Source organism: Triturus cristatus, chromosome 1_1 (assembly GCF_964204655.1).
Source record: "Triturus cristatus chromosome 1_1, aTriCri1.1, whole genome shotgun sequence".
NCBI lineage: Eukaryota > Metazoa > Chordata > Amphibia > Caudata > Salamandridae > Triturus > Triturus cristatus.
The window spans coordinates 63,199,110-63,343,288 of NC_140579.1; positions in this window are offsets into that span (position 1 = coordinate 63,199,110).

Below are 144,179 nucleotides of genomic sequence, written 5' to 3' on the forward strand. Positions count from 1 at the left end.
AAAAGGTGGTCAACGAGCAATTGGTGAGTCATATTAATCAGAACAACCTACTGCACCCCACGCAGTCGGGTTTCCGGGCTACTTATTCCACAGAGTCGGCTCTGCTTTTCTCCACGGAAACCATCCGCAGTTTGGTCGATGCGGGTCAGTCGGTTGCACTGATCCTATTAGACCTCAGTGCTGCTTTCTACACTGTAGCCTACCCCATTCTGCTGCAGCGTCTTAAGGAAAGCGGAGTGGTTAATCTGGCTCTGGAATGGCTTAGCTCCTTCCTACGGGATAGGAGTTTCCAAGTAGCCCAAGGACCGTTCTACTCCAAGAACATCAGGCTAGAGCAGGGGGTCCCTCAGGGTTCCGTTCTGAGCCCTACGCTCTTCAATCTTTATATGGCTCCCATGTCCGAGAGTGTAAAAAAATATGGTGTCAATGTCGTGTCATATGCAGAAGACACACAGCTTGTTGTATCTCTTTTTCAATCCCGTGCTGAGGACGCCTCCAACTTTTCACTGTGCCTACAAGAACTTGCCGGTTGGATGGCAAACAACTGCCTCAAATTGAACGGTGATAAAACCGAGGTACTGATTGTAGGTAGGGACACCAACTTATGGTCTCCCAAGTGGTGGCCTCAGACCCTCGGCCCTACTCCTGCCCCGAGGGAACAAGTGAAGAACTTGGGTATATGGTTAGACTCTAAACTTTCATTTGACCACCAATCCAGGACAGTTGCTGGTAAGTGTTTTGGTATAATGAAAGGCCTCCGGAAAGTTTTATATGTGCTCCCTGTAGCGGCTAGGAAAACCTTAGTCCACGCACTCGTCACCCAGGGCCGGACTGGCCCTAGCGGGCACCGGGCAATCCCCCGGTGCGCCGCATGGGTGGGGGCCGGTTTTTGGCCCCTGGGGGCCGTTTTTGTTACAGGGCCGTATTTGCAGCATCGGCCCTGTAACAAAATCGGCCGAAAACCTGCCCTGGCAAAGAGCTTGGCGGCACCCCCAAGCCCCCCACGGGGCGTAGAGGGGGGGTGGCCGAGCACTTTGCCAGGGCCGGTTTTGGTTCCCAGTCCGGCCCTGTCGTCACCTCACGCTTGGACTATGGGAATGTCCTCTACTTGGGCGCTAACAATAAAAGCATGCAGAGGTTGCAATATATCCAGAACGCTGCTGCCCGACTGGTCTTGATGCTGCCCAGGAGGGCTTCAGCAAAATATGCTCTTTCCACTCTACACTGGCTGCCAGTTAAGGAACGAGCTTCCTTTAAGGCCCTCTGCATTAGTCATCGAATTCTCCTAGGGAAGGCTCCGATCTATCTTAACGATCTGCTGTCCCCCTACTCGCCCCCCAGGGCCTTGCGGTCCTCGGGCTCAGGGCGTGTTCTTGTTCCTGTTATAAAAAGAGCAAGAATGGGGGGCTGATCCTTCCGTTACCTTGCGGCTAAACAATGGAACAATCTCCCCGTGGAACTACGACTGGAGCAGTCCGAAACCACTTTCCGGAAGAAACTGAAGACTTGGCTTTTCAGGATAGAGTAGCTTGTCTCTTCTTCTCTCTCCTTTTCTGATCGATAGTGCTTACTGAGGACGGACCATTTGTACCGCAGCGCGGGGACATACTAGTTAGTATAACCAGGCGCTTTATAAACTTCTTTATTATTATTTCTTCCCGGACGGAATCCCGTTTGGAAGCCCGAAAGCAAGGGATTATCTTCAATTGAATTGTGACATACGTGCGAATGCTGCTCTTTCTATCAGTTTGCCCAGGAAAGGTCCATTTGTAATCTGTCTGTAGTTGTCGCGGTAATGGGCATATTTATTACTTTATTAGGTCTTAGTTAAGAAATTGTTGATGATTCTTCTTACTGGTGTGGAAGCAGAGGTTCTTAGAATAATTGTCTTGAAGGTTTGTGGTGCTCACCGGGTCAGAAGGGCTGCCGGCAGGCATGCTTGCTTGGACCAGGTCCATAAATTCATTGTGTAAAATTTGTTGAAAGGAATTGAGAGGCTGGGTTAGAGTATTCTTGGATTGTTGTTTTGGAAAAGGGTAGTGTTGGTGCTTTTTCTTTGTTTTAAATATGCGTCAAACGTGTCTGCTTCAGCCTTGTAATGATTTACCAGTTTGTCTGTGAAATCTTGAGTAATGGGATGAGCTCCTTCTAGGCAATTTGGTTTGCGAAACATTTAGCATTTTTAATTCTGTCTGAATATTACATTTTCTTAGCTTTTTTGATAGCTGACTTGCATAATCGGTTAAGTTTCTGTAGCCGCAGTTTGTCTTGATTGGTGTTTGTTTTGAGACAGGCACGTTGCAGCTTTCTAATTTGTTGTTTTATCTCTGTATTTCTCCAAGGTGCTGTTTTCTTTGGTTCTGTTGTGTCGTTTTTAGTGGTATTAGGCTATCAAAGCTTCCTATAGCTACTCATGTAGCTTTTTAACAGAATTTATTGTGTCTAGATCTTTACTGGATGTTAGTTGTGTTTCTAAGTGTTCCAAATTGAGTTTGTTCCACAGTCGACAGGTGAATGCACATAAGGTGGTTTTAGGTGCGTTGCTTTGTGTTTTTTCTATGTATTGTCAAAAAAATGAGGATTTGGCTGCCCTAATCTAGATGATTGCCCACAAACCTTCTGAAAACTCCACATTTATTTTTTAGCTCCCATTTTTTTTTTATATTTTTGTGCTTGGTATAGAGGGTGGCCTGGTTCAATAATTTGTAGAGGTTAATGATTCTTTTTCCTACCCTCAACTCAAAATGATTTCGGTAGCTGTGTTATCTTTAGCCCCATGTTACCTATTCCAGTTCGATTAGGTGAAATGCAACAATTGAAGCAATCTAAAATTATCTATAGGGGATAGATCAAACTCTGCCACACAAGTCTCCCCATGTTTTAGTACCCCATTTTCAAATAGGTTCCTTAGTACTGGTGGGGATGTTGGATTCCATGTCCTGAACCTTGCATCAATCATCTCTGAGGAAACTCAGGGTTATATACTCTGTGGATTATAGGCACCAGATCTGTGATTATCTTGTTTTTCCCGACTGTTCCAGTGATCTAGTAAACTCGAACAGACGTAAGAGTCTCTTCATCATCTTAGCCTCAATGTATTGGGGCAATCATAACAAGGATGCCAAGCAGGCCTTAAATGATCTTTTTCTACTCTAAGCAAGGGCTTTAAGTTGGGCTTTTGCATCCCTTCAAGGGCCAGTCTAGTCTAGGTAATCTAGGTCTCTAGATCCCAAAAGCTAATATATCTTTGAGATATTTGTTTATATAGTATGGCTCTTGGGAACTGTTAGAACTGGGGGTCTCTAGTTGGCTGAGGTAGGTACCTTAGCCCAAATAGGGACCCTTGCTTCTAGTCAGGGCAAGGGAGTTACACGTTGAAGATAACCCCTGCTCAACCGCTTGGTAGCTTGGCACGAGCAGTCAGGCTTATCCCAGAGGCAATGTGTAAAGCGTTTGCGCAACACACTCACACAGCAGCAACACACTAGACACACCACAAAAGAAACTCCACACAAGGTTATATATAAAAATAGCCTTTGTATTATCCAAAACACATTAGAATAGTAATCACACAATATACACTGTGCCAACTGGCACTAGGCAATATATTCACCGGGGATTATATGCAGGACCAGGCCAATCGGGCCACGGTCAGAACCATCAGAATGCAGGTAGTGAATATAAAACAACCAGTAACTACTGGTGAAATACTGTGCTCAGCAATATACCATCTCAGGCCTAAAACTCAACCTGCATAAACATCAGAGGCATAAATACATTATGCATAAGCACCATAGCATAGATCACATTGGATTAGGCATAATCAGCAACATAAGCACATTACGCAATAGGCATCATAAGCCTAAACCGGGCACCTCAGTAGCACAGTAATTTAGGGCCTTGCGCCCTGCCAACCATAGAGTTGAGCCCAGGCTAACTGGCCTCCAATGGGCTCCAATGCCCTTTGTCCAAAATGTCAGGGGTTACGCGGTGGGCCTTCTACTGGCCCTTTTGCTGCCCATGCAGCAGAAACACAGTGCGCAGAAGCTGGGGCGTGGGGCGCAACTCACCCCCTCCTTAATGAAGGAAAATAGCCCCCAAACGTTGCAGCTGCCCGCAACGGCGTTGCAGCAGTGGAGAGAAAATAGGCACTCGCACTAGAAGTGTCTCAGGAGCATCAACAAATGTTCAGGGTGAGCCCCTCTCACTGGGGCTCTGCGGGGACTTCCGAACACCGGGGGAGGGCACCGACAATGTGCCCCGATCAACCCCCCAACAGCACACATGGCAGCCCCACTCAACAGGGCTCTCTGGAGGCTCTCTTGTTTAGACACAGGAGTCCGATGGGGAGCCCGTGAGGCTCTTGTCCTGCTTCTCCTTCCGGCTTCACTTCCTCAACTCCTCGCTTCACCAATGGAAGCCCCCACCCACTGGGGACTCCTCGGGAACTCTGCTCTTCTTCTGGTGGCATGTGGGGCTCCCACCGCTCACGGGGGCCCCGCTCAGGGATCCGCCGACTCCGGGACTTCTCCCGCTCCTCCGTACTTCTTCCGGCCGACACTGCGCGGCTCTCTTGAAACTCACAGGAACACTGCTCCAGCCCTCCCGGATTTCCGGTCGGTAGTGCTGTAATTGGCGGCCCCAGCAGCCTCCTCCAGATGGCCCCGCCCCAAGTCAGGCATGGGGGCCTGACTTCCTGCCACTCCTCCGTGATCGCCGCTCTCAGTGATTCCTCTGGCAAATGCAGGGTGGGCTCCGGCTCTTGTAAGCATAAAATGCGGGGTGGGCTCCCGCTCACAACAGCAAAACGCAAGGTGGGCTCCCCCTTACAAATCCGCAACTTAGGGGGGAATCCCACACGCCGGGATTTCCTTGCAGCTGAGCCAGCTCCTCTCCCTTGGCCAAGAAAGTACAGTCCTCACTTATGCGCTGAGCCCACAGTTCCTGGATGTCCTCAAAGCTTAAGAGGGCACAGCTTGGCCTGGGCATGCCAGCACACAGGGCCCTCCAGCAGGGAGGCAGTCCCTCGTGGCGGCCTCCTCCTGGGGCCCAGCAGCAGCAATTCCCCCAGTCAGACAAACAGCAGCCCAAACACATGGGGCTCTAATACTTATACCCCCAAAAAGCCTTTGAGGCCTTTGTGCTCAGGGGGCACTGACCCCTGTCTAAATCAGTTATGGGAGTCTCCCTGCCAGTGACACCTTCTTCCTTTGATAGTGGGGGTCTGGATCCTCAATCACTCTGCAGGAGATGGAGCCATTGTTATCACTTTCAAATCCAGACAGTCAATCCACAACCAGGCAGAGAGACACAGAAATGTTAGAGCACAAAAACCCAGCTACTTCTAAAAGAGTGGTTTCTAAACACACAATGCAAAAACCACCTTCACAAAAAGATGTGAATTGTGAGTTCAGGCACACTAAACTTCACCCCTCCATCTTAAGCCTTTGGGAAGATAGGCTGGAAACATATTACACAGCCTTCCCATTTTGTCCTATGGGTAAGATGGCCTTTCAACAGTGAAAAATGAAATGGAGAGTATTTTACTGTCAGGACATGGTACACACCTCAGTACATGTCCTAACTTTCACATACACTGCACCCTGCCCAGGGGGTACCTTGGACCTACCATAGGGGTGTCTGATGTGCATAGAAAGGGAAGGGTAAGGCTTGGCAAGTGGGTGCACTTTTCATGGCAGTTTAACAAACTGCGCACAGGTGCTGCAGTGGCAGGCCTGAGTTCTCTCTTTAAGGCTACTTGTGTGGGTGGCACAATTAGTGCTGCAGGCCCACTAGTAGCATTTGCATTACCAGCCCTGGCACACATAGTGCACTTTACTAGGGACAAAAATACCAATCATGGACAACCAATTACCATTACACTTTACACAGGGAGCACTTGCACTTTGACACTGATCAGCAGTGGCAAAGTGCCCAAAGCATCTAAGTTGGCAACACCACGTCAGAAAAAAAGGTCTAGGGGGAAAGCAAAAAGTTTGTTGAACTTTAGCCAAAAAGGGCCAAGTCCAACAGGAACCTAGGAATCTTATTACACCAAGTGAAAGCTAATTTTTTATTTTGCATAGTTGCAGTGGTTGACGTGCGAATCTAAGTGGTATCATCTATACTATGTCAAGAGTTGCAGTATGAAATTCATATTGATGGACAAGACCCATAGAAACCAAGAAATCTCTAGCCTTCCCCATCCAGGTGAAATGGGACCCTAGATATTTAGGGGATGTATGTTGAGCCAAGTGCAATCCAAAACACCCATTGCCATTTGTTTAGTATGGTTAACTCTGAACCTGGAAACTATTGAGAAGCGTCAAAGCAAGAAGAGACCTTTGCGGCTGCGTCACAAGACGTCATCAGCAAAAAGAACTAGCTTGTCCTGAACACTTTTAGTGGTTATACTATGAATCTCTAGATCGTTTTTAATGCCACATGGAAATGGTACCGTAGAGGGGGCAATTCTCAGTCCTGTCTACCCCTTCTCAAAGCCAGATTGGCTAAAAAATTGCCATTAATGTTTATTTTAGCCTTGGAAACCTTAACATTTTCTAATATATAGATATATAAATTGGCATGTTATTGTCTAGTCCTATTTTATAGGAACCTCCACTAGACCCTAGTTAAGGGGTTCTTGCCATTAGAACGACTGATTTCATTTTAGTAAGATCCGCTTGTTGGAAGCCGGAGTCCCAGTCCTGCACTACTGTCACCAGGTGTGCGACCTGGCGCTCCCCACTCAACGTTTAGGTCAAGTAAGGATACCGTTTGAGATAGCCCTGCTCAACCCCTTAGTAGCTTGGCACGAGCAGCCAGGCCTATCTCCAAGGCACGAGTGTTCAGTATGTGCAACCACCCCCACAGCAACCCCCCGGTGACACCACAAATGGACTCCACACAAGTTTGATAGAAACGAGTATAAACTTTATACAAAAAGATATACGATCAGACCACACGATACATAAGCCAACATAGAATAAAGGGTAATATTCATTCCGGCTGGCTGGTAGGTTCAAATCCCAACCACCGCTTTCAAAATGCTATGCTGGTTGCAATGCTCGAATCACACACGTTGCAATAGACAAACAATAGTGCACTGCGTAACGATATTATCCTGTGCTGGGCAAAGGAGATATAATATAATGCATAACGATACACCCCGGTACCTGCAATGGGAGAAATAATGTAATGTGTACCGCTATCTTTATGTACTGTGCAATGAAGGAATAATGCAATGCGTCACACCCCAATCACGTACGTTGCAATGAAGAAACAATGCAATGCGGGCCGCTACAATCATGCACTTTGCAGTTAAGGAATAATGCAATGCGTAACGACAATCTTGTACTTTGCAATGAAGAAATAATGCAATGCGGCCCGCTGCAATCATGTACTTGGCAAGGGAGAATTAATCCAATGCGTAGCGCTACAATCGTGTACTTCATTAGGCAATAATAATGTCAGGCGTCCGAAGACAGTCCGGCAGTTCGTTAGCAGCAATATTGGCAATGTGTTCTGTGACAATCAGCCTCTTCGATAAGAGTTGCCCCCCCACACGGTTAAACGACGACGGAGCACAACTTATTACTCTAGCCCCTGTACTGCCGCTCCTTTAGTCAGTACGGGCCTCACTCTGAGCCGAAGCAAAAGGTTCACGTCATCAGAAGGACTGAGAGGCCGAGAGAGTGTTCCTCCGAGCCCGCACCCCGCCCAGGTAGTAATCCATGTCACCTGGGTGCATGACCCCACTCTCCTCTCCTCCTTCCTTGAACTGCCGTGCAGTACTCTCAACAGGCCTCAGCGGCTCGGCCTGCCAGCTCAGCTCTTCCGGGGCTACCGGTCGGGTCCGCGACTGTTAGGGAGGTCTCAGGCAGCCTCAGGGCACACGTACCCCACGCCCCTGAGATGACTTTTACTCCGGGTGCACATTCACCACCGCACCCTCCGGGTCTCCTCTGCCACGCAGCCACACACACAACGCTGATGGGACTTCACGTCGACTCCGAGTGCACGCTCACCAGGCACTCCTCCTTGCGGTCTCAGTTGGCACCAAGACACGCTCACCGCGCTGAAGAGACTCAGTTTCTTCCGGTGCTCACTATGATCAGCCGATCACCTCCACAGTCCCAGGTCCCCGATATCCAGGCGCTCGTCACCAACCCCTTTGGCGCACCTCGACATGCTCACCGTGTCCGAGCCTCACTTCTCCTCCGGTGCACTCGATCACCAGGCGCTCTTCACCAATGCCTCCTGTGCACCCCAACACCCACCCTGCACGTCTGAGGCTCACTCCATTTCCGTTGCACACGCCGTCCAGAAGCTCCTCACCAGCGATTGCGGTGCACCACGACACGCACTAAGCTCGTCCGAGACTCACTTCAGCTTCAGTGCACACATTGACCAGGCGCTCTTCGTAATGCCTCCTGTGCACCACGACACGCACCATGCGCGTCTGAGTCTCACTTCCCCGTGTGTCCAAGATCACAGGGCACACCTTCCGAGGGTCTCTTGAAACTTCTCCAAAAACTTTTATGTTCCTGTGTTTCCAAACAGGGAGCCAGCTCGCCTCGGGCCCTTGGGGTTACAAGACACAGCACAAAGCACAGTCTTTGTCAAGCAGGGGGACCCAGCACCTCCAAGCACTGTCCCAACAGCCTCTTCCTTAGTTAGAGCAGCAAACTGCAGACCAGCCCCAGATCACGAATCAAGGATTGGTCTTTTCCCAGTAGTCTCTTCATTTACTCCTTCTTTAGCAGAGGTTCCCCTTGACCACAAAAACGGGTCCAAGCCTTTTCAGTCTCAATCCATTTCTGTTTCATTCCAACGTTCAGGGGTTTCAGCTCTCATAGTTATACCCCTCAATGTCTTTGAAGTTCGTTGTGCTCGGGGGTCCCTGGCCCCTGCCTAAATCAGTTCAGGGTGTCTCCCTCCCAGTGTCACCTTTCTCCCTTTGATACTGGGGGTCTGGATCCTTAATCACTCAGCAGGAGATGGGTCAATTGGTTTATAGCACCAGCCCAGGCCTTTTCACCTCCCGGGCTTCTCCTCCCCCTACTCTCCAGATGTAGGGCAGCCTGGTGCCATCTCAACCCCTCCCTAGGTCAAGACCTCTACCAGCTCCTGGCACCTCTCAGATCCAGACAGTTAATCCACATTCAGCAGAGCCACACAGAAATGCTTAAAGCACTAAACTCAGCCACTTTCTGAAAGAGTGGTTTCTGAACACCCAGTGACAAAACCACCTTCATAGAAAGATGTGTTATGACACTGTGAGTTCATACATACTAAACTTCACCTCTCCATTATAAACTTACAGGAAACTAGGCTAACAAAATACAATACCCAGCCTCCCTCATTCTGTCCAATGGGCAGAATGGCCTTTCACCAGTGAAAACAAAATGGAGTATTTTTCACTGTTCAGGACATAGCACACACCTCAGTATATGTCCTGCTTTTTACCTACACTGGACCCTGCTCAAGGGTTACCTAGGACCTACCACCGGGGTGCCCACTGTGTACGCAAAAGAGAAAGTAAGGCCTGACAAGTGGTTAAACTTGTCAGGACAACATGCTAACTTAGCACTCTGCGCGCAGGCCCTACACTGAAGGCCTGAGTTCCTTTCTCTGCGCGTCTTTGCATTACTAGCCCTTGCACACATAGTGCACATCACTAGGGACTTTACTAGTAAGGCAAACATACCAATCATGGCCAGCCAATCCCCATTACACTTTACACAGGGAACCCTTGTACTTTGACACTGATCAGTAGTGGCAAAGTACCCAAAGCATCTGAATTGGCAACTCTATGCCAGGAAAACAGTCTAGGGGAAAGCAAAAAGTTTAGGGAACTTTAGCCAAAAAGGCCAAGTCCTACACTGCTATATAGTTTGCCTATTTTTTACAGAACATGTCTGATATTCTGAAATTAATGTAGGCCATATCAAATGCAGCTGAGGAACCAAAATTTCAGTGTAAACATCCATGTCCGTGTTAAACAAAGCTATGGGTTCATAAGACCCACACTTAGTTCAACCTTTTTTAAAATATTTTTATTGAGTACTGCAAGTAACATACAGATGCACACCATTGATAATAAGCAGTGGAGTACATTTCAAAATAACTAGTTGGCATAAATTTATCCGCATACTTAGGGAAAGCCTACGTGGGTTGGAGACACTCTCTACAATTAGTACAGCAATATTTTCATCATAAGTGTACAACCTATATATTCATAAATCGGATATTTACCTCAATATGTGCGATCAGTTACAGTACCCCTTACCACCCCTACCCAAAACATCCCACCCCAACCATTCCCAAACTTAAACAAGCAACTTGACCGCCACCATATAGGCAGTACACCACGCTGATGTCTCTGCGTCCAGTGCATATCAGGCCTGAGGTCCCAGGGAAGGGTGCGCGAGGAGGGGGGGGGGAAGGGGAGAGGAAACAAGGGCCCCCGAAGGGGAGAGAAGAGGAAGAAGGGGGGGGAATAAAAGGAGCAGAGCCGGAGATGAGGGAAGGAAACAGGAGGTGCCCAGGCAGAGCGTGCACAGGCATTATATCGTCAGCAGTCAGATAACTGTACCAGTGTCCCGCACTCCACTCTGTGATTCCACAAGCTCATCACCCTCGACAGCCCTAAATTGTTCCACCAAGTGTGCCCAGTCCAAAGAGATCATCCGCTGCCACAGTCCCCTATGCTCCTCGCGTCGCAAAGCCTCCCCCTCAGCCACAGCCCATCTGCCCACCTCCTCTCGCCAAGGGCCTGCACGAGGCGCTAGAGTGGACTTCCAGTGCTGCGTTATCATACGCTTAGCTAACATCAGAGCCAATCCCGCAAATCTGCGTAGCAATTTTGCCTTCTTAGGGAGAGGGAAAAGTCCCAGAAGGCAGGCCTCAATTGTGTCTCATGGCGTTCGCTCCGTTAATACCGCCAACCCCCGGGCAGCCTCTGACCAAAACCCCCGCAACACCGGGCAACACCACATCATGTGAAGGAAATCAGCGTCTGGCGGCTTACACCGCGGACATGCCGAGAACGTAGTTGGAAACATCTTCCATATCGTTGCCGGGGCAAGGTAGGCTTTATGTAATATAAATAATTGAATCGTTTTGAGACGACAATTCCGAGAAACTCGCCGGGGATGTTCTAGCATTTGAGCCCACTCTCTATCTTCTAATTCCCGCCCTAAGAGCAAGTCCCACTTCTGCCTAAGATGCAATAATGGAGCATGTAGATGTTCCCTCAAGCCACGATAGAGCCAACGCACCAAGTGTCGGCCGTGACCCATAATGTGTAGCGATTTCAACAATTGGAAAGTTGGGGGTTCTGTTTGATCTGCATGCCAATAAGTACGAGTGAAGCGCACTACTGCAGAATGCGTGAGAAACAAGGTTTCAGGCACTGAGTAAATACGTGCAAACTCAGCATGTGGCATCCATTGGCCCTCTAGAAATAAATCTGCGACTGTCTGTAGCCCCTCCCGTGTTTCCCTCTGTATTTGATTCATCAAAAGTATCCCACGCCTAGTAGGCAGTCCACATAGGGGGATATTCGGGGCGTATGGAAATGGCATTCTAGCCAGTCTTTTCGCCTGTTGCCAATAATGTAATGCAACGTGCAGCAAGTAAGGAGGATCACGCAGCTTTAGTGCCCCCGGACAGAGCTGTGATTGAAGAATTCCACCCTTCAAAAATTCCAGGGAATACCCTATTTCAAATAAATTCTTACCCGCCAACCAATATACCATCCACTGTAACTGTCCCACTACACAATACGTTTTAAAATCAGGTGCCCCCATGCCCCCCGCTGCACTAGGTAGCTGCAGTTTAGACAGCGCCAACCGGTGCCTGCCCGTCCCCCATATCAACGATGACAACAGTGTATCAAGAAGTTTAAAAAACCAGGCTGGAAGGACCACCGGCAAGTTCACAAAGTAATAAAGGAGGCGGGGTAGCATAACCATTTTTGACACAGCTACGCGGCCTACCACCGTCAATGGCAACGAAGTCCAAAAGGCAATCTGGGAGCGCAGCGAGCCAATGGTGCGAACCACGTTACCATCTATAGTATCAGCATTTGTTCTATAGACATTAATCCCCAAATACTTAAAAGTGACAGGCTCAACTCGGAAGTGCATCAGGCCAAATTGTAGAGTGGGAGAATCACAGGTATTATAGAAGGCAAAAGCGACTGATTTAGAGGCGTTAAGACTTAGGCCTGAAATCTCCCCGAATCTAGAAAAGGCAGCAACTATCATGCGTTTATCAGCATCCAAATCTCGAAAATATAACAGCATGTCATCTGCGTATAATGATACTGAATGAATCACCCCACGCAAGGGGATGCCATAAGGGAGCATCATCTGACGCAGGAACTGCGCAAGGGGTTCGAGGGCCAGTACAAAAAGCATAGGGGATAAGGGGCAGCCCTGGCGCGTACCCCGGGATATTATATAAGAGGGGGAAATGGTCCTACCCATCTTAGCGTGCGCCGTTGGACAAGTATACAACAATTTAATCCACGCACAATAGGACTGGGGCAGACCAAATTTAGACAGCACTGCTAAAATATACGGCCAGCTCAAAGTATCAAAAGCCTGGCGCACGTCTAAAGATAAGCAACCAGCAAGCGGGGACGTGGCGGACGCCGCGTGTATTAGAGCATAGAGCCGGCGGATATTCAGAGAAGTACTGCGTTGGGGTATAAATCCACATTGATCCGTATGGATCAAGCGAGGAAGGAGTGGAAGGAGCCGCGACGCCAAAACCTTACTGAGTATCTTGTATTCTGTGTTCAGAATAGAAAGCGGTCGATAAGATAGAAGATCAGCTGGTGCCTTATCCGGTTTTAATAAGGACGTGACTATCGCCTCCCTGGTAGTAGGAGGCAGGACCCCGTCCTCCAAGGAAGTAATATAAAGCTGCAACAACCTCGGGACCAACTTATCAGCAAAAGTGGAATAAAACTCCACAGGGAGGCCGTCGGAGCCCGGCGTCTTGTTACGGGCTAATGCCTTTATCGCCACCCGGATTTCCGTGGCAGTAATCGGAGCAGCCAAATCTGCGGCAATTGGGTCGGAAACTGTGGGAAGCTGAACCTCGGACAAAAAGGAAAGTGTGGGAGCCGAGACATCTAAACATGGGGCGGTATACAAACGAGCATAATACTCCTGAAACGCAGCATTGAGCTCACTCTGCGATGTAACTAATACAATATTAAGTGTATTCACTGCTAAAATAGGGGTAGGCCTCACCATGGGTTGGATTAATCTTGCCAAGAGTGTACCCGCCCTTTCTGCTTCAGAGTGTGTACGCAGTGTATAGGCATTAAAATCTAGCAGACGTAAGCGCTCCAACAACTCTGCACATTTAACCCTAGCGGACTGTAATGGCTCTGCGCCATCTACACTCCTCTGAGCCGCTACCTCCAGGGCTTGCAATTCTCCTTCTAGGTCAGTGATGTCCCTGATCGTCTCCCTACGCGATCCTGCCAGGGTCCCCATGGCAACCCCACGTACAGTGACCTTGAAAGCCTCCCACCCGATAGATCTGGACGAGGCAGTACCCTCATTCTCCACAAAATATGTGTCAATAGCTGTAGTCAGTGCGGCCCGATATACCTGGTCTTCCAATTGTACAGGCTGCATTCTCTGTGTTGGAATTGGAGCAGGGGAACGGCCCCGAGTCAACAGCAATTCTATGGGATTATGGGTGGATATAGTCTTGCCCAGATACTCACAATGTTTGATGGAGGAGGATAAATCTGGGGAGCAAAGAAAGTAATCCAGCCGTGTGTGCAGTTTATGGGGGTAAGAGTAAAATGAATATTCCCTCATGTTCCCGTGCAACGCCCTCCAGATGTCTAACAGATTCCAGCCTTGTGCCCACCGTTTCATGTTCACGGCCTGTGCCCTCGCTGCAGTGTTAGATAAAGGGGGATGGGAACGATCCAAACTAATGTCAAACACCGCATTTAAGTCACCACCCAAAAGCCACAGAAAATGGGACCAGCCAGCAAGTGCCCGGGAGACCCGTGTAAGGAATGCCTCTTGATCTGTGTTTGGTGCATAAGGGACCCCAGCACTACCTGTCTACCATCCAACGTTCCCAGCAGCAGTACAAACCGACCCTGATCGTCTATTTTGCTCTCATTTAGGGAGAAGGGGATGCCTGCCCGGATCCAGATGGCAGCCCCTCTGGGAGAAGGCCGAATACGCCGTTGCATAAAATTGACCCCACCATCTCCTTTGTAGTTTCGTAGTCTCAGTGGGGATCAAATGTGTCTCTTGAAAGCAAATTATGTGCGCCTTACAGCGAAGTAATTGCGCAGCTATTCTATGTCGTTTGGCCATAGAACCCATCCCTCAAACGTTACACGAGACAAATTTATAAGAATTAACAGCTGGCATCATCGAAAAGGAATGAGAAACCCCCCTGGATCCCAACCCCACTCACCCACCCCCACCTACCCCCCCGACAACCCCCAGACCATGCGGCATAGTTACTACAAACTCAACAATATCCCAATACTGGGTCCAACGCCCAAACATCGTTCGACCAAACTGTGAAAACCAAATGAACATGCTTCACATTCAACCAGTGGTAACGCCTTTGGGGGAAGGTCGCTAACACTATCAACAACCTCACAAAAGAAGTAAGTAGCACATTAAAGCGCCAAGAACGCGGGCCGGGCCAGGGATCTTACTCATCCGTTCCCATCTGTCGTAACAGCATCCCAGTCTCATAATGTTCTACCAGTCAAGCAAGGCGCCTATGATGAACAACCGCATTTCAGACTGGACAGTAAGACAACAATAGGGTAAGCATACCCCACAATGGTATTAGACAAAGAACTATGACTCCACTGAGGCAGGGGGATCCTTGCTAAGACATGAGGTCTCCGAAGGAAACAGTGCAACGCTACCATCGGAGTCAGTGTCCGTGTTCAACCCCTCAGACGGGCTCGGGCTGATAGCCAGGCGAGTGATGTGAAGAGTTGCAGCAGTGTGTAATGCCCTTCGCCTTCCCTCCATCGCTTGTTGATGAACCATAGAACTGGAGACTGAATTTTGAGTAAGAAGCCCCTTCTTACGCCTCCGAGGGGGGCGCTGCGATTTGGGCAGTGAGGAGTCCATGCGTCTCATAGGCTGGACATCAGGGAACGTCTTGTCCAACCACTCCCATGCGCCGTCGGGGGTATCAAAAAACAGAGAGCGATGGTTATACAGGATTTTCAGTTTTGCCGGGAATAATAAGGCAAACGACAGGCCCGCTGCCCAAGCACGTGCCTTCACCTCCATAAAGGAAAACCTCCGGCGCTGCACTGCCAAGGTGTAATCTGGAAATATTAAGATCTTCGCATTTAAATCTGTAGTGGGCCATTATCTCTCACCGCCTGCAGTAGGTGATCTTGATCCCTGTAATTTAAAATCCTGGCCAAGATGGGACGCGGGTTGGCGCCTGGAATTGGACGACGCGTTGGGATCCGATGCGCCCGCTCGACCGTGAAGTGCGCGGACAATCCGGTCGGGGCCACAGCTGACTTCAACCAGTTCTCAATGTAGTCTGTAGGCGTAGATCCTTCCGTTCCCTCCGGCAGACCCACGATTCGGAGGTTGTTCTGGCGTGCGCCGCCTTCCGCATCATCAGCCCGTGCCTGTAGGGAGTCGATCTGCTGGCGTATATGATTTAATTGCTCTTCATGGGACTGTACCTGGGGTACCACGGTGTCGACCGTCTGCTCAGCTGCTTTAACCCTCTCAACGAGTTTCTTATGATGATCCTTCAAAAAGTTGAGATCTACCGAGATCACGCCCAACTGTGCCTCCAACACAGAACGCGAATCATGGATCTCCCGCAAGATCATGTCCAGCTTGTCCTCCGAAGTGGTGGTCTCCACGGCTCCTTCCGCTTGTGGGGACAGACAGGGCAGAAGAATGTCCCGAAGCCGTAGAGAGAGATCCCGCCGTCCCGGACCTCATGGACGCCCTAGGCTTTCCCTTGCCCATAGCCGGCGGTGCGGCCAAGCCAGGCCGTGTGCCCCCAGCAGTAGTAACTGGATATCAGAGTCCGCTCCTCAGGCGGCGGAGAGCCTTGCCAGAGAACAAGCAGCTACCCCCAGCCAGCAAATCTAGCCAGTGTCTGGCAAGCCACACAACTCTATCACAAGGACATCCCGGGGTACCCTGGCGGGGCGCGGCAGCCAATATCCCGTACAACAGCGAGCCCCTCCAGCCCACCGGGCCGGAATGAGAAGAAATGGCGTCAATAGGGTGTCATGCAGCTCCCGGGTGTGAATGCCAAGCAGTCCAATCAGTCCCTGGCGCCGCCCGGCGCTCCCTCAGCCAGCAGGCCAAGGCGGGCCACTCCCCACAGTCCCAACTCGCCTCCAATCCCAATCCAACGCTGGACTCCACCGGCCCAGTCAAGACTCCGCAGTGGCCGTGTGGTTGGATCCGGCCCCACAGTTATGCCGGAATCGCCTCGCCGCAACTGCCAGTGTAAGAGACAGGGGAGGGGGGGCACTCCAACCAACCCCGGCGGCCTGCACCCCTCCAGTCCAACCAGCAGCCCGGGGAGAGGAAGCTCCAGACGTCACCCGGTGCGGGGGGAGGGCCAAGGATCCACTTCCACGGCGCTCAGCGGCAGTGCTCACCTGGATCACATCACGGATGCGGGGGGTATCAATCCGGCTCTCCTAGCCACCCCCCGGCCAGTATGGCGATGCGGGTGCAGCTGGAGTCCGCGGCACGATGAGGCCCCGCAAACGAACGGGCCCTTCCAGGGGATCTCCCCCCGCAGCAGGAACAGCCGCACTAGCGTGTCGGGAACCCGGAACTCCGTAACAGGCCCCGACAGGATTCCGATCAAGGTAATCAGCGGCAGTGTAGAAGCAGAGGCCCAGAGCCGGGGCCGCGAGTGGACACGACAACCAGGATCAGGCGTCCACAGCCCCGCCAGCCTTCAGGACAGGCCTCGGCTCCACACGCCCAGCAGGCCGCAGCAAGGCCGGGATTCGCCGCCGCCCACAAGACCACTCCGGGGGGTCACAGGCGTCCACGAAACACCATCGGGCAACCTGCCAGTCTGGGTAGTTCAGTTGCGCCCAAAGCACTGTCCGACAAGGTAGGAAAATTTGGAGAAATAATCGGATGTAAAGCCCCGGCCCGGAGCTCGTCGCTTAAGCGACCACCATCTTGGGCTGCAGACCACGCCCCCCCATAGTTCGACCTTTAGCAGGTTTTTAGCAACAAGGTGAGTGGGGATTCAGTTTGCGTCTATTATTCTGCTAGACTCCCGGAAATGGTTAAAAACGTTAGTCAGGTGATTGATTAATAAATCAGAGAAAGCTTGATAGATGTTGCTGTAAAGCCATCCAGCCGGAGGGCTTTATTGCTCTTTATAGTTTTAATAGCTAATATCACCTATTGTCTTGAAATAGGTTTGTCTAGATGTACAACATCAGAGTTGACTGGTGGAAAAGAGAAGATAGCTAAGTATGCTTTCATCACGCCTTTGTGAGTTATAAATTGTGGAATACAACTCCTGGAAAGGATTAATAATATCTGTTGTTGTATAATTCATTTTTTCTCACTACAGTGTGGTTCCTGGTGCTAACCTTACTATAAGCTTGTATTGCCAGCAATAATGTGCCTTGTTGCCATATTTTCAAAATTTTTTTTGAACAATAGTTTGTGAGCTGCCTCTGAACATCATCACTGCTTCAAGTCAATTCTAGCTTGTTAGGTTAATTTATATGTCCTCTTCGATCCATACTGCTTATGCTAGCTGTCTACATGACTGTAAGAAATCTGGTGTTTGAGGCATAAGAGCTGTAGATCACATGCTTTAGCATAGATCACCATCTGGTGTTGGGCCTGGATGTTTGCACTTTGTTTTTCTTCGAAGAAGTCTTTGTAGTTACGAGGTAGGTGGTGACTCCTTTTGGTGATAGAGCGCAAGTGTATTGCTGCGCTCCGGTTCGGTATTGTTTTCAAACCCCTTTGACGCACAATGCTCTACCCTCGACGGTATTGTCTTTCGATCGTGGTTTCCCACTCGATGCACATCGTAGAATTCATAAAACCTTCGATCAGGAACTTCGAGGCGTGCCGTCGGGCCTACCCGTGTCGACCACGTACAGACATAGAGGCCGAAGAAGAAGAACCGGTCTCCGTCTCCGAAGCCGACTCCGACATGGAAGAAGACCTGAACATCACCCCGGGTCAACGTACCGTGAGTACAAATCCCCATGTGACCACGCACCCCCAAAAAAACGAAGGCTCCGGCATGCTTACAAAACATAAGGACTAGACTTCCGGCTCGAGCCGGCCCCATTCCGGTACTGAAACACCACTTTCGGCACCGAAACATAAGCCGCCTAATGTGCAACTCCCTACATCGGCGGCACAGAAGACACCTTCGGCACCGAATGCCTCAGAGCCAAAAAAAGCTTCGGAGCCGAAATCGTCCACGCCGAAATCCTTGGCACCTAAAAGCTTGGAGCTGTCAACCTCCGCACCGAAACACTCGGAGCCGAAACATCCTGCTCTGAAAGAATCAGGTTCTAATCATGCCAAAAGTAAGCATTTGGACTCTGAACCTTCGGCGCACAAGGACCCTCATAAATCTCTCATGCCGAAACCCATTCCTAAGTGGAAAGACACTCCTTCCAAGGAACTTCCATCCGAAAATACAGTTTTGGACCCAAAACAGAAAAGACTCAGTATCAGTCCCAATACTGGACACCTTACAGTATCAGTCCCAATACTGGACACCTTACAGCCACTCTTGGAAGCTAAATCTCTCAGAGGACTGTCCTATCTCTCTGAAAATGAAGGTCATGGGTACTAACCCTTCTCCCCCCTACATACCTCCTTGTAACTACATAGGAAAATTGAACCCCAAATTCCAATATCTCACTTATATTTTTGTAAATTTGAAAGCTTCTAGCTAAGTCACCGCTGTGCGTGCTCCGCATCGAGCCCTGAGGCTAGATAGGTATACAGTTCAATTTGCGCTTTGCAGTCAGAGAAAATAACACAGTGGGAACAAGAGCAAAAACCAGATAAGCCACAGTGGCACTTAAGAACAAGCATTGGCATAGCCAATAGGTCTTGCCTCTGGGACCTTATAAGTGTTTAGTTATTCAGCACAATATCCTTGGTGCAACAACATCAACTGTTGCATGGCTAAACACTTATAAGGACCCAACGGTGAGACCGTTTGGCTATGCCAATGCTTGTTTGGGGGGGGTGTCCAAGATGGTGACCGGCTAAGTCGCACACCAAGGAGCTCCGCCGGACTCGGGAAGCTTAGCCAGACAAGCGAGGTGCTGTGCGACACCGAGGGCTGATCCTGACCTGCCTCCTCTTCCTGGTGCGTGTGCTGTCCTCCCAGGGGCTTGGTTGCCACCCTACGTTCATTGCGGCTGGCGGTCTATGGAGGTGCTGCTGGCAGGCCGAGTGATCCTGAGCCCCGGTCTCCATTCGGGCGGTAACACCATCGCTGCCCACATCGGAACAGGGTTAGTGACCGGCTCGTCCGGGGGTGAGGGTGTTACTGTGAAGCTGTTCATGGCCGGGTCGGCCAGACCAGCGGCATGTGTCTGGGGCCCCGGGGGGATTGTGCGAGCTGCCCAGCGTTGAGTGAGGACTGCAGTGGGCGCCGCTGGACACTTGCGGGCACTGGGGCCGGTCTGCCTCCCCCCCCCACCAGGGATTACCGACTCAGACCTTTGCCCCCTGGGAAGACAGATTCATCGGTGGATTTTGGCACCTTGGACTCGAGACCTAGCAGCCTACAAGTGAAAGGGCAATTGGGGCTTGGCAGGTGCTCAGCAGAGGAGAGCCATGAGAAGTTTTGCCGATCTGTGAGACAGGGTGAGCAAGAGGAAACACCAAACGCAGCTGACAGAGGTGTGGCAATCGCAATCCCAGGGGCCCGAGGCGTTGAGGCCTACTTGTGACAGTGCAGGCAAGAGTTAAGACCTGAATAACTCTGTGGGGGGATCCACGAGGTGAGGGCGTGCTAGTGGCCTTCTGCAGCCCACAGGCGATGGGCCGGCCCGCCTTGGAACTACCGATGCCTCCCTCTCCAGCTGTCATTTACCTGCTGATCCTAGGTTTCTCTCCAAGTGCTGCTGTGGTCCTGGGTATTGGCTCCGGGATAGACTGAGGACCCATCTGAGGTGACCAGGACTGAGAGTTGAGTGGTCCCCCTTGGTGGCACATGTGACCGGGCCCCCCTGTGCTTAACTCTGCTTATGGAGTTCCAGCCCCTGTTGGTTGACTCGTTTGGCTCCCCAGGTGTGCCTGTCTCACTCCCTCTACTCAGAAGTGAGGGTGATTGCATCAACTACACACTCGGCTGGGTTGTCCCCCTCGCAGGAAGCATATCTGTTGGAGTCGTCGAGGCAGTATAGTCACATTTCATCATGTCCTCTCTTCAAGCAGGGACGAAAGAGCCATCTTTGAAAAATATCTTTGCCAAGTCTGTCTCCAAGAAGAGTGGTGTCAAGGTGGGAACTGGGGCCCCTGACTCACGAGCGGAGGATACTGGTCCCCAGGGCTTGGACGGGGATTACTCCCCTATCACAAAGGCATTTCCTGAGCACCTATTTGGGACATTGCAAGAGGACTTCACCAGCCTCAAACGTGATATCGCCACGGATCTTAAAGAGCTGTGACATGACGTGGAGGCAGTGGGTATGAGAATGGCAACTCTGGAGGAAGGCCATGACGCGTGTGAAGAGGAGCTCGAGGGTCATCAACAGGAATTGATAGCACTGTGCGACCACAACTTAGACCTCCGCTTTCACCTTGAGGATCTGGAAAATAGATCCTGCCACCACAACATACGGATTAGGGGCGTTCCGTCACAGGCAATCTCAGGGGCTCTTGAAGAATTTATCTGTCTTTTCAAGCTTGTCGCCCCTGCCTTGCAAGACCAGGAGATCATCTTGGATCAGACACACCGAGTTAGTCGACCGACCACTTCGCCAGGGCACTCTCAGGACATACTTACCTGTTTTCACTCTTACCACCAGAAGTAGGTGCTGGTTGCGTGGGACCATTGCACTATCAACTTCGAAGGCCATCGGCTGTGGCTCTACCAAGACCTCTCGCCGATGACACTACAACGCAGGAGAGAGCTCAAACCCCTCATAGATCTTAAGACAGTAACATTAAATATAAGTGGGGTCATCCCTTCCTTCAGTTTGTGTGGCAGTAGGAAACTCGTACATTTTGATCCCTAGAAGACGCTCAGGCGCTCCCTGGGATGCCAGATATGCTTTCTACTTCGAGGGTGCCATCTCAGCTGTGGGACCACATGGCAGTGGCTCACACGAAGCGACATTCCAGGTGGCAGGGGGCGAAGATACTGAGTAAACCATCCGTTGCTAACAGCCGGGAAGCTCGTATTAAACTACTTCAGCAGCTCCAGCGGGATGGCCACCTCAATCAAACAACTGGAGAGCACTGAATGCCGTTAGTTGCTTAGCTTCAATCATTGTCTCCTACTTGACCCCGCTTCACTAGCCAATCTGCGAAGGATGTTGAACTCTCTCTGGTGCTGTACTCCAGCTGAGGACTATGCATCTTCCGGCAGAGCTTCCCCCACATAGATAGTACTTTGTTGGTGTACTAGCCGATGACATGCACCCTAGTAAATGTCAGTTGTTTGGCCCCAAGTGGGGGATATGTTTGAGTTGCTGTCTCTCCTTTTGGATTGTTCTCTCTACCTTTCTCCATGACCTCTTTCCCAATTTCCACCTTAGTATTGCTCTACTACTCTCCTCTTTTGAGATCAGGCGCTCCTCTCTGGGGGAGGTATACCGCCACATCATCCATCAAGTAATGGTGCGGCCCTAAATATTCTTAGTCTCAATGTTCCAGGCCTTAATGCCCCGTCTAAACGCTTGGAGATCCTTTCCTATCTTAGTAACACTAAATGTGTCAACTGCAGGCTACAAGAAACACATTTACTTCAGAGTGATTGGCGACGTCTTTGCTCCCGGTGGTTTGATTGCCAGATATTTTCCTCTGGTAGCTCTAAAAAAGCAGGGGTTGCCATCCTGGTGGCCACTCATTTCTCGGGACGGGTGGAGACGGTTCTCCTAGACATATCAGGCAGGTTATTGGCTTTGCAGATCTCTCTTTCTAGCGCTAGATCTACGCCCCTAACAAAGGACAGGAATCTTTTATTAGGGACTACCTAGCCAACTTTCGATCACAGCAGACAAAGATGTATAAGTTGGTGGGACTTTAATATTGTAAGGGACACACAAAGGGACCGAACTGCGCCCAGTGTGTGTCAGACAGGGGGGCTCACTGTGGACACCAGGCGTTGGTTGGAGGAGGTGGGTCGGACCGATGTTTGGTGACATAAACATCCTTCTTCTGTGGAATACACCTTCTCAGCCGCACATCAAACGTATGAACACATCGATTACTTCCTTATCACGCCCGGTTTCACCAGCGATACTCTCTCAGTGGACATCGGAGCGGCTGCCCTCTCTGACCACTCACCCATCACTCTCCATTTTGAATTACCAGGCAGGCACAGGTTTTTCCAACCTGGCGCCTTAACACGAAACTTCACACATATGACAAAGTACAAGGGATCACGCTGGCTGATGAAACCCCTTCCCTAGGCATTACCGATACACCCGAGACTACTCTGGCCACCTTGTGGGAAACACTTAAAGTGGTGATTAGGGGACATTTTATCACAATAACCACAACTCATAACAGAGAGAGGCAGACTAAACGCAGACAATTGAAACACTAGTTAAGGAACTTGAAGCCAAACTTGTGCATTCCGGCTCAGTGGCAGAATGCAGCCAACTATTAGCTGCCTGAAATCAACTCTGGGAGATTGGAATGGGTAAAGCAGAATATGCACTACTTCGCATCTGCCCAAAAGACTATGCGGGGGTAGCAAGGCAGGGTGGATGCTAGCGCACCGCCTCCTAGTTCAGCACATCGAGCGGAGAATCCCTGAGATAATGGGAAAAGATGGTGCTCCCCTTCAGCGGGATGTGGACATAGCGTTTTCTGCCTTGGATGCAGATATCCCCACCCAAGAGATCTTAATGGCCATCCAGTGTAGTTCTTATAAAATCTATATAGGATCTGCGCGTTTATACAACATATACTGTAGGATTGGAGTCAGACTGATTCAGGACACCCCTACCGGATATGTCAGCATGTAATCCAGCTAGCTCACAGTGCCACTAGAAACTCCTCTGACCAAGGAGAGAATAGTTCTTGGCAATTATCGAACATGACAACCCAGATCCCTCAGGACCTTGGAAACAGTGTACTACTTTTCACCTAGTCACTCTAGCTCACTTAGTCTCAGAGAGATACACAGAATAAACGGTATGGACGTTTTCCAAAAAGCATTTATTGAACAGTCGTTATTTTTGTATAAAATAGGTGTGCTGAAACAACCATTAGACAGTAACAGATATAAATAATTAGAAGCACTAGGAAAGGAAAATATGGTAGATTCCTACCATTTTGCTATAATCATGAATACAAGCAAGTGTATAAGATACATGACAATAAAATGCTCCTACGATGCTAACCTAACTAGATGTACCTAAGTGTACCTAGCATGTATGTAGGTGGTAAGCCAAGGATCCCTCCAGGATAAAGTCAACTCCATTACCTGAAGTGAGAGACTGTGGGACCCCATCTTTGGTCTCGAGCTGTACACCCCGCAAGGGATGTTAGACCACCACGAGCTGGAGTATCTGCATGCAGGAACCTCAGCGTCTCGCGTCAGGGTGTCGGCAGGGAAATCCTGATCTCCTCTACTTGTCTCAACAAGATGTGATGTTTATTTACCCCAAGGTCTCCCCGGGGTTTCTACCTTGCTGTGCCACTTGTCGGACTTAGGATGACGTCGGTTATACATAGTTATTATACAGGAGATGGTAGTCCTGCTGAGTTTCCAAGAATCATCATGCATAATGTATGAGGCCTTTACCAGGGAAAATCCTGCATTCTGTGTGCATTGTTGTATCTAGGTAAAAGGTCAGTCCCTAAGAACCGTTATGTATGTTATATAGGGAAGAATATAGTTGAAGGGTTAGGATGTTACCTGAGCCTATATTGGGGTACCTATATGGCAGTGGCGGTTTTTGCATTGGGGCGGTGGGGCGTTGCCCCACTTAATTATTTGTGTACATTTTCGAGCGCGCCGCTTTAAATTATTAATACAATTTCAACTTTCAAAGTTGAAATTGTATTAATAATTTAAAGTGGCGCGCTCGCATCACTCGCGGCCGCGGTGTCACGTCACGTGACAACAACTCGGACTCCATGTCCGTTAGGCAGGAGGCAGGCAGCATTGATTTTCAATGGGGCGCGGCCTCTCACAATGTGCACCGTGTGGTCACATGGCGTGCGCGTGTTGGGTTTGGCCGGCTGCCTTTCCTCGGCCAGGAACCCAGCATGCACATAGTGGCTTTGCTGCCGCAAGCACAAGGTGACTGGGGGAGGTGCCCAAAACAGCAGATCCCAGTAGGAGCAAAATGAGCGGCGAGTTTGCCTGCTCATGCCCATCCTACGACAGCAGCATCTGCGTCCGGATTGGCTGCTGCAGCCGAGGGGTATAACTTACTTAGAGTTGGAGTTGGCACTGCATTGCAATCCGCAGGGGTGGGAGGGCCTGCCCAGTGCCTAACGTAGCAATGGCCAATCAGTGTCATGGTTTATTATTGAGCCATGCAGTGATTGGCCATTGTGCCGTTGCTGGGCAAATTCCTCTCACTCTCGGTAGTCGAGACTAGCGCGTGGAGAGAGTCAAGACTACTAACTAGACTCTCTGTGAGACACCGTCCGTGACGCGATTCAATTCATCATTCATCGAGACAGCGATCATTTCTTGGATCGGATCAACTGCCCCCCATTGCCCGGCCTTAGCAGGTCAGTCCTCTAGCCTCTACTCCATATCCCCGCCGCAGTACTGCATCTCCAGCCCAGCAGCCCTTGCACATCACACTACTAGTTGCAATGCAAATGCAAGCACAGGTAGTGTGTGGTACATACAAACAGTACGGTGTGAGAGCGCGAGGCCTGATCTGCGCAGTAGTAGCAGATGTGCGGCCATGTGCGAGAGGCTGGGGGTATGCTGTGGACTGTGGTACAGCGGAGATCAGGCCTGTGAGTGTGAGCGAGCGTTACGTTACCGTTAGTGTGCGAGAGGCCTGATCTCTGCTGTAGGCCTGAGGGTGGCAGTTGGTGTGTGAGAGCGAGGTGTGGTCTCTGCTGTGTGTCTACATCTAATGGTATTAGCAGTGTGTGTGAGATCAGATCAGTGCAGTGTCTCTGATCGCAGGTGTGAAGGAAGCCATGCCTTGCTGTGTTACACAGTATGGATTCGTGATCATGAATCACGCCTTGGAGCTGTTGGTGCTGAGAAATTAATATGTTCATGAGGTGTGGGAAGAATAAACTATCAAGTAAGTTCACCGACACCCGCTGAGTGTGATGTCTTTTTTAGGTTAACAGAACTCTGCCACAATTGTCGGTCTAAATGTAATTGTGCCATTGTAACACATCAAAGTTGTATATCCGTGCTGTTGCACTTGCAGTTCAGTACGTGTCGGTGCCCTCTGCCCTGCAAGTGAGAGCGGGTGACTTAGTGGCTTTACATTGTATTTATTGAATGAGGAATATGACTTTAATGTAAAGCACACAAAGTGCTAAAAGCGAGCAGCACGGCCTGCCAGTGCCAGGGTGTTCCGTCCTTTGATGTAAACAGTATTGATGATGTGAGTGTACATGTGTGTACACAAGGACGACGTGAGATTTTGTTTAGGGAAAAATGCTTTGTTTGCAAACCTGTCCATGCGCTAACCCCGAATCACCCGCACAAGCCATGTAGAGAAATGTTGTGTTAACTAAATGTATTGCACGAAAATACTGTATTCAACCAGGGGGATCCGTCATCCGGTAATTTTCATTTTTAATCATTATCAACTCCCAACGATTTTTTTAAAGCAGGTATTGTTGAAGGATTTAAATTAGAAGCAATTGGGGAAGAATGTGAGCTAAAACCTGCTCTTTTTGTCTTTACATGGGGTGGGAGAAGGCTGTCAGACAAGTCGGTCTGATGCGAAAAGCGTGTCAGTGTGTCTTTATGAGTGTTGTGTTTATTTGTGAGGTTCGTAGTGTATGTGTGTGTCTCTTTTGTGCGTGCGTGCGTATTTGGGCGAAAGTATCATTTTAATGGGTTGCAACTTGCTACGTTCACAAACGTAACCGTGGGATTTGAGTCGGACTCGAGTTGAAGTTTAAAGTTCTAGATTTGGCACTCCATGTTGGTTTTAAATTCCAGAACAGTGCCGCTAATGGGGTCTGCGAGGTTGCCCTTGCTGTGTGTCTGCACCCCCCCCCCCCCGTTCATCAATAATTAGATAGAGCGCCCGCTCAGAGCAGCAAGAGGCCCGTCAGCACCATGAAGTGAGTGACTATACCTATACATATGGCACTAACTACTTTAAAAGAGCTCACTGAATTCCATAATTCCACTGCTAAGAAATGTGCAACCTTTTGCAAAACATAGTAAAAAACAAGTCTAATAACTTTATTGGTTAGTAAACACTAACAAGCAAAATAATTTATTGAACACAGGCATTTAAATTGCTACTCGAATCGAAAACTGACAACATTCTTCTGCAGGCCAAAAGTAGAACCATCACAAGAATATATCAGTTCATCAAATTATTGTGCTGGAAACAAGGAATTAAGTTCCAAAATAAATTATACTGTTTCCCAGTGCTTTCTCAAATTTGCTTGAAAATGCACCATTTGTCCACTCTTTTTACAAACTTTTCTTTGGGGGGGAACCCCCAATCCCCCCTTAGGTGGTTCGGGCTACGCTCGCTCGCAACGGTGAAGTTTCACAATTGTTTTACGCCCCACCACTTTCAAATGTCACCAGCCACCACTGCTATATGGAATATAACACCAGAAATTACAACCTAACAAGGCACCAGGCCCAGACAGCTATAGTGCTGAGGTCTATGAGACGTTACACTCACGTCTCGCTTCCCTTCTGGCCCGCTTGTTCAACACATTCAGTGACACTGGCACATTACCTGATGCAGTATGTCTGGCTACAATCACAGTGATCCCCAAAATTGGCAAGGACCCTAAATGCTGCGCTTCATACCATTCGATCTCTTGCCTGCACGTTAACGCAAACATTTTCACCAGCATGCGCACCCACAGATTAGCCCTCTATGTACAGTACAAGGACTAGTAGATCCTGATCAAACTGGTTTTGTTCCAGAGCGGGGTGTAGTGATAATACTAAGCGATTGAACCACCTGTGCAAGGTGCAGCGCACTCAGACACCAACCCTCCTCCTCTTTGTTGATGGCGAAAAGGCCTCTGATCTGGTGCATTGGCCCTGTCTGCAGAATGTCCTGCTGAGACTAGGTATGGGCTCCCGTTTTTGTAAAGGGTTTTAGTCGTGCTATCATGCTCCTCGGGCAAGTGTGTAGGTAAATGGAATGAAATCCACCCCGTTTCCCATCACGCGTGGAAAATGAAAGGGTTGCCCCGCCACCTCTACTTTTTGTGCTCTATATGAGCCCTTGGTGGAGCATATAAGGGATAATCCTAATATTGGGGGGTCTGGATGGCTGGGAGAGAGCACAAGATCATGCCTTATGTCCTTCTTTCCCTTACTGATCCCGAACACTCTTTAACGTCAGTAGTGACTGAGCTGACTGAATTCAGTGCCGCTTCAGGTTTTAAGACCAACTTGCAAAAGTCGCTAGCCCTTGGTGTAACCATCCTGGTGATGGAGAGAGCTTGACTGGCACCCCTCATGCCCTTTCAATGGCGGAGGACGGGATCACATATCTGGGGCTCCAGATCCGCTCTACGCTACAGTCCACAGCTGCCCAGAAATACGGTCTCCTCCTAACACACGCTCCACTCTTACCGCTTGGAGATCTCATAATTTATCCTGGCTCGGATGTGTAACTACCATTAAAATGACACTATTACCCAAGATACTTTGTGTAGTAAACACTCCTGCTTCAACCCCCTCCGGCAATCTCAGATAAACTGCAGACCCTCATTGGAAAGTTATTTGGGCCAGCAAACGTGCTAGGATAGCCAAGATCCGCACCTATTTGCCATTAGAGGTGATCGTCTTGTTAATCCCTAACCTTCGCTACTATTATCCAGCAGTGCAGTTACGCTACATGGTGGAATGGTCCCGAACCTTAATAGAGAAGCATTGGTGTTTTGTGGACCAGGCGATTGCAGGCATGCACATTTGGAAAATTCCCTGGCTTCTGAAAACCCGTAGGCCGCCCAGTGTTTATGTCCCTCCGGTGACACATGACACTATTGGGGTCTGGGACTCACTGTAGCTACGGCACAGGCTCTCTACGCCAATATCCCCCCAGACTCCATTGATAGGCAACCCTGATTTCCCCCCAGCAGCCACAGGTGTGGCGTATTCGGCCTGGCAGGACGCCAACTCCAAACGCATTGGGGACCTGTTCAACCCTGAAGGCCACCTTGGACTTTCCCATGCTCCAAGCCTCCTATGGCCTCCCGAAGTCACGATATGGCAATACCTGGCAGTAGCTCACTGGGTGACGCTGCCGTGGATTCGGCCACATGCTAGTAGAGTGTTGACACCTTTTGAAAAATGGCTGCTTATGCGATCCACAGACAAGAAAATACTCTCTGACCTATGGACCTTTTTAGGTCTCGTGAGCCAAAGGCTCTAAGAGACATTTTATATCTGGGCTTTTCAAAGTGCTGCCGTGGCCTAAAGCTACAGTGCACGTAAACGTGCACGCGCGCAGCGCCATGTGCCCTTCGTAGCGATCGTGATCACTTTCACTTTCGCGGGCTCCTCTGTTGCTGGCATTCCCCCCTCCCCTCTCGTTTGTTTATTTTCTCTGGCTGCACGCATAGCCTTTTCCCACCTTCAATGAGCAATGGGTCGTTTTAAATTGCCCTGCCAAGCGCTCGCGCCACGCTCCGCCGGGCTTGTTTGTTTTCCTTTCACTGCCGTGTCACTTTCAGTGAAAGCCCCTCCCACTCCCTCCTCGTCAGCTTCATGTTTTTTTCCAGCGGCGGGCTTGTCTTGTGTTTTTTTACCCATTTCCCACGTCATTTGCCCCCGACTTGTATACGTGGGCAGAACTTCAGGTACTGACTGCCCCGTGCACGAGTGTCCGAAGACCTGATTACACCACTCATAGCGGATTGGCGCTTGCTTTCTGCTCTGCCCCACGTCTCTTCGTCACAATCGTTTACTTTGTCCATCTTCACTCTTTCATGTCAAAATGATAATCAAGCTGCTTCCCTTCTGCAGACACGACAGGGTAAACCCAAATAGGCAGTGCTTTGAAAATACACAAAAACGCATGTCTTTGCAACCCAGACACTTTTGATATATGCACGGTCGAGCTGCTTTTCCACAAATGATAACCATACAGGAACAGGGCTTTTGGAGTCTCACATTGCAATGTATTTTTTTTTTATTTCATTCAGTATAAAGGATAGGATTTTGAAACTAAGAGCTGCGCAAAACGGTACTTGTGCGGTCTCCTTCTGAAAGACACACTTCAGTGCAGAGCACACGTCGTAATGACATCACTTTTTTTTCTCCATATATCATCAATTGGGTACCAAAATATCTCAACGTTACAATATTTTGAACAGGCATATTAAACCCAGAAATTACACCCCGCTCTTACCTACTGCCGTCGCGGGACAGCAAACGCAGGGACCACCATGGGCACCAAAAGATCTAGCTACGCCACTGGCTGGGATGTGAACTGGGTCAGAGGCAATTGACATGCACCCTCCATATGGAAGCGTCAAGGCCTGATGGAAAGAGGATTGCAGTGACTTCAAAGCATATCTGTTTTTGTCAGGCTGTCACCGGTCCTGTCCTACCAGACATTAGCCTTGCAAAATTGCCCCTTTTCTCTTCCCTCACGTGCCCTTCCTTCTGGAGTATGCCCGGCTAGTTCATCATACGATGAACAGCTTTAAAGTTCACTTTTTCCTCTGGCTACACAAGAGTACCCAAAAGTCAACATGCTTTTATTGTAACTTGGATTTGCAGGCTTCGTCACTGGGACCCGAGGCCCACCGGCCGCCGGGATGTTCTTCAGAGGGTAATTTTCATATTGTCTCTTGGAAAAACATCTGTCTCTCGAGGCTAATATGCAAAGGGCGGGCACCGATTGAGAGTAGACGCGGGTCTTGTTTGTAACTGTACCATTATGCAAAGCACTTCACGTGGCGCCACGCGCTTCTCTGTGCACCCTGGCCGGTCGCGTGCATGGGATGTGCGTCATCAGCCCTGAGTCCAGGTGTTTCTGTAGGGAACGGGCCGGGGGCAGGGAGGGGTGCTTGGCGCGCAGATTTTAAAAGATAGAAAGCCCTGATGTTGATTTATACCCCATGACAGAGTAGGTGACTAGAATGTTATGTTACAGAGATCTGTGCAGCGTTGCATTGCACTACTATGACCTCGCAGCGCTGCCCGAGATGAATCTCATTGAAAGTGCCTGTTGGTTGCAAGGGGTGTTTAAATACATTAATCGAACGAAAAGCAGAAGAAGTGACACCTGGGCACATCTACCCGCCCTTCATCACCACGAAATCCCACCTAGAGCTGTATTGGCAGTACGAATTCGCAAGACCTGACAGATAGTCAGCGGCTCAAAGATTCCCAACATCTATGATATATGTGTATTGCAGCCAGCTTTCGCCTGGTTACCCTGTAATTCTAACGGCCCGGCCGCCGCCGGGGTCACAGGCTTGTTATCAGCTGTGTACTTCAGCACAAAACCATCAGCGATCGGGGGGTGCGCGAGGCACTTCACAAGGCCACCCCCGCCATTCAGGTTGAGCTGAGGCCTTTAGCCAAATGTTTACTCGCGTGAGGAGGAGGCGCGAGGCTAGCGTAAGACGGGCTGATAATACAGGACAGAAGACTGGGGAGCGGGGTGTGCTAGGAGCATTAACCCCCTGCGCTGTAACCAGCATGCGGCATTTGTACACCTACCAGTGTGTCAGTGGGTGCACCGGGTGAGGCTGAGCCCCACACACACTCGGACCCCCTGCTCGCGCGGCTCAGAGGTGCACCTGGGCACAGGGTTTAGGGAAGACTCTTTGTACGGCACAGACCCCCTCGGAAGGGAGTGTGCATGAGGGGAGGCGAGGAGGGTGGGGCTGGCTCAATAAAAAGAATGGGTTTGCTTTTCTCATCACCACCCCAGCGAGGTATAAGCAGGCTCCCCACGGCCCTCATTGTCTATGCCCTTTGTGTACCCCTCGTGAGTTATGCTTAAGGAGTGCAGCGGGGCACGGAGGCGGGAAACCTGTCCTCTTCCGTGCGCTGTTCTGCATTTATCCTGACTATTTTTGACAACTTAGAAAAACAAGCATTTGCAATGCATTAGGTCTCGCATTTACGCGAGTTTGAGCTATTGACATTGCAAATAACAATGCCTATTGGCATTGTCATTTACAATGCCAATAGCTTTAACTCGTGTAATTGCGAGACCTATTGCATTGCAAATGCTTGTTAAATATGCCGCAATCCCCATTAAAATCACCAGGGCAAGCCAGATGGGAATGTGAGAGACCCTTCACTGACATATTGCACCGCGCCGAGCATCTGCTCTGAACACCACCAGTAAAGAAATGTTTTTTAAATTGCACACTACTGGTATCTCACACCGGCTAAAATGGCCGTATAGTCCTCAGATGGGAAAAAGGCACACTCATTTACCTTCTATGGCAATGCCCCAAATCACAACCCTTTTGGGAAGGCGTCTTAGATGTGATAAATACCATTTACACAACAGATATTCCAAGGTTTCCCAGCTATGTATTATTGGGCTTCCCAACCCCCTTTACTTACCCTCTGCGGTCCCCTCAGGGCAAAGCTATCATCCTCGCACTCGGGGCCACCAAACACCTCCTTCTGAGTAAATGGAGAACCGACACACTTAGACTGGCTACACACATCGTGGGACATTATAGGGGTGGAGAAACTAATGGCCGTGGCAACGCAGCATGCTCCCCTGTTTGATAAGATGTGGCAGCTCGCCCTTACGTACCTCTCATGCCCCGGCTACCTTCGAAGTCTGCGTTTAAAGCCAGCAGGTGTGCCCAACGAGCACCACACTGCCTGACTGCACATCCGACTCTAATGCGGACGAGCAACAGCCTCTCCCCCCTCTTTCTGTCCCTTCTAGACCCACCCCTCTTGTTATTTTTTCCTTAGTTGACTCTGCAATCTCTACGCCTACAACGCACCGCTTCTCTTATTACTTACACTACCACCGGCCAAATGGATGTAGTTGGGTAGCATTGTATTGTCCCTATTTTGAAATAATAAAAACAGATCTAAATCCTAAACTGTTTTTTTAACCATGAACTGCTGTGCATTTTCTGGTGGGGTTTGTTGTTGCGTCATATTCTCGTGTGTTATATTTTATACAGCATGTTTAGTTTTTACATTTCCTACAACATTAGTGTACAGCTTCTAAAATTAGCCCATTTATCAGCACTAATTCAGACATCTTGCTTGCCCCCTTCTATAACATTGCATCATGGACACTAAATATTTCAACTGGCACAGCACTGGCTTAGGAGGCAAACATTTAAGAATAAAATCAACTACCAAATGGTATAAAAGTGACCTAGCTAAAATGAAAAGGGCAATGCTTGCAACGCAAATTGACAGCTCTCAAAATAAGCTGCAAAATCCAGAAGTGCCACTAGCAAGGGAGACCACAAGTCCGGCTGTGCAGTGTGTTGCAGGCTCCACTCAGGCCATTATTCCTGCCTCACAGCAGCACCCTAAATTGCTGGACTTCGGTTTTACCTTAAATAAGGAGGTTCCTTCCACATGAAAGGCAGAAATTGCCTTCTTCAGATGAAGCAGCGAAGTTTTTTCCCCTTGGTTCGGGGTGCAGCCGTTAATTGGCAGACAGCCAAGCATACTGGCTATGGCCCTCACTTTCCTTTACACCGTTGCGCAGACCTCTGAGTAAAGGGTGACCAGAGGATATATTGGAAAAGGTTCCGCATACTCCCAATACTGTGGCGGCTGGCCTAAACTCTACTAGCCACTGCGATTCAAAGTTAGCCCGAAACTTTGAGGGGCAAACTACTCATGACAAACTACTTTTAGGTGTGTCGTAGCCCCATGGCGCCTGGCTGTAGGGGAGTTGAAACTCTCAGAAGAGTGGTGACTTCCTGACTGACTTCAGGTCAATGAAATACTATTCGTGTAGCCTTCTCTCCAGCAGGACCCTGCCGTTGGCCACTTTATTGTCTAGTGGTTACACTGTCACAAGCATTACCGGATAGGGAACTCCCACAGTTTGACAGATACGGAAGAGTTTTGTAGTTAAGACTACACCTGACTACATTCCAAGGTATCAAAAGGACGAGCGTGGATGGTCCTGGAGTCTCTTCTGTGGGCATTACACCTTGCCAAGGAGGTACCATGAGCTTCTTATGTCTTTTACAGTTTTGCAGAGCCCATCATTTTATGATACTATGAGGGACAGTCACTCGTTGAGCACTCCTCTACCCACCTGCCCGCGCCATGTTAGATTTCAATACGCACAAGCAGGAAAAGAATAAGAGTATATGGACCACAAATCTTTTCTGGTGCATCGTATGTCACAGAGCGCAGACTAACAGCATGTTCCACAAGTTAATCCAGTGTTTAAGACAATGAGGTTGGGACGGACTAAAGCCACCAAGAATCAGTTCTGTTTGCATTTTACACCATTCATTGATGACAGAACCATAAGGACTGTAAACCCTTAGTCGTCCTCTTCTTGGTCTGTGACACTATATGGTGGGGGCAGACTTGATAAAGAAATGTTCTCTCTCACTGGACAAATTAAACACACACACTGTGGAAAACGCAGTAAAAACAAGCATTGGCATAGCCAATAGGTCTCGCCTATGGGACCTTATAAGTGTTTAGCCATGCAAAGGATGATGTTGTTACACCAAGGATATTGTGCTGCATAACTAAATACTTATAAGGTCCCAAAAGCGAGACCTATTGGCTATGCTTGTTGTTCCGAATTGATCAGGCTAGGCATACCACTAGGAGAAGCCCTATGAAGTTTAAAAGACAACACACCTCCATGGATGTCAGGTTGAACGCAATTAAAACACATATGAAAAATACAGCGCATGGAAACTCATTATACACATTAGGCTAGACTAATTCACATTAAGATGTACTTAAGCAATACTTAATATCGAATGTGCACAAGAAAGAGCTAGGGATAGTACTTTGAGATACAAGATGGGTAAAACGCATCATCAAGATAACTGACTGAAGGAGTCGTCGTCTTAATTTTTTATTCAAGTAGGAACAATTGGTTACAATTTCCTCAGGTAGTTTTTTACCGTCAGAAAAATACTAGAATAAGAACCCATTTTCTCCACTTATGGGCAGTTTAGCACAAGCTTCGGGTTGAAGGCATTAGTGCACTCAGTTTTAAAAGTAGACTGAAGTATTCCCATGAGGGCAGAAGGAGGCAGCCTGAGAACAGGGTGCTCTGTGAGGGGGTAGCTATGAAGCGTTGAAGGTAGCGGAGGTCACAGAGCACGAAGCGCATTTCATAAAAAAAACACGGGAGAGCGTGTGAACGTTTCTGAGGTGAAAGTGGGTGGTTAATGGAGGTAATAGTTTCGTACATGCTACGGGTAAATGTTCTGTGAAGAACAGGTGCATTAGGTAAACGCACATATAAAGGGCATGGTCACGGAGACGCCGGTCTCGCGATGGTCTGCTTTACCTCCCTCCTGCAATGTGTCCTAAAAACACCGAAAACACCACATGCTTCTCAACAATGAGTGGACTGCAATCTGCTCCTTACGGCAGAAGACGGCGCCCCTGCCACTACCTGGCATATGGTGGCAAAAGGCCCTCTTCAGACCACAACAGATGGCAGACAAGGACAACAGTCGGCCGTCAGCCCTGACAAATGAGGGGGCAAGAAGCTTTGTTCGCCAAGCAACAAAAGGCGAGAAGGGCAAAAGACAATTGAAAAAAGAAATCATGCATTATGTGGGTCATGCTGAAAACAAAAATGCGTTCATAACATTGACGGACTACAATGCCAGAAATGACAGCTTAAAACTTCAACACACCAATCTCTGCACAAATAACGACTAACTTAGTTTTATTACAGGAAAACGAACCATGGAAACACGTGTATAGGCATTGATGTAGACAGCTGAAAGAAAGACAAGGTAAAGTATCAGCGTCTGAGCCTCAATCTGAAAATAATGTTTAGTCCATGCAATTTATTCAAACACAAGGACAAAAAACTTGTCTTTCATTAGTAACATGATCCAAGGGTAGAATGCAGATGCCACAATGCGAGCCGCTGCTCGCTCCCGACACCAAAACGCTATGGGAGTGAACATTTAGACAAAAGGTGGGACAAACACACGCCTTTGGTCAATTGCGTGCTTTCATTTTTGAAAGACACACGAAATGGCCAATGAAATCTGTGGGAGTTACCAAAATCACAAGGACAATTTTAGGGGAAGTTTGGAGTGCTCACAAGAAGCCTCCCATTGGGAAGCGCATGCGCGCTGCGCTAGGCTCGACCTAAAAAATAAAAGTGGAAAGGAAATTACACACATAATAAAATATTACAAACAAATCTTTATTTTCAACTTGTTTTACTGAAGGCATTTTTAAATCTACTATTCCGATAAACAGCGATGCAGCAAAGGCAGGTCCAACAGTCATTCTTGTAGAAAGAGCAATCGACCTCTACCACGATAATCTGGAGCGGCAAATTTAAATCGGAGCTCAGAAGTGGAATGAGGCTGTCCTGGGAAGAAGGGCAGTGTTTCTGTTTTAAATAACAAAATCAAGTGAATGGAAATGATGTGCTGGTCTTTCTAATTTGACCATGCTTCAGTCACAGAATGACTCCTCCGCCACTGTACTCCATTCGCTGAAACAAAATTAATAGAACACAAATTAGTGAAATGCACGATGATCTGCGTTATCAAGTGGAACTGGTGCGAGGATGGCACCTAAGGTGGGCCTATATAACATTAGAGCTGTGCGAGGATGGCACCTAAGGTGTGCCTATATAACATTAGAGCTGTGCGAGGATGGCACCTAAGGTTTGCCTATATAACATTAGAGCTGTGCGAGGATGGCACCTAAGGTGTGCCTATATAACATTAGAGCTCTGTTCTACTGTATACGACTGTCAATGCCTCTGATTGACCAAACAACAAGCACTTGTGAAACACCCTGATGTAACTGGGTAATAGGATACAATGGTATATTTATTGCTCAAATGTTGAATCTAAGGAAGATTGTAGTGGAGATGAACAGGTGTTTATTTAGGAGGACAAATAAACATACACCATCAAGTACAAAGCAGTCTACCACAAGGCTTCCCGCCACTTAGTATCAGACTGCTATTCAGTCGAAACACTCACAGACACCATATGGATGTATGCATCCACACACAAACACACACACATCCAAACCAACTCTCCATAATAGAAATCTATCTCATTTAATAAATGAGCAAACATTGAAAGTAAGCAGCTCATATTTCTTGTCCCATTGCTCTGAACATTAGTTGCCTCGCAACAGTCTCTTCTCTACATAAATTGTACTTCTGAATACTCCCTATAACCATTGTTTTCTTCCTATTTCCACAAGATAACATTAACTTCAAAATCACTGTACACGTCCTAACCTCCTTCCTCCACATTACAACATTCCAGAAAAGAACAATATTCCAAAACATGTTTCCATCCTGTAGTTTAACAGAATTCTCTCACTTTAACCCACATGCTTAAACAATATCGTAACAAAGGGCCGTACTACATCGGATTAACTACCCCGGTAAGCAGCACGTAGTGGCACGTAGCAGCACGTAGCAGCCGGGAGCCGTGAGAGCCATGAGCAAAGCAGGACACAGAGAGGAGGGCAGAGGAGAGCCGTGCCGTGCAGTGCAGTCGGCCTGGCGAGGGAGGTCCGATTCGGTCCGAGCTACTGCCGGGTCCGAGCACTGTCACGACCACGCCAGAGGAGGAGGAGGAAGAGGAGGTAGGGCTACAGCTGGTGGCCACGAGTGGGCGACTGCAGTGGGGCAAAGCAGCGAGGTGCCTGCAGGGAGCTCTGCCGCCCCATCGCCTCACCACGCTAGACTGCACTAGACTGCAGAGCCCGCAGCTTCAGCCGCGTCCCACCGCTCCCCTCCCCTTACCCCTCCTGCCGCAGTGACCTCGGTGCTCTCTACTACAGCTGGTGGAGAGGGGAGACGTGAAGAGGCGAGGGAAGTGAATAGGGTGAGGGGGGTGTTAAACCTCCCGCGCGGCTCACCACAGCACCTTAGCCTGGTGTGCAGCCGGCGAAGCAAGCACCTGCGACCCGTGACCTGTGGCTGTGATCTGTAACAAGCGGCCAGAGACAAGTGGCAGAAAGGAAGCAGAAGTAGAGTTGAAGTGTGGGTAGGGGGTCCCGTGCTCTCGCCCACCCTCCTGCCACACTCTCCTGCCACACCCGGTCTCCCGAGATGAGATCTGGCAAAGTGAGGGCTCTGGACCCACAAAAGAAAAAGAAAAGCAGAGGGAAAACAACGATTGTCAACACAGACTCTGAGCCTGTACCCAATCTGCTGTTGTATGATCCTGAACCCACAACTGACAGCACGCCCCAATCTACCTGTAAGGCCTGCAAACCTTTCAGCAACCAGCCCAAGATAACGTCAAAATTCACCTACTTAAAAGACGCCGGCTCAGCGATCTTCTCAAGCAACATGAACATCGCTGGCCTTCCAACCCCCCTAAGTCCCCTAGTGACAGTCATCAAGGGCAGCTCAGCGGCAAATGGGGGGACCTCGCGAAGCAGTTACACGCCAGCCAGCGTCACTACTAAGCCACCAGAGGAAGCAATCAAGTCCTCTCCAATCGAGCAAGTGCGTCAACACAACCCAGCACCATCTTATGTCGCCAAACCTAACGCTGCACATAAGCCACTCGACCTACAAGTAGAACTAATTGGAGAAAAAATAAGTAATTCAGACGATTTAAACGACTCAAGCGATTTGCAAAACAAAGTCAGTTTTAGCATTCCGTGCAGCCAAAATGGCGAATTTTCAAACTACCCCAAAATGGCTAGCCCCACGGTTTCGAGGATGGAAGGAGTATTCACTACCCTTGGGGACGGCGCAATAGACTCAGCTAAACAGGAACAACATAGAGTGAGGAAACCGGACCCCACGGAAATTACAGAGGACGCAGTTGAGGCAGATGGCAGCACTAAAGAACTCTCCTACTTCGAGTCAAAGGAATGGGAAAATATGCTGCATTCATACGGGAACACCACCTTTGGACACCCGCTGCCACCACTGTCACCAAGGCAGGACAAAAGTGCGGGCCCCTCACAAGAGATGGCATGGGCTACCGCCCTTGATATTCTTCAAAAGTCAGCCGACGCTATGACTTATCAGGCGAACAAAATGGATATCCAAATCAGCCTTCTAAACACGCTTGCCGTGTATGTAGTCAAAATTGACGACAGGTCTCAAACTTAAACAGCTTGATCAGACGAGCCCAAGAAGCGGCAGACCGCCCGCAACAAGGATGTGACGGCACACCAATAGTGGAGAAGCTCAGCTCACTCCCAGGGATAATGGAAAAGCTAAAGTCAAACCCATCCCCGGAAAAGGCAGTGACGTCGACTTAGGAGACCCATGCGAAGATCCTCAAGTAACAACAGCTCCTAACTCAAGGCCAAGAGGGGCTGAAGGGACCAACTCCCCTCAACCCCATGATCTATCTGGGCTTGTGAGCCACAAGAGGGAACAGCAATCATCTCCGGTCAACAGCAGAGCAAACTCTACCTGCCTAACTTCAACAGAACAAGAGCAGGGAGACCCCTCGGGGAAGGGGAAAAGACAAAGGAAGCGGAAAGGACGAAACAAAATGAGAAGGGGAAAACAAGACCTAAGCCTCTACCCGATGTTCAACACCTTTAGACGTCCGGCAGCCACAGGGGTCGACGATCCAAAAAACTCTGCCGTGCCACTAAACATAAGGGAAGAACAACCGACTACGCAAGATAGCGTAAAAAGGAAGAGTGGCTTCAGCCCTCCGACAACGGAAAAGGACCCAGCAATGGCACCTTCAGGAAAAAGGGCGCACAGTGGGACAAAAGATCTAACCACAAGCACCCACCTGGCTCCCCCAAACACACCTATTATGCAGAACATCACGACCCAGAGCCAACCACCCTGCCCCATGACAAATCATCTCGGTGGTACCATGACCTCAAATCAGGCATCTACAATTAGCCGCGCCAATAACCAACAGGGCGCAATTCCAGCTAGTAGCAAAGGGACTGTGGGACAAGGGCTAAATGAAAAGCTCGTAGGAGTGCAGAATGAAGACCAAGCCACGGGCCCTCAGCCAAAAGTAGCTCACACGTCTAGCGCACAAAGAACAGAGGCAACTCCAAGGACGCTAAGAACAGCAATGAGTGGGGACGCCCGCTTTACCTACTTCTATCCAGAATACCAGTCAAAAGGCAGCCATGACGTCCTAAATCGTGGCAACATCATAAAGCTGATTCAAGCATCAGGTATGTCAAATCTAATAACCTCACAAGACATAACATCGATAGAATTTATTGCACCGTGTCAGGGCCAAACAAACGAAACAACAAAGGTCACCTGGAGCTCAGTAGAGGCAATGAATAACATCCTAGGGCAAACTGACACCTTTAAGCAATGGGGTATACAGATAAAACCGGGCAGGGGACCGGGTTATCCACACATTCTGCAGGCAAGCCATGGCGAGGAAAACAGACGACCAGGGAGGGGTGCAGTGTATTCGGTCCTCAGGGGTGCTCGCAACAAAACCCCCACTCTTGCTCACAAACAGTGGGAACCAAGAGAAGATGGTATTACACCACTTAGGGATCTGGAAAAGGCCGGAACATGGTCATGGTTGGCAGGCACCCTGAACACAACTCGACTTTTACGATGACAGCCCAACAGGGAAAACCGCCACGAAACACCTCCCTTAAAGATCTGTTCATGGAACATCAATGGCCTAACAAGTAAACTGGAGGATAATGCCACAATCTCTTACTTTCAGGAATTCGACATACTACTACTACAAGAGACATGGCTCTTTGAACCGCAGCACATAGAAGGTTTTAAAATCCATCACATTCCAGCCCATAAATTAAATCGGCCGGGAAGAGGAAGCGGCGGCCTCGCAATCTACATATCAACTAAAAACGCAGTTACCTCTTGGGATCTTCTGGGCTCACCACACTGTCTCCAATGTGTGGGAACTTCTTACACCCCTAGAAAAGGTCAACGCTGGATCTTGATCTTAATGAATGCCTACGTCCGCCCAACTACAGCATCAAGGCAATCCTTTATAGAAGAAGCGATTGCGACAGTAGTGAGAGTGAAAACTGGACCTCTTGATCCAGAAATCTTACTAACCGGTGACTTCAATATGTGGCTAATGTCAGACTTAGAGAAAAACGAGGTCACCAAATCACATGACAGCACTTGGGAGATTCCACCGCAGGTCCGGCCAGGATGGCACAAGAACGATCCAAAGGGACGTTCCCTTCAAGGCAATCTTGAAAATCTGGGCCTCAGAGCCCTCAACGGACGCTTTCCCTCAGACAAGCCCCCTCGCTTCTCCTATATATCGAAAAAAGGCACTTCACTAATAGATTACACATTCGCCAGTCTCTCTTTTTTCCATCAAATAATAGATTTCAGTCTAGGGAGCAGAACTGAAAGTGACCATTGTCCCCAAGAATTATCGCTGAGGACCAGTGTCATGCAACTCGATGAAGGAAGGGCACTGCCATCCGAGAGCTTCACAATCAACCTAAAACGAATCAAATGCTCCTTCAATAATCTCCAACAAGTAGCAATAGAGGCCAAAGGATTTATCGAGCGCCACAGCAGATGCCCGGATGACACAATTTCCAACTGGTCAATATTTGCAACTGATCTCACCGACAAATACGCGCAACCAGTAAAGCACGCGATCCAGACTGGGCTGAAGCAGACGCCCAGCTCGAATCTTGAGATACAAGCTGCAACAAGATCCATGAACCGGACTTGGCGGGCGCTAAAAAGTGATCCAACGGACCATATAAAAATAACAAAATTGAGAGCGGCCCGCAGCCATCTTAAGAAAGCCAAAAGAGAGCTACGCAGTAACCAATGGAACTCGTTCTGGGCGAAACTACAGCATGACATTAAAACGAACAACTCCGCAAGGTTTTGGAGGACAATCAATAGTGCATCTGGTCGCGTATCGAAAGTCGCTACATCAAGTATATTGGAGTCAGAGTGGGCGGTGTTCCTCCATCTCCACTTCAACGATCGGGATGCAAATATCCAAAATCAGAGGCTCCAAGTCGAAGACAAATCGGCACATAAAGCAGCCGACTGGGCACTTGTTCCGAATATCACAAATCCGCCAATGAAAGTATGCCGGAACGATGAACCAAAAATGAAAATAACAAAAGAGAGCCCTCTGCCTCAAAGCAGCATTGAAACTAAAACAATCCTTAAGGCAGATATTGAAAAACTGATTAAAAAGGGACGGAAGGACGGGGCCCCAGGTCCAGGAGGAATCCCTCAAGCCTTGTTTAAGGAAGATGCATCTTTCTGGGCTGGGAAGCTAAGCACCTTATTCAATTCAATTTGGCAGAATAACATCATACCGCCCTCTTGGCGGGGATCAATCCTCGTACCAATCTTCAAAGGTGGGAAAAAACTATCCCCCAGGAATTACCGCCTCATTGCCCTCATCGATAACGAAGCTAAGTACTTTGCAGGAGTGTTGCTCAACTCACTCCGGGCATGGGCGGATGACAACTCTGTTATTCCCCCGAATCAGACAGGGTTTACAAGCAATACAGGCACATCAGTCAATCTCATGACCCTCTCCTGTCTGATTGACCAAGCTAAGTTCAGCTCCTGCCCACTTTATATGGGATTCATCGACTTCCAAGCGGCCTTCGACAACGTGAACAGATCAAAGCTCTGGCAGAAGCTGTCCAGCCTCAACATCCCAGCCGACCTCCTAAGAGCCATCCAACTCTCACACATCAAGATACATGGGTAGGGATCAAGGTCGGGGACGGCTCAAGATTATCCCGCCCAATTCCAACGGGAAAAGGCTTAAAACAGGGCTGTGTCCTGGCCCCGACACTTTTTAACTTATTTCTATCCGACCTCCCAGAAGCTCTAAATAAGGTCAATTCTCACGCTCCCAAAGTAACCGGCCTGTTGTTGTCAAACCTCTTATACGCCGACGACATGGTCCTTCTGAGCAAAACTAAGATCGGAATGCAAAGGCTTCTGGACGCCACTCTTGAATATTCAAACAAGAACAAGCTTGTGATCAACAACAAGAAGACCAAAATCCTGGCGGTTCGTCCCGGGAAAGCCAAGACATTGTCCTGGACCCTGAATAAGGAAAGCATCGTCAAATCCAACTGCCACAAGTACCCTGGAGTCATATACAATAATAATGACAAATACAAATCCCACTTAGAAGAACAAACAAGCATTTGCAATGCAACGGTCTCGGCATTGGTAAAGTTAGAGCTATTGGGTTTGCTCATGACAATGCCGTTTCTTTAAATGTTTTAAAAACAAAACTAATGTCACGAGCAATGCCAACAGCTCTAACTTTACCAATGCCGAGACCATTGCATTGTAAATGCTGGTTACTCCTTCGGCGGTTCAAACTAAAATAAAAGCACTTACCGTGTGCTCCCCGCATCGCCTATTATGTTGCAAGGATGGGGTACGGTTGCTAATGATGAAGCATGCCACAAATGCATGGGTGAGATTTTCTTACACAGAAACGCATGTTTCTGTTGCTAGTCAGGCAGATGGTTTCCGCTGGTAATTGACGCCTTCTTTGCACTCTCTTAGAGACGCACCTCCTCTCTTGGCTGTTGGTGTATCATCACCAGTTGGCGTCCGGGAGCTTGGCAGTCCGTTTACCAAGCATTTACAATGCAACGGTCTCGGCATTGTTTTAAGTTAGAGCTATTGGCATTGCTCATGACAATGCCGTTTCTTTAAATGTTTTAAAAACAAAAACATAAACAAAAATAATGTCATGAGCAATGCCAATAGGTCTAACTTTAACAATGCCGAGACCATTGCATTGTAAATGCTTGTTGTGTCATGCTGTTGGTTCCAGGTAGAAGTGGGCGAGCCGCTGAATGCTCGACCCTGAAGCCCCTGGCTTCGGCTCGGCTCGAGGTCCTTTTGAAACCACGAGCTAAGCCTTTGTGGCTTCTGCCAGCCACTCGCTCTACCCTCATGCACAAAAGTAAAAAGAGCATTATTTGTACAAAGTAACACCAGTAAAATGTGGTTAATCGAGGAAGCCATGATTAACAGAACTGTGTGATCTTTAGCAGATATTCGATTTTACGAATCCTCCTTTTTCTACACTATCGCATGCGAAAGCACCTTGAAATGCGCGACGTCAGAATACCAGCTATACACAACCCTATTGTTTGATTTAATACACAGAAATGATGTTCGAACAGTAAGAATCCGGGTCACATATCGGGTTCACATGACAACTATCTTGCCTCATATTTCACCAATGACACTGTCGCCAGGTTCTAAGTTAACTTTTAATAAGTACTTCTCAGTGCATTGCTATAATGTGACCTATTAATATCAAAGCTACCGCATGTTTAATACTTTTTTTAATGTTTTTTTTTCATTTTGAAGAGACCTGCATACTTTAAATGTTGTGTGCACATGGGGGACATTTTCATGGCTCTGGACGTGCGCGGGCTCGAAGAGCCAACCTGACCCTTCACTCGACTCGCCCTGTTAGTTTGTCTCTCCCACCTCCTAATTTCTAGCTGTACTATTAGACCTGTTTAGTTATGCCTAACTCAATAATTTCGCTTATTTCTAGCGGGTATTTGAACCGTAGCTAGGGCGGGATCTGTAACTCTTATAGCGCGTGGCTTACATTTATGTTAATTCAAAGTGAATCTAAAACCGGTGTGTGAAGGAGCCAGTTAGCCAACATAACGTAGTCGTAAAAGGAGATAACATCAAAGGTTAGTTGACATCCCACATTGCCTCCCTCATTAGTTTGATTCTGGTTAAACCAGGTCATCTTGTCTCCCTGTAACTCGGGGCATATTATCAAGCCAGGCGATAAAATTATCGCCGCTTTAGCGGCAGAAAACTGCCGCTAAAACGGCGACAATGGGCTTGATAATATGCTCTATGGAATTCCAATTGAAGCCCATGTTAAATGTGAAGGACATCTAAGCTCAGGTTAGATGTCCTTCACATTTAACATGGGCTTCAATTGGAATTCCATAGAGCATATTATCAAGCCCATTGTCGCCGTTTTAGCGGCAGTTTTCTGCCGCTAAAGCGGCGATAATTTTATCGCCTGGCTTGATAATATGCCCCAAAGTTCCTTTATAAAGTGGCGCAAAAGCAGCATTACGCGTCATACAGACGTCCATTGGGCGGCTTGTTAACAGCCATGTCCCTTATCCACTGATGCCCCCTCCACTTTAAGCACCGCCAGCTGATCTTGCAGCGGGGCTCATAAACTTGCAGAGGTTCTGCCACTGGATGGTCGTTGCTTGTAACCTTGAATTAGTTTAAAAAGCACTTCACTTAAAAAGTAGTAAAGCTCCTGTCTCACAAATTATATTTTCGAACTGCTGTGGTTGGCATGTTAGTCTTATCGGGATGAGCTGTTATTGCAGAGGCCGCCGTTCCTCCCCGTAGGGGGGGAGAGGCTCAGGGGCCGGCGCCATAACCCTCGCCGCGCCGAAGGTGACAAGAAGGAACCGGTTTTGGGCGCCCTTGGCGACCAAAAGCAGCGAGCAGTAGCCCCTCCTGCCCACGCGCTGGCCTCGCGGCTACCACTCCCCCCCGCAGCCAATGGGGGGGCGAGACAGGATGCAAACCCCCCAATGGGGGGGCAGGCACGATCGGCGGGAAAAAGAAGATGAGGGATATAAGGGGCCGCTCTCCCAGGGAGCTCCTAACTTCGGGGAGCAGGGAGAGCGGCGCACCGACGTGGTTTCTGCAAAGGACGAAGGACGAAGTACTGCCCGGACGAAGTGCTGCGCAAGGAGACGGCGAGGTACGAACGGTGGTGACCAGGGCAGCCAACTTGCGGAGTGGCGGGACTATCAGGTCGTGACCTGCATCCGTGGAGCGAAGCGCCCTTCCAGTAACGGGAGAGCGCTGGGTGAGGAGTCTACCGGAGCCACAAGGAACGAGACCCGCCTGCAGCCTTCGCCGGTGGGGGTTTGAGGTGAGCGGACGGACAGGACCAGCCCCGAAGTGAGACTCACCTCTTAACACCGCTCTCGGGACCGTCGGTGCCCCTAACAGCTGGCTCCGCTTCTGCAGCAGCGACGCAGGTGCACTGCGCGCCGGTGGAGCCCTTGATAGCTCAGTTGGTGGAGCGGAGGACTGCAGTGAAGGGCCAGGCATTCTTCAGACGCAGGTTCAAAAGAAACGATCCAGGGGCCCCCCCCTGAACAACCCGGAAAAAGAGGGAGGAGCTCATCGGAGTCCTCGGCATCAACGGGCGTGGCGGAGCAGCTCCGTCTTTCTACATCGACACTCGCGCGCCGAGTCGCGGGTGCACCCGGCTTTTGGAAACGCGCCGGAAGGATTCGGGGGGGCATAGGTCACGGGCCGGCAGGCCTTGGTGGCATCACGCGCCCCCTCCCCCTTGCAAGGCACGAGCAGCACAAAAAACAAGCATTGCCCGGCTCGGAGGGCTTGGAAAAGGGGGATCAGCTATAATCAATTTGGTGCATAAGTGAGCGGCAGCACCCCGCTGGCAGCAATGGCAGAAGGGCAGCCGGAAGAAATTGCTGAACTCCTCAAGCGCATCAAAGAAGCGGCGGAGATTCACGGCAGGGAGTGGCTGAAGCCACATCTGGGCCTCGAAGGAGAGGAGAGTGCGGAAACGCAGGCATCGGAGGACGTTGATCCACCATCACCGAAAAAGCTGAAGAGGACAGCGCCGGAGACCGCCACACCGGGGCTGGCTCAGAGGAAGGTGCCCAGAAAGAAGCCGCAAAAGAGGAACCCACCTGCGGGGGGCGCAACAAAAGGCGACAGCGAGGGAGAGCCCAGCAGAGCGACAAGTGGTGAGCATATTGCAACTATTGTGCAGGAATGTGTTAAATCAATGGCGCCTTTATTGCTGAAGGGTCTTGGGCAGGGTGCTGGGGAAGCCCGGACACAGCGCGCAGAGGACACGACCGGCTTGCCATGGCACCTGATAGATCCCGGGTGGGCACGGCAAGCTAGACTGCAAGGACAAAGTGGGCAGAGTAGCCAGGGCGAAGCGGGGTCTCCCGTGGCAGCATGGGGATACGCTGGCGGCGTAAGCACCCCAGCAAGTGAGTCTCAGGCCACTGAAGGCTACAGCAGGCCATCCCCTGGCCCTGCGTCCTTGACCACAAGGGCTACGGGCCTGGCAAGTCTTATCCCGGTAGCGGTCAAGGAAAGGATATGGCGGAAAGAGTTCATAGATATTTTTTCCTTGCTGGAGGTTCAAATGGAGGGGTTGGACCTCACAGCCTGTGATAGGAAGGAGGAGGACAGGAGGGAGAGGCGCGGCGCCAGGAAGGAGCGAAACTTTGATAATTGGTTAGATGCATTCAGAATTATGGCATGCATCATTGTAGAGAAATTCCCGCGCTGCGCAGCGGATTTATGGCTATATGAAGCTAACATTCATTGGGCCCAAAGGCAATTCCCTGGTGATGCGTGGCTAGAATATGATAAAGGGTTCAGATTGAAGATGCAGAGACATCCAGAGATGGAATGGAACGAGGAGGATGTCTCTGGGTTCATACATAAGATGCTAGTGGCCAAAGAGGTCAAAGCCTGGGCAGGAAAGAGTGACCAGTCCTTTCGGACCTCCTATAAAGGGAAGGGGAAGGCGTTCCACAGACCCAAGTTTGGCGGGGGGAAACCGAACCCATCTAACGGCCCGGCGGCAATTTGCTGGAGATTTGATGCCGGAGATTGCACGTGGGGCGCAGCATGTAAGTTCTTGCACGCATGTTCCAAGTGCGGGGGTGGGCACCCGTCAGCTGGCTGCCGAGGCAAGCAGGATCAGAAGAGGGACAAAAAGGACAAGAAAAATAAGCAGTGATGGGGAGCGGGGGGGTCTGGAGGATTGCCAGTTAGCCAGGTCCCCAATTAACGTACATCAGCTGCGTGAACTGGCAAATAAGTACCACAACAGAACAGACGCTGCAACATTAGTCAATGGTTTCGAGGAGGGTTTTGTTATACCGTTCAGTGGCACACCTCCCCTGGGGGGGGCGGAGAACTTGAAATCCACTAGGCAGCACCCAGGGGTGGTCACCAAGAAATTGGCAAAGGAGAAGTCATTGGGCAGGATAGAGGGCCCTCTACCACGGCACCTCCAAAAGGGCCTGGTGATCTCCCCCCTGGGGGTCGTGCCCAAAAGGGAGCCGGGGCAATTCCGGCTCATTCACCACCTCTCTTTCCCGGAAGGGTCTTCAGTAAACGATGGTCTAAGCCCAGAGGCATGCTCGGTGAACTATGCATCCGTGGACGATGCTATAGATATGGTTAAAATGGCTGGGAGGGGGGCATTAATGGCCAAAGCAGACATAGAGTCCGCTTTTCGTCTGTTACCTGTCCACCGCTCCAGTTTTCATCTGTTAGGTTTCCAGTGGGAAGGGGACCTATATATTGACAAAGCCATGCCCATGGGCTGCGCCATATCATGCGCATACTTTGAGATGTTCGCCACATTCGTGGAATGGGCGCTGCACGATAGACACCCAAAAGGGGGGAAGCTCCATTACCTGGATGACTTCCTGTTCACGGGTCCCGCCCAGTCACCAATCTGTGGGAGCACGTTGGCGGCGTTTGTGGAGCTGGCGGGGGCGCTAGGGATTCCTTTGGCCCCAGACAAAACAGTGGGCCCTTCCACACAGCTCACATTCCTTGGCATTGAGTTGGATTCGGTGGCCGGAACGGCTAAGCTCCCCCAAGACAAGGTAGAGGACTTTAGGGCGGAAGTGAGAAGCCTGTGCGGTAAGAAGAAAGCTACGCTCAGGGAACTCCAAAGGCTGATTGGGAAGCTTAACTTCGCTGCCAGGGTTATCCCGGTGGGTAGGGTGTTCGCAAGGCGGCTCACGAAGTTGACAGCAGGCCTCACACACCAGCACCATCACGTGCGGTTAGGAACGGGGGTCAAACAAGACTTATGTATGTGGGATAAGTTTCTCGCAAACTTCAATGGCGTCCTCATATGGAGGAAGGGCTGGGTAACAGCCAGGCAGATAGCCTTGTTCACCGATGCAGCGGGCAATGCGGGATTTGGGGCAATTCTTGGCCGGAAGTGGTGTGCTAGGCAGTGGCCGGAGAGATGGCACAGAATAGGTCTCACAGGCAACATAACATTTTTGGAATTGTTCCCCATTGTGGTGGTCATGACAATATGGAAACAGGAGTTAAAGAACATGAAACTAACACTATGCTCTGATAACAAGGGGGTGGTGCAAGCCATTAACAAGGGGGCGGCTAGGTGCAGAGGTTCTGCCACTGGATGGTCGTTGCTTGTAACCTTGAATTAGTTTAAAAAGCACTTCACTTAAAAAGTAGTAAAGCTCCTGTCTCACAAATTATATTTTCGAACTGCTGTGGTTGGCATGTTAGTCTTATCGGGATGAGCTGTTATGTAACACGGCGAACACTTCTGTTGGCAAGGCTGCGTGCTCCCCGCCCCTCCCTTCTGGCATGTCGCTGCTATAGCTTCTTATGTAAACTGCTGAGTCATTGCTCTTGTGCAACCGAACCTTTGGAATTGTTGAACTGTGCTACCACTAAATGTGAACTTGAACCGTGGCAATTTTTTTTTTTTTCTTACTCTTTTAGCGAATTGTTGGTTTGGGATGATGGGTAGTTTCGAGGTTTTCGCCTGAAGACTAGTCGATGTTAACGTTAAACCGATATTTTGGACTTCCATGTTACATAATTGAATGTGAATAGTCACTAAACAAGCTAGTAAGCTTTAGATCTTGTATAGGAGCCTATATCGTACCTTCTTGACATGAACATTATCTGGTTGATCGTGATAATTTGAACATCTCCTTAATACCTCCAAGGTCACTAAATTATTATACATATATTGCATGTTTTTTTGTGGTTTTATTGCACAAAATGCAGTGGTATAAAAACCCAATTTTCCCAGGGAACCGTGAAATATGGAAACTATTTCCCGGTTCTTTGTAAAATAATGGGTTCCATCATCCTGATGGAAGTCGAGAGTTCTTCAGGGGTAACGCAGGATGTTAGGACTGTTGTTGCTCCATATGGTGGGATATACTGTCTCTCTCCACTCTCTCTCACTTCCTCGTGAAGTCTACATCCGTGACGTAGCACGGGTGCCTTGGTCCCTAATGCAAGCAATCAGATTGGACTCCACGCCCTGTTTTGGTAGTAAAAACGCAGCTAGTAACTGGGGTGAGGTGGGCCGCTAACATACCTGGGGCTTGGTGCCACTACGCCTGCTGCTCTGTTGGAAGCTACGCCCCTGTTCTGAAACTATCCTTGCACACAAACAGCAGCCCGTGCCTCCCCTGGAGCTTGCCACCTGTAGGGTGACCAACCGTCCGTAAATTTCACGGACAGTCCGTAATTTCGGCCGTCTGTCCGTTGTCCGTGAAGGATTCTTTAACGGACGCCATTTGTCCGTAATTTTACCTGCTGTTGGGTGACAGCCAATCGTGCCTTTCTATCACCAATCGTTGCTCCAATCTTTGCTGTGAAAGAACAAACAAAGCGATCTAGGATTGGCTTGAAAGCCGTCAGCCAATCCTAGAGCTCGCTGGTGTTCTCATTTGCCCTGTTGCGCACATCTTTAGGATACCCAGTAACTGTACTTGTGGACGAGTGTGAGTGCATCGTGAGCAAAGTGCTTGAGGTGCATGCCTTTCTTGTACCTATGCAGAGAGACCGGTGTGCACCAGGTGTGCAGAGTGAGGCTTGTACTGGTGTGGGTTCAGGGTAAGGTGGTGTCTCTGTTAGTACAGGATGAGAGGAGTGCTTGTGAGTTCAGGGTGCACTGCGACTGCGTGTTATTTCAGTCCAGTGGGATGGTGCCAGAGGCGCAACTAGAGTCAAATTTCGGGGGGGGGGACTGAACTTTAAGCAATAGGCAGAGTGGAGCTGCAGGGGCTCTTAGAAGGGGTGAAACAGCAGCGAGGCCTCTTTAACATGCAAATGGTCTTTTAAAGACCTGTGAAATGCTCGGGTGCGGCTGCTTTTTTGCCCGGGAAGGTGTCTCATCCCGGGCTGCCACACACGGGGGGGGGGGGGAGGGATGAAGCCCTTTGAGTCCAATGGGTGTTGCGCGCCTGGATGGTGCACCCTTGTGAGTTCTTGGTAGGTAGTGTGTCTCTGTTAGTGTAGGGTGAACAACATTGGGTGATGTTTCTTTATGAGAGGAGGATGAGTGGTGTACCTGAGACATTGCAGCCCATAAAAGCCAAATCTATTTTGACACCGCTCGTTTTGGTAATAATGTCAAAGCCAAAGAATGGCTTAGAAATGTTTCACATGTGGTTCTCGCACATACACACACACACACACACATTTATTGCTCCACATGCATTAAGTTTCTATTTGAGAGGCGTTCTTACGCTAAGGTTCTCATCAGAAAGTAGTACTAAATCAAGAGTAATACCATAAGAAAGCAGTTACATTACTGTAGTTGGGAAATATATCTCTCAATATATATACAGTGCACCTCATAATATGGGGTATTTTTCAAGGTAGGCTGAATAGCCCATAAATGACTAAATAGGAGGGATGCCTTGACAATAGATTTACAAATTAAGGCGCAAAGAAATTACAGGAACCTTTTGCACGTACATCAGAAGCTTCATGTTTTTTTAAATAATATAATGTAGTTTTGTCACATTTCAGTAAATTATTAACAGCAAATGTACTCTAATTGGAACACGCTAATATGCAGCAATTCAAAAAACTCTCATATGTGAGCCTTTAAAAACACTCTAAAGGAAGGTTTAAGAATTAGGCAGTGATATTCTGTTGAAGCCCTCATTATGCAAAATACCACAAAAACACGGTTACTTTTGACAGAAATGATTTCTTTTTTTCCTTTTGCAGTTTTATTATAGTGCAAACACGACCCAAGAGCATGGCAGCACTTTACATGACCACCAGATTAAATTATGCAAGGACAGAATTTTTTTTTTTAGGGTCATGGAAAAATGAATTAATTTGCCCAGGATCATGGTCCCCAGTTACAAAGGGCAGCTTTGTTCACTCTGCCACATGGCCTCCCTTTCACCAAATAACAAACACACGTCTGCATTTTGACACTAGAAAGAGGGAGATTTTGAATAAAAAAATCGGGAGTTTTCATTTTCCCCCCATTGACATGAAGAAAAGGCAATTTAGACAGGAGACTGCTAAAAGAAAGCCATTTTTTTCTGAGAAAATCGGGAGTCTCCTGCCTAAGATGTGGCTGTTGGCATGTGTGAAACAAACGCTGGATGTTTAGTACTCCTCTTAGGGTGACCAACCGTCTGTAAATTTCACAGACCATCTGTAATTTGGATCTCACGTCCATTGTCCGTGATGATCCCTTTTACGGACACCGTTTGTCCGTAATTTTGGGCATTGCAGGGAACAACACTGTCCCCCTGCATGAAGCCTCAACTTTGTGATGGGACGGCCTCAACGCACTCCTTTGAGCACAAGAGCAGCCCCACCCTGCCCTTTGTCATTCTGTATGCAGCGGTTTGTCACATACAGAATGTCAATGTGCCAATTTGGGCTGCAATATTATATTCAAGGAAGCCATGATTGCTGCTTTTTTATTTTATGCAACTAACAACTATTGACAAAGCCAATAGTTCAGGCTTGTTGTAGGTGTAACGTTTCTTGTTGTTTTATATATCTGGATACAATGACAGAAGAGGCAAAATACCAGTGGGGCGCACATATTTTGGGCTTAGGTGTTTTATGCCACGCCCTTAATTACATCGAACACCCCCTTTGGAGAGACCCCCCCCCCCAGTTTTTTCATCCCACTTAAAGCCCTGGAAACAACACCATGTCACAGTCACCTCATGGCCTGGCACTGTGCATCATGCATGACTCATGACTTCCACTTTTTCAGATTGCCTATGTGCAGGGGCATAGTGAACCCTCCCCCAACCCACCCCTTGCCTTAGGAACTACAGCCAGGGTGAAATTCTTGATTGGCCTCTCCTGTCTGCAACTCTGCAGACAAAGGCTCAGCTCATAATTAATATGACAAGGTGGGCAAGTGAGTAAGTGTAGGGATGGGTGGATGGCTGGATGGCTGAATGAAAGGGTGAATGGATGAATGAAAGGGTGAATGGATGGATGATGAGAGACAGGATGGATGAGTGATAGAAAGGATGGATGAGAGAAAAGGGAAATAGATGGATGTATGGGTGGAAGAGTAGATGGGTGGGTAAAAGGGTGGATGGATGGATGGATGAGTGAAAGGGTGGATGGATGAGTGAAATGATTGATGAATTATTAGGTGAAAGGGTGGATTTTTATTTTATTTATATTTGAAAAGTTTTATATAGTGCTGGCTAGACCCAGAGGTATCAGAGTGCTTCACATGAAGTAAGATATTGGTTTCAGAACATTGTTACACAGTTACATCAGTTGCTGGAGCGTCGCATAACATAGAAAGGGAAACAGTATAACGTAGTTACATAAGTAACAAAAGCATAGCATAACATTAGAAAAAAACGGCAAGGGAGAAAATACTTCAGGGGAAAACAGAAAAGTCAGGCTGGAAAGGGGAGGCAGACAAAGAATCATGGAGGGAGGAGGCGGGGGAGGGAAGAGAAACACAATGGGGAGACGAGGAAAACAATGTCCGATGTCCGGCTGGGTAGGTGACGGCCAAGGGGTGAACCAGATCCAAACTCCTCTACAGCTGCATGTGACAGCTCCACGGGGCAATGGCCAAGGTTTCTCGGGCACCGCGGTACGTACAAAAGCATAGCATAACATTAGAAAATAAAACCGGCAAGGGGGAAAATACTTCAGGGGACACAGAAAAGTCAGGCTGGAAAAGGGGAGGCAGACAAAGAATCACGGAGGGAAGAGGTGGGGGAGGGAAAAGAAACACAACGGGGAGACGAGGAAAACAATGTCCGATGTCCGGCTGGGTAGGTGACGGCCTAGGGGTGGCCCGAGCCAAACACCTCTATAGCTGCATAGGACATCTTCACCGGACATCGGCCAAGGTTGATGAATGGATGAGTGAAAGGGTGGATGTAAGGATGGATGAGTGAGTGAAAGGGAGGGTAGATGGACACAAGGATGGATAGATGAGTGAAGGAGTGAAAGGGTGGACGGATGAGAGAAAGGATGGATGAGTGATAGGGTCAATGGATGGATTCATGAGTGGATGAGTAGATGGATTGGTGGATGGATGGAAGGAAGAATGGCTAAGTGAAAGGATTGATGGCGAGAGAAAGGGAGGATAGGTGGAAGGATGAGTGACTGGGTGAATGGATGAGTAAGTGAAAGGATGGCTGGATGGGTAAATGGCTGGATGAATGAGTGAATGGATGGGTGGAAGAGTGAATGGATGACTGTATGAATGGATAGGGTGAAAGGGTGGATGGATGGATAATGGAAGGATGAGTGAAAGGGTGGATGGAAGGATACATGATGTATAGGTTTGCAAATGGTTGAATATGTGGGCTTACTTATATACTATTGCGCGACCTCCTCTGATGTGTCTGTAAAACTTATCCTTTGTCCTGACGTTTTGTCCTGAATTTTGACCTCCTGTCCTGAATTTTTACACTCACCGTCCTGAATTTGCACCCATGCCAGTTGGTCACCCTATGCCACCTCCCTCCGTTCCCCACTGTGGTCTCTTCCCAGCTCTCCTCCCGGTCTCTCCTTCCTGCAGCCCCCCTGCTCTAGTCTGTCACCTCTCTCCATCTTCCTCTCAGGTCAACCCCGTCCTTCGTGCAGCCTGCACCCACCCGTCCCCTGTGAGGTCGCCTCTTCCTTCCACCTTAGTTTCCCTCTCAGCCCCTGCAGACTTCCACCTCCCCTACTCCCTTTCACTCTCACCCTACCTCCTAGTCCATAGCTCCTTCCTCCGGCAGTCTCCCTCTTGGCGGTTCTCGTTCTTCGCGCACCTCTGCCCTGTAACCTTCCACCTCCCTGCACTCTCACTTCCAGCTCGCCTCCATCAGTCTTCCCCCCTCCCTCTGCCCTCCCGTACCCAGCAGTGTCTCTCAGATCTACCCATTCCTCTCCAACGTGCAGCGTACCACTCACTCCCAGCTCTCCGCCCTCTCTCCTCTCTCTGCCTTCATTCTCCCCTCCCGTGTGGGGGGGTGGGGGTGGAGACGGGGAAATACTTGGGAGGGTGAGTGAAAGCAAATCTGGAGGGGCTGAGGGTGTGGGGGTGAAGGGATAAGAGGGTAAAAGAACAAGGCAATAAATCAGGAATCTATGCGCGTTTTCGCAGCTTTCCTCGGGACAGAAGGCCACCGGCCGAGTGCTGTGACTCCAGCGGGTCCCTACCACAGAGCTGCTCCTCTATGCTGTTTGCTGCTTTAATGTTCAGTTTCTGGCAGGACAGAAGTGCCTCCAGGTGGCTCAGTGAAGCGGTGTCGCGAGACTCTAAGATGTAAGTCCATTTTGAAACAAGGCAGAGCAAAAGGCACACCACTGTCTTTCTCCGAGGTCAAGAAGAAATGCCTCGGAGAAACGCAGTGTCCTTTTCGGATTCGGGGGCGTGTTTGTCTTTTCTCTCCTCCAGCCATTGGCTGGAGGAGAGAATGAGACTTCTTGCAAAAAACACGCCCCCCGACCCGAAAAGGACGGGGCCTAATCGGAATGACTGACCTCTTCTCCAATGGCTGGCCAGCATTCAAGAGGCCAGCCAATGGAGAACAGGGGAGAAGAGGGGCGGGTTCAAGCCCCTCTTCTCCAAGTCATTAAATCTCTCGACTTCCGGTTCTGCCTTCGGCAGACCGGATGGTCCCGAGACCTAAAAAGGAAGGGTGCTGCACTTGCTTTTGCAATTGGCTCAATCCAAAAGAAACTACAAGGTCCAACTCTCGCACCTATACCACAGGTCGCGCAGGCGAAAATCATCCCTACCCTAACCTATGGCAGCGAAGTCCTCAAAGGACTAGACAGCTGCCAACTGAACAAAATAATTTCAAAGATCTACAGATCGGTGTTCAAGTTACCAACCCAAACATCACCAGCACAAATCAGGTTGGAACTTGGAATCTGCCAGCAACCACTTGCCAGAGCTATGTCTTTTCTTGTCTGCTGCCACAAACTAAGGTCATCTAAGGAGGGAAGTCTAGGCAACCACCTGTGGGCCAGTCTCGACACAAACACATGGCGAGCAGGTCACAACTATTTGGTAAAAGGCCTAACAACTTTAGGCCTAAACGATCTCTGGAGCATGCACATAAGCCAGAAGGAATTCAAACGGCTAGCGAAAACAAGCACAAAACAACTTTCAATAGTGGATGACAAGGCTCGCCTAGCCAAAAGAAGACCCGGGTGGCTGACGCTGCAATCCTATGCCTCGTCGATCCCACAGCAGTACCTAACTGTCCCCTTTACTGCACGAACAAAACTAAGCTTCTTAAAATTGAGACTGGGTGTCATTAACTTGCTGGTTCATTTGCCAAAATGGAAAAGAGAGCATGGACGAGATCTCTGCCGACTTTATGGGGATCATAAAGAAGACATTATACACATCATATGTCTATGCCCAAAATTACTGACTAAAAGACGGGCCCTTCTCAAGCACCACTGGAACACAAAAAAGATTAGAACTTGTAGAGCAGCAGTCTTGGCCTGCTTTGATCCCAAGAACACTAAATTAAACTGTGCCCTAGTAAGGTTCATGGCTCACGCAGAAAAAAAACTCTGTGAGGGACCCCCAGTCAGCGATCCTCCATCGGCATAATGTTTTGCCAGGCGCCACCCGACATCCCTACTTTTACCGGACTAAATTAGTTCTATTTTAAATGAATTTTTGATATTTTAATTTTGCACTTGCAATGGTTTTTTTAAAATCACGCAATAAAGTATTATTATTATTTAAAAAAAAAAAAAAAAACACATGCTTAACCCTTAACTAGCAACCAGATCTACATATACAATTACCCAATCACCGAACATTATGCGACTAATTCAATTAGCAAGGTGGTGATAATGGCCAAAATTGACAAGTGGATGGTGATGTTTCTAGCTCAATTTGTCAAGGATCGGAAGAAGGGCACTGACCAGTCGCAGTGCTCTTGCCAAGGCAAACTGTTGGACATCACTAGTTTGCGGACCAAGATATTGGACGTGACAGAAGAAGCCAAGGACTTTGGAGTGGAGAGAACACACGGAAACAGAGGGTCATCAGAGAGCCAGCAGTCCCCATAGTAAGGAACGCGTTACTTACCTGTAACTGCGGTTATCCAGTATTGGTATCTTTCATAGATTCACATGCCTGAATCATTCCCCGTCGTCGGGAATGGGAGTCACCGGTAAATAACAAAGTAATGTCCAGAAGACATAAGACAGCCATAGGCCTCAGAGGCCTTAGCTTAGTAAGCTATCCACGTCCTTATGTAAAAAAGGACCAAATTTTGGCCAAAGCCAATCAGCTAACAGCACCCTCTAGAACCTTCCTGGTAGGAGCTCTAGTCCCTCAGATTTTCGTGAGCACAGTGCTAAGCAGCTGTATACTGAGAGATCCGAGAGAGCCCTTCCAGGGGAGGCGGGTGGGTTGCATGTGAATCTATGAAAGATACCAATACTGGATAACCGCAGTTACAGGTAAGTAACGCGTTCCTTATCCAGTATTAGGGTATCTTTCATAGATTCACATGCCTGAATCAGAGTAGCAAGCAGTGAAAAAAGCACATTTCGAAAGATATGGATAACATACAGGTATTAGATAACCACATCTATCTGAGATAAACAACAGTGCTACTGTAAAGCAATGAATAAGTAATGCATACATTATAGTGCGAAATGTGCATAAACTCAGGATGGTGGGATGAAAGAAAGGGCTCACCTCTATTTAAAAAGATGACGTAGTACCGCTTGACCCACTGACGCATCCTTCATGATCTCCGCATCCAGGCAGTAATGCTTGGTGAAGGTATGCGGCGTCTTCCATGTGGCCGCTCTACAAATGTCCACAATGGGCACCCCAGCAAAAAGAGCCATGGAAGTAGACATGGCCCTTGTGGAGTGGGCACGGACCATTGGTGACAGAAGGAAATGGCCGAAGAAATCCAGCGGGAAATGCTCTGTTTTGTGAGCGGAAGCCCTCTTCGAGGTCTGCTGTAGGCTATGAATAGCTGATTTGATTTACGAAAAGATTTCGTTCTCTCAATGTAAAATTTCAAGCAACGTTGAATGTCTAGTGAATGTAGAGTTCGTTCCGCCACTGTTTGTGGATTTGGGAAGAATGATTGTAAAACAATAGGTTCGTTGAGGTGGAAGTGAGATGGAACCTTGGGAATGAAAGCTGGATTTGTGCGGAGAAGGACTCTATCCTTTTTGAATTGCAGGAATGGGTCCTGGATAGAGAACGCTTGGAGCTCCCCCACTCGCCTTGCCGAGGTAAGAGCTAGTAGAAGTGCCACCTTCCAGGAAACAAATTTAAGGTCAGCTCTGTGGATGGGCTCAAACGGGTGCTTCATTAGTTGAGCTAGAACTATGTTAAGGTGCCAAGCCGGTGGAACAGGCTTTACTGGAGGGAATGTGCGAAACAGTCCTTTCATGAATTGCTTTATGAGTCTATGAGACCATAAAGAGGGGCCGGAAGAAGATCTTCTGAAATGTGAGATTGCAGCTAGGTGAACTTTAATGGAGGCATGAGCAAGACCAGATTCTGCCAGATGTAAAAGGTAGGGTAAGACTTGTCCTGGGGTGGAAGAGAAAGGATGCAACCTATTCGTCTTACACCAGATACAGAATCTTTTCCACTTGAGTGAGTATGTCTTGTTGGTACTATCTGCTCGAGCCCGAGCTAGAATTCGTCTGCAGTCTGGAGGAATGTCTAGGCCCCGAAACTCTCTGAACTCAGGAGCCAAGCTGATAACCTGAGAGAGGCTAGATCCGGATGTTGAATCTGCTGATCGCTGAGCGTCAGAAGAGATGGAAACGTTTTCAGTCTGATCGGAGGTTCCTGGGAGAGGAGGTGAAGTTCCGAGAACCAGTGTTGGCGTGGCCAAGCTGGGGCTATCAATATCAAAGTGCAAGGTTCCGCCTTCATCTTCCGTAGTACCCTGGGGATCAGGGGAAATGGCGGAAAGGCGTATGCAAAGACGTTGCACCATGCTATCGAAAAGGCATTCCCCAGGGATCCTGGTTGGGGATGCCAGCTTGCAAAGTATTGGCATTTGGCGTTGCGTTGGGTGGCGAATAGGTCCAGCCGAGGTGTGCCCCATTGGGCGAAGATATTGTTGAGGACCTGCTGATCCAGTTCCCACTCGTGGCACGCTGCCTGCCTCCTGCTTAGATAATCTGCCAACACGTTGTGGGTGCCTGGAACATAATCTGCTCGGAGAGAGATGTTGTGGCGGAGCAGCCAGTTCCAGATTTTCTGCGATTCGCGCGAAAGCGTCAGTGAACGAGTCCCTCCCTGCTTGTTCAGGTAGTGCATTGTCGTGGTGTTGTCTGTCCGGACAAGCACTACTGAGTTCTTTATCCTCGGGAGGAAAGCCACTAGAGCTAGGTAGACTGCTCGGAGCTCTAAAAGGTTGATATGAAGCATTTTCTCCGAAGGGGACCACTTTCCGCTTATCTGTAGCTCCTGAAGGAAAGCTCCCCAGCCTTCTAAGGAGGCGTCCGTGGTGATTATATGAGGAGTAGCAGGAAGCAAGAAAGGCAAGCCTTGCGAAAGGTTCTTGGGTCAAACCCACCATTGCAGAGCCTGTTTGATCGCCGGGGTTACTTGGATGACGTCGTCGAAAGACCCTGTACACTGGATCCACTGGTTCGACAGAGCCTCTTGTAGGGGTCGCATCCGTAAGCGGCAATGTGGGATTAATAGAATGCAGGAGGACATCATCCCGAGGAGGGATTTGAAGAGGCGCACCGACAGCGTCTTTCTTGTCATTACCTGGAGTGCCAGAGATTGAAGTTTGTCCTGGCGTTCCTGTGACGGGAATGCTTTCCTGTGGATGGTGTCTAGTGTAGCTCCCAAAAATTGCATGCATTGGGATGGTTGCAGGACAGATTTGTCGTGGTTGAGAGTGAGCCCCAGTGACTCGAAGAGTGTCAGACAAGCGTTGGAAGATCTTATCACGCCTTCTTGAGATGGGGACTTGATAAGCCAGTCGTCTAAATACGGGAAGACTTGGTGGTGGAAACGGCGTAGGTACGCCGCCACTGGTGCTAGGCATTTGGTGAAAATGCGTGGCGCCGATTTGAGCCCAAATGGCAGAACCCGAAACTGGTAATGCCTGCCCGCCACCATGAAACGCAGGAACTTCTTGTGGTTGCGGTGTATTGGGACATGAAAATAGGCGTCTTGAAGGTCCACCGACACCATGTAGTCGTTTGCATTGAGTAAATGCAAAACCTCCTGTATGGTAATCATTCGAAACGACTGTTTTTTCAGAAATTTGTTGAGATTTCTGAGGTCCAATATGGGTCTCCATTTTTTCTCTTTCTTTCGGATGAGAAAGAAATGGGAGTAGAACCCTCTCCCTCGTTGGCTTTGGGGAACTTTCTCTATAGCTCCCTTTAGAAGCATAATCTTTATTTCTTGGAGCAATGGGCGTAGGTTTTTGTGAGTCCTTTGGCGTGGAGGAGTTTGAGGAGGAATTTGTATGAATTCCAGGGAATGGCCGAATTGTATTAATTGGAGGACCCATCGGTCCGTAGTTATCGTTTGCCAATTTTTGAGAAAATGGGAGATTTTTCCGCCAATCTTGTAGGGTGGAGACAAGTTTGAGACCGGCTGCATCCGGAAGTCATTGCCGCCGCGCGGCACCCTTTTGTCTTCCTCCTCTAGTACGAAAGGAAGTTTTGTGGTAAGAAGACTGTTGTCGCTGCTGATATTGTGGACGGTACTGCTGGGAAGAGGAGAAAGAGGAACGCTGTTGAAAGTCTCCTCTGGTGGAAGTCTGACCTCTTCCTCTTGACCCACGAAAGTAAGGGTTGCGAGATTGCAGAGACCCCAGGGCTCTGGCAGTATCTGTATCTTTTTTGATACCTTGCAATGCCTCATCAATAAGAGAACCGAATAGAAGCTGGCCATCATAAGGCATGTCCAGGACTTTTGTCTGGACCTCTGGCCTGAAAGAAGTTGCCTTGAGCCAACCCTGGTGCCGGAGAACAGCCGCACCAGCCAGCTGCCTAAAACCTGTGGAAGCAATATCCATTGCACAGTCTATCAGTTCCGTGGCAGATCTTTCACCCTCCAACAGAATCTTCCTTGCCTCTTCTTTTGATTCAGAAGGCAAATCCGCTAGGTATGGGGCAATGTCCGCCCACATTTGTCGGTTGTACCGTCCCAATAGTGCAGTAGCGTTGGAGGCACGCACTGTTAAGGCTGACATAGAGGAGAAACGTTTCCCTATGTTATCCATACGTCGTCCTTCTTTATCCGGCGGAGCTGTCAACAGCGCAGCTGGGTTGTTTGACCTCCTCTGCGCAGCCTGAGTGATAACCGAGTCCGGCTTTGGATGGCCTGTTAGACAAACCGGAGCAGTGTCCGGAGCTTTATATTTCTTGTCCAGGCGTGGTAGAACCGGTGGTACTGATGAAGGGTTCTGCATTATTTTTATGCCCTGGTCCCAAATATAATCAATTATCGGAATTGCCCGGACGGACTTCTTGAAGGGTTCCTTAAAGTCATATAAGAAACAGTCTTGTTGATGCGAAGGCATCGGGATCTGGAAGCGCTGGGCCGCTCTTTCAACGATGTTGTGGAAACCGCCGATGTCGTCGGGCGGTGAGTCGGCTGTGGTAGGGACTGGCGAAACCGGACCTGGAAGGATGTAATCATCCCATTCATCTTGTTGGGATTGGACGTCCTGGAGTTCTCCTTCCTCTGGTTCCTCCTCCTCCTCCTCCTCGTCTTCCGTGGTGGGGCGAGGCGGAGATGCCCTCCTCTCCGGTTGCAAAAGTAGTGGAGGCGGTCGTGGCCGTGGAGTGGAAGGCCCCGCAGGCATTGGTGGAGGTGCTTGAGTCGGAAATCGCTGTTTATAGTCCGATATTAAGAACTGAAGGTCTGTGACCAAGGATGCCGGTAGACACACCATGGGAGGTGGAGGCGGCATGTATTCTTGATGAGGAACCTCCTCATCATCCTGGGGAATGTCTTCGTAATCCGAGACATCCTGGTACTTTACATGGAGCTGTGATGGACTAGTCGCCACAGGAAAGAGACTAGCGTCGTCCGAATCCTCCTCTTCAAAGAGGCGAGTAGGAGGCAAGGTTGGGACCTTACTGGGTGAAGTGAGGGCCGGAGTTAATGCACGTTTCGTTATTTGTACATGCACAAATGTACTCTGGTCTTCCGTGTCCATACCCCTCAAGGGGCTCGATGGTATAGCTGTAACCGACGTTACAGGTATCAATGTCGTCGACGGGATCGTCGTCGGGGTCGTCGTCAGCGACGAGGACGATGAAGACGGTTTCCTCGTCGACGATTGCGTCGACGATGGCGTCGACGGTGATGTTCTCGTCGACGGTACCCTCGTCGTCGACGGTGTCTTCGTCGTTGGCAGCTTCGTCGACGGAGTCCTCGTCGTCGACGATGTTGTTGTCGACGATGGAGCTCTCGTCGACGGTGTCGTCGACAGCTTACTCGACGACGACGACGATGACTTTTTTATGGCTAACGTCGACGAGATTGTCTTGCCTGCCGTCGACGATGGAGTTGTCGTCGTCGAGGACATGGAATGAGATGTCATCGTCGATAGAGTCGTCGTCGACGATGTAACTGAAATCGCTGTCGACGGAGATTTTCTCGTCGACGCTACTGTCGACATTGTTGTCGACGAGGTGGCAATAGGCTTTTTGAAGGTGTGGGGCATCACCTTAGGAGACGAGCTCCCTGGAATAGGCGAATCCTGGACCTCTGAAGACTTTTTCTGCATCTTCTTCTGAGGTGGCTGCGACGAAGGGCCCGGCGATGCCACCCTTGGTCTTTTACGTGAAGAGTGAGACGAAACTGAGGAACTCTCACTCTCCTCAGAGGACACCACAGCCTCCTTGTCCTTTAGCCTTTGCAGCCAGATTAAAAGGTGCCCCTCTCGGTCTTTCAAGGTCTTAGAAGAGAAAGTCCGACATACCTTGCAGTTCTTAGAACTGTGACTGGGATAGAGGCAATACAAGCAGTCCTTATGTTGGTCGTCGATATGTAGCCTCTTCTTTCCGCAAGAGGCACAGGGCCTGAATAAACCCTTCTTAGGTGTATCAGCCATGCTGAAAATCCAGAAAGTTGAGAAGAAATACTGTTAAATCCAAGGAAATGAGCAGAGCTCAGTGGAGACTCTCTTAGCACGACGTGCGGTAGAAAATCTGAGGGACTAGAGCTCCTACCAGGAAGGTTCTAGAGGGTGGTGTTAGCTGATTGGCTCTGGCCAAAATTTGGTCCTTTTTTACATAAGGACGTGGATAGCTTACTAATCTAAGGCCTCTGAGGCCTATGGCTGTCTTATGTCTTCTGGACATTACTTTGTTATTTACCGGTGACTCCCATTCCCGACGACGGGGAATGATTCAGGCATGTGAATCTATGAAAGATACCCTAATACTGGATAAGTCTTGTTTTTTCCTTTTAAGAGTAGGCGAGAGGTTGTCAGAGTTTGCATGGAACTAACATCAAACACCTGCGTCCTCCAGAGAATCAAAGGCTTCCACAGAGCTTTATGTTTCACCAAAACAATAAAGCCACATGAGATAAATAATGCTTTTGTTCCCTCAACCACAACTAACAGATTAGGAGGTAGCGGGCCTGGAAGGGAAATGAGCCATCTCCCACTCAGTAGCTCATCCAAAAGACTTAATAGGAAAACAAATTCTCATGGAGAACAAGGACAGGAGCAAGGGCCTGTGATTAGCCTCTGGACTTCAATTAGTAGCTTGTGTTCTGCCATTTCAACATGGAAGGAAACCACCTGTTAAGGGACATCCTTTGTCAGGAGGACTGAACAGACGATGACCCTAGACCTGAAGGACGCTGACCTACAACCCACATGTTTCTGCTTATCATAGAAGTCTGTAGTTCATTAGAAGAACCAACTTTAAGAATTCTGAACACTTCATTTGACCTTTGGCCATACCCTTGTGCTTCAAGAAAGTGCTCAAGCTGGTTGCAGAGATTCCACCAGCAAAGGGGAAACAGACGATCATCTTTCTATAGGACATTCTCCTGATAGATGAGTCTCCAGACTGTCTCATAAGACCTCTACAGAACAGCGGTTTCTCTTCTGCAGACAACGAGTTTTGTTATAAACCAGGTAAAGATGGCTCTGCTCCCTAGCCCGACCATGACCTTTCTGGGATTCATTATTTGTATTTTTTTATTGATTTAGTTTTTTAGTTGCTTGTAAACATTGACACATATAAACAATAGAAGTATGTGTGACAGAAAACAGTACAACATTTCCTCTGAGAGAGAGCACAATCAGATTTTGCAGGGGTACAAATATACATGTGCTGACGGTCACAGCAGAGTCAACCATCAGTTCTCACAGTAGGTCAGGTAGTACAAGGATCAAGGCTCTGTTCCCGGTGCTCCCAATACCGGATCTAGTCTCTCCCCCTCTGGTCCTAGTTCTAAACCATATTACTGTAGCCATGGAGTCCATATCTTGCGAAACTTTCGAAGACACCCCCTTGCCGCATATGGCACTTTCTCCGCTACCATGTACAGATTCAGACAGTTTCTCCATTCCTGTAGTGTAGGGAGTTGGGGTGCACCCCAATAGCGAGCTGTATCTCTTTTAGCTACTACCAGTCCCAGGTTAATCAACACCAGCGGATGTCGCGGGAGATCCACCTCTGTGGAGATTCCCAGGAAGTGGTGTCGAGGTTCCATCTCAATCGGAGCCCCCAGTATATTATTTAATTCCTGTACTACCATATTCCAATATGTTTGAATCCTGTTACATTCCCAGAGGGTGTCTATAAAGGTACCGCATTCTGTGTGGCATCTAAGGCAATCCGGGTTATCCGCCCTACCCATAGCGTGCAGTCTCGCTCTATCAAAGTAGGTTCTATGTACGATTTTGTATTGTATAAGCCTCAGTCGTAACTTAATCGCCATTTCACGTGGGTGCATAAGGGCGGCCTCCCAGTCGATGTCCTCTAGCGGGCCAGTGGTGAGTTCCCACTTAGTGCGAAGTGGGCCTGGGTTGTCGGGCATATTGTTAATTTGTGTTTCGTATGTTAACGAGATGGCTTGATCGGGATCTCTTCCTGCAGGAGTCTGCCTTCTAAGGGGGCATATTCAGGCATTGTCTCCGCGTCCATCACTCCAGCTCGCCAGGCATGTTGCAGTCGAAGATAAGCATAGGATTGGGTCTGGTGAAATTGATAAGTGGCTTGGAGCGAGGTAAACGGGGCCAATGTGCCTTTTTCCAGAACCTTGGAGATGCCGATTAAATCCCATTGCTTAAAGCCGCTCAGTTTGCCAATTTCCTTCAATCTAGTTCCCTCCCATAAAGGAGTTTCCCTTGTGGGTTTCTTATCCCATTTCATTTGTTTTCCGCGTGTTTCCACGCCTCCACTGTTCGTTGGGTGGCAGGGAGGAGTTGGCTACAGCCTTTACCCTCATGGAGGTAGTGTAATTGTGTATGGTCTCTAAATTGCAGGCGCTCCAACATGTAGGTGGGGTGGTCCCTAGGTGCGCGATTCAATTTGTTAACTATAATGAGGTGAGCCGCCCTATAGTAAGCCCTGATATCTGGTAGGGCCAGCCCCCCGTTGTACGGGTTTCGCTGTAGTGTTTGTAGCGCTATACATGGTTGGGCCCCGTCCCACAGAAGCGGGCGGAGTTCGCTATTAAGGGTTGTGAATACGGTCTCTGGAATTTTGCAGTAAGAGTTTTGCAAAATATATAGCAACTGTGGGCGTGTGATCGTTTTGTACAAAGCCGCTCAGCCCATGATCGTTAGATGGAGTTTCCTCCCCCTCTTAACATTGTCTTGAAAATGAAAAAGGATACGCCTGGCATTACGGTCTACGTTAACCTCCAAGTTAGTAGTGATATAAAGACCAAGGCATGTAAACCCTTCCAGGGACAATCTGAGGCAACTCGGGTAGGTTTGGGGTTCCATCACCCCTGCCACTGGGTATAGGGTAGATTTGTTCCAATGAATCTTATATCCCACATGGCGGCCATATACTTCAAAGATTCGCAGAATTTTGGGCAGTGTCTCAGCCGGGTCTGTAACGTACAGTAAAACATCATCGGCATATAGCGATATGCGTTCGGGCTCTAGATATCAGGAGTCATGTATAAAACCACCTAGGCCTTGGCTGGTTCGAACCAAACAGGCCGTGGGTTCCAGTATGAGAGCATATAATAGGGGACAGCCCTGCCTAGTGCCTCGTTAAATCAGCCAACTTCATGACATCGACCCATTGACTCAAACTTTAGCCTCGGGCGCATTCCCTAAACGTAGGGCCAAATCCAAATGTTTGTAAAGCGCATCTCATAAAGGGCCAATGAATGGTGTCAAACGCCTTCTCAGCGTCGAGAGAAAGGAGCAGATGGGGTCTATGCCGGCCCTGTATCGTGTCCATCCAATTAGCCAGGCGCCATAAGTTAAATCGGGTGGCACGTTTAGGCATATAACCGGATTGGTCACTATGTATCAGGGGGGCAATGACTGTCAAGAGGCGCATCGCAAGAATAGTGGCCAGGATCTTTGTTTCGATATTGAGCAGAGATATGGACCGATAGGACCCACAGTCTTCCGGTGACTTCCCTGGTTTGTGGATTACCACTACAGTGGGTGTCCGGAGGTCTTGTGATAGAATCCCTTGTTCCTTTGACGCCTGCTACATCCGTAGCAAGTGTGAGGCCAGTAGGCCACTATTTAATTAAAAAAATTCCCCCGGGAGTCCATTTGGACCTGGGGTTTTCCCTGACTTTTGGCAGCCAATGGTCTCCGTCACTTTCTCAAGAGTTAGGTCCTCCTCCAGTCTGTCACTATCCTCTTGGGAGAGTGAGGGCAACGTAATTGTGTCCAAGTAGTGGGTGATTTGCTCCACACTCATCTGGGTCTTAGCGGTATAGAGGTCTTTAGAGTAATGGGAAAAGGCCCCTGCGTTGTCTGCGGGTGTGGTGTATGTACATTGGTGTACATTGGTGTTCCCGGATAGACAATACCCATCTCGCCTCCATTTCCTTCCTGCCCAACCACGCAAGTAGTTTTCCTGCCCTATCACCTGTTTCGTACAGTCGGTGCTGAACTGCCAGTTGCTGAGCCTGCCCCTCACGGGTCGCCAGTGCCTGGTACTCTCTTCTAGTTACTTCAAGTTGACACAGTGTGTGGCTATCTGGTGTAGTGGTATTCTCTCTTTGTAGACATAGCAGTGTGCCTTCTAGGGTAGCCAATTCTTGGGTTTCATGTTTATTTTTGTGGGCGATAATATTCTGTGCCCTGTCCCTAAGTACTGTCTTATAGGCCTCCCATAAGGTGGCCGCCGATTGGACAGAGCCAGTGTTTTCTTTAAAGTACAGCTCCGAGTCCACCTTGAGCTCTTCCGCAACCCTGTCATCTTTCAAAACCCAGGGGCTCAATCTCCAAAACTCTACCTGGTTGCCGCTCCTCCCTCCCACCTTCAACAGAAGTGGTGAGTGATCGGAAACGCCCCTAGCCAAGTATTCTTTTTTATCCACCTTTGCGACCTCCCCTGCTGGAGCAAAGAGGTAGTCCAATCTCGAGAACACCCTGTGAGCCCCTGAGAAATAGGAATAAGCCTGGTCAGTTGGATGGTGTCGGCGCCACAGATCGGTCAATCTGAGGCTGTTTTGGAACTGTGCCAATGCCATAGGACCATGGAATCCCGGTCTTATTCGGGTTCAATCTATCGAGGGCTCAGGTACGTCGTTAAAATCCCCCCTATATTATGTGTGGCAGGCTCGGCTATAAGTAAGAGCTGTCAGTTTATCCAGTGTGCGTTGCTGTAGCCGCAGAGGAGCATAGACACTTGCAAGGAAAAACTGTTTACGATTCCAGCTGCTCTTCACTGCTACATAGGTCCCATCTGGGTCCACCCATTGGTGAATGACACGAAAGGGGGGAGACTTTTTAATGAGAATCGCCACCCCTCTCGAATCCTTAGTGAAGCCCGCATGCGCCAGGGTATTATAGTGTCCTCTACCCAGGAAAGAACAGCTCGAACCCAGCAGATGTGTCTTCTGTAAGAATATTATGTCGGTTTGAAGTCTTTTAAGATAAGTGGAAACCAAGCCCCGTTTAATTTTATTGCCTAACCCATTGACATTCCACGTCAATGCCGTAAAGCTTTCCTCAGCCATCGCAACACTTCCAGTAAGTCACCTTCTTTCCAGCCCCCTCTCTGAGAAGCATCCCTGTCCATCCCTCCCTCTCCAATTTCGGCACCCATGCACATAAACAATAAAAAACTATCCCCCCCTTGTAGTGACAACATCCTACAACAGTCAGCCACATTTAGTATGCACCCCACCCTACACTCTTCAGGCACCCGCGCCGCCCCCCAATTCGTCAACATGACAACTCTGGCACAGGCAATCCACTAAGAGGTCTGTAACCCTCCCTGTCCCCCCTATACAACCGGGCGCTTGAAGCTGAGGTATCTTTATATATCTCTGGGACGGGGTCCAGCGCGAAGGGAGGACAGAGTTGAAGCAAGTGAAGAAGAAAGGCGTGTTAGCGGAGAAGGGAGAAACATTCCGCAGTCGCCCTGCTGCCCGTACTCATCAATCTGGGAAAGATATTAATCCCGGCGCCTTGGTCAGACAAAGGAGCGGAGGAGGCGACGGGGGGATGAAACGACAGACCATGGGCTGTGATCAAAGGAAACATAGGGAATAGGACAACGGGGAGGGCAGCAGCAGCAAAGTGAATCACAACAGGATAGATACTAAACAAGCAGAGGAAAAAGAAAAAAAAGCCCACTTACATGAAACAAGACGCTCGGCCGCGAGACACGCTCTATGGTGGGGAAGGGGGAGGGGCGAGCAAGACAGAGGCGGAGCGAGAGCGCGTGCTTGGGAGAGCGAGTGGAAAGCCAGGTGGCGCCTCTGCTCGTGCCTGTGCACGTAACCGCACGCAGTATGCCACCCAAAAAGCTGTGGTAGGCTTTTTAAAGCCCACTCACTAAATGTCTCGCCAGTGCAACGAATGTGCTGGCTCAGGCGAGACCTAAAAAGTACTCTGTTTTTGACTGGTAACCAATGAAGTTCTTTTAAGGCTGAAAAGATTGAATCCCATCGCTTAATTCCAATTAGTAGTATTGTTGCCCAGTATTGTACTCTTTGTAATCCAGCTGCAGTTTTAGCAGGGAGACCTAGATACAATATATTGCAGTAGTCCAGACGTGATAAAATCAATGCCCGGACTACTACTTTGTGTATATGCCTAGGAAGCACTTGCAAGCAAGCATTCACAATGCAACAGGTCTCACATTTGCGAGAGTTTAAGCTATTGGCATTGTAAATGACAATGCAATTTATTGATGTGTTTTGCAAACAAGCGCATTTAAAAAGGCATTGTAATTTCTAATGCCAATAGCTCAAACTCTTGCAAATGCAAGACCACTTTAAGGGTGGCCGTGCTCCTTTCTTTAGATGCTGCTCGCCGTACTCAGGTTACATCGAGCTGTGTCTAAAGAAAGGGGCACAGTCACCATTGAAGTGAAAGCACGGCATGGGGTGCTTTTACAAACAAATAAACATTTGTTTGCCAAGTTCACAAATATATATATTTTTTTGTAAAGGCGGCCCATGCCTTGCTTTCACTTTAATGGCGGCAGCGACCCTTTGTTTAGACGCGGCTCGCTATAACCGGAATACAGCAAGGAAAGTCTAAAAAAGGGGCGTGGCCACTATTAAATTGAAAGCATGTTATGGAGCGTTTTCAAAGACGGAAAAAAAAAAGGTTTCGTAGCACGGCCTCTAAAGTTAAAGCGGATCACGCTGACAAATACAATAAATAAAGAAGCGTTGCAGTAACAGCGGACCGCTTTGGCAAATTAAATAAAGAAGCGCGGAGGCTATACTTCAAGCAGACCACGCTGCCAAAGTAAATAAATAAAGCAGCGCGCCGCTATAATTAAAGCAAACCGCAATTACTAATTAAAATATAAATGAGGGCGGTGTGCTGCCTTGTAGGAAAGCCCGTCGTGGGTTGAATAGGGGAAAATCATTGAAGAAAACAGTGCTCATAGACTAGATAAAGCAGGCCGTGGAACGCAGGTTAAAAACCTTGTTGAATAATTTGGTAATCTATTGCGGAAAATCCTAGTAGCCCATACAATGCTATACCTCTGGAATAGTGGCGTGGGAGCTCTCATTAATATGAAATCCTCATTTCACAGGGAACTGTAAAGCATGTCCGTTGTTCACTGTGAAATATGTTTTTTTCAATACCACTGCATTTTGCGCAGTAAAAGTATACAAGCCCATATATGAGTGTGTGCGGGGCTACATAAAAAATATATATATAGACTTAAAATATATGTAGTTGTACATTTTTTATATGTAAAAAAACTTTTATTAAAATCAAAAGCTCTTGGCTAATGCCAGATATAAAAGTCAATTTGAGGTTCCATATGGGGGCAGGCTCTCCATTCGTAGTGCGACATCATAGAATTATTAGCTGGATCATGTGAACCAAATCTCTCAAGCTACTGTCTTAAGATCTCGTTCTTTGATTTTTTTCTCACCTTCCACTGAAAAGGCCAGTGTCACCTCAGTGCATAAGAGGTGTGCAGCACCAGCGAGCTTTGTTGCAGCGGGAGGAGCATTGTTCCGTAGAGCAAAGGATTCCACAGTAATTCTGTCAGGATGAGCAAATGCTTGGCAGGGCTGATGTTTCCCACATCAGGCGACATATAAGTTATGATTGGATTCCCTCCCGAAACTAGGCTTGACTTGTGTATTCCGGATAGATACCAAGTACAAAAGGTTTAGCCACTTGACATTTTCACAAACTATCGGAACATTCAAAATCCATTTTATTGTTTTGAGTTTCACCGAGGCAACTGAACAGTGAGCTGTGTTGGAGAGAACAAAAAACACGGGTTACATAATGGGGTAGATGGGATTTCACACACACTGGTTGAATCATTAAATTGTAGTACAGTGAGGTGAACGCTAGCTGCGGACATCCGCAAGCCACAAGTCCAAATCCCAGTAAGGACAACTGAGTCCTCTATCAATCTAACACTGGTAAACGTAGGACCGTTCAATTAACGAAGAACTACCCCGGTTGAAGAACCGGGATTTAAACCCAGCGGTGCAGGGGACACGCCCGAAGTCTTCGGGTTCACCTGTCTTAGAGTACAGAGACACGGGATTCTTCTGTTGACATCAAAGATCAAATTTATTAGCTGCAGCCAGTAACAGAGATCCTAGAAGTACAACACGGTGTATGTTCTCAGGAGACTGCTCAACATAATAGAGCGGAGCATCGTTTTTTATGCCAAAAACCGAGTTCCTGGCTAGCATCAATTACTCACAAATTTGACCAATCAGAGGATGATATTTACAGAGGCATCACATAACGACAAACCCACTTTCAGTTATCCAACCCATCGCCAATGACAAGGCATACATCCAGCATTCTTGCTCGAACAGGCCGGACGGACCCATCATAAAAGACCTCAACCCAAATCAATAATTAGGCCATAAGGCCATAAAAGGAAGGAGCAGAAACAGATGAGAAGCAAGATAGAGGGGTGTGTGCGTGTGCCATAGAATCAATAATGTCCTGCTCTTTGATCTCTATCTTACCAGCTGCTTAACAAGGTACTGGCTCAACAAGTTTAGCCTCGGGCAACAGGGTCAGTTGACTTAGGTCAAACAGGAGTCAACACGAATTCAAGCTAAGGTGTATGCGTCCCTAGAGGCTCGCTCGGCCACAGTCATCCTGTAGTCATTAGCCTATGTGAGGGCAACCACAAAATGGCGGTTATGCACAAAATGGAACCCAAGGGTGCAAACTAGATCGTCAACTACACAGTGAATCCATCAGTGTAGCATGACGAAAACGCTTACGCATACCGCACTTGTCAGTCGCGGTTCGCCGATACCAAAACCATCACGATACGACAACCTTCATTAAATGGGTTCAGAATTCACGGAACCACAGACCCTCCTTTTGCCCTTACATAGGCAATAACCTAAACTCACGTCAATCTGAATCCAGGTCTATGTTCATCAGATCATTGAGATGTTGCTGTAGCATCATCCTGGTACTTAGTAACTCTCTCTGGACAGGTCTCCTCGAACACGAGGTAGCAAAAAGGCCACATATAGCAGGAGCACACTGTATACAAAGACAGAACAGGAAAAGGATAGCTAATACCATCCCAATGACCATCAGAATCTTCCATCCCCAGGTGGATAACAATCCCCAGAACCATCCAATTAACGACCAATCTCCTTCGTCCACATGTACGGACTCGGAGAGCTTATGTAGCTTGGAGATGGCTTGGAAAACTGTCGGAGCGTTGTCTGGAATGAAAACACAACAGCTTGATTGGATCAATTTACAGACCCCTCCTCTATCTGCAAGTATGACATCTAACGCAACTCTGTTCTGAAGAGTCATAAGGCGATCCGACTGGAGCTCAGCAGTCAAATTACTAAGGGCGCTGGCAGTCTCGACTATGGTGGACTCAACTACTCTTGTCAATTGCCGTATGTTCCTGCTGTTAACCATAGGTCCCCAAAACGGCAGAAAACCCTTCAAGAAATCTCCCAATTCTCGTCCTGCGGTATCTTCCTTTCTGAAGACACCTCTAACGACTCTCATCTTGTGGTAATCTGTCGCAGCTGTAAATGTAGGAGGTAACAAGAACGAGACAAAACATGTGCCCGAGAAATCAGGGGGCAACCATGTATACGCTCTGTCATGGCAAATGAAGTAGGTACCCTTAGCTGCTAGAAACGGTGGGGAAGTCTTGGATGCAAAAACGTATGTCTCAATGCAAACACTCTTCCCTAGCTGAGCTCTAGGATTCTTGCCATTACCTTGCAGACAGTAATGACCCTGATGGGGTACTATCCAAATCGGAGAGGATCTCTTCGCTCGCTGGTTCCCACTCAGACTAGCTCCATATCCAGTAACGTTCCATCCAATATACGCTAGCGTCTCATCTCTCGGGATAGTCTCATAAGAACCTATTCCTCTAATCATGTCGACTATTCCCTTGACCAGAGCACTAGTCTTCGGATTATCCTTCACAGAACGTTGGGGGTTGACTTCACAGGCATAAATGAACATTGTTCTGTATGCCCACACAGAACCATTGTAGCTAAATGGCAGGACCAGGTAAGGAATACCTTTATCGGTAGTATGGGGCATAAGGCCACACACCCAACAATTAGTTGTGTTCACTACTAGCTGGTGTTGGTGCAGAAGCTGAACAAAGGAATTATTAGCGAATTCCATTCTCCTAATGGACTCATGTTCGGGCAGAGGGTGAAAAGAATGCGAAGAAACAGTAGGAGGAGGCATGGGTTGTGCAGTGGGCATGAATGTTACTTGAATAGAGAATGTCACATATCCAATTAAAAACATCATTAAACTAAACAGTATAAACAGACATAATATCAAAAAACATTTTCTACTCATTATTATACACATTTCGTTCTTGAAGCTCATTCTTTTAGTAGGTCTCTCCATCCCGAAAAACTCCATCCTCTAACCGTGCTGCTCGCGGCGGATGGGTGTTCCGTGCTAAGGAATGCGCCTGTCTGTCCAGGGAACGCCCTTAGACCAACCAGAACCGTCGACCTAACGTCTTCGGCTTGCACTCCAAGGACTTGGCACCGCGACCCTACAGCTGAACCCGGATGGTGGTTCGAAAAACAAAAATCAAAATAGTTTCTCGGAGGGGAGCTAACCTTAAAAAAACAAAGAAGGAACTTAATTTGTTATTTGTCCCCCGACTCGTGGTCGCAAATTATAACGCTCTTTGCCAGGCAATGTCTGTTCTCTGAAAAGTAGCTCAGGTTTAACAGTGTTCAAACGGTTCGATGGAGGCACAGCTTCTTGAAGAAGATTATCGCTTTCTGGCTGAGTGTTTGTTCCAATCAAACGGGCATCGCTGAAAGGCAGAAAACGAGGCACGGTCTCAGTCTCAGAATCAGGAAGTCCTTTTTGGACCCACCGGTCGTACGGCAGAGGCAAAGGGGCCCTCTTACAATGTACGCCGTGAATCCAGTTCTTTTTACCGTGCACTCGTACCGCAGAACGGGTGGACAATAACACTAGGTAAGGTCCTGTCCAGCGGGGCTGCTCGTTCTTGGTTCGCTGAAAATTCTTCACGAGCACCCACGCGCCAGGTTCAATGGTGTGCCCTGGATCTTCAGAAACCTGTGGCAAAGTATCATGAACCTGTTGATGCAGAATACGCAATTTAGCCGTCAATTCGTACAGGTAGTCAAGGAATACAGGGTGTTCTATCTCACTAAATTTAGTCGGCCGCGGCACTCCCCAAATATTTGCCGGGCGACCAAACACAACCTCATAAGGACTCAGACCCATTCGCGAATGCACAGTCATTCTTGTGGACAGAAGGGCTAGCCGGCAAAGCATCAGGCCATTGTAGACCAGAGCTCGCTTGAATTTTGGACAATTTCAATTTTAACGTGCCATTGTAGCACTCAACTAGACCAGCTGACTGGGGATGATTGGCAGCGTGGAACTTCTGCCGGATTCCTAACCCATCACACACTCTCTTCATCACTTGACCCACAAATTCACTCCCATTGTCACTCCAGACCATCTCGGTAACCCATACCTAGGGAAAAATTCCTTAATAAGGGCTTAAGCTGTGGACAAGGCAGTGTTGTCCCTCAAAGGGTAGGCTTCCTCCCATCTAGAAAAAGAGCAAACAACCACTAAGACATACTTCAGGTTGTTGCACCTCTCCATGTGGATGAAATCTAGCTGCAAAGCCTCAAACGGATACGTGGGAGGAGCAAAATGACCAGCTGGAGTTGGAGTTCCCTTACCAGGGTTGTACCTCAAACAAACCATATAGTTCTTGACCAAATTCTCTGCACACTTAGGAATTCCAGCATTTTGCCATACTGGGGCCAACAACTTACAAATCCCTTTCACACTGATATGGGCCATTCCATGTGCCATTGTAACCACTGGAAGTACATACGCATCAGGCAACAACCATCGCTGATGTTCTGACAACTCAACCCAACAACCATTCGAGTCCAATTTACCCTTGCTTTCTCTCCATTCATTCAACTCTTTCTCTGTAGCTTCAGCTTGGATGGATTTCACACTCTCAATCGTATCATCACACATACTTCTATCTGGAATCCATCTCGCCGAACCCGCAACATACATTCGACTCATCACATCTCTCGCAGGGATGTATGACGTTACAACGCATACTTTTACAACGCATGCACTTACAACGCAATTTTTACAAGGCAACATCCAGTACAACGCATTCCATTACATCGCATGACACTACAACGCATTTTTAAAAACTACCTTTACAACGCATTCCATTACAACGCATACTACCTTTACAACGCATACAATTACAACGCATAATATTACATTGCATTTAAGGTAAGTTTTGGATAGTATAGGGGTAAAAATTACTATTCTAACTCCAGGGGGTGCAACAGTAGGGTAAGTGTTGGATAGTATAGGGGTAAAAATTACTATTCTAACTCCAGGGGGTGCAACAGTAGGGTAAGTGTTGGATAGTATAGGGGTAAAAATTACTATTCTAACTCCAGGGGGTGCAACAGTAGGGTAAGTGTTGGATAGTATAGGGGTAAAAATTACTATTCTTACTCCAGGGGGTGCAACAGTAGGGTAAGTGTTGGATAGTATAGGGGTAAAAATTACTATTCTAACTCCAGGGGGTGCAACAGTAGTGTAAGTGTTGGATAGTATAGGGGTAAAAATTACTATTCTAACTCCAGGGGGTGCAACAGTAGGGTAAGTGTTCGATAGTATAGGGGTAAAAATTACTATTCTAACTCCAGGGGGTGCAACAGTAGGGTAAGTGTTGGATAGTATAGGGGTAAAAATTACTATTCTATCTCCAGGTGGTGCAACAGTAGGGTAAGTGTTGGATAGTGTAGTGTAATATTATGCATTGTAATGGTATGCGTTGTAAAGGTAGTATGCGATGTAATGGAATGCGTTGTAAAGGTAGTTTTTAAAAATGCGTTGTAGTGTCATGCGATGTAATGTAATGCGTTGTAGTGGATGTTGCGTTGTAAAAATTGCGTTGTAAGTGTAGTGCGTTGTAAAAGTTGCGTTGTAAAGGTTGTTCCCCCTCTCGCAGTCTCTTTCGCGACTTCATCTGCAAACGCATTACCACGACCAACATCATCCGTGACTTTCTTATGCGCACTGCATTTCACGATCGCAACTTGCAATGGTAGAGTAAGAGATTCAAGAAGTTCATTCACCAATTGACCATGTTGGATCTTGGTCCCATGCAAAGTCAGAAACCCACGTTCTCTCCACAATCGTCCAAAGCTAAGAGCAACACTGAACGCATACTGGCTGTCCGTGTACACAGTCACTCTTTTCCCTTTCGACAACACACACGCTCTTGTCAATGCAATCAACTCTGCCGCTTGTGCTGAATTATGTGGGATACGAGCAGCTTCAACAATCGTATGCAAAGTCGTAACCGCATATGCCGCAGTCGTATCACCATTCGGAAGCTTGAAGCACGAACCATCAACCCATAAAGTACCATCACATTCCGCAAGAGGAGTGTCCCTAAGGTCTATTCTCCCTTTCGTTTCTTCCTCAGTCCTAAGAAAACAATCATGCTGTTCGGTATCATCTGTCTCAGTTGAGATCGGCAACAACGTGGCTGGTTCAACGTGTTGCATCTCTTTATATGTACATGACTTGCTAACAAGGTCAATTCGTAACCTGACAACCGAGCACTAGTTAAGTGCTGCGTCTTGGTACGGTTCAACAAGGTATCCACTGCATGTGGAACTATCACAGTCAGTGTATTGTCCATCACCAAACCAGCAGACTGTCGGAATGAAACAGCCGCTGCCGCTGTAGCTCTCAAGCAACTCGGCAACGCTCTAGCTACCGGATCCAAAGCCGACGAAAAATAAGCACATGGACGTTGCTTATCGCCAAACTGTTGAGTCAAAACTGACAATGCACATCCCTCTCTCTCGTGGATATACAATGTGAAGGGTTTACTGTAATCGGGAGTACCCAACACAGGAGCTGAACACAGCGCATCACGCAATTCTGAAAAACTCTTCTGACATTCGTCAGTCCAAGGAATAGGATTCGGAGTATCCTTAACAGTAAGAGCTATCAAAGGTTTTGCAAGCAACGAAAAATTAGCAATCCACTGTCTACAGTACGATGTAATACCTAGAAACGCACGCACTTCTCTCTGTGTCGTAGGCACACTCATTTTCGCAATCGCTTGAATTCTTTCTGGGGTCAATCTTCTTCCCTCCTTCGATAAGAGGTGACCTAAGTAGGTAACTTCTTGTCGGCAATATTGCAACTTCGAAAGAGAAACCTTATGATGGAAATCAGACAAGTGACGTAACAACGACAGAGTAGCCTCTCTACAACATACTGAATAAGGGCAGCACCATCAGGTAAAACCAACAAATCAAGTTGCGTCTTCAAGGCTTGACTATAGATCGATGGACTCTCACAATAGCCTTGAGGAGCACGTTTAAACCGGAAACTTCGGCCTCCTAAAGAGAAGCCAAAAATATCTCTACTCTCCACGGCAATTGGGATGCTGAAGAAAGCATTCTTCAGATCAATCACCGAAAACCACGTGGCTGTAGCCGGAATCAAAGTCAGTAAAGCGGTGATATCAGGCACGACAGGGAATTGCGGAACAACGATCTTATTCACCTCGCGAAGATCGATCACAAACCTATATACAGGAGACTGAGAAGAATTGGTTCTCTTCAGAACAGGCAAAACCGGACTATTGCACACATTACCTCTCGTTTCCTCAATCACACCTTTCTCAATCAGATCAGAGATGATCGCCAAGAGTGCTCTTTCACCATCACTTGAGATACGATACTGTGGAATGCGTGGCAATCTAGCATTCGCCTTTAATGTCACAACATATGGCGGAATCTCCAAAAGACCCACATCATTAGGACCAGTAGCCCAAAGAGAATCAGGAAGAGAAGACAATTCAGCTGGAAGTTGGTCTTTAGCCAAATACATCGGAGAGATCACTCTCTTTCCCAATGTAAGCTGTACTCCTGAAGGAGAACAATAAAGCGTTGCATACAATCTCTTCAACAAGTCCAATCCCAACAAGTTCTCACCACAACCTGTCGTCAGAATGAGGGGTGCTTCGAATTCACAAGGTCCGACAGAAAGAGACAAAGGACTAGAAATCGGATTTCTAACCGGGGTGCCAGAAAAACCCACTGAAACATTAGTTAAGCCAGACAAAGGTGCGCCAGGGAGTTTAGAGTGCATGATAGAACTCTTCGCAGCACCAGTGTCCAACAGAAAAGGCTCTGACACACCTGATGCAATCACTTCAACATAAGGTCCACTCTGATCTACTGGAACTGAAACGACTCCCTCTCTTTGTCTGTGGCTGTCCTAGCAATCATTACCTTCCATATTCTCACCTTCAACGTAATAATCGTCCGCATAATACTGAGCTGTCCTACCAGGCGCGCCATTCTGTTGATCAAAACAATTCATCGAATTCTGCGGAGGCAAGGAACGCGCAATCTGGGACATACCACGTCCTCGACCTCGTGGAGCTTGTTGAACACCTCGACCTCTCATACCAGAAACACCATTTGTGCGCTTTAATAAAATCGGGCAAGTATTCTTGAAGTGACCCTCTTCTTTGCAATACGCACACTGATTAGGGCCTACAGAAAAACGCTGTTGAGAAGACTCGAACCTTTGCGAGTTTCTCTGATATTGTTGGGGTTGCTGATAATCACGCTGGGTATTGCGAGGCGGGTATGCTTGCTGCAAAAGAACCTTAGTCTTCAGTTCTTTAGTCTTTTTATCCGCTTTCTCTATCTCATCCTTATTTCTATTCTCATAGTACTGGGCAGTAGCCAATATCTGTGCTGACGAAGAAACAGCCCAGGCACTTTCAGAATCCTTCAACCTATTGCACAACTCGGGAAGCAAATTATGCACAAACTTGTCAACGAACAACCTTTGACGACCTTCTGTACTCATGTCTTGACCACTGTGGTCTGCAAATGTCTCTTCAAATCGAGTGAAAAAGTCAGACACAGTTTCGTCTTTCTTCTGCTTGCATGCAGACAACTTGTCCCAATTGACACGCATAGCAGGCATCAAAGTCTTCATATACTCAATAATTCTACCAGGGAGATCAGCAATCACATTCACGGATTTAGCACCACCTATTTGTCTTTCATCTGCAGTTCTAAGGTTATTCCATGTATCACCTAATTCCTGCGCATGATCCATATGACGAATCTTACTCCATATAGGCTGTGGAACAACATTCCCAAATAACATATCTATATCAGCCAAATTCATAATACAGGAACTCGCGGTTTGAGATAGCTCCTTATAAAACCCCGCAGGATTTTTACGTGGATCAGGCAGAGTCTGTTTTAGAGCTAGGACTTCGGCACGCTTCCATGGAACATGTACCCAAACGCGCTGGAAATGTGCCAGAACAGGTGGATTAGCATTCGCATCGCCAGGTCTCCAAACGGGAGGAACCTCACGCATCGGATATTGACGTGCCTTTCTCCTAACTGAAGAATCAGGCTCAAATAATGACTTAGAAGGAAACTCACTCCTAAACGACAACAATGTCGCGACTGCTCTTTCAACATCAAAACCCACTATAGTTCCTTTCGCAAACTCGGACCGCACACGGAACAACTCGGGCGGAGTCTGCCCTACCTCACTATCTTCCCACTGTTCACGAAGGAAAGAACACATCATATCAAATACGTATCTCTGTTTCGGTGCTTCCCATTGATGGAAAACATCCATAACACCCTCAAGATCATAGTGCGAAGGAAAGGTAACCCATTTACGCGCCAAGTGATCTAACACTGTCCGTTCATCAGGACCAGGCAATTGACTACGCAATTGCTTACGCTCTACAACAGGAGACATACCCAATGAACCCATTAGAGGAGAAAAAAGACTAGCAACCGCATTAGTCATTCTCCGTCGAGCAGAAGGAGAAGGTGACAAAAGAACAGGAGACAAAGCAGAATGAGAAGGAACCGAAGTCGGAACAGTAACAGAAGGAACAGACAACACAGGTATAGGAGTAGCAGACGAAGGAGGTAGCAAAGACGGCGGCCCTTGAGAAGGCTGCGCCGAGGCAGTAGTAGCCAGTAGAGGGAGAGCTGGCTGTTGAGGAACCACTGCAGGTAAAACAACCGGGGGTTGCGCAACTACAAGTGGCGGAGGTGCGGTAGCACTCTGAGCATAAGGGGGTGGTGAACTTAATAGATGCGACATTAAAGGATCTTTCGCAAGATCTTTCTTTTCTTCTTGCTGTTGAGGCGGCAAAGCTGGATAACATTTGTCTACCGCTAATTGACGTTGCCTAAACATCTGTTCGCTTTCTTGCTCTTCCTCATTATCCTTAAACTGTACAGCAGCCTGCACCATCGACATACCTCGTGCACGCTTATTTCGCTTCGCTAACCTAATTTCCTTCTGTTTGGCTTCTTTTCGCCAAAGGCGGAAAGAGTCAAACATTGCCGGCCGGGCTTTCTTTTTGAAGAGTCTAACTTCTAAATTATCTAAAATCTCCGTGTCATAACTACCATATTGGGGCCATTTTAGGATACCATCCTTCCTAGTATACCTAATCCATACATCATTATACGTGATGGGGCCCACGCCGTGTTTTAAATAGAGCTCATAGGTCGGAGTTCCAATCGGAGGCACCGGACACGAGTCCTCCAATCGGGAATCCCTATTACAACCATAACAAAATATCTTTCCAAGTCTGCTAAGACCAGGCATCTTCGCTCACTAGTCTAGCTTCAAACTTCAAGGGAATATCAAAACGATAGCCTCGTGAATACACGAGTCCCTCGGCTTTGGGGCCTGCAGGTACCAAATCAAAGCGATCCCGAAGGATACCAAAACAAACTAAGGACTGGGAGACGCTCCACTCATACTTAACTGAAATATCGATGACGTCGCCAGAAGACCCGTCTATCGTCTCGCTTTACAAGTCATCAAAGGGCTCCAAGACAGGGCGACAGTCAGGGCAGCAGTCCTTCGTAGCCGTCGGAATGCGGGGAACTTCGCAGCAAAGACTTTCGGACCACAACGACATACAGGGGTCGATGAAGTGGTAGGCCTCCCTCCAGAATTTTCACACAAAGCTCCTCACAATCTTCAGGCTTGGACCAGTACCGCTGAAGTCGCCCCATGTTGGGCGCCAACTGAAGAACCGGGATTTAAACCCAGCGGCGCAGGGGACACGCCCGAAGTCTTCGGGTTCACCTGTCTTAGAGTACAGAGACACGGGATTCTTCTGTTGATATCAAAGATCAAATTTATTAGCTGCAGCCAGTAACAGAGATCCTAGAAGTACAACACGGTGTATGTTCTCAGGAGACTGCTCAACATAATAGAGCGGAGCATCGTCTTTTATGCCAAAAACCGAGTTCCTGGCTAGCATCAATTACTCACAAATTTGACCAATCAGAGGATGATATTTACAGAGGCATCACATAACGACAAACCCACTTTCAGTTATCCAACCCATCGCCAATGACAAAGCATAAATCCAGCATTCTTGCTCGAACAGGCCGGACGGGTCCATCATAAAAGACCTCAACCCAAATCAATAATTAGGCCATAAGGCCATAAAAGGAAGGAGCAGAAACAGATGAGAAGCAAGATAGAGGGGTGTGTGCGTGTGCCATAGAATCAATAATGTCCTGCTCTTTGATCTCTATCTGACCAGCTGCTTAACAAGGTACTGGCTCAACAAGTTTAGCCTCGGGCAACACGAATTCGGCCAGTATTCAAGCTAAGGTGTATGCGTCCTAGAGGCTCGCTCGGCCATAGTCATCCTGTAGTCATTAGCCTATGTGAGGGCAACCACAAAATGGTGGTTATGCACAAAATGGAACCCAAGGGTGCAAACTAGATCGTCAACTACACAGTGAATCCATCAGTGTAGCATGACGAAAACGCTTACCGCACTTGTCAGTCGCGGTTCGCCGATACCAAAACCATCACGATACGACAACCTTCATTAAATGGGTTCAGAATTCACGGAACCACACGGTTAGTTACACACCTCTTAGCAGCAAAAGTGTGAATGAAGAACTATATTAAAGAAAAAAAAAAGGATTATATATTGCACTCCCTTGGTTTTTAAATGCTGAGCTGCCTTTCATACAGTTCTCGCCTTAGAGTGATGGTTGGAGGATGGACGTCTAAGCACACGGTGATGGGATTTCTATCCGTGAAGTATGTGGGATGTTAGGTTATAGCGGGATTGAAGTTCCCAGAGTGGCAATGAGGCACCTTTAGAGGACAAACCTAAATTAAAAGTAAGATATGTGTTCTGCTGGAATTTTGAAAATACACCGCCATGAATAGCAGAAACCAATTTCAAGAAATGCAAATATAAGCCAGCATGCAAAAACTGACACAGACTTGTTTTAAGCCTTAATGTGAATAGATGCAGTAAGAAATCAGATTAATAAAATACCAAGAACAGCAAGACTGTCAAAACCCAAGAAAAGACGAGACAAATGAACCTATAAGGTTTTATGGGGAGGCCGTGGGGCCGCAAAAGTGATCGCGATCGTGATCAAACATCAAAGCGGCCGTGTGGCCGCGAAAGTGAAAGAAATCTCGGAAAAGTGCGGTGCGCACGCCCGCGCACATGCACTGTAGCTCTAGGCTGGCCTGGTAGCACTTTTTGGAGCCCTCTCAATAAGTCTCGCCAGACCAGCGCATGCGCTGGGTCAGGCGAGACCTAAAAAGGGTAATACCGGAAGATGATGATGGCTTTATACTCATGACACATGGAAGCCCTCTAGCACATAAAGGAACGTGCTCGAGGTACACAGCAAAACAAGCACTGGCAACACCAAAAGGTTTCACCTATGCGAGACCTATTGGCATTGTCCATGTGTTTTTTTAAAGATGTCGCAAAGCAGAGCAGGCTGCTGTGCAACATAGCTCAAAGTAAATAAAAACAAAGCGCTATGGTGCGGCCTGAGCTGAGCGTGTCATAGCGCTTTTTAAATCTACTTTTAGCCATGTTGCGCAGCAGACCGCACTGCTGTGCAGCATCTTTAAAAAACATTGCCAACGGCAAATAGCTCTGCGAAAGCTATTTGGCTTTGTAAATGTTTTTTAAAGATATTGCACAGCAACATGGGCTGCTGTGCAACATGGCTTGAGGAAAACAGCACTATGGAGCAGATCGCAAGGAACGCACCATGGGGCTTTGCTTGTTTACTTTAAGCCGTGTTGCGCAGCAGCCTGCATTGCTGTGCAATATGCCTTAAAACAGTATGGTGGAGTTGGGGGGGTGAGAAAGCAACTAGAGGGTAGGAAACAAAGAATGTGCAGCGGGAAGCAGTGGTGTGGGTTAAAGAAAACTGCCGAGGATGTTTTAACAAAAAAGGGATGGCGGGAGAAGGGTAGGATAAAAAGATCTGATGGTGGGTGGTGGGTGGGGTAGGAGAGTCACACAATGGAAAACAAGAGGAGGGCGGGAGGGGGGTTAAGGGTTACACCACTGAGGGCGGAGGTGAAGGCGAGGCACTGCAGAGGCATTTCACTACAACAGCAAATCATGAAGTGCTTCTGTGAACATTAATTAGAGCCTTCACCCTAACCAGATTTCTTCGTGCAGCTAGAACAAACTACTCCGTCATCAATTGCTTCCTTCAGCTTGAAATCGTGAGGGCGGAGGATTGACAGCACAGAGGGCAGATGGGGACGAATGACCCAACGGAGAGCGGGAGAGCGGCAGGAGGGGTACGGCTAACACCACAGAGGGTAGAAGTGAAGGAGAGGGACTGCAGAGGCATGCTCTCTCCAAGAGTGCATACTGAAAAGTTAAAAAAAGAAGCATTGGCACAGCCAATAGGTCTCGCTTTTGGGACCTTATAAATATTTAGTTATGCAGCACAATATCCTTGGTGCAACAACAACTGTTGCATGGCAAAACACTTATAAGGTCCCAAAGGCGAGACCTATTGGCTATGCCAATGCTTGTTGCTGCTTTTGTGGTACTGCAAAATATAGGGATGTTATTTGTCACAGTTTACAGTTTGGATTAGATCATTGATGACACTATTGTTCATAGGATCACAATGTCTCCAGTGACAACTTCTTGCTGCCCAGGTCGTGGCGAGGGGTTCCTTTTCCGGTGGTTCTGCTGTCCTGATCAAGCCGAAGGTCCTGCTGCAGTTGTCTCCTCCCTTTGTGTGTGTGGTTGTGGTTGTGTGTGTGGTTGTGTGTGGTTGTGGGTGTGGGTGTGGGTGTATTGGGTGTGGTTGTGTGTGTGGTGTGTGGTTGTGTGTGTGGTTGTGGGTGTGGTTGTGTGTGTAGTTGTGGTTGTGTGTGTGGTTCTGTGTGGTTGTGGGTGTAGTTGGGTGTGGTTGTGTGTGTGGTTGTGTTTGTGGTTGTGTGTGTGGTTGTGTGGTTGGTTGTGGTTGGTTGTGTGTGTGTGGTTGTGTGTGTGGTTGTGGTTGTGTGTGTGGTTGTGGTTGTGTGTGTGGTTGTGGTTGTGTGTGTTTGTGTGTGTGTGTGTGGTTCTGTGTGTGGGGTTATGTGTGTGGTTGTGTGGTTGTGTGTTTATGTGTTGTGTGTGTGTGAGTGTGTGTGGTTGTGTGTGTGTGGTTGAGTGTGTGTGTGGTTGTGTGTGTGTGGTTGTGTGTGTTCATGTGTGTGTGGTTGTGTGTGTGGTTGTGTGTGTGTTTATGTGTGTGTGGTTGTGTGTGTGGTTGTATGTGTGGTTGTGTGTGTGGTTATGTGTGAGGTTTTGTGTGTGTAGTTGTGTGTGGTTGTGTGTGTGTGTGGTTGTGTGTGTGTGGGGTTGTGTGTGTGTGTGGTTGTGTGTGTGGTTGTGTGTGTGGTTGTGTGTGCTTCTGTGTGTGGTTGTGGTTGTGTGTGGTTGTGTGGTTGTGTGTGTATGTGTTGTGTGCGTGTGTGTGGTTGTGTGTGTGTGGTTGTGTGTGTGTGGTTGAGTGTGTGTGTGGTTGTGTGTGTGTGTGGTTGTGTGTGTTTATGTGTGTGTGGTTGTGTGTGTGTTTATGTGTGTGTGGTTGTGTGTGTGTTTGTGTGTGTGTGGTTGTGGTTGTATGTGTGGTTGTGTGTGTGGTAATGCGTGGGGTTTTGTGTGTGGTTGTGTGTGTAGTTGTGTGTGGTTATGTGTGTGTGGTTGTGTGTGTGTGTGTGTGTGTGGTTTTGTGTGTGGTTGTGTGTGTGGTTGTGTGTGCTTCTGTGTGTGGTTGTGGTTGTGTGTGTGGTTGTGTGTGTGTGGTTAGGTGGTTGTGTGTGGTTGTGTGTGTGTATCTGGTTGTGTGTGTAGTGTTTGTGGTTGTGTGTGTGGTTGTGTATGTGTGGTTGTGTATGTGTGGTGTGTGTGGTTGGGTGTGGTTGTGGTTGTGTGTGTGTGGGGTTGTGTGTGTGTGTGTGTTGTGTGTGTGGTTGGGTGGTTGTGTGTGGTTGTATGTGTGGTTGTGTGTGTGGTTGTGGTTGTGTGTGTGTGGTTGTGTGTGTGTGTGGGGGAGGTGTGTGTGGTTGTGGTTGTGTGTGTGGTTGTGTGTGTGACAGTAATACTAAAAGCATCTCAAAATAAAGGAACACAAACATCGAGTTGGAGAAAGAGAAAGCACGTTGTAAGTCAAACGGGCGCAGCAAAGCATTGACACAACAACAAAAACAAAACAAGATCACTTAGCGAAGACTGAGTGCTGATAATGGATACACACAGCCCATCATCTTAACCCCTTCGCTGCGGCGAGAATTCCGCCGCAGCGCTGGGGGGGGTGAGGGGTGAGCGCGGCGCCGCCATGCTCATGACGGAACCACGCCGTCATGAGTCACGGGAGAGCTGTGCTCATGACGGCGTGGTTCCGTCACGACTCCGCCCACTGTCTATTTCGCCCGCACAGGCGGGGAATTAGTGCCGCGTGGGAGGAGCGGCAGCCAACAGCCGCAACATGACGGAACCACGCCGTCATGAGCACACGCCGCCCGTGGCTCATGACGGCGAGGTTCCGTCATGAGCGCACAAGGGGTTAAGAGTTCGATTGCAACCAATGGGCACTCAAACCTGCCCCCTCCTTGTGAGTTGCACCCCATATTTCATGAGTTATAACTGCTGCACCCACCATAGCGCTTTGAGATCTAAAGCGCAACAAAGGTCTAACCGACTAAGCAGTCACCAACATGCTGTGCTTTTAAAGAGAATGTGCCAAAAGTTTCCAGCTTCCTCATCATGTCATCATGAAAGCGCCAACAAAAGGTCTCCCTGAATGGTTCAACGGACATGAAGCAGCCGCTGCGATCAGAAATAAACAGTGTGAACGTTGTCCAGTTTCACGGTAACATTTCCTTAATGTTCCTTAAGTCACAAAACAGTAATACTAAAAGCATCTCAAAATAAAGGAACACAAACATCGAGTTTGTGGAAAGAGAAAGCCTGTTGAGGCAGCGATGGAAGATACATTTAAGGTGGGTGTGATATTGCCTGATGGAGATGCACCCACTGGGAGAATCCCGAACGCTTGTAAGCGCGAAGGCGGGGGGAGGGGCGGAGGCGGGGATCAAGCAAGAGGAAAGACAGATGACGCTGAAGGCTGGCAGTTTGCGCGTGAACGCAGGCTTGTCGCCAGCCAGCAGCACTTTGAAAACTCACCTACTAAAGTCTCTCTGAGCAGCGCATGCGCGCTGACTCAGCGAGACCTAAAAAGCATTGATAATGCAATAGGTCTTGCCTTTGCTTAAGTTAAAGCCATTTGCTTGGCTAATGGTATTATATATCAAAGCAAATGGCTTTAACTTAATAAAAGGCGAGACCTATTGCATTTTAAATGCTTGTATGGTCTGTCGTTCCCTTCCATAGCGTCTGGCCCTGTTACAGGACTCATTTACCTTCTGCCCATTTCAGTTTGTTTTATGCACAATTTTTTTTGATTGCCTGCCCCATGTTCTGGAAATGATGCAAACACGAGCAGCGGACCACTGTTACTGCTTTGCCCTCCCACCCACTGTTTCTCCGTGTGTTCGTCCCTTCGCACCTTAGCTTTCACTTATGACCTACAGAGTTTGGGTCTCTGAAGAACGAGTTGAGCAGTCACGAAGTTAGAATATTAGAAATGTAACTTTACTCGCTAGCAACCTTTCACCAAATCTTTAGTTCTTATCATTAATTATGTTTCACTCACTTAGAACTCCGTTGCTTCGTTTTCTGTAAACAGGGCTGTCAATCTTGTTCTTTATCTGGTCACAAACGTGGCAGCTGTGTCTCTGTTCCAAGTGGTGATTCCCCTTTCTCTGTCCTCTAGGCCGTGCTGAAGCTGCGTCTCCGTTTCCAGTGGTAATTCCTCATTCTTGATTCCTCAAGCCAGTGCTGCTTGCCGCGTCTCTGTTCCCCGTGGTAATTCCTCATTCGTAGTCCTCTAGGCAGTGCTGAAGCTGCGTCTCAGTTTCCAGTGGTAATTCCTCATTCTTAGTCCTCTAGGCAGTGCTACAGCTGCGTCTCTGTTCTCATTACACACAGTATAAAATAGACTGATACAAAATGTGAAAATAATTTTGCGATAAAATGGTGCTTCCAATATGTAGCTTTTAGTAATACCATAGTGTATGTTATGCAATGTATTTTACATAACTGTCCCTTCAAAACCTCCTTAGGGATTCTAAGGGCTTTGTAAATACAGTTATGATTCAAGCACTCACTTCACAGTCCAGTTGTTAACTCTTTGCACTATCACTCAAAAAAACAAATCTTTATCATCATAGGGCTTGGAGTGATTCAATCAATTAAAACCAAGACCGGCTCCCAAGCACCCTTTACACTTGCGGATTAACCAATAGCGCACATTTGCATTTCATTCAGACAAGCAGGCACCATGGCACGAAAGCTTTTCACAGCACAGGAGACTCAATTCATGAAACTTCTGCTGAAGCCTTTTAATGATCAAAATTAGCCATCCCAGGGCGGCTGTCTTTTTCCAAAACGAAAGCAAACATTTTGGATTCCAGGCACAAGTGAGGCTGGGGAATGCCTGCCCCCTTCCCAGGACTCCACGCCCCCCCTGGGGATCACACCCCATAGACTGTCTTTAAAAAGGTACCCGCCGTTATGATCGCATCTACCCATCCCTCAGAGCCCTCTACTGTCTCCCAGTTGAAGCTCGGATCCAACTGAAGGTTGCTTGCATAACACACAAAGCCCTACACAAATCTGGTCCCAAACACATGGCAAATAGGATCAAGCTTTCAGGAGGTGGAAGTGATTCAAGAAGTGCTGAATCCCTCATACTAGAACTACCCGGATTAAAAAAAAGGAAAACTCACAGCCGCACTTTCACTGGATCTGCTCCAAACATTTGGAACTCCCAACCACAGTCAAGGAAAGCAATTACTTCACTCAGGCTTTACAAGAAGGAAGTAAAAGCCAAACTACTAGAAAAACATGTGCCTTAAGAGAACTATTTTGAAACTGTCATCTCACTCTATATGATACTGTATTCTTTTGGGTTACCTCGCTCTTCGAATTCTACGTACAGTGTAGCTTAGGTGACAGGTGTTTTAATGTACTGCAACCTTTATCAACTCTTTCGCTGTACAGCGCTCTGATCCGTGATGGTCATGTTTGTGCTTTATAAAACATATTAAATAAATAATACTGACAAAATGTACAATTATTTTTGACCCTTAACTTCTAGAAAACTACTGAACGGATTTAGACCAAATTACAAAAAGCACAATCTGCGGACCAAGATCTAGCTTCCTGACAAATTTAGTGTCATTCCAGGCAGCAGTTTTTGCTATAGAAAATTTGTCACCAAGGCTAAAGTTATTAGCAAACTAAAAAATGCTCTGTCTATGGAAATATGTATATATATATATATACACACACTTATACACATAAAAACACACTGCTTTAATAGTCCTCTGATATATCTTTGAATTTTCTAGACAATCACGGACTGCTTTAGTAGGTGTTACGGATCCCCCAGGTTAACAATCTCTGGCCTAGGCAGTTCTAAATGATACCACATTAAGGGCCAGATGTACGACCAATTTTAGCAAGCGCACACGGGTTAGAGACCCGTTTGCGCATGCTAAAATTGGTATGGCCATGTACTAACACAATTTTGCGAGTCATAAATGAATTGCGACTTGCAAAAAAGTGTTTAGAGATTCGCTGTTTGGAAGGGGCGTTCCCTTTCAAATAGCGACTCTCTAACCCATGTACTAATGTTTTGCGACCGCGATTGCGGTCGCAAAACACTCGCAATTACCACCTACTTCAAGTAGATGGTATTGCATGCGCAAATGGGAAGGGGTCCCCAGGGGACCCCTTCCCCTTTGCAAAGTCATGCAAAAATCTTTTTTAACCCCTTCAGTGCCCATGACGAGATGGTCTCGTCATGGAGCGCGGTTGCGCTGTGCCCGTGACGAGACTATCTCGTCATGAACCCCGCCTGCTAATGCAACGCCCGGCACAGGGCGGGGAAAGGGCGGGGCACTGAAGAGGTTAAGGGCAGGCAGTGGTCCCAGGGACCACAGCCTGCCCCTAAAAAATGAAACGAAAACGTTTCATTTTAATTTTTTTTAATGCATCCCGTTTTCCTTTGAGGAAAACATGCTGCACTAAAAAAAAAATGTTGCTTTATTTAAATGCAGTCCCAGACATAGTGGTCTGCTGAGCCCAGCAAGCCACCATCCCTGGAAGGGCCAGCCATTCCCAATGGGGTCGCAAAATGCGAGTGACTCATTAATATTAATGAGCCTCGCATTTTGCGACCCCATTAGGAATCGCAATCAGTGGCTCTGACACTGTTGTACGTAGTAAATTGCGACTCGCAATCGAGCGCAAAGTGTGAGTCGTAATTTACTAGGGTTGTACATCTGGACCTAAGTGATGCCACATGAAGGGATATATCCAAACACTATCATATTGCTCACTTAAAAAGGTAGGTCTAGCGTAGAGTCAGAGCTGAAATACTGTGTTGACTGTATATAGTAGATAAACATCTATGTGAACATCAACATAAATATAGCCATGTTATTATTCATATCTATACTAAACATACATGCAAATGACTCGTTGTCTGGAAATTCAAATCAGTGAATGATTTGGTTACTGACTGATAATCCCATTAATCTTATTCCATCTGCCTCATTTTAGGCCTTAAAAGTTGGATAATTGTACATCTGAGACTGTTGCCCTGCTGTAAAATATCTCTTGCGTCTTCCAATCAGGAATTTCCACCCTCCCTAGTCCCGGCACTATAACCCAGAAGCTCGCCTTGCAGCTAATCTCATATTGACTACCGAATCTCCAAATTAAGCAGGCCTTAAAATGGAAGGCCAGCTGGACAGAAGGACCGTGATGAGGCAGATGGATTCGGAGTAATGAGACTACCTGTATGTAATCAAAGATTTACCTGATCGACCCAGTCCTTAAAAATGGGGAAAATACTCAAGTATACTTACTGTCACAAATGAGTCCAGATGGAAGTCTAATGCGCACCAATTTCTTCAGAAAATGAAATCATGCTAACCTCTAGCAAGGTGGTACAGCCGACAACACAGCGGTACCAAACACATTACCACCACAGCTCCAACTATTAGTAGTATATGAGTGTTGAAGTGGAAACCAGAATTGCATCATTCCAGATTTCAGGAATGGAGATCCGCGTAGATTCAGGCCAAGCAGCTGCCATGCCTTGGGTAGACCATCAGAGAATTTGATCAACTAATGTCAAAGCAACTTTATCATAGGACACCAAAATGACAGAATGAAGCATCACTCCAGAGAAGATACAGAGAGCTTAAAACCCCAAAGTGACCAGTCAAAATTAACAAAAAGATTGTCAAGTTGTCAAACCCTTGAAGTGCAATCTAGGTAAATACAAACAGATAGACATCAAGAGAGTGCGGTCTAATCTCTTCTGAAGATGAACGATTCAAGAAAAAAACAGCCAAGTGGTCTCATGGTTAAAATGAAATTCTGAGAGACCTTGTGCACAAAACCGAGAACCTGTCTAAGAACCAAGTAATCCGTAAAAACTCACAGACAGGAGCATGAAAAACTGAAGATCCAAGCTTATCTAACCTTTGAGCTGCAGTGATAGCTATTAGAACTGGTACGTTGAATGAAAGCAAACGTAAAGAAATGGATTTCAGTGGTTGAAAAGGAGAATCTTGCAGAGCAAAAAGCGTCAAAAGTAAATCTCAAATAGCAGCTGGGAATTTTACTCGAGGACAAGACCAGAAGAAGTCCTTCAGCGATCTGGGAAGAAAACCTTCAATGCCCTGAAGACTCCACCAGTGTCCATGGAAGCACAGTGTGGCAGCCCATGGCACTCTATGATTAGAAGGAGCAAGACCCGAAGCAAGTTTTTCCTGAAGAAACTCCAGTATCTGAGGAGGATTACAGCCCACGATGGTCACAAGTCCTGAGGGAAGCAGGTTATCTCGAGGCTTTCTTGTCCAACGCTACCCTTCATGATAGCCCTTTCTGAGTTAACCTCTGAATGTTCCTACCGACAGAGACCTAGAAACCTCAGAGGATGCCAATACAATAGGTGACTCCATTCCCTGGCAATCTACAACTGTTAAAAGAGAGAAAAATAAGCCATCCTACAACTTCTACAAGCTGAAGCCACCAACAGTACAACAGCCTTCTCTTTCTGGATCTGAAGGAGGACACAAGGATTGAAAGGAAGCCGAGGGAAGGCATACGACAGATGTGTTTGACAAGAGCAGAGGATCCCATCTACTCTCTCATGCATCTGGTTCTGAATAACAACGGCAGGATTGGTGTTACAAGGTATTACCTCTTAGAGCAAAGAGGTCCAGAGAATGACCTTAAATCAATTATATAATTTAGCAACCATCTCTGGAGCCAGACACAAGCCCAGGGAATATGAAACAACCTTGATCCACCAACCCACTGTCGAGGCCCTTGATGTGCACAGCTGACAGTGAGATATGTTAGGCTCCCTAGGAATATGTCCATACTGCAACTGCTGCTAGAGACCAGGATCTGGTCCCTCCCTGTTGAATTACATATGATTTGAACACCAGGTTGTCCATATGGAGCACCACAGATTGACACACTAGAGAAAAGTAGTGGCTGAAAGGCAGAGGTTCCTTTGGCTTCACAATCATGCCCAGTTGCTGGTCTGACAAAGACACTGTTTTAAGAGTGACCACTATATTGCTCTCCATGCGAGACCTGAAGCGTCCATGTTCAGCAAGAGGGGCTTAGGTAAAATCAGAGGCATCGCTTTGTCAAGGTGTTCTCTCTTCAGTCACTAGTGCCGTTTGTGGTGAATAACTGAGGTTGAAGGAATTGGGACATCAAGAAGACAATCTGTAGGATTCCGGTGCTGTCAGACTGTACCCAAACGCAACATCATCCATGGACAGACAAGCATTATATCAGCCGACAAAAAAAGACAATAATGAGAAATCAGAGATAGCCGGTAAATGATTGTGTGTGTAGTGTCCAACCTCATCATAACATCCTGGACTCGAAGCCAATCCAGAATAGATTTTCCCTTCACCAATGATATAACATGAGATTGTAGTTAGAAACACTGCACTCAGACGCATCCAGAAACAGGTCTGATGAATGTAGATCTAGTCTTGTGGTGCAGGTGGGCTTGGCCAATTTGATAAGGAACCCATGATGACAGAGAACTTCGCAGATGCCACTTTGGGCATGTTAGGCAGACTAACAGGCACATGCATCAATGTTGGCTTTTGCGATTCCTTAATTGCGATAATTAAGGAATTGCAAAAACCTATGCACGTAGGAATCGCTTTAAAATTAGCGATTCCCAAACATTCCTTAATTGCGACTCGCAAATTGCGAGTCGCAATTAAGGAATGCATTCCCATTCTTTCCTATGGGCCTTCATGCCTATAGGAAAGAATGGGAGATTGCATGCACAATTTGCGTGTACCAATAGGTACTCGCAAATTGTGCATGCAATTTCAAGGGTGCAAGGGTGTCAAAAAGGACACCCTGTTGCACCCCTGAAATTGAACTGTGCACACATGTTGCGCACACACATGCACCAAGCTGCATCGCAGAGCATATAAAGTCTTAACTCCTGTGTGTTTGCGAATCCCATCCCAGGCCCACCACATGCATTCTACTGTGTCTATTTCACCCTTTGGGGCCGTGTAAGGAAGGAATAGAGCCGACTGCAGTGGCCATGGGGAGACAAGGTCAGTCTTGACTGCGAAATGTGGTTGGAATGGTGCGGGATGCAGCCAAAAGTAGAGAAAGCTGCCCTGAGCCGAGTATGCGGGAGAAGGGTAATATTAGTGTATTGTAGGCTATGCGTGGTTGGTGGCCCGCCCAGAAAAGCGTGATCATATTAGAACGCAGTCGCTGAAAAAAGTGAGATGTGAGCGGCATCGGAATGTCTAAAAACAGGTTCAGGAATTTGGGTAGGATAACCATTTTGGCGAGTGCAATTCTGCCCGCAAGGGAGAGGGGGAGGGTTTTCCAGGTAGAAATGTTGGACTCAAGCCAGTTTATTGCTTTACTGTAGCTAGCACAACACAGCTCCCCTTATTCCTCGTGAGCCAGATGCCCAGATATCTGGTCATGCCAGCTGCCCACTGTATCGTGTATTCCATGGGGAAGGGGTGGGTTGCGCCCGTTAAGGGAAACAGGAATTACTTTGCCCAATTGATCTGTACCCATAACCTCTCTGGTCATGGGAGCTAAGTTTTCTGGAAGTTCACACATAAAAAGTGCCACATCATCCGCATGCATAGATGTTACCAGACCGCGGGTTGAGAACCCAATACCCCTCTGCGTGTGATGTTGCCGCAGCCGCGCCGCGAATGGTTCCATGGCAATGGCGAAAAGCATAGGAGACAGAGGGCAACCTTGTCTGGTGCCCCTGGGGATGCATATAGGTTCAGTGAGTTGACCATTTATACGGATTTGTGCCGCTGGCAACGTGTATAACAGCTTCATTTTTCTAATGAAAGACAAACTAAGCCCCATTTGGTCAAGCATGGCACAGAGCAAAGGCCATTCTAAAGAGTTGAATGACTTAGTGGCATCGAACAAGGCGGCAACTGCTGGCAGGCTGTGATTAATCCGGTGTATAATAGAAAAAATGGTCCGCAGATTGTGCATAGTGCCACGACCAGGGATAAAACCGGATTGATCTGGGCAAGCAATAAGAGACATGAGGGGGAGAAGGCCGTTGGCGAGCAGTTTTGCCTGAATCTTATTATCTGTATTGATTGAGAGTGGGCGGTACAAGTCGCAAGATTCAGGAGGTTTGTCAGGCTGAAGCAAGAGGGTGATTAATGCCTCGCGGAGAGTAGTCAGGGAAGTGTCCCACCTCAACGGATTCGTTATACATTGCGGTGTGGGATGAGGATAGACCCGTATTCTTTATAAAAGGCTGCCGTCAGTCCGTATGCACCAGGCGCCTTGTCGCCGGGGAGGCCAGCGATCACCCGTGCATCCTCCTTGGTAGTGAAGGGTTCGTCCAGGTATTCCCGATGCACGTTACGGAGCCATAACAGCTCAATAGTGTTGAAATATTGTGTGAGGGCATCAGGAGGAGTCTCGGCACCGGCGGTGTATAAATTAGAATAAAAGGAAGAGATTTTGTCAAGTATGCCTTGAGGGTTGATGATTCTGCCCCCGCTGTCGTCATGTAGTTCTGTGATATAGGAGGAAGCATGGGGCAAATGTGCGAGGGTCCTTCCTGGGCGGTCTCCCTCACCATACCTGCGCACTTGCGTTTCACGGCCACGGCGTGTAACCTCGCGTTCGGCTTCCGACTGGTATTCAGTCATTTTTAGGCGTATGTCAGCTAATAGAGGAGGGATGGGGTTGCTGCTATAATTTAAATCAAGTTGTTTGAGTTCCGCTTCTAGCTTCTCCAGAGTACCCCTAAGGGATCTGAGGACCCCCGATTGCCTCGCTATACACGAACCTCTGATCACAACTCTAAATGTTTCCCAGTGGGTAGAAGGGGAATCCACAGAGCTGACAATAATTTAAAAAATTCAACTATAGGCCCACGGAGCTCCTCTCTGAACGCTGTATTGCGAAGCGCGTGTGGGGAAGGCACCATGCAATCATGCGTTTTGGCGCATCCGGGATTTGGATAGTCAGGAGCATGGGTGAGTGATCTGATAATATTCGCGCAAGGTGTGAAGTGAAAGTGAACCAGCCCAGCACATCGCGGGTGAGGTGCCACAGATAAATGCGAGACCAGGAATTGTGAGTGGTGGAAATGTAAGTACCTTTGCGCTTCTCAGGGTGGTGGTGTCTTCAGCCGTCAATCAGGCAGTTGTCCTGTATTATGGAGGGTGTTTAGCCAAAATATCGAGTTTTAAATTTCGACCTACAAGAATATCGTGTTTTTAATATCGTAGGTACAGAATATCGAAGTCAAGAATATCGAGGGACAGAATATCGATCCCAAGGTAAGTAATATCGAAGTTAATAATATCGAGGTGATTAATTTCGATGTAAGTAATATCGTAAGTAAAAATTTCGATGTCAATAATATCGATATTTATTTAGTGTAATGTCATTTAATATGTATTTTATTTGTATGTTAAAGATAATTGTAATGTATTTTAATACATTTAAAAATAAATGTTTAGAGATTAATAATTATTTTAAATTTAATTTAGCGTTTTAGTATCAGAGCGGGTTGTGGGTTTATAGGGGAATAGGGTGGGAAGTAATTTAATTATAATTAATGAATTAATATGTGTTGGTTAATTGGTATTTATGATTAATTAATTGGCATTAATTAATAATTGGTAATTAATTGATTAATTAATTGTTAATTAATTATTAATTGTAAAAATATTTTATTAATTGGTTAATTATATACATTATAATTAGTTTATTATTAATATTTATTTATTGTTATTGTTAAATAATTAATTGTTAATTAGTAATTAATTGGTGATTTAATTTTATTAAGTGATTAATTGATAATTAAATTAATTATGTGAATTTTTATGTGTAGTGGGTTGTGGGTTTATAGGGGAATAGGGTGGGAAGTAATTTAATTATAATTAATGAATTAATATGTATTGTTTAATTGGTATTTATGATTAATTAATTGGTAATTAATTAATAATTGGTAATTAATGTGATTAATAGATTAATTAATTGGTAATTAATTATTAATTGTAAAAATATTTTATTATTTGGTTAATTATATACATTATAATTAGTTTATTAATAATATTTATTTATTGTTATAGTTAATTAATTAATTGTTAATTAGTAATTAATTGGTGATTTAATTTTATTAAGTGATTAATTCATAATTAAATTAATTATGTGAATTTTTATGTGTAGTGGGTTGTGGGTTTATAGGGGAATAGGGTGGGATGTAATTAAAATAAAATAAATAATGATATATTTTATTTATTTGTAATTAATATTAATTAATTGTTATTAGTTAGTTAAATATAGTAAATATAAATAATTTATTATTGTATTTTATTTGTTGTTATTGCTAATTAATGTATTGTTAATTAATAACTAATAGGTGAATATTTGTAATTTCGTAGTTAATATGTATTAATTAGTCAATTAATAACTATATTAATTATAAAGAATGTATTATTAATTGCAAATAAGAGAGAAATTGATATATAAATCTATTGTGTATTTTGTATGTGTAGTGTGTTGTGTGTCAAAGGGGGAATAGTGTGGGATGTAATTTAAATTTATTTATTTAAATATTTATTTGACATAATTGGTATTTAATAATATTTTTGTTTTAAAACATTGTTAACATGCAAATTTTTCATAAGAAATTATTGAATTGGTTATAATGTTCATAGAATCACTATGCTATCTAGTGCTTTCACAACTGTTTTACTATCTGGAGTGGGAATAGTAATTTTTACCCCTACGCTATCCAGCGCTTTCCCTACTGTTGCACTCTCTGGAGTTGGAATAGTAATTTTCACCCCTACGCTATCCAGCGCTTTCCCTACTGTTGCACTCTTTGGAGTTGGAATAGTAATTTTTACCCCTACGCCATCCAACCTTTTCTCTACTGTTGCACTGTCTGGAGTTGGAAGAGTAATTTTTACCCTTACGCTATCCAACACTTTCCCTACTATTGCATTCTCTGGAGTGGGAATAGTAAATTTTACCCTTACGCTATCCAACACTTTACCTACTATTGCACTCTCTGGAGTTGGAATAGTAATTTTTACTCCTACGCTATCCAACGTTTTCCCTACTGTTGCACTCTTTGGAGTTGGAATAGTTATTTTTACCCCTACGCTATCCAACGTTTTCTCTACTGTTGCACTGTCTGGAGTGGGAATAGTAATTTTTACCCTTACGCTATCCAACACTTTCCCTACTATTGCACTCTCTGGAATGGGAATAGTAAATTTTACCCTTACGCTATCCAACACTTTCCCTTCTATTGCACTCTCTGGAGTTGGAATACTAATTTTTAACCCTACGCTATCCAACGATTTCCCTACTGTTGCACTCTTTGGAGTTGGAATAGTTATTTGTACCCCTACGCTATCCAACGTTTTCCCTACTGTTGCACTGTCTGGAGTGGGAATAGTAATTTTTACCCTTACGCTATCCAACACTTTCCCTACTATTGCACTCTCTGGAGTGGGAATAGTAATTTTTACCATTACGCTATCCAACTTTCCCTACTATTGCACTCTCTGGAGTTGGAATAGTAATTTTTACCCCTACGCTATCCAACGCTTTCCCTACTGTTGCACTCTTTGGAGTTGGAATAGTAATTTTTACCCCTACGCTATCCAATGTTTTCCCTACTGTTGCACTCTCGGGAGTTGGAATAGTTATTTTTACCCCTACGCTATCCAACATTTTCCTTACTGTTGTTTTTGTTGAAGTTGGACTAGTAGTTTTATTGTGTGTGATATTAAATATGTTTTGTAATATTTTAGCTATTGTAATATATAATGAATAATAAAAATTATTCAAATTAAAATTATTGATTATTATTTGCTATATGTAATTATTTAATATTTATGAATGTTATTGTTTTATGTGTATAGATGTATTGGTAATTTAAATAAATATTTAATAATTTATATGTTACAGAAATTATTATTAAAAGTAATTATTAAGTAAGTGTATATATTATATATTATATATATATGTTTAATTAAAGTTTCATTTAATTATATATATTTATTATAAATTTTACATATTGTAAAATATATTTAATTATGTTTCTTTGATTTATAAGTATTATTTGGTTTATTTTACATATATTTTTAAACTAAAAAAAAACCGATATTTTTGAATTACGATATTTTTGACATCGATATTAAATTATCGATATTTTTGTACTTACCATGTTGTAGATAGGATGTCGATATTCTTGACCACGATATTTTTGTTGCGATATTTTTGTAGGTCGAATTTTTGTCTTTCGAAATTATGTCATACAATCTTATGGAGCGCAGACCGGCCGCAGCTTGTGGGTGGAGTGTGGGTGGGCCAAATTGGTGAAGAATGTTGTGTGGGGCAATGTTGAAGTCTCCACCTCATAGTAATGGGGGCTGGTCAAAAGAGGAGATGAGCTTCCAAACATGGGTTTGGAATTAAGGACTGTCTGTGTTTGGGCCATAGACAGCTGCAAGGATCACAGGTTGGGCATATAGAGTGCCAGTAATATCACATAGCGACCTTCAGTATATGTAATGGTGTGAACAGGACCCCATGGTAGACCCTTCCTGATCAAATTTGCAACGCCCCTGGGGTAGTTGGAATAAAAGGAAGGATCGGTGTCACCCCAGTGTCTCGACTTGAGCCTAACAGCATTTTGGACTGTTAGGTGGGTCTCCTGGAGAAAGCAAATATTGTTTTTATGTCTGGTAAGATAAGCATGTATGAGACGGGCTTTTCGAAAGTTGTTCATACCTCTGATATTCCACGTCATGAGTGTTAGCTCAGTCATTAGGTCGGTGCAAGGCTGTCATGTGCAAATTACCATGAACATTCGTACATGGAAAGGTATGCAATTATAAAACATATCATTAAACAATAGTGCGATTGTGGCATACATTTCCGCAAAAAGCCTCCTGCCCCCCCACCCACTCCAACCCCCCAATATGGTTGAGTCATCACCCTCCCACCGCCCAGGGAACCCCAACTTGGTGAACACACAATTGTGGCGGGAGTCATCCCAAAGGGGTACGTGGACTCAGCCAGGCATCCCCAAACCGGCTGGGTGGCCGAGCGTGGCTAAGTCGAGCAAGGGGAGAAGATAAGGGTAACTTGAGCATAGAGAAGGGAGTGGGCTATGGCACAGCAATTAATCCGTAAAAGTAGACGAACAGTGCATGGACAAGCCAGGCAAATCAAGGACCGGCATGGGCGGAGTCAGTCATTGTCACTTGGATGGTCTTCCTCGGCAGGGGACCGATGATTGCGGGAACTTGGCTTTGTAGTTGCTTGTCAAACACCAGGGCTGCCTTTGGGTGCGTAAAGGAACGGGGTTTATTTCCAGAGTCTATGCATAGCTTAGCAGGGTAAGGGGGGCATATGGCACATGAAGTTGCTGAAGGAGGCGCTTAGCTGGGAGAATGTCTGCACAGATCTGGTAAAATCAGGATAGAAGGACAATAGGCTGTCTTGATATCTGACCTCCCCCAGCTCTCCCGCCCTGCGGAGTATCTCATCGCGGTCACAATAAATAAGTAAGCAAGCCACTATGGCTGGGACCGCAGGAGGGGGACATGGGCCAAGCGATCTATGCGCACGGTCAACAATGAATAAGTCGGACAGGGCCTCTCCGAACAGCTCTCTAAGTAGTGTTTCCAGGTAAGTCTCCAATTTTGTCTAGGGCGGTGGATTCAGGAAGGCCAACAGTGCATATGTTGTTCCTACGGGAACAAGATTCAAGGTCTTCATTTTGGGCGCAAATAAGTTCAAGCACCTTGTCCATTTTTATGAGTTGTTGTTTGTCTGCCGCCCCAGCATCGAGCTGCGCGATGCGGGGGTCATGCGAGTCTACTCGTTGGTTTACCTGGTCCAGGCGTGAAATGAAGTTGCCGATCTTCTCATCAATAGTTTTTAGACTGGATTTTACCTCGAGGAGCAAGGAGCGGACGCTGTCATCTTGGGTCTCCATGGCCTCAGTGCGTGGCATGCTGCCCAGCATCCTGAGATTACTCTTCCAGCCAACCAGCCCTGTGGCCCTTGAAGGTGAGTCTGGATTGCTCTGCGTCAGCCTTCCCCATGATGGATTACGAGCCGAGGGACCGGGCCACGCAGCCACAGAGTCGTCTAGCAGCAGGAGTTGCTCTCGCTAAACAAGCGCGGGGAGAGCACGTGGGTGGCTGACAGGGTCCCAGCAAGGCCGTAAGTAGGGAAATACAAGATGGCGAGCAGGGGGAGCAGCAATGTAGCGTTCGTGCAAATTCCGAGCTTTCAGGCCAGGGGGCTAAGGAGTGATTGCTTGCCTTCCAACCTTCTACTTGAATAAGTGTGTACTACAGCCCGGGAATAAAGGCCAGGGCCCGGGCTGCACGGAGATCGCAGGGGCCCTTAGTGGGTCCAAAACAGGGCGGTCAGGCTGGGGCAGGACGTGGGCACCAATCTAGTACCTGTCTCTAGGCAAGCCCATCGCCGATCCAGTGACGGGAAGGATGCTCTGGCAAAGGAATGCAAAGGAGAAACGAGCAGGTCGGATAAGTGGCCCCTGGACTTGTCTGGCAATCAGATCAGTGCGCTGTTGCGCGCTTCCGCAGTGTGCAGTTACTCTCCGCGATGCTGAGGGAATTTATCGAAACAGCCTTCAGCTCTGTGATTCCCACCTCCTCCTCTCTTTACCCGGTATTTGGTGCAGTGTTGGGTAAAGCACAGGCCTCCTATACAGTCCTTCGGGCCATGCCGCACCAGTCAGAGCCCTCGGAAAGGGGGCTGGGGCCAGACAGGTGGGACCGCTCCCTCCGCGCAGGCCACACAGCAGTAGGGGGTCAGGATTCAGTCGGGCTGCCCACTGCAGAGTCTCTGCCGCAGTCTCAACCCCGGCCACTCCGGAGCTCCCACCGGAGAGCAGACAGAGGCCGAGGGCTGGGGCGCGGCCATGCCGCGGCAGCCGATGGAGGATAGGCCGCGCTCGTCAGGCAGGAGGACGCGTGACCCCAGGCAAGATGGCGGCCCACAGGATTCTGCTAACAGTGGCTTCTGGGTTGGCAGCCGTCTGAATGCTGAAATGCACAGTGCAGTGGGTGCCTGGAATGCAGCAGAGCCAGGATAGGGCAGGATTCTTCGCTCAGCCGGCAGAGCTCGCCTAAGGTGCAACCATTTTGCCGCTGGCGATTCCGCGCCTCCGACTTCTGATGTACTTTGACTGAATGTGCCCTGGGTCCCTGCTAATCAGGTTCCCAGTGCCTGTGTTCTTTCCCAAAAATGTGCCATTGTTTCTGCAATTGCCATTCGTCTGGCCGACATACAAGTCCCTCGTAAATGGTACCACTGGTACCAAGAGCCTTGTGACCAGAGAGGGCCTCTAAGGGGTGCAGCATGTATGGTGACCCCTCACCAAACACATACCCACTGCCATTACAGACTGTGTGTTTGGTGCAGATAAAACTGAAGAGTTGACATGGCACACATCCTTGAGTGCCATGCCTACAAACCACTGCCTGTGTCACAGGTAATTCACCCCTCTAATAGGCCTCACAGGCCTTCAGCAGGGTGCTCTATACCACAAGTGGGGGCATAGCTGCATGAGCAATATGCCCCTATAGTGCCCAAGTCCATTCTTAGGCATTGCAAGTGCACTGAAGCCATATTGAGTACATGGTCTGGGAGTTTGTCATTACGAACTCCACAGCTCCATGATGGCTTTACTGAATGCCTCAGCATACTATACCCATAATATGCCAGTGTTGGATTTATTGTAAAATGCACTCAGAGGACATCTTAGAGATGCCCTTGAAAAACAACCAACTCTCTGATGTGCAACTGACTGGTCTGCAGCAGCCTGCCACTTCCAAATATGTTTCTGAACCCCTGAGGTGGGAGCCTTGTGCTCTTGTGGGTCAGAAAAAAAGCCTGCTCTGGGTGGAGGTACTTCACATCTACCCCAAGCAGAAACAGTATTCAAGGGTGGCGAGCCTCAAAGCCTTCATGCCCTTTGTTATGTTAGCCAGGGCCTCTCCAGCTAGTGGAGATGTCCACCCCCCTGACCAAGCCCCACTTTGGCGGCATTGTTGGTGTGAAAATTAATAATCAGGAGAGGTGTGTCTCCTCTACGCCAGGACCCGAGCTGAAGTGACCCTCTCCTTTTAAAATGCTCAATGTTGGATGAAAGGATTTTAGCCAATAGGATTAAGGGGTGCCCTCCCCCAAAAGGAGGAGACATACAAAGGGTGTTTTTACCCTAAAGGTAAGTAGCCACTGGCTACTAACAGACTGAACCGAGCTCTTGAGGCAGAAGCCGAGAGCGTTTTTACTTCTTTTTAAAACATTTACGAATAATTTGATTGTCACTTTTAACTTGTTGCACGTGTCACTTACTCTGCTCCGGTTGTGCTCCGCGCAGTGGATCTAGCGTTGCCGAGGCCCCCAGAGCAAACAATCTCTTCCTGCCGCCATCTCGGCGAGGCCGCAGGCCACGCCCCCTTCAGAGGCCACGCCCCCCGCCACCGCCCTTCCAGACCTATAAATCATGTGCAGCTTTCGGACGCGGAGCGGACGAGCGCAGCGGGCGCGCCGCTTGCGCGCCGAAGTCGCGCCAAAGTAAAGCTCGTCTGCGCCCGTCCGCGCCAGGCCGGGCCCTAGGGCAAACCATGCTGGGCGTCCCATCTCATACTCAGCACAAGCTCTCAAAGACCTACAGCATCTTACCCCCCCGGTGTCTCCTAATTCCCACAGCCGTATACACACAGCCGGCCTTATGCGCCCTGCTCTACTCTCTCCATGTGGACGCACTCCTACAGTTAAACCGACCAGGAAGGCCACTTCCATCAGGGTGTCATATCTGAACACCCGCTCTTTAGTAAAACACCACGAGGACATTGACATCCTGTTGTCTAATAACAACCCTGACATACTCCTGCTAACGGAAACTTGGTTAACATCAGAATCCCTCCCAGATATTCTGGCGGCCCTCCCCCCTGACTACTACATCCTCCACACCGATCGCCCCGGTGACCGGCCCGGGGGTGGGGTGGCAGCCGTCATATCTAAGCGCCTGAACTCTACCTCTTCTTACTCCCTCCCCCTTCCAGAGGTGGACAACTTGCTGGTTAGCTTGGAAACTGAGCCGGTGCCCTCACTTTCCTCCTCTTATACCGGCCTCCATATCCTATGCCATCCTTCTCTACCATCATGAGCGAACAGCTATCCAATCTACTAACGCAACACTCCAGTTTCGCCCTCTTCGGCGACCTGAACTACTGGTTCAACGATACCAACGCCGGCCCCCATGCTATTAAGCTCTTTGAGTCTCTCTACAGATTAAACCTTATCCAACAGGTCACCCGACCCACTCATATCAAGGGCCATATCCTGGACCAGATCTGGACCTGCAATCTGGCTCTGTCTCAGCCAGCAATATCCCCTTGCGTCTGGTCAGACCATCATTTAGTTGACACTTCCATCACTGTCGTCGGCCGGATTCCTGCTCCTCTGATGGCTGGTGGCTCCTCACGGAAATGGAGCACATATGATTCCCAGGGCTTTCTCACTACCCTGGCCGACACCCGCCCAGTCTTTAATGCCACTGACAACATCGACGTTATAGAAAATGACATCGGTTCCTGGCTGAGGTCAGCCAGCGACCAGTTTGCCCCCCTTACCAAATTCCCCCGCACTAGGCATCATAACTCCCATAGGTGGTTCTCTGATGACCTCAAGCATCACAAATTAAAAACGCACCAGCTGGAACGAATCTGGAGACGCGATTATTCTAACTCAGCCAGGTTGTCTTACATGGCTGCACGCAAAGAATACAAAACTGCCATTACCCTAGCAAAATCGGAACATTTTTCCAATAGGATCTCGTCTGCGGTTAATAAATCAAAGGAGGTGTTCAAAGTCATGAATGAACTCACCACAGACGACAGAACCCTCCCAGCCCAGACCCCCACTCAAGAAACATGTGACACTCTCAACCTCTTCTTTGTGGAAAAAATCATAAAAATTAAAAACTCTATCCCTTCCCCATCCCAGCCACACTCTTCGGACACCTCCTCCAACAACCCCCTGACTCTTACCACCTTTCCGGCTCTGAACCCTATTTCATTAGCGGAACTCGCTACTCGTGTCAAATCTGGCTTCCCTAACGACTGCTGTCCGCCATTTGTCTTACAGAATATCTGCCTCAATCTACCTGATTGTATCCTAACCCTGCTGAATGGCTCACTCAGCAGCGGCATTGTTCCTAGCTCTCTCAAGGAGGCCATCCTAGTGCCCCTCCTCAAAAAACCTGGGGCCGACCCCGCGGAACCATCCAATTATCGTCCCATCACCCTCCTTCCCTACTTTTCCAAATTAATGGAGGCCCACGTCACCCGATGCCTGTCTAATTTTATTGAATCTTCTTGCCACCTTGAGCCCAATCAAGCTGGCTTCAGACCTGCCCACTCTACTGAGGCCGTCATTCTGGCAGTCCTGGACAGGCTTAGGAGTAATGCGGACGCAGGGATCCCCCAAGCCCTTGTACTCCTGGACCTGTCGGCCGCGTTCGACACGGTGGACCATAACATCCTTCTCCACCGTGTCGGACAGGCAGGCATCCAGGGTACCGCCCTTAAGTAGGTCGAGTCCTTCCTGACTGGAAGAACACAGGCTGCCCGCCTGGGCCCCTATACCGCAACAAAAACCCCCACGACCTGTGGAGTCCCTCAGGGCTCCTCCCTTTCACCACTCCTGTTCAACCTATACCTCCGGCCCTAGATCCACTCACTTCAGAAATGGGACATTACTGTTTACAACTATGCCGATGATTTACAGATTGTCCTCCCTCTAAACTCACCTCATGCCATCAAATACGTTTCAAACTGTTATGATCCTTATCCAACATTGGATGAACTTGAATCAGCTAAAACTGAACCCCGGGAAAACCGAGCTCCTTCTCCTCGGACTCAGCCATGCTCACTGGGGTTCGCAGTTCTGGCCCCCTGAGCTAGGTCCCCCCCCAGTCCCGGTCAAATCAGTGAAGAGCTTGGGTGTGATTATCGACACCGAACTTTCTCTCAAAGCTCAAGTGGGTGCGTTCATCTCATCTTGTATGTACCAGCTCCGGAAGATCCGCAAAGTTCGCCACCTACTTCCGCCTGCCACACCCACCCAGGTCGTCATCTCGCTAGTACTTTCTCGTCTGGACTTTTCCAACTCCCTCTACCACGGTCTCCCACAATCTTTGCTGCACCGCCTTCAGGTTGTCCAGAACCAAGCGGCCCGCCTCATTCATAAAACTCCTAGATGGCAATCGGCAAAACCTCTACTTCACAGCCTGCACTGGCTACCAATAAGCCAAAGGGCAGCTTTCAAGGTGGCCTGCCTCACATTCAAGGCCCTCCACTGCGCCGGCTCCGCATTTCTCAAATCCCTAATCACTCCCCATCGACCAACGCGCAACCTTCGATCAGCCCATCTTCATCTGCTAGTCACCCCCAAAGCCAAAACCAAGAAATTTGGTTTTCGTCGCTTCTCCCACCTAGCTCCCGGATTTTGGAATCCTCTTCCTCTTTTCATGAAATCCAGCCCTTCCCTCCTGAATTTCAGAAAATCACTGAAAACTCACCTCTTCCCACCCCTTGGTTAAAAACATCGTCACTCACGCTTCCCTCTCACTCACTCTGTCTTAAAGCGCCATGAAGCCTTTGGTGTTAGCGCGCTCTATAAATTGCACTTAACATAACATAACATAACATAACAGGCAGTACCTGTAAAGCCCTAAATTGAATATTTAGGGGCAACCCTGAACCTTGATCCTCAGATTCCTGGCAACCTAAAGAAGAAGGACCAAAGAGCTGTGCATCAGTGAAGACTGCAGACGACAACTGATTTGGCCCCAACACTACCGGCTTGTCTGCAGCCCTCGAAGAAACCTGCTCGAAGAAGCGACTCATCCTGCAGGCCCAGCGACCTCCACAATTCTGGGAATACTGCCTGCCTTCCCTAAAGATCAAGAACTCCTGAGGACAGCGGCCCTATCCACAAAGAAATCAACAAAAAGGACTCCCTTCCCGTCTGGATATGCGAGTCCTGCCCACTCTGCAACCGACAGCCACGGCCCAAGTCTGAGAGGCCCATCGGTCCAGTGAAGTGTCCCCGGCATTCCTGACCTCAAAACCATTGGTCGCTGACCTCTCCTGGACTCCACGAAGAAGCCTGGAGCCTCATCACAAAGGGTCCCCCTGACCGCAACCGGCTCCGGTACAGATCTTCCAACATCTAAGGGCACCCCTGCATCCTCAACCCCCCGCCTCTGAGGAGCCCATCTGATGGTGCCCAGGCGTCCACCGACATCCCAACGTACCTTCCCAGTTATTGTTCACCTCCGTGAAGCCTCCTGATCCGAGCCTGCAGCCTCTTTGTGAAACAGAGTTTCCCCATTCCCTTGCATTGGGCACTCAATGCTGTCTTTGCACCCTTCGCTCGGCCGCCCCTCTGCCGCTGGCGCTGTAAGCTCAGTGCGGCTTCTCTACCCCTCCTGTGCTTGTTTAGACCCCGTGGCCTGTGCCCTGAAACTGCGGCTACTTAGCTGCAAACCGTGCATCCCCAGTCTCCACAGACTAACATTGGGCTCCGGGCACCAACTTTGACCTCTGCACCCAGCTGCCCATGTGCCGCTGGGGGTGCAGATTTGGTGTCCACTTGAACCCTGCCCTGTGACGATCCAAACCCCCAAAGACTGGGATTGCAAATTGCGTGCTTACCTGTTATGGTGCAGAACTGTTTTCCTTCCATAGGATTACATTGTTTTTCTTGCAACCTGCACTAAGTGTCTATTTTTCTACATGCTAAGTATTGCAATTGTTGATTCACACCACAAAGTATTTCTAATACTACTGCAAGGTTTTCCTATTGCTATTTGCAAAATATCCTTACTGTACCTTCAAGTATTTTTTATTTCTAAACTGGCCCTGACCTGTAACTGAGTTATTCTTGGTTCTAAAATAAAGGAAACAAAATGATATTTTAATACAAAAATTGGACATGGAGATAGTCATGGAGTGTGCGCCTCATTTCTTGACTGTGTGTGTACAACAAATGCTTAACACTCCCCTCTGATAAGCCTAACTACTCAACCACGCTACCACATAAGAGAGTAAGGTATTATCTACCTTAGCCTCTGTAAAGCCTCTTGGGATCCGCTGGACTCTATGCACACTATACCTTACTTGGTATTTTTAATATTGGGCAAGCTCACGATTTCAGATTAAAGGGTCAAAATTGTGTATGTGAGTCTTAGCTCATTTTTAATTTTGGTTTGAGACAACTTTGTCTCCTGCACCTCACGGGATCTGGTTTTCTTTCTTTCTTTCTTCTCTATTAGTGATTTTCGCACTAAGTACACCTCTGCACATTTGTTTTTCTGGACACTGTATAATTTCACATGAGAAAGTTGCTGATGATGAGGATTACGTGGGCAAGCTGATGAGAACCTGCCAGTAGCTCCTCTGGTGGTGCGCACGTGAGGCACTTTCTCTTTTCCACACACATTTTTTGGGTGGGACACATATTCTAATGTTAAGTGGATGTGTCGTTGTAAATGGTCTGACATAAACTTGTTTTATGACTCCTTTTTAAGTTAACCAAGTATTTCGGGCACAGAAGACCGTATTAGACTGTATAATCCTTGAAACAGTTGTTAGGATGAGGTGAAGACCCCCTGACTTCGGTCTTACTAAAAAGAGAAAAAAGTGCCCCAATGGCCAGATCTTTGTTGTTTGAAAAGTATATCCAGAGCCAGCTTACTACACATGCATTATGTAGCAGGTTGTCTAATGCCCGACCAAAACATTTAGAGCCATGGAAAGGCAGTTTCAGGATGTGGGATTTTGGACTCATTCCACTTTCTAATCTCTGGCTCAAACATAGTGCCAGGGTACCAAGGAGGCACCCACAGCTCGGGTAGATGGATAAAGCCCATCATAGCAAATATATGATAAAACTTTGGCTTGAGCTTCCATTTTGATAAGAAGATTGGCGCAGTCCCCACCCTCCTTGTTGGTAACAGAGTCTAAAACCGTCTTTACAAGTACGTGAGAAGCAAAAGCCGAATATATCCCAGTTAGGTGAGATAGATGGAAGGCAGAGTAAGTGTGGCATAGTGCAGCATTCATACGAAGACAAGATCAGTAGAAGCGTCTTCTGGAGTGAATGTAAGTCTTCTCACCAGATTGGTTACCAAAGGCTCTACTACCACAGTCTGGGGACACTCTGACTCAGTGGCCTCCAGAGGACATAGACAAGACATTAAGGTGCCAATTCCGATCCGGTAAAAAAATTCCCCGTCCGACTCGTATCCGGATTTTTTTCCGTCCGAATCGTCAAAGTAGCGTACAAACTGCCAAGTACGATTCGAACGGAAAAAAGTCCATACGAATCGCATTGGGAAGATTTCCCCACACGTCCTCGGGTCGGGAAAAGTCACCGACACGTCCCCGGGCGAGAAACCCACCGTGCGGAAAAATAAAGTCCGACTGCGCAAGTACGATCCCTCCCGTCCTCCCCATTTCACAACCGTACGCAAAAAACACCGTCCGAACCGAACTCCCATAGCAACCATGGAGACATGTGCCCGCATACGCGCCGAACACCCCACCACCCCCCGCCCGCGTATGTACGCCCCGAACCCCCACCCGTGTATGTACGCACCGAACCACCAGCCGTGTATGTACGCACCAAACCCCCCCCCCAGCCCTGTATGTACGCACCGAACCACCAGCCGTGTATGTACGCCCCCGAACCCCCCCCAGCCGTGTATGTACGGACCGAACCACCAGCCGTGTATGTACGCACCAAACACCCACCCGTGTATGTACGCCCCCGAACCCCCCCCAGCCGTGTATGTACGCACCGAACCACCAGCCGTGTATGTACGCACCAAACACCCACCCGTGTATGTACGCCCCCGAACCCCCCCCCAGCCGTGTATGTACGCACCGAACCACCAGCCGTGTATGTACGCCCCCGAACCCCCCCCCAGCCGTGTATGTACGCACCGAACCACCAGCCGTGTATGTACGCACCAAACCCCCACCCCAGCCGTGTATGTACGCACCGAACCACCAGCCGTGTATGTACGCACCAAACACCCACCCATGTATGTACGCCCCCGAACCCCCCCCCCAGCCGTGTATGTACGCACCGAACCACCAGCCGTGTATGTACGCCCCCGAACCCCCCCCCAGCCGTGTATGTACGCACCGAACCACCAGCCGTGTATGTACGCACCAAACACCCACCCGTGTATGTACGCCCCCGAACCCCCCCCCAGCCGTGTATGTACGCACCGAACCACCAGCCGTGTATGTACGCACCGAACCACCAGCCGTGTATGTACGCCCCCGAACCCCCCCCAGCCGTGTATGTACGCACCGAACCACCAGCCGTGTATGTACGCACCAAAACCCCCACCCCAGCCGTGTATGTACGCACCGAACCACCAGCCGTGTATGTACGCACCAAACACCCACCCGTGTATGTACGCCCCCGAACCCCCCCCCAGCCGTGTATGTACGCACCGAACCACCAGCCGTGTATGTACGCCCCCGAACCCCCCCCCAGCCGTGTATGTACGCACCGAACCACCAGCCGTGTATGTACGCACCAAACACCCACCCGTGTATGTACGCCCCCGAACCCCCCCCCAGCCGTGTATGTACGCACCGAACCACCAGCCGTGTATGTACGCACCGAACCACCAGCCGTGTATGTACGCCCCCGAACCCCCCCCAGCCGTGTATGTACGCACCGAACCACCAGCCGTGTATGTACGCACCAAACCCCCACCCCAGCCGTGTATGTACGCACCGAACCACCAGCCGTGTATGTACGCACCAAACACCCACCCATGTATGTACGCCCCCGAACCCCCCCCCCAGCCGTGTATGTACGCACCGAACCACCAGCCGTGTATGTACGCCCCCGAACCCCCCCCCAGCCGTGTATGTACGCACCGAACCACCAGCCGTGTATGTACGCACCAAACACCCACCCGTGTATGTACGCCCCCGAACCCCCCCCCAGCCGTGTATGTACGCACCGAACCACCAGCCGTGTATGTACGCCCCCGAACCCCCCCCAGCCGTGTATGTACGCACCGAACCACCAGCCGTGTATGTACGCACCAAACCCCCACCCCAGCCGTGTATGTACGCACCGAACCACCAGCCGTGTATGTACGCACCAAACACCCACCCGTGTATGTACGCCCCCGAACCCCCCCCCAGCCGTGTATGTACGCACCGAACCACCAGCCGTGTATGTACGCACCAAACACCCACCCGTGTATGTACGCCCCCGAACCCCCCCCAGCCGTGTATGTACGCACCGAACCACCAGCCGTGTATGTACGCCCCCGAACCCCCCCCCAGCCGTGTATGTACGCACCGAACCACCAGCCGTGTATGTACGCACCAAACACCCACCCGTGTATGTACGCCCCCGAACCCCCCCCCAGCCGTGTATGTACGCACCGAACCACCAGCCGTGTATGTACGCACCAAACACCCACCCGTGTATGTACGCCCCCGAACCCCCCCCAGCCGTGTATGTACGCACCGAACCACCAGCCGTGTATGTACGCCCCCGAACCCCCCCCCAGCCGTGTATGTACGCACCGAACCACCAGCCGTGTATGTACGCACCAAACACCCACCCGTGTATGTACGCCCCCGAACCCCCCCCCAGCCGTGTATGTACGCACCGAACCACCAGCCGTGTATGTACGCCCCCGAACCCCCCCCAGCCGTGTATGTACGCACCGAACCACCAGCCGTGTATGTACGCACCAAACCCCCCCCCCAGCCGTGTATGTACGCACCGAACCACCAGCCGTGTATGTACGCACCAAACACCCACCCGTGTATGTACGCCCCCGAACCCCCCCCAGCCGTGTATGTACGCACCGAACCACCAGCCGTGTATGTACGCCCCCGAACCCCCCCCCAGCCGTGTATGTACGCACCGAACCACCAGCCGTGTATGTACGCACCAAACACCCACCCGTGTATGTACGCCCCCGAACCCCCCCCCAGCCGTGTATGTACGCACCGAACCACCAGCCGTGTATGTACGCCCCCGAACCCCCCCCAGCCGTGTATGTACGCACCGAACCACCAGCCGTGTATGTACGCACCAAACCCCCACCCCAGCCGTGTATGTACGCACCGAACCACCAGCCGTGTATGTACGCACCAAACACCCACCCGTGTATGTACGCCCCCGAACCCCCCCCCAGCCGTGTATGTACGCACCGAACCACCAGCCGTGTATGTACGCACCAAACACCCACCCGTGTATGTACGCCCCCGAACCCCCCCCCAGCCGTGTATGTACGCACCGAACCACCAGCCGTGTATGTACGCCCCCGAACCCCCCCCAGCCGTGTATGTACGCACCGAACCACCAGCCGTGTATGTACGCACCAAACCCCCACCCCAGCCGTGTATGTACGCACCTAACCACCACCCCACCAGGGAATGTACGGACCGCACCCCCACCAGTGCATGTACGGACCGTACTGACGCCAAAAAAACACGTACTGAACCCGGACAAACCATATTTACACAAGGAGAGTCAAGTAGAGTTTCCCCACACCACCAAACAGGCCCAACAACCCCACAAACATCACATACACTCACCTGCAACTGCCAAACTGCCAAACAGAGGCCCAAAACTCAATCACTCCTCATAACACACCCACACAAATTTCAAACACAGCCACACCCACAAATGGACCAATAAAAATGGACCACACACACAAACCATGAGCCTTTGCAACAGACCCACTGCTGCCAGAGCCCACAGACGACCCACACCACCATACTTGAACCTCACACTTGCATACCTTCACACAACCACCTACACAAACACCCCCTCATCACATTCACACACACACCTCCACTACCACACCCACACACCCACAGCCATCCACACCCACACCCCCACAACCACACCCCACGCCATGTCCACCACCAAGAATCCAAAGTTCACAAAGGAGGAGCTGGAGATCCTTGTCGACGAAATCCTCAGAGTCGAGCCACAGCTCTTTGGGACATTGGTCAGACAGACCAGCATATCCGAAAAAACCGCCATGTGGCAGAGGATCGTCGATTCTGTGAATGCTGTTGGGACAACCAGAAGGACCAGGCACGAGTGCCAATCCAGGTGGTACGATCTGCGGAGGACGGTCAAGAGGAAGATGACTGACAATCACAACCAGGGGAACATCACTGGAGGAGGGCCGCCCCCCAGACCGGTACAATACCATCCCTGGGAGGAGAAGGTGATGTCCACGCTGGCGGTGGAGGGACTACACGGACTGCCAGGACTCCCAGACCCTGGTGAGTACACAAACAACTCACCTCACATGGGGGGGATGCCATACACAATCAATCATGCATGCCACCCCCCCCAAGCCACCACCGGACACAACAACACTCCACAAACACACACATGCCACTGGCACCTCCATGCCCCATGCATCAATCAGGGCCATGCCAAGTCACAGGCCACACAATACACCAACACAACACAGGATGTGGTCGATGCTGGGAGTGGGGGCAGCAAAACTAACATTGAGCAACTCACAAGCACACAACAATGCCCTCAGCCCATATGGCCCAGGGCACAGCCATACAAACTGTGTGTACCCACACAGTACTGTCTTGCCTGCAAATGATGGCTGCCATGCAGGATGCCATGGGTCTGAAGGCACAATTTGCACATAACAGCAGACAATGAAGATGCATCGCTCTGATAGAGTCTCAGCACACACCGCCACAGCAGCAGCCTACACTCAGACACACTGCCCAATGGGTGCCCGGAGAACAGGGACTAACTCACATGAACAAGCCAATGGCCATTCAAAGACCGGCTAACTGTGTGTGCCCAGGAAGCTGGCCTGAGGTGACAGAGAGTGACAAAGAGAGGGAGGGAGAGGGGGAATGAGAGGGAAGGAGACAGAGGGGGGACACAGGGAGACAGACAGAGGGAGGGAGTAGGGTGACAGAGGGAGACCGACAGAGGGAGGGAGGAGGGTGACAGAGGGAGGGAGGAAGGGAGACACAGGGAGACTAAATCACCCTTGGGTGGTGTGGCCATGTCCACTCGTCAGCCGGTGGACTGTGTGCATGCAGACCAGGTCTGGCAGTGCCTCAACCCCCCCTTCCGTAGATGAAGACCGGTCCATGTGTCAATCTGTGCACGAGTCCATCCGTGCTGCAGGCACAGACCTAACCACACACCCAGTATACCCACCCACCGTGTCGGTAAGAACCCTGTCACAAATGCTTCAGTCCCCTACCTGCAACATCAAATTGCCTTGCCAAAACACCATTTGGCCACGTACAGTGCAACACGTAAGGCGCCTCTGCATGGCTCGCTACGCCCGCACACCACACTGCTGACTGTGTACCCAAATAGATGCATCAACTAAGATTGTGTCTCACACATGCGTAAAGCCCTGACAGCTGTGGCCAAGGGACATAGCCATGCACAAGTGCACTGTGAGAGGAATGCAGGACAGATCCAACTACCCAGAGGAAGAGTGCCAAATCAGAAATGCATGCAACATGGATGCCACATGTGACACTGTCAACATTGTCTCTCTCACACACAGGTCAACGTCGACGAACACCCCCCAACACTGGGGGGGAAGTCACACAGGACCAGGCTCCGCGGGATGATGACCCCACCGCCAGCGATGACTCTCACCACTCCGTGGATGACCCAGACCAACCTGGCCCCTCTGGTGTCCAACCACCTGCAGCACCTGCGTCAGGTACAACTGTGCCAACCACCACCCCCATTCCTGCCACATCCCAGGAGACGTCCAGGAGCCCTGCCCGCACACGACCACCCAGCCAGTCTGCCCAGGAGGGACACGGTCCTCCGGGCACCCAGGAGGAGGCAGGCGGCAACGCAGATGCCATCCCTCAGGGGTCCCGGAGACCCGATGCACCCACAACGGCAGGCCAGGTGCACGTGGGCAGGGGTGGCGGGAGTGGAGGACGGCGGAGGCGCGAACCTGACCAGGCAGCTCAGGACCCGGTAGTGTCCCAGGTCAGCAACATCCTGGATACATACCGGCGTGACACCAGGGGCATGGACCAGATTGCGTCCACCCTCAATGACATCAAGGGGACCCTCCAGGAGATGAAGACCCTGCAGTCCCAGCAACATGCCTGTCAACTGCAACACCAAGGAAGGATGGAGGATAGACAGGCTGAGCTCGTGGCGGTGCAAACCCAAATGACCGGTGTACTCCGTCGGATTGCCGACAACATGGGCAACCCTCCCTGTGGCACCAGGCGAAGGCCATTACCAGACACAGGGAGGGATCAGGAGGAGGAGGATTCATCCGACGGAGCGTCACAGACATCGTCACGGACTGCTTCCGAGGGTCCCCGCAGGAAGGTGGGTCGTCCACGAAAAAGACTGTGAGAGTCAGCAGAACATCACCATCTCCCAGGTCACCTGGCCTGGCACCTGGCCCTCTGGCCCAATAGCAGCACATGACATTGTCTGCCACATGGACTTGCTGGTCACTGTCTGACCTATGTTGACGAAGACTGTGGCATGGACTCTGACATTTTGCTACGACAAGGATACCAACTCCCCCAGTGAACTTTGGATTCTACACTCCCGCTGTGCACCTCTTGTCATCCCCACAAACCCGTACCCCACCACAAATAAATTAATCACACTTACAAGATGATGCCGTGATTCTACATTATTACAATACATGTGTGTGTCGTACAGTCAAAGCATGCCTGATCTCAGAATTAACTCCAACCATCCAAACCGTGGGGTCGCAGTCTTGCCCAGGACACACATGGGTCCCAATGTCTCATCTGATACAGACATGGAGTACCAAACTCACCTGTGCTGGGCCCAACCAGCTGAGTGGTTCCCGCACAACTGTGGCTACAGACACATTCAGGGGAGCAACAGTCATGCGCAGAGGTCAGGGATCATGTGGAGTGACCTGGCTTGCCGCTCCCAGGTATGTCTAGACATGTGTCCCTACAATGTGCAGCATGCTTGCGTCAGGCGGATGTTGAGAATGGTGGCTAGGCCAAGGTTGGATGCATGGAGATGCCAGAATGCAGTTTAGGATCACTGTGCCACATGGTTGTGTTGGGGTTGTGGGCTGCATCATGAGTGTGGGCGTGGATCTAGAAGGTCATCCTGCAGCTGGCTGTGAAACATTCCCCCCATCCCGTTAGGACGTTGATGTGGCCTGGTTGCCCGACGCAGTAGCAGAGCTGTGCAGATGCACTCCGGATATGGACAAGTACCATGGGAGTCGTGAGGCACATGTCCGTAGACTGCAGGGTAGGATTCTACACAGATGTTGTAGTTTCCCTGGGGGATGGTCTCTCTTGCCTTGAGGTGGATGGAACTGTGCATCTTGTGCATAATACAGTTCCCACTCCCTGACAAACCCCTAGCATCTTGTCACTCTACACATAGACACATATGCACCACCTATGAAAACTATGCCAGACCTGCGGCACGCACAGTGGCAACAGGGCACCATTGACAGGGAAGAGGCACCTTGGAGACAGAGGGACAAATTTATTAGTCATGTGTGTTGGAATGACAATGATACTCTGTCAACACATACACAGGTCATGTGGATGTACATGTGGGAGCAACACTGGCACCCCCCATTGCAACACAGATGCTGGCATCCCATTGACCTGGCACACAAGTGACGGATAACAGCTAAACACCCCCTGCTGCCACGGAGAGGCCGCTATACACCATTGAGGCCCTGATGGGGCAATCACACACCATGTCAACCCGGTGCAACCTGTATGTTTCCGAGGCCAGTGTTACACACAATGATGGCCTCATCACAATCCCCAATCCCCTGCCACATGACAGTCACCAAGTCTGAGCATGGCTCCAGGTGAAGCCTGCCCCATGTCATGTTCCCCATGTAGGATCACCATGTATGCAAATGGAACACACATGAACCGGAGAAGTGCACACAGACTACAAACAATTCACACACCCAAAACGACGTGAGGCATCCCTTACCCTGAGGAGATTTCAACACTTGCCCGTGCATGTGACGCTGAATCAGCACATGTCGCTGTGTTCATGAGGAGTAGCAGGAGCACAACAATGCCACCAGCAGACAGCATGCACATGGACCTGTGGAAGAGAGACACACAAGGATTCAGCACAAAGGAGCACATCCGCAAGCATGTACTTAACACGTATCATGTTGTTAACATGACAGGTGACAATGATGACCCTCAGACAACATCCTTCCATTGCGCCATCACTTGAGTGACACTTCAATACACACCACTGACTCACTTGGCAGACATGCAGATGGACACACACATTGCAACACATGCCACACACGGCCCAATGCGTGCACACTCAGACACTGGAACTCACCACTAAGCAAAGAAGTTGCGTATGAGCCGACTCCGCATGTCCTCCACAGCCTCCTCCTCCTCCACATCACTTGCCCCGTCACCAAGCCCTTCATCCTCCACGGGTGGATGGTCCTGGTCATCTTGATCCAGTATGAGTGGAACAGCTTCCTCCACTGCCATGTTGTGCAGCATGCAGCAGACGATGATGATCTTGCACACCTTCACCGGGGCATATGGGAGTGCTCCGCCGGTCTTGTGGAGGCACCGGAATCGGCTCTTCAGAAGTCCAAACGTCCTCTCAATGACTCTCCTGGTCCGCCCATGTGCGTTGTTGTAGAGGTGCTCGGCAGCCGTGCTGGGGTTGCGGACAGGCGTCATCAGCCATGGCATGTTGGGATAGCCAGCGTCCCCTACAAGGAAACATCATGGACAGAAGTGTGTCAGCACAGGCAGTGAGATTGGAAGATGACGCCAAACACTGAACTGCCAGAGTCTACCCACCAACAATACATGCTCGCTCGTTCCGCAGCTGCAGCATCATTTCTGGCACCCTGCTACGCCTCATGATGAAGGCATCGTGTGCTGATCCTGGAAAGCGAACACAGACATGTGAAATCACCATGTTGGACAGACACACCACAAGGGCATTAATGGAGTGATAATGTTTGCGATTCCTATACACCACCTCCTGTGCCTGTGGTGGTACCAACGCAACATGTGTCCCATCTATGGACCCAATGACATGGGGCATCCCTCCCAGGGCATAGAACTCACGCTTGACATCTGTCAACTGCTCACGATTTGGGAATTTAATGTACTCATCCAGGTGAACCAACATGGCCTCTAAGAAATCATGCAGAACACGGCTGAACATCGTCTGGGACATGCCCCCGACATCAGCAATGGTATGTTGGAACGTACCCGTGGCAAGGAAATGTAGGGCTGCCATCACCTTCAACTTGGGTGTCAGTGCACTTGGATACCTGTGGCGCGGGAGGAGTTGTGCTTCCAGCCGGCCAGTCAACTCATCAATCAACCGTTGGCTGAATCTGTAGCGGTGTATACAGTCCCGTTCATGCAGGGCAGCAATGTCTGGCATACGTCGAGGGAGAGGCGGAGCCCTGCAGTGAAATGGAAGGAACACCTAAGAGTGAGCACTGTACAACAACATCGTCAATGCACTGAGCACATGTTACACAGCCAATACACATATGCCACGTTGTGAGTCAGGTCTGTGCCACAGTTCCTGGACACGAACGCCAGTCAGGTTACACTCCTACCAAGGGACAGCCACTAACGGAGGGGGGCAAGATCACGATGACATGGCATGAGACTAGCTGTGGGCCAGTGTAAGTGAACATGCACACGCATCACAGGATTCACAGACATCCACACATGTGCAGAAGTAGTATGCGTATGGTACAGACAGGTAGTTGGATGCGATATGCACTGGTCACATGTCATAGGAATAGGACAGGCCACACACATTGCCTTTGAGGAGTACATGTCGAGACAGAACATACATAGGGAGCATGTGGATATGTACTTGTGTTGATACTCCGTGTAGTTGGATACATACACACCTCATGGCAAATCACATATGTGGGCTGGTGTGCGGAACAGTGTGCCATGCCCATCGACACACAGACACATGTTGGCAGCAGCAACTGCTGACACATTGAATCACACACCTACAGCAAAATCATGGAAAGACATGCCACACACATGACATGGTTGCAGCATGCAACGCAGCCATACACGTGTCATATGTAATATTCCGTGTACCTGGCATCAGGGGACAGGTGCGGGTGTCCGTGACTGGGACATGCAAGTGACTCATGGCTCCACTAGTGTGTACGACATGCACACATGTCAAAGGAGTGCAGGGGATGTGTGGTACAATGCGCACCATCACACACGACATGTGTACACAGCTCATCGTACATGTGCTTTGCCCACACCTCAGGGGTAAAGTGCCACATCACATCCTGACACACCTGTGTCACACACAGGTGGTATTGCACAGACAATGCATTGGTGTCCACCCTTGGCAATACCTGTCCGCTCCATTCCTGTCTGTGTGCCGCCTGTCACCACTGACAGTTGTTATACGCACCGTACATACGCTCGGAGCGCGTGTATAGGGTCCCTGGGCCAATATTGCCGCTGGCGTATGCGTACGCCACAGTAGTACGGACTGTACACGCGCTTGTGCGGTCCGGATCACAATATGGGCGCTGGCGTATGCGTACGCCACAGTAGTACGGACTGTACACGCGCTTGTACGGTCCGGATCACAATATGGGCGCTGGCGTATGCGTACGCCACAGTAGTACGGACTGTACACGCGCTTGTACGGTCCGGATCACAATATGGGCGCTGGCGTATGCGTACGCCACAGTAGTACGGACTGTACACGCGCTTGTACGGTCCGGATCACAATATGGGCGCTGGCGTATGCGTACGCCACAGTAGTACGGACTGTACACGCGCTTGTACGGTCCGGATCACAATATGGGCGCTGGCGTATGCGTACGCCACAGTAGTACGGACTGTACACGCGCTTGTACGGTCCGTACTACTGTGGCGTACGCATACGCCAGCGCCCTTATTGTGATCCGGACCGTACAAGCGCGTGTACAGTCCGTACTACTGTGGCGTACGCATACGCCAGCGCCCATATTGTGATCCGGACCGTACAAGCGCGTGTACAGTCCGTACTACTGTGGCGTACGCATACGCCAGCGCCCATATTGTGATCCGGACCGTACAAGCGCGTGTACAGTCCGTACTACTGTGGCGTACGCATACGCCAGCGCCCATATTGTGATCCGGACCGTACAAGCGCGTGTACAGTCCGTACTACTGTGGCGTACGCATACGCCAGCGGCAATATTGTGATCCGGACCGTACAAGCGCATGTACGGTCGGTATCACTGCTTGTGGGGTGCCCTAGGGCGTGGAACGCACCGTACCTGTGTGTAAATGTATGAAAACACATAGGGGACACATGAGGGACAAGTATAAGGGCCGAAATGCCTGATGGTTGCCATGGAGACTGAGTTAAATTTTTGAATTTGAGCACCAGGTGCACAGCAGAAGTCAGTTTGAAAGAATCTACATTGTTGCAATGTGGATGTTGACTTGACATCATTATCAAAACTGAAACCATGCAAAGCCACACACTGGGGTAGGTTTGAAGGGATTGGATGAAACGTAGGATGCTAATGTGACTGACCAATCAATCTGTACTCCTATACATGAACAGGCCAGCCAGGCATATATAAGGCAGCCAGGTCCCATGAGAGAGCACTTGCCTGCACATCCATTCATCCATGACCACTGCTGCTGATAGTGATTCCTCTGGCACCATGTCCAGGACTGTGGAGAGGTCACAGCCATTCACCCAGGAGGAGAACCTTGCCCTGATAGATGTGATCCTCCCACAGTTCCAGAGCCTGTATGGTCGACCAGGGGTTCAGGTGAGTGCAGACTCCACTAGCTTAGACTGTGCCCCTTTTGTGTGACAGTGACTTCTGGCATTGTGTCCATGTGTGACAGACATGCACTGTTGTTTGGAGTGGGTCCCAGGGTGTGGAAGGCCTCATGTCACCCATGCAGAGCATGCTGTGTTTCCTGTGTGCACTCCTCACTTGCATAGTGCCTACTGTGACAATGAATGCAAGGTGCATGCCACATTCTGCCTGCATACTCCTCCTGGGGATGTTGTTTCCACAGTCCTGATGTGATCCTGTGTTCCCCCCAGTGTGACAGGTGTCAGTACCCATGGATGTGTGTTTGTTCAGTGTACCTGTGCTGTGAGTGTCCAAAGGCCGTGTTCGTCCCCTGCACATTGGTGTGTGTGTTAGTCCCCTGTCATGTGGGTGAGTGCATATGGGGAGTGTTGCACACAAGCAGCATGAGGGATGGATATGGCCTGGCCATCGGATGTGAGCAGGGAGCAGTGCTGTGTGCATGCCGTGCTGAGCCAGCCCCACACCTGTGACACCCCCGTCTACTGGCACATGGGCAGAGTGAGGTGTGTACCCGCAGTTGGCAATGCCATGTGATTGTCCTGTACCTGTGTGTGTCTGTGTACTCTGCTGAGGTAGCATCAGTGTGCTGGGGCAGGTGACTGCTGTGAGGTGCTGTACATAATCCTGGTGTAGCCTGTGAGGCACAGTGTGATCCCTGGTCAGTGAGTGTGTGGTACCCCTCATGCCACCCGTGTGCTTCCACTGGCACGTAGTGCATTTGGCCTTCCACAGTGGATAATGTCCCTATGACAAAGGTGCAATTAGTTGCATGCATACCATGGCCTGTTCATAATGAGGATTGTTCTATATGTGTGTCTCTGTGTCTTTGCTCATGTGGATTAATGTATTCTCTCTTTTGCATCCTCACAGGTAGGCGCCATTGCCAAGGGGGAGATCTGGAGGGAAGCCGTCAGTGCCGTGAGGGGTACAGAGGGTCGGAGGCGGAGCCTGTCTCAGGTGAGGAAACGCTGGCAGGACATCCGGTGCTGGACGAGGAGGATTGCACGGCTCCTGCTGGGGGACTCACCTGAGAGCCGTAAGAACCGTGGCCGCCGTCGTCTGACCCACATCCAGAAGCGTGTGCTGGCGGTGGTCTTCCCCGATATGGACAGGCGCCTACAGGAGAGGCAGCAGCAGGAAGGGGGTAGGTACATGTGTGTCAGTTGTGTGTCCCCAGCCAATGTAAGTGTGCAGTTGCATGGATACACTGCCAGGGTTTGATTGTGCAGTGCGTCAACTTCTCCACAAAGTAGCACAGTGCTGTTCTCACTCCCTCCCTTCCCCTCCTTGCAATGTGTTCCCTGGTCTGTCGCCACTCTTGCACAAGGTTATTTATGCAGGCAGTTCATGCAGGTGCCCTATGCTATCAGCATCATGTGTGGGGGTGATGTGCCACAGGTATGGGGACCTTGCGTGTGCCATGGCCAATTTCAGTCATTGTGGTGTCCATGTCACTTGGCACTGATTGTGAATCACGACATAGGGGTGTGTCTCCAAAATGTACAGCCTTCCAGCATGCATGTCCAATTGTGTGCCCTCTGACATGATGTGCCTGAGTGGGAGGCCTGCTAAGTGCAGGGACGGTTGCTTAATTTGCAGTCATGTCCATCCTGGACCATGGAGGAGTGTGGGCACTACTGTGCCCTGGGGCACCTCTTCCTAGGTATCATGTGCGTCATCCAACAATATGGCCATTCACTGTGTCTTTGCCATGGGTTGCGTAGGGTGGCATTGTACCCTGGGCTCAACTGTTAGGACCTACAGGTTGCTACATGTGTCCACTGTACAGGGGGACCCATTTTGCTTGTGCATACTCACAGTGGGCATTACCTGTGTGTGTTGTTGAGACAATCTGATGATGTTTGCCTGTCAATGATGTGTGGACATGGCCACCAGGGGCTGTGTGTTTACAGTCATGAATTAGTGGAGGCCATGTGTTTCCATCCCAGAGTAAGAGGTGTACATACTTTCTCCGTCTCAATGAGATTGTCTCAGGTGTGGGTGGTTTGTGCGTACAAGGCCTACATGTCAGAAGCTTCATCCTCCTTGCTGGGTTTAGCCTGTGTGTGATGTTTGACTGGACATACGCTCAAGGTGCAGTGACCCTGTCATGTGTGGCCTGGTTTCATGTATTGCCTTTGCAGCATGCGGCAAGAGTAAATGGATATGATTCATGCTCATCCCTTTTTGACGACGCAGTGTGGTGCAGGTGCTGTGCACATTTGTCCCCAGAGGCTGACTCCTCTCTAAAATTTCAGGTGCAGTGATTTGCTGTTGTGTCATGATCTCCATTGTGTCTCAGTGGCATGGTGGGTAGAAAAACTGTGTGTTCCATGGCCTACATGTGTACATTGTTTTGTAGGTGTTACTCCTGTTGCTTTTCAGGCTATGCAATGTGACCTATGTATATTTGACTCATGTGACATAAGTGTACAGGTGTCTGATTTTCTCCTGTCTCTTCACCTTGCCCACAGCATCGCCGGGGGACACGGAAGGAGACACTAGCACGGACCGGGAGGAGAGATTGAGCACCAGTACCAGCAGTGCTGTCCTGTCTGGCACATGGAGTGGCACGGAGGCCGAAGGGAGTGAGGCGGAGGACCTGTTGACTGCCAACACAGACTATGACGCAGACGGGTCCGAGGCTGAGCTCCCAGAGGTGGCGGAGTCTGCCCCCCCAGCTGATGGCAGCCCTCCACATCCCCCCGCCACCTCAGGTTCCATCACCGGCCTCCCACATGCTCGTGGCCCTTCCCTCCGTGCTCGGTCCCCACATGTCTCCTTCCTGCCAGGCACCGCACCCCCTGCCCCTGTCACCACTGCTGCGGTGAGTGCGGAGTCTGTGGACATCCTGAGGCAGTTGCAGGTTGGTCAGACTGCGATGCTAAATGTCCTCCATGCCCACACCCAGGTGCTGACCCAGATGGAGGCATACATGGAGGGCATGTCGGCTGCGCAGTCTGACCAACGGCAGTTGCTGAGGTCCATAGACTCCACACTGACTGCAGCACTGGATCTCCTGCAGCGCTGCGTAACACCCCCTACCCCTGCCCCATCCACAATTCCCACTCCCGTGCCTGTCCCACGCACATCCAGACGTCAGCGTGCACGCACCCCAACAGACACAGGCACCACACCACCAGGGAAGTCGAAGCGCACACCTCCTGTCACGCACACACAGGGTGAGGAAGGCACACCCACTGGGTCGGGGGGGAAACGTAGAACACGCAGCCACAGTGGGAGTCCGCATTCCACACAACCCACTCCCTCCAAATCCACTCCCCTTAGCTCTCCTGGCCAACAGTCAGTGACAGCATCATCCACTGCGAGTGTGCCCCCCAGCCCCAGGATGACACCACCCCGCAAGCGGTGGAGGCGGGACCCGGCCAGGGGAGTTGAGTCCCCCACCCTGTCCACACCCTCCCCCAGTGGCGCTGCGACCCATCCCTTTGCCCCCCCCCCCTCCTTGGGGCCTGTGGTTGGATTGGGTACGGGGGAGTCGCTGGGGGAACTTGCCGACGTGTGCAGCGCCATTCTGTCCTCCACCTTTGGCGCTGGCACCCCCCCTGTGGCAGATTCATCCCTCCCTGCACCCACAACACCTACCCTTTCCCCTCCTGTCCCTGCGGTGCCTGTTTCCACCCTCCCCCCTGATGCCCCCTCTTCTGTGGATGAAATGGACTTGTGAACTGTGCAGGCAAGCTAGGGGACACACGTCCCGATGTGTACCCCCCCCCCGGACATTGCTGCTGGGCTGGCCCATGGCCCTTGTACATAGTGGACATTTTCTCTGATATATTTTCCTGCTGAATAAAGCCTTTTCTTTTTGTTTTGCACACTGATGCTTTCCTGGACTTGCTGTTGGTGCTGGTGCTCCCTGCGTTGGGGTGGTGATAATGTGTTAGGGGTCTGTGAAATGTTGGAGTGTGCTGCTCATGGGGTGTACCCTGCCATCTGCGTGCCATCACAAAGGTCTCTGCAAATGGTATTTGGTCATGTTTGCTCTCACTGTATGGTGACATTGTCCCAAGGTGTGTTCCGTCCTCTGTGGCCCAGGCCATTTTTCCTGCAGGGTGTCTCCCAAATGCTGTGCTGTGCTGTGTCTACATTTCCTGGATGTGTGAGGGTTGCCTTTCAATATAGCCATGCTGGCTCAGCGATGGCTCCGCCTGCATCTGGGGTATCACCCTTGTAGGTCACTGAACTTGTTGATGGGGTATATTGTCCGATGTCTGGGCACTGCTGGGAGTGATAGGTACACACCCCTCCTGTGTCTGGGCACTGCTGGGAGTGATAGGCACACACCCCTCCTGTGTCTGGGCACTGCTGGGAGGACCCTGCACCCACCCCTCCTGTGTCTGGGCACTGCTGGGAGGACCCTGCACCCACCCCTCCTGTGTCTGGGCACTGCTGGGGGTGTTTTGCACACCCCATTCTTATAGCAGGTTCGGTGCGTACATGCACGGGTGGGGGTTTGGTGCGTACATACACGGGTGGGGGTTCGGTCCGTACATACACGGGTGGGGGTTCGGGGCGTACATACTCTGCTGGGGTGGGGGTTCGGTGCGTACATACACGGGTGGTGGTTCGGTGCGTACATACACGGCTGGGGTGGGGGTTTGGTGCGTACATACACGGCTGGTGTGGTGGTTTGGTGCGTACATACACGGGTGGGGGTTCGGTCCGTACATACACGGGTGGGGGTTCGGGGCGTACATACTCTGCTGGGGTGGGGGTTCGGTGCGTACATACACGGGTGGTGGTTCGGTGCGTACATACACGGCTGGGGTGGGGGTTTGGTGCGTACATACACGGCTGGTGTGGTGGTTTGGTGCGTACATACACGGGTGGGCGTTTGGTGCGTACATACACGGGTGGTGGTTTGGTGCGTACATACACGGCTGGGGTGGTGGTTTGGTGCGTACATACACGGGTGGGGGTTTGGTGCGTACATACACGGCTGGGGTGGGGGTTCGGTCCGTACATACACGGGTGGGGGTTCGGGGCGTACATACTCTGCTGGGGTGGGGGTTCGGTCCGTACATACACGGGTGGTGGTTCGGTGCGTACATACACGGCTGGGGTGGGTGTTAGGTGCGTACATACACGGGTGGGGGTTTGGTGCGTACATACACGGCTGGGGTGGGTGTTAGGTGCGTACATACACGGGTGGGGGTTTGGTGCGTACATACACGGCTGGTGGTTCGGTGCGTACATACACGGCTGGGGGGGGGTTCGGTCCGTACATACACGGGTGGTGGTTCGGTGCGTACATACACGGCTGGGGGGGGGTTCGGTGCGTACATACACGGGTGGTGGTTCGGTGCGTACATACACGGCTGGGGTGGGGGTTTGGTGCGTACATACACGGCTGGTGTGGTGGTTTGGTGCGTACATACACGGGTGGGCGTTTGGTGCGTACATACACGGGTGGTGGTTTGGTGCGTACATACACGGCTGGGGTGGTGGTTTGGTGCGTACATACACGGGTGGTGGTTTGGTGCGTACATACACGGCTGGGGTGGGGGTTCGGTCCGTACATACACGGGTGGGGGTTCGGGGCGTACATACTCTGCTGGGGTGGGGGTTCGGTCCGTACATACACGGGTGGTGGTTCGGTGCGTACATACACGGCTGGGGTGGGTGTTAGGTGCGTACATACACGGGTGGGGGTTTGGTGCGTACATACACGGCTGGGGGGGGTTCGGGGGCGTACATACACGGGTGGTGGTTCGGTGCGTACATACACGGGTGGTGGTTCGGTGCGTACATACACGGCTGGGGTGGGGGTTTGGTGCGTACATACACGGCTGGTGGTTCGGTGCGTACATACACGGCTGGGGTGGGGGTTTGGTGCGTACATACACGGCTGGTGGTTCGGTGCGTACATACACGGCTGGGGGGGGGTTCGGGGGCGTACATACACGGGTGGTGGTTTGGTGCGTACATACACGGCTGGGGTGGGGGTTCGGTCCGTACATACACGGGTGGGGGTTCGGGGCGTACATACTCTGCTGGGGTGGGGGTTCGGTCCGTACATACACGGGTGGGGGTTCGGGGCGTACATACTCTGCTGGGGTGGGTGTTAGGTGCGTACATACACGGGTGGGTGTTTGGTGCGTACATACACGGGTGGTGGTTCGGTGCGTACATACACGGCTGGGGTGGGGGTTTGGTGCGTACATACACGGCTGGTGTGGTGGTTTGGTGCGTACATACACGGGTGGGCGTTTGGTGCGTACATACACGGGTGGTGGTTTGGTGCGTACATACACGGCTGGGGTGGGGGTTCGGTCCGTACATACACGGGTGGGGGTTCGGGGCGTACATACTCTGCTGGGGTGGGGGTTCGGTCCGTACATACACGGGTGGGGGTTCGGGGCGTACATACTCTGCTGGGGTGTGTGTTAGGTGCGTACATACACGGGTGGGGGTTTGGTGCGTACATACACGGCTGGTGGTTCGGTGCGTACATACACGGCTGGGGGGGGTTAGGGGGCGTACATACACGGGTGGTGGTTTGGTGCGTACATACACGGCTGGGGTGGGGGTTCGGTCCGTACATACACGGGTGGGGGTTCGGGGCGTACATACTCTGCTGGGGTGGGGGTTCGGGGGCGTACATACACGGGTGGTGGTTCGGTGCGTACATACACGGGTGGTGGTTCGGTGCGTACATACACGGCTGGGGTGGGGGTTTGGTGCGTACATACACGGCTGGTGTGGTGGTTTGGTGCGTACATACACGGGTGGGGGTTTGGTGCGTACATACACGGCTGGGGGTTCGGGGCGTACATACCAGGGTGGGGTGGGGGTTCGGGGCGTACATGCACGGGTGGCGCTTGGGTGCGTACATACACGGGTGGGGGTTCGGGGCGTACATACCAGGGTGGGGTGGGGGTTCGGGGCGTACATACACGGGTGGCGCTTGGGTGCGTACATACACGGGTGGCGGTTCGGGGCGTACATACACGGGTGGGGGTTCGGGGCGTACATACACGAGTGGGGGTTCGGGGCGTACATGCACGGGTGGGGGTACGGGCCGTACTTCCACGGGTGGGGGTACGGTCCGTACATACCCCTGCCCACGCTCTGCGTGCCTGGGTACGGGCCGTACCCATGCCTTTGGTGTGTGGGTACGGTGCGTCCCACCATTGTTGCGGGCCGTGGGGTCCGCACCGTACACAGGCCTTGGGGGCGTGGCTACGGGTCGTACCACGCGTACCCCTACATGACCCCAGCAATGCTGGTACGAGCTGTACCAAGGCCTTTCTGACGTGGGTACGGGCCGTACCGCTATTGTTGGAGTGACGTAGGGGGACGCGTGGTACGTTCCGTACCCACGCTCTTGCGGCCTGGGTAGGGTACGTACCGGTTCGCGTGACCATCCACTTCCGTTGTGGCGGACGCTTGCGTTGCTGGCCTTGCCCCCACCCCCTGGAAGTGACCAGGCCCTGATGGTCAGGTATGTCCAGGCCATGTGTGATTTGGTACCATGTGTTGGTGTTGTGTGTCCTGCCCCTGCCCCCCCCTTTGCCCCTGGTTGTTGTGCTGACCTTCTGCGGCGTCTGCGTCGGTTCCTGTACGCCAGGTGGACTGCTAGGAGGGCAGGGATGGCACGTAGGTTCGGGTCCATGTCTGTTCGTCGCGTCCAGCTGCTCCTTGCGTGTGTCGTCCTGATTTCCCGGCAGTTTTTGGCAGCCGGTAAATATTTTCCGTGCGGGATGACGTCGGTTCGATTCGTACTTCCTGGTTCGTGAAACGTAGGCTGGATGCGTACCGACGTCACGTCGGCTCCTTTCAGGATCGGAATTGTGTTTAGTTTCTGTTCGGTCGGTGTTTTGTTCGAATCGTACGGAAATGGTGTTTCCGTATGAATCGTACTTGCATTTTCGGATGGATTTCGCACCGGGTACGAGTCGGACGGAGAAAAGGCTCCGTCCGACGGTTCGTACCCGGTTTTTACCGGATCGGAATTGGCACCTAAATTTGGAACGGGCACACGATCCAAGGGCAAGATGTACTGAGACCTAGCTGCATTTTACAAGCAGTTTTTCTATCACCAGTGTGATCATCAATGTATTAATGAGTCAGTTCACAAATTACCGATTCCCAGTGGGTCGCTATTCGACCTACCTCATGAATATTAATGAGGTTGGTCGCAAATTGCGACCACTAGAATTTGCAGACATCACAGGGATGGTGGCCTGCCAAGGTGAGCAGACCACCAAATCTGTGATCTTAAATTAAGCATTTTTTAAATTCAACCTGTAAAGGAAAACGGGATGCATTAGAAAAATAATTGAAAGTGTAAGTATCATTTTTAGGTCGAGCATTAGAGACCTCTTATATATACTTTAGTATATACTTATCTGTGTATGTACTTTGTGGGCTCTGGAGTTCAGCCCTAGAACTTTTCTGCTTCCGCTAAGGGACTTTTTTTCTGGCAACTGCCTGTATTTAACTTTCTTGATAGAAAACGACCAGTAGAGGTCAGTAAAATACCAGAATTGTTTTCTGCTGAGGGATTTTATTTTTTTAATTTTTCTGGCAACGGCCTCTATTTAACTGTCTTGATAGAAAACGACCTGCAGAGGTCAGTAAAATACCAGAATCACTTTAGCATTCTCTAGATTCCAGTCCATAGAAATTGTCTTCCACAAGCACCCGCAGACAATTATATTTTTTTCAAATCTTGTATTTTCAGTGATACGACCACCAAAGGCCCTCTTTTTATATGAAAAAAAGAGCTTTGGACGATACCATTTCCTGCTGAAAGGCAATATTTCTCTCCATGTGTTCCCATACCGGGCGTGTCACGCAGTTTGGTGATTGCCTTCCCTCCATGTTAAAGAACAGTAAATGTTTCAGTACCCAGGCTAATGTGCTGCATAGCTAAATACATATAAGGTCCCAGAGGTAAGACCAATTGCATTGTAAATGCTTGTTTAAGATAAGGCAGTTGTCCATGTTTTTGTCAATATTGATAAAGGGGAAGGGGTCTTTCTGGACCCCTTCCCACTTGAAAATCCTACCACCTCCTTTGATGAGGTGGTAAAAGATTAATGTCTTGTGATGGAATTCGGCTGCAAAATACTAATCCATACCACTGCTATTTGGAAGGGACACCGGAAACATGCCCCTTCCCAATACCCAATTGATATGGGGTTGCAAACCCGAATTGCAACTTGGTAACTAGTTAGCTAATCACAATTTGAGGTTTGTACGTAAGAAAGGCATTGTTGTAATCACAAACACCCCAATTCTGTAAACCAGAGACCAGAAAAAGGTTTCATGCATCTAGCCGCCAAGTCACAGTATTCACGCTTAATTACCCTTTTCACAGAAGGATGCCAAGGCAGGTTCGCCATAGAAAGCCCATCAAATTGGCAAACTAGTCCACTAGAACCAGGCTCAGTATCTACAGCTGGAAGCCCAACGTTGTCCCTTAGATACATGAAAGTAGTAGTAGTAACTCTTGTTCCACTATGCACTAAGATTAAAGTACATAAAATGATATATTATAAACATTTAGCCATATCTAACAGAGTTCAATTGGAGAAAGCACGTCAGTGTACCGCTACAATCAAGTGTACAGGGTGGCAAGGATACATGTTTAGTCTCATCTTGAATTATTTTTGACATGTAGCAGGGTGGTGCGTTACAGTGTGAAAGGGGGAGGTGTAGCATTTCTATACCAGAGTGCTTAGGGACAATGTTGATGCACAAGGCAGAAGTAGATATTGGATATTTCCAATTTTAAATTATGACTTCAATTTCTCTACTTATAAATAAATACGGTGATCAATTAGAGACTTCTTTGATATAGAAAATGTGAACTGTAGCTGAAATGTGACACGTGATGACATTTAGTAAAATACAACTATGTGTGATACATTACAAATGTCTCATGGTGTTTGAGATTTTTGACCCTGTGTACATTTAAACAGCGCTTTGAAGTGGCCTTCTGACTGTCTGAGTGCTTAATAAAACAACAGAAATAAAATCACAGAGAAATGCCAAAAGATATTCTTTTTATAACTTATAGGTTTACTTTATCAGGGGCCTGAAGTGCTCTATTGCCTGCATCTCTCAAAATTACAAACACCAGCAAATAGCACATTTCAGATTTTCATAACACTTTTTTAGATCGAGCACACAACAGCGCATGCGCTCTTGCTTTCAAGACTCATGGTTTACACTAAAAGGCTTTTAGCCCGCCCATTGCTTACCGTTCGTTGGCTTTATTGTCACTCTTTTTTGCTGACTCCCAATTAGCCATTGCATGCCAAGCATCACTGCCATTCCTTTCTATGGAGTATGGACCAAGCATAGACTGGTTCTACCTAATTAGGGCCCATCTACTGCTTGAGCTGTGATTGAGGTACTATTTCTTCTCCCCCTGCCCCCCATGGTGCGTGGTGCTTCCTTCCCTCCCAGCGGCCCCTTCTCGGTGTTGCTATCCCACGCAGGTGCTTCTTCCCCAGCACCTCCTTTGTTTTGCTTCCCCCATGCCCCTCTCCTCTTGCTGTCTGGTATTGCTGCACCCTCCCCCACACCGCCCTCATGTTGCTTTCTGCGCTCCTCCCCCCCACGCCTACCTTGTGTTAGTTCCCCCACCTCCCACTGTCTGCTGTTGCTGCTCCCTTCCTCCTCCCACACACCGCCCTCATGTTGCTTTCTGCGCTCCCCCCCACGCCTGCCTTGTGTTAGTTCCCCCACCTCCCACTGTCTGCTGTTGCTGCTCCCTTCCCCACACCGCCCTCATGTTGTTTTCTGCGCTCCTCCCCCCCACGCCTGCCTTGTGTTAGTTCCCCCACCTCCCACTGTCTGCTGTTGCTGCTCCCTTCCTCCTCCCCCACACCGCCCTCATGTTGCTTTCTGCGCTCCCCCCCCCCACGCCTGCCTTGTGTTAGTTCCCCCACCTCCCACTGTCTGCTGTTGCTGCTCCCTTCCCCACACCGCCCTCATGTTGCTTTCTGCGCTCCTCCCCCCCACGCCTGCCTTGTGTTAGTTCCCCCGCCTCCCACTGTCTGCTGTTGCTGCTCCCTTCCCCACACCGCCCTCATGTTGCTTTCTGCTCTCCTCCCCCCCACGCCTGCCTTGTGTTAGTTCCCCCACCTCCCACTGTCTGCTGTTGCTGCTCCCTTCCTCCTCCCCCACACCGCCCTCATGTTGCTTTCTGCGCTCCTCCCCCCCACGCCTACCTTGTGTTAGTTCCCCCACCTCCCACTGTCTGCTGTTGCTGCTCCCTTCCTCCTCCCCCACACCGCCCTCATGTTGCTTTCTGCGCTCCTCCCCCCCACGCCTGCCTTGTGTTAGTTCCCCCACCTCCCACTGTCTGCTGTTGCTGCTCCCTTCCTCCTCCCCTACACCACCCTCCTGTGGCTGGGGCCAACCCTCCACCCTGGCTTTTTTTAACATGTTGCACAATAGCGTGGGTTGCTGGGCAACATGGCTTAACAAGCATTTGCAATGCAATAGGTATCGCATTATTAAAAGTTGGAGCTTTTGGCATTGTAAATTACACTGTTTTTTAGTTATATTTATTGTTTGCAGTGAAGTGATAATTTGACATATATGCAATTACACCACTGCGGAAGACAATCGGAAGAGTACATATGGAAGAACTACCTGAATATTATATGCACGCTAAAATTGAGAGCATTATGTTACGAGCAGCTAGCTAGACAGGGTGCTGCGAAAGAGGCTTAATATGCAATAGTCAGCCAACTGAGAGCTCTAGCACTCAAAACACCAGGCCAACACATGACCATGTGAGACACAGCGGAAGCGGCCTTTCAGCGATGTGAGCATCTGCACCCATAGACATGAGACTTGTGGGACCCTTAGGAAGAAGGTTTGTCCTGACGAAGGTTTGCTGTAGTTCAGCTGAACCGAGGCCGACACAAAGAAAAACTTCCAAGCCTGATCCAAGTGGTTATCTAAAAGTTAGTCACCATAAGGATTCTGCATATAATGCAGCACAAACGGTTGACACACTTATGGGACCGAACGACATGCAGATCACTTTGCTATTAAAGTTCATAATTAGTGCATTATGGTGACATACAAAATATACACTTATGCTGCATCTATAAAATAAACAAAGCAGTAGCAAAATAAAAAAAAGTCGGTGTGTTGCCTTAATGACTGTATGAAGAATAGGAAATATATAAGTAACAACACAAAATCAGGTTGCAGCTAACTCCTAAAACCTGTAGCTGAAATAATGACGTTTTTGATGTAAAAATAACTTTTTTTTAAATTATTTTTTTAGAGTTTTATATAGCGCAAACTACACCCGAGACATCGGGTATCAGATCGCTTTACAAGAGCACTGGTTTTGTTACAGAAGGACACATTCATTTTGGTAGGCACGGGGAGATTAAGTGATTTGCCCAGAATCACAGGAGACTCAAACCCGGCTCCCCAGCTTCGAGGTCGACCCTCTAGCCGTAAGGCTACATCCTCTCTACAACATCTACAATTGATAAACAGTTAGCCTTAGTATTAAAAAAAACTATGTTGCAGGGCCATTTAAGTCACTAACAATGTAAATAAACACCACGTCTTAACTTTATTACATGGTGATTAAAGACAGCAAGAAAGGAACAAAATGGCCGCGTGGTTTTAATTACTCACTGAGACTGCTATGTTACGATCATAATAATGCAGTTTGTTAATAGATTTTACTATATTTGAGATATGTATGGGGTTTTAAAGAAAGAAAACTGACATTTCGTACTAAGACTGGAATTATGAGGCACAGAGACGCAGAAGAACTGTATCCTTTACGGGCTGATAGATATAGGTGCCAATTCCGATCCGGTAAAAACCTGGTACGAACCGTCGGACAGAGCCGTTTCTCCGTCCGACTCGTACCCGGTGCGAAATCCATCCGAAAATGCAAGTACGATTCGCACGGAAACATCATTTCCGTACGAATCGAACAAAACACCGACCGAACAGAATCTAAACACAATTCCGATCCTGAAAGGCGCCGACCTGACGTCGGTACGCATCCAGCCTACGTTTCACGAACCAGGAAGTACGAATCGAACCGACGTCATCCCGCACGGAAAATATTTACCGGCTGCCAAAAACTGCCGGGAAATCAGGACGACACACGCAAGGAGCAGCTGGACGCGACGAACAGACATGGACCCGAACCTACGTGCCATCCCTGCCCTCCTAGCAGTCCACCTGGCGTACAGGAACCGACGCAGACGCCGCAGAAGGTCAGCACAACAACCAGGGGCAAAGGGGGGGGCAGGGGCAGGACACACAACACCAACACATGGTACCAAATCACACATGGCCTGGACATACCTGACCATCAGGGCCTGGTCACTTCCAGGGGGTGGGGGCGAGGCCAGCAACGCAAGCGTCCGCCACAACGGAAGTGGATGGTCACGCGAACCGGTACGTACCCTACCCAGGCCGCAAGAGCGTGGGTACGGAACATACCACGCGTCCCCCTACGTCACTCCAACAATGGCGGTACGGCCCGTACCCACGTCAGAAAGGCCGTGGTACGGCTCGTAACAGCATTGCTGGGGTCATGTAGGGGTACGCGTGGTACGACCCGTAGCCACGCCCCCAAGGCCTGTGTACGGTGCGGACCCCACGGCACCGCAACAATGGGGGGACGCACCGTACCCACCCACCAAAGGCATGGGTACGGGCCGTACCCAGGCACGCAGAGCGTGGGTAGGGGTATGTACGGACCGTACCCCCACCCGTGGAAGTACGGCCCGTACCCCCACCCATGTATGTACGCACCGAACCACCACCCCAGCAGTGTATGTACGCCCGAACCCCCACCCGTGTATGTACGCCCCCGAACCCCCACCCGTGTATGTACGCCCCGAACCCCCACCCGTGTATGTACGCACTGAACCCCCACCCGTGTATGTACGCACCCAACCACCACCCGTGTATGTATGCACCGAACCCCCACCCGTGTATGTACGCCCCCGAACCCCCACCCGTGTATGTACGCACCGAATCCCCACCACAGCCGTGTATGTACGCCCCGAACCCCCACCCGTGTATGTACGCACCCAACCACCACCCCAGCAGTGTATGTATGCCCCGAACCCCCACCCGTGTATGTACGCCCCCGAACCCCCACCCGTGTATGTACGCCCCGAACCCCCACCCGTGTATGGACGCACCGAACCCCCACCCGTGTATGTACGCACCGAACCCCCACCCGGGTATGTAGGGCCTGAACCCCCACCCATGTATGTACGCACCCAACCACCACCCGTGTATGTACGCACTGAACCACCACCCGTGTATGTACGCCCCGAACCCCCACCCGTGTATGTACGCCCCCGAACCCCCACCCGTGTATGTACGCACCGAACCCCCACCCGGGTATGTAGGGCCCGAACCCCCACCCGTGTATGTACGCACCCAACCACCACCCGTGTATGTACGCACCGAACCACCACCCGTGTATGTACGCCCCGAACCCCCACCCGTGTATGTACGCCCCCGAACCCCCACCCGTGTATGTACGCACCGAATCCCCACCACAGCAGTGTATGTACGCCCCGAACCCCCACCCGTGTATGTACGCACCCAACCACCACCCGTGTATGTATGCACCGAACCACCACCCGTCTATGTACGCACCTAACCTGCAATAAGAATGGTGTGTGCCTAACACCCCCAGCAGTGCCCAGAGACAGGAGGGGTGTGTGCAGAGTCCTCCCAGCAGTGCCCAGACACAGGAGGGGTGTGTGCAGAGTCCTCCCAGCAGTGCCCAGACACAGGAGGGGTGTGTGCAGAGTCCTCCCAGCAGTGCCCAGACACAGGAGGGGTGTGTGCAGAGTCCTCCCAGCAGTGCCCAGACACAGGAGGGGTGTGTGCAGAGTCCTCCCAGCAGTGCCCAGACACAGGAGGGGTGGGTGCAGAGTCCTCCCAGCAGTGCCCAGACACAGGAGGGGTGTGTGCAGAGTCCTCCCAGCAGTGCCCAGACACAGGAGGGGTGGGTGCAGAGTCCTCCCAGCAGTGCCCAGACACAGGAGGGGTGGGTGCAGAGTCCTCCCAGCAGTGCCCAGACACAGGAGGGGTGTGTGCAGAGTCCTCCCAGCAGTGCCCAGACACAGGAGGGGTGTGTGCAGAGTCCTCCCAGCAGTGCCCAGACACAGGAGGGGTGTGTGCAGAGTCCTCCCAGCAGTGCCCAGACACAGGAGGGGTGGGTGCAGAGTCCTCCCAGCAGTGCCCAGACACAGGAGGGGTGTGTGCAGAGTCCTCCCAGCAGTGCCCAGACACAGGAGGGGTGGGTGCAGAGTCCTCCCAGCAGTGCCCAGACACAGGAGGGGTGGGTGCAGAGTCCTCCCAGCAGTGCCCAGACACAGGAGGGGTGGGTGCAGAGTCCTCCCAGCAGTGCCCAGACATAGGACAATATACCCCATCAACAAGTACAGTGACCAACAAGGGTGATACCCCAGATGCAGGTGGAGCCTTCGCTGAGCCAGCATGGCTATATTGAAAGGCAACCCTCACACATCCAGGAAATGTAGACACAGCACAGCACAGCATTTGGGAGACACCCTGCAGGGAAAATGGCCTGCTCCACAGAGGATGGAACACACCTTGGGACAATGTCACCATACAGTGAGAGCAAACATGACCAAATACCATTGGCAGAGACCTTTGTGATGGCACGCAGATGGCAGGGTACACCCCATGAGCAGCACACTCCAACATTTCACAGACCCCTAACACATTATCACCACCCCAACTCAGGGAGCACCAGCACCAACAGCAAGTCCAGGAAAGCAGCAGTGTGCAAAACCAAAAGAAAAGGCTTTATTCAGCAGGAAAATATCTCTGAGAAAATGTCCACTATGTACAAGGGCCATGGGCCAGGCCAGCAGCAAAGTCCGGGGGGGGTACACATCGGGACGTGTGTCCCCTAGCTTGCCTGCACAGTTCACATGTCCATTTCATCCACAGAAGAGGGGGCATCAGGGGGGAGGGTGGAAACAGGCACCGCAGGGACAGGAGGGGCAAGGGTAGGTGTTGTGGGTGCAGGGAGGGATGATCCTGCCACAGGGGGGGTGCCAGCGCCAAAGGTGGAGGACAGAATGGCGCTGCACACGTCGGCAAGTTCCCCCAGCGACTCCCCCGCACCCAATCGAACCACAGGCCCCAAGGAGGGGGGGGGGGCAGAGGGATGGGTCGCAGCGCCACTGGGGGAGGGTGTGGACAGGGTGGGGGACTGAACTCCCCTGGCCGGGTCCCGCCTCCACCGCTTGCGGGGTGGTGTCATCCTGGGGCTGGGGGGCACACTTGCAGTGGATGATGCTGTCACCGACTGTTGGCCAGGAGAGCTAAGGGGAGTGGATTTGGAGGGAGTGGGTTGTGTGGACTGCGGACTCCCACTGTGGCTGCGTGTTGTACGTTTCCCCCCCGACCCAGTGGGTGTGCCTACATCACCCTGTGTGTGCGTGACAGGAGGTGTGCGCTTCGACTTCCCTGGTGGTGTGGTGCCTGTGTCTGTTGGGGTGCGTGCACGCTGACGTCTGGATGTGCGTGGGACAGGCACGGGAGTGGGAATTGTGGATGGGGCAGGGGTAGGGGGGGTAGGCAGCGCTGCAGGAGATCCAGTCCTGCAGTCAGTGTGGAGCCTATGGACCTCAGCAACTGCCGTTGGTCAGACTGCGCAGCCGACATGCCCTCCATGTATGCCTCCATCTGGGTCAGCACCTGGGTGTGGGCATGGAGGACATTTAGCATCGCAGTCTGACCAACCTGCAACTGCCTCAGGATGTCCACAGACTCCGCACTCACCGCAGCAGTGGTGACAGGGGCAGGGGGTGCGGTGCCTGGCAGGAAGGAGACATGTGGGGACCGAGCACGGAGGGAAGGGCCACGAGCAGGTGGGAGGCCGGTGATGGAAACTGAGGTGGCGGGGGGATGTGGAGGGCTGCCTTCAGCTGGGTGGGCAGACTCCGCCACCTCTGGGAGCTCAGCCTCGGACCCGTCTGCGTCATAGTCTGTGTTGGCAGTCAACAGGTCCTCTGCCTCACTCCCCTCGGCCTCCGTGCCACTCCATGTGCCAGACAGGACAGCACTGCTGGCACTGGTGCTCAATCCCTCCTCCCGGTCCGTGCTAGTGTCTCCTTCCGTGTCCCCCGGCGATGCTGTGGGCAAGGTGAAGAGACAGGAGATAATCAGACACCTGTACACATATGTCACATGTGTCAAAGATACATAGGTCACATTGCATAGCCTGAAAAGCAACAGGAGTTACACCTACAAAACAATGTACACATGTAGGCCATGGAACACACAGTTTGTCGACCCACCATGCCACTGAGAAACAATGGAGAGCATGACACAATAGCAAATCACTTCACTTCAAATTTTACAGAGGAGCCAGCCTCTGGGGACAAATGTGCACAGCATCTGCACCACACTGCGTCGTCAAAAAGGGATGAGCAGGAATCATATCCATTTACTCTTGGCACATGCTGCAAAGGCAATACATGAAACCATGCCAAACACGACCGGGTCACTGCACCTTGAGCGTATGTCCAGTCAAACATCACACACAGGCCAAAGCCAGCAAGGAGGATGGAGCTCCTGACATGTAGGCCTTGTACGCACAAACCACCCACACCTGAGACAATCTCATGGAGACGGAGAAAGTATGTACACCCCTTACTCTGGGATGAAAACACATGGCCTCCACTAATTCATGACTGTACACACACTGCCCCTCGTGCGCCTGTCCACACATCATTGACAAGCAAACATCATCAGATTGTCTTAACAACACACACAGGTAATGCCCACTGTGAGTATGCACAAGCTAAATGGGTCCCCCTGTACAGTGGACACATGTAGCATCCTGTAGGTCATAACAGTTGAGCCCAGGGTACAATGCCACCCTACCCAACCCCTGGCGAAGACACAGTGAATGTCCATATTGTTGGATGACGCACATGATACCTAGGAAGAGGTGCCCCAGGGCACAGTAGTGCCCACACTCCTCCATGGTCCAGGATGGACACGACTGCAAATTAAGCACCCGTCCCTGCACTTAGCAGGCCTCCCACTCAGGCACATCATGTCAGAGGGCACACAATTGGACATGCATGCTGGAAGGCTGTACACTTTGGAGACACACCCCTATGGCGTGATTCACAATCATTGCCAAGTGACATGGACCCCACAATGACTGAAATTGGCCATGGCACACGCAAGGTCCCCAGACCTGTGACACATCACCCCCACACATGATGCTGCTAGCATTGGGCACCAGCATAAACAGCCTGCCTAAATAACCTTGTGCAAGAGTGGCTACACACAGACCAGGGAACACATGGCAAGGAGGGGAAGGGAGGGAGTGAGAACAGCACCGGGCTACTTTGGGGAGAAGTTGACGCACTGCACAATCAAACCCTGGCAGTGTATCCATGCAACTGCGCACGTACATTGGCTGGGAACACACAACTGACACACATGTACCTACCCCCTTCCTGCTGCTGCTTCTCCTGTAGGCGCCTGTCCATATCGGGGAAGACCACCGCCAGCACACGCTTCTGGATGTGGGTCAGACGACGGCGCCCACGGTTCTTACGGCTCTCAGGTGAGTCCCCCAGCAGGAGCCGTGCAATCCTCCTCGTCCAGCACCGGATGTCCTGCCAGCGTTTCCTCACCTGAGACAGGCTCCGCCTCCGACCCTCGGTACCCCTCACGGCACTGACGGCTTCCCTCCAGATCTCGCCCTTGGCAATGGCGCCTACCTGTGAGGATGCAAAAGTGAGAATACATTAATCCACATGAGCAAAGACACAGAGACAAACATATAGTACAATCCTCTTCATGAACAGGCCATGGTATGCATGCAACTGATTGCACCTTTGTCATAGGGACATTATCCACTGTGGAAGGCCAAATGCACTACGTGCCATTGAAAGTACACGGGTGGCATGAGGGGTACCACACACTCACTGACCAGGGATCACACTGTCCCTCACAGGCTACACCAGGATTATGTACAGCACCTCACAGCAGTCACCTGCCCCAGCACACTGATGCTACCTCAGCAGAGTACACAGACACACACAGGTACAGGACAATCACATGGCATTGCCAACTGCGGGTACACACCTCACTCTGCCCATGTGCCAGTAGACGGGGGTGTCACAGGTGTGGGGCTGGCTCAGCACGGCATGCACACAGCACTGCTCCCTGCTCACATCGGATGGCCAGGCTATATCCATCCCTCATGCTGCTTGTGTGCAACACTCCCCATATGCACTCACCCACATGACAGGGGACTTACACACACACCAATGTGCAGGGGACGAACACGGCCTTTGGACACTCACAGCACAGGTACACTGAACAAACACACATCCATGGGTACTGTCACCTGTCACACTGGGGGGAACACAGGATCACATCAGGACTGTGGAAACAACATCCCCAGGAGGAGTATGCAGGCAGAATGTGGCATGCACCATGCATTCATTGTCACAGTAGGCACTATGCAAGTGAGGAGTGCACACAGGAAACACAGCATGCTCTGCATGGGTGACATGAGGCCTTCCACACCCTGGGACCCACTCTAAACAACAGTGCATGTCTGTCACACATGGACACAATGCCAGAATTCACTGTCACACGAAAGGGACACAGTCTAAGCTAGTGGAGTCTGCACTCACCTGAACCCCTGGTCGACCATACAGGCTCTGGAACTGTGGGAGGATCACATCTATCAGGGCAAGGTTCTCCTCCTGGGTGAATGGCTGTGACCTCTCCACAGTCCTGGACATGGTGCCAGAGGAATCACTATCAGCAGCAGTGGTCATGGATGAATGGATGTGCAGGCAAGTGCTCTCTCATGGGACCTGGCTGCCTTATATATGCCTGGCTGGCCTGTTCATGTACAGGAGTACAGATTGATTGGTCAGTCACATTTGCATCCTACGTTTCATCCAATCCCTTCAAACCTACCCCAGTGTGTGGCTTTGCATGGTTTCAGTTTTGATGATGATGTCAAGTCAACATCCACTTTGCAACAATGTAGATTCTTTCAAACTGACTTCTGCTGGGCACCTGGTGCTCAAATTCAAAAATCTAACTCAGTCTCCATGGCAACCATCATGCATTTAGGCCCTTATACTTGTCCCTCATGTGTCCCCTATGTGATTTCATACATTTACACACAGGTACGGTGCGTTCCACGCCCTAGGGCACCCCACAAGCAGTGATACGGACCGTACAAGCGCTAGTACGGTCCGGATCACAATATGGGCGCTGGCGTATGCGTACGCCACAGTAGTACGGACTGTACACGCGCTTGTACGGTCCGGATCACAATATGGGCGCTGGCGTATGTGTACGCCACAGTAGTATGGACCGTACAAGCGCGTGTACAGTCCGTCCTACTGTGGCGTACGCATACGCCAGCGCCCATATTGTGATCCGGACCGTACAAGCGCGTGTACAGTCCGTCCTACTGTGGCGTACGCATACGCCAGCGCCCATATTGTGATCCGGACCGTACAAGCGCGTGTACAGTCCGTACTACTGTGGCGTACGCATACGCCAGCGCCCATATTGTGATCCGGACCGTACAAGCGCGTGTACAGTCCGTACTACTGTGGCGTACGCATACGCCAGCGCCCATATTGTGATCCGGACCGTACAAGCGCTTGTACGGTCCGTCCTACTGTGGCGTACGCATACGCGAGCGCCCATATTGTGATCCGGACCGTACAAGCGCGTGTACAGTCCGTCCTACTGTGGCGTACGCATACGCCAGCGCCCATATTGTGATCCAGACCGTACAAGCGCGTGTACAGTCCGTCCTACTGTGGCGTACGCATACGCCAGCGCACATATTGGCCCAGGGACCCTATACACGCACTCAGAGCGTATGTACGGTGCGTTTCACACCTGTCAGTGGTGACAGGCGGCACACAGACAGGAATGGAGCGGTCAGATTTTGCCAAGGGTGGACACCAATGCATTGTCTGTGCAATACCACATGTGTGTGACACAGGTGTGTCAGGATGTGATGTGGCACTTTACCCCTGAGGTGTGGGCAAAGCATATGTACGATTATCTGTGTACACATGTCGTGTGTGATGGTGCGCATTGTACCACACATCCCCTGCACTCCTTTGACATGTGTGCATGTCGTACACACTAGTGGAGCCATGAGTCACTTGCATGTCCCTGTCACGGACACCCGCACCTGTCCCCTGATGCCAGGTACACGCAATATTACACATGACATGTGTATGGCTGCGTTGCACGCTGCAACCATGTCATGTGTGTGGCATGTGTTTCCATGCTTTTGCTGTAGGTGTGTGGTCCAATGCATCAGCAGTTGCTGCTGCCAACATGTGTCTGTGTGTAGATGGCCATGGCACACTGTTCCGCACACCAGCCCACATATGTGATCTGCCATGAGGTGTGTATGTATGCAACTACACGGAGTATCAAAACAAGTACATATCCACATGCTCTCTATGTATGTTCTGTCTCGACATGTACTCCTCCAAGGCAATGTGTGTGGCCTGTCCTTTTCCTATGACATGTGACCAGTGCATATCGCATCCACCAACCTGTCTGTACCATACGCATACTACTTCTGCACATGTGTGGATGTCTGTGAATCCTGTGATGCGTGTGCATGTTCACTTACACTGGCCCACAGCTAGTCTCATGCCATGTCATCGTGAGCTTGTCCCACTCCGTTAGTGGCTGTCCCTTGGTAGGAGTGTCACCTGACTGGCGTACGTGTCCAGGAAATGTGGCACAGACCTGACTCAGAATGTGGCATTTGTGTATTGGCTGTGTAACATGTGCTCAGTGCATTGACAATGTCGTTGTACAGTGCTCACTCTTCGGTGTTCCTTCCATTTCACTGCAGGGCTCCGCCTCTCCCTCGACGTATGCCAGACATGGCTGCCCTGCATGAACGGGACTGTATACGCCGCTACAGATTCAGCCAACGGTTGATTGATGAGTTGACTGGCCGGCTGGAAGCACAACTCCTCCCGCGCCACAGGTATCCCAGTGCACTGACACCCAAGTTGAAGGTGATGGCAGCCCTACATTTCCTTGCCACGGGTACGTTCCAACATACCATTGCTGACGTCGGGGGCATGTCCCAGACGATGTTCAGCCGTGTTCTGCATGATTTCTTAGAGGCCATGTTGGTTCACCTGGATGAGTACATTAAATTCCCAATTCGTGAGCAGTTAACAGATGTCAAGCGTGAGTTCTATGCCCTGGGAGGGATGCCCCATGTCATTGGGTCCATAGATGGGACACATGTTGCGTTGGTACCACCACAGGCACAGGAGGTGGTGTATAGGAATCGCAAACATTATCACTCCATTAATGCCCTTGTGGTGTGTCTGTCCAACATGGTGATTTCACATGTCTGTGTTCGCTTTCCAGGATCAGCACACGATGCCTTCATCATGAGGCGTAGCAGGCTGCCTGAAATGATGCTGCAGCTGCGGAACGAGCGAGCATGTATTGTTGGTGGGTAGACTCTGGCAGTTCAGTGTTTGGCGTCATCTTCCAATCTCACTGCCTGTGCTGACACACTTCTGTCCATGATGTTTCCTTGTAGGGGACGCTGGCTATCCCAACATGCCATGGCTGATGACGCCTGTCCGCAACCCCAGCACGGCTGCCGAGCACCGCTACAACAACGCCCATGGGCGGACCAGGAGAGTCATTGAGAGGACGTTTGGACTTCTGAAGAGCCGATTCCGGTGCCTCCACAAGACCGGCGGAGCACTCCCATATGCCCCGGTGAAGGTGTGCAAGATCATCATCGTCTTCTGCATGCTGCACAACATGGCAGTGGAGGAAGCTGTTCCACTCATACTGGATCAAGATGACCAGGACCATCCACCCGTGGAGGATGAAGGCCTTGGTGACGGGGCAAGTGATGTGGAGGAGGAGGAGGCTGTGGAGGACATGCGGAGTCGGCTCATACGCAACTTCTTTGCCTGACCACTGTGCCCTCGGCCTGGTCGCTCACACACCTCCCGCCTGCTCCTTACCTGCTGGACCTCCTGCTGCCGCCTGCCGCCTGAGCCACCACAGGGCCGCCGAGCGCCGCCCCAGCCGCCACAGGGCCGCCAAGCGCCGCCACCGAGCCCCCTGGTTTCCCGCCGCTGCCCACGAGACCCCGCCCCCCCGCCCGCCGATTGGTTCCCGCGCTCCCCGCCTCCCCGCAGACCCTCCCTCCCGGCTCCCCTCTTAAGGGGACCCTCTCCCCCGTCCCAGGTGTGACCACTGTGCCCTCGGCCTGGTCGCTCACACACCTCCCGCCTGCTCCTTACCTGCTGGACCTCCTGCTGCCGCCTGCCGCCTGAGCCACCACAGGGCCGCCGAGCGCCGCCCCAGCCGCCACAGGGCCGCCAAGCGCCGCCACCGAGCCCCCTGGTTTCCCGCCGCTGCCCACGAGACCCCGCCCCCCCGCCCGCCGATTGGTTCCCGCGCTCCCCGCCTCCCCGCAGACCCTCCCTCCCGGCTCCCCTCTTATGACGCCCCCAGAGCGACCGCGCAGCGGACGCGCGCAGCGGGAGCACCGAATGAGCGCCGAAGGTGCGCCAAAGGTAAGCCCGTCTGCGCCCGTCCGCGCCTGGACCGCGCCCAGTGCCAGGACCCCTGGCCTTCGCAGACCCCAGCCCACCCGCCTGACTTACGATGCCGCCACCCTCAACGCACTCAACACCGGCCGAACCCCCGGGTGCTACCGAGCCACTCCGAGACGCACCCACGGACCCTTCAGCTGCCTCACCTGCAAGTTCACCTGCATCCGGACCTGCCCCGCACCAGCACCCGCCAAGCCGAACACCAGCAGCAACCACCTCAAGTGCATCCTGCTCAACACCCGCTCCGTCCACAGACACGCCGTTCAACTCTGGAACCTCCTCGACACCACAGCTCCTGACGTTGCCTTCCTCACGGAAACCTGGATGAACGACTCCTCAGCGCCCGACATCGCCATCGCCGTCCCAGAGGGCTACAAGATCATCCGGAGAGACCGCGACAACCAGACTGGAGGAGGCATCGCCATCATCCACAGAGACACCATCCGTATCTCGACCAACGCCGACAACACCCTGACATCCGCCGAACACCTGCACTTCCAGATCCACACCGACCCCAAGACCACCCTCAGAGGCACCCTGATCTACCGACCCCCGGGACCACGCACTCAATTCAGCGAAGACATCGCCGACTTCATCAGCCCGCACGCCCTCCCCTCGGCCGACTACATCCTCCTCGGGGACATCAACTTCCACCTGGAGAACAACAACGACCGCAACACCACCACCCTGCTTGACAACCTCGCCACCCTCGGACTCAAGCAGCTGGTGACCACCCCCACCCACCTCGCCGGACACACACTCG